The following is a 136,641-nucleotide window of genomic DNA, read 5'->3' as shown; positions in this document are numbered from 1 at the left end:
GGATGAGCGCGTGGTGGGGCATCCAGCAGAGGCAGAAGAGCGCGGCCACGATGAGGATCATGCGTGTCACCTTGCGCTTGGCGCGCCGGGCACCCGAGCCCGCGGCCACCGGGTCGACGGCGCGCCAGAGGTAGCGCAAGGTGCGCGCGTAGGTCAGGCCGAGAACCAGCACAGGAAGCAGGTAGCTGAAGACGAAGGTGCAGATGTCCATGGCGCGGCGGCGAGGGGCGCTCCACTCAGGATGGCACACGGTCAGGTTGGCCAGCTGCGACTGGCGGTAGTAGCTCAGGTAGGGCCCGGAGAAGAGCAGCGACAGCCCCCAGATGAGCCCGATGGCTGCCAGCGCGTTTCGAGGCGTGCGCAGCTCGCGGGAGTGCAGCGGGTAGCGGATGGCCAGATACCTGCGGTCAGACCGGGAAGGGAGACGTCGGCTGAGCGGGCGCATTCATGCTGGAGGGCCGCGACCCCTGCACCTCGGTCCCAAGGCTGCTCTCGAGGAAGGTCCTTAGCGCATGGTTACACCGCACACAGAGGAGGTGGGGGTGAGGCTCGGCGTGAGGGCGGAGGTGGGGGCCTCCCAGCGTGTCCCAGACACTCAGCGGAGCCTGGAAATGGGGCGGGCCCGGCAGCAGGAAAGGTGTGCCTTCAAGCCATTCTCCCGCTGCCCCCGGAGACTGCAACCACAGTCTCCACTGAGAGGGCACCCCAAAGCCACTGAAGACTAAAGGTTGGAGAACCGGCTATGGGCTCCGGGAGGCTGTGACTACCCACTGGTGACGGTGCCGCGGGAGGGAGGGCGGAGGCGCCTGAGGCTCTAGCAGACAGCCTGGAGAAGACATGTTGGGCAAGGGACAGTTAATTTCTCAGGGGATTCCTGAGAGAATGCGAGCTTTGTGGATCCCACCAGCGCGCTCGGAACCAACGCACTTCGCGCTCAGTGGCTACAGGAGGTGTGGGGGCAGTCTGGCCTCGCCTCTCTGTTTTTCCAGAGGATGGAGAGGGGAAATACCCGGATTTCCTCCCCAGGAACCATCCCAGTGTCCTTTCAAGCTCCACCTGAGTCCCGCGCTCTCCCGCATGTGCCTCTCTCGCTCTCCTCTGGCTGGGGAGGAAGAACCCCAGGGCACCCTCCTCTCCCGGCCCCGACTTGTTTTGGATTTTATTTTGTTTTGTTTTGTTTGGAGGCGAGAGGCAGAGTGGGCTGGGACTGAGCTAGGGACCTTTAGGCACGCTCGCTGGGACTCCGGAGTGGATCCTTGCAAAGGACCCAAGATCCACAGCCTGGACCTGAGCCAGCTGCACCAACCAACCAAACCGTGGCTTGGAGGCGAGCGCAGTGGAGGCGCCTGAAGTTGGCTGCAGGAGACAGACGGTCACTTCACGCACCCGATCCCTGGCTGGCGACTCTGAGCGAGTTACTTAGGAACTCAACTCTTCTGTATATTGGGCACTTTGTCCTATCCCACCCTCACGGGGGGCATTAAGCTCAAGCGAGATGAACGCGCACAAACGCGTCGTACTGGGAAACGCTGCGCGTTGTCAGGCACGGGCGGCGCTGGAGAGCCACATTCTCCAGGCTTCCAGGCCCCAGGACTCATCTAACCGAGGGACACCACGGTCCCCCATTCTTATTCCTCTTTTTCCTCCTCCGCGCCCGCTTGTCTTCCACTGCCTTCTTAGTGTCCTGTCCCACTCTGCGCGTCCCTTCTTGATCCCCAGTCCCGCCTCCCGCTCCATCCCCCGCGTGGATGCCCATCTCCCAGGGAGGCCAAGGCGCTGGCTCACCTGTCCAGGGAGACGGCGGCCAGCGTGAAGCTGCTGGCGTGCATGGTGAGGAAGATGAAGAAGTGCACCGCCTTGCACAGCAGCGAGCCGAACACCCAGCCGTCCAGGGTGTAGATGGTGGCCTGGAAGGGCACGCAGCACAGGATGAAACACAGGTCGGCCACGCCCAGGTTAAGGATGAACAGGTTGGTGGTGCTGACCGCCTGGCCGCCGCGCAGCAGCACCGCCAGCACCAGCGTGTTGCCCACGATGCCCACGAGGAAGATGAGCGCGAAGAGCAGGGGCACGATGACCGCCTCGGGGTGCCAGCCTCCCCCGCCGCCCGCCTGGCTCGCGTTCCCGGCCCCTGGGCAGCCCGAGACGTTCATGGTGCCGCCGACCCCGAGGCTGCCCGGGCTCCTGCAGCCGTCTGGGTCTCCGCGAGCGGGAAGCTCCCGGGGCTGCGGCCGCTGCAACTCCTAGTGCGACTCTGCCGGGCTGAAGGCGGAGGGAGCCTTGCCGCATCTGGGGCGGGGATGGGGGTGCGCTGGGGTCAGGAGGAGGAGCAAGAGACAGGAGGGCGAGGTTGTCCCCAGCAGCGGCCGGCGGCGCTGGGGGAAGGGCTGCGGAGTGGTCCCGGCGCGCATTCCACGGCGCAGGCGGAGAGTGGCGCTTGTACCTGCTTCCGAGCTCCAGCCCCCGCAGTCGGGGGTTCTGGGCTGACCAGGCGGACTGACTTCCCCGGCAGACGCCGGAGCGGTGGAGGGGTCGACCCCGGACCCTGCGTGTGCGCCGCGCCGCGCCGCAGGGAGCACGGACCTCGCACTCCGCGCGCCTCGGCGCTTCCCTGCAGCCTGGCAGGCGTGCAGGATATCCCGGGACCGTCGAGGGGCTGGGGTGCCCTCAAAAGAGGACCCCTGGGAGATCGGGGGGAGGAAACGCGGGGCGGAGGCGGATGAGGGGCCCCGGAGTCTGGCTCTTTCGCCCAGGCTAGAGTGCAGTGGCGCGATCTCGGCTCACTGCAACCTCCGTCTCCCAGGTTCAAACGGTTCTCCTGCCTCGGCCTTCTGAGGGGCTGGGACTACAGGCGTCCGCCACAACGTCTGGCTAGTTTTTTGTATTTGTATTTGTTGAGACAGAGTCTCACTCTGTCGCCCAGGCTGGAGTGTAGTGGCATGATATCGGATCACTGCAACCTCCGCCTCCCGGGTTCAAGCGATCCTCCTGCCTCAGCCTCCCGAGTAGCTGGGATGACGGGCGCCCACCACCACGCCTGGCTTATTTTCGTATTTTTAGTAGAAATGGGGTTTCACCATGTTGGCCAAGCTGGTCTCAAACTCCTGACCTCAAGTGATCCGCCCACCTCGGCCTCCCAAAGTGCTGGGATTACAGGCGTAAGCCACCGAGCCCGGCCACCTTTTTCCCTTCTCTTACCCATTGAACGTTTTCCCTCCGATTCAATCCAATATACTGAGCATCTATTGTGTCAGGCTCTGTCTTTGGCTCCATGCCTCAGTTTCCTCAGCTGTAACAAGGAAATGGTAACACTTCCTTCTAAGAGGGATCTGCTGAGAAAGGAATGAGATGTATGGGAGAGTTAGTTAAATCTGAATGCATCAGATCCTTATTCTTTTTCTCCTGACCTTATTCCGTATACCTTGAGGAAATTCAAAATAGAGTTCAGGGCCGGGCGCGGTGGTTCACGCCTGTAATCCCAGCGCTTTGGGAGGCCGAGGCGGGCGGATCACGAGGTCAGGAGATCGAGACCATCCTGACTAACACGGTGAAACACCGTCTCTACTAAAAATACAAAAAATTAGCCGGGCGTAGTGGTGGACGCCTGTAGTCCCAGCTACCTGGGAGGCTGAGGCAGGAGAATGGCGTGAACCTGGGAGGCGGAGCTTGCAGCGAGCCGAGACCGCACCACTGCACTCCAGCCTGGGCGACAGAGTGAGACTCCATCTCAAAAAAACAAAACAAAACAAAACAAAACAAAAAAGATAGTAGAGTTCCACGCACAAGCAGCATTTCCCTGGATGGTGTTTAGGTTGCAATAAAACTTAAACATTTGCTTCTGCATCAAGCATTTGGGACAATGAATCATTACTATTTAAGTAGAACTTAAGCCTCGCAGTCCGCTGGGTCTGAAAATCACCACCTTCTGTCTCTGCAGGTTCTGCCTCACCTTCCCCTGTCCTGGTCCCTAGGGCCCAGTGTCAAGAATATTCTTTTTCCTCTTTTTTCCCCCAAGAAAAAGGCCTCTCAGGAGCCCAGCTACCCCCTCCTCTTGGTAAGGAAAGCTTATTCACACCCCTGCCCTGCCTGCCTACTCATTGAACAGGAAGATGATAACAGTTTGTGTTTATGAGATGCTTACCATTTATTTATTCAACAAATATTTATTAAGCAGCTGCTCCTTACTAGGCACTGTTCTGTGTCCTTAGGATATACTATACCAGTGAGCTCTACAAAGATCAAGGTCCTCTGTGAACTTTCTAGCAACAGAGACATACAATAAACATAACGTATTAAGCTATTGCAAGTTGATAAGTACTTGTGGGAAAAGTAGTTTAGAGTAAGGGGATTTGGGAGTACCAGGGTGGTGGTGATGGTACACTTTAAAGCAGGATGGTCAGGCAGACCTCATTAAGTTGACATTTGAGCAAAGACTTGAAGGAGGTGATGGGCTAGCAAAGCGAATATGTAGGGGAAGAGCATTTCTTCTCTTTCTTTTCTTTTTTATTTTTTTTGAGATGGAGTCTTACTCTATCACCCAGGTTGGAGTGCAGTGGTGCGATCTCAGCTCACTGCAACCTCCGTCTTTAGGGCTCAAGCAATTCTTCTGCCTCAGCCTCCTGAGTACCTGGGACTACAGGCATGCACCACCACACCCAGCTAATTTTTTGTATTTTTAGTAGAGATGGGGTTTCACCATATTGGCCAGGCTGTCTCAAACTCCTGACCTCAGGTGACCCGCCTGCCTTATCCTCCCAAAGTGCTGGGATTACAGGCGTGAGCCACTGTGCTCAGCCTCTTTTCTTTTGTTAGAGATGGAGTCTCCCTGTGTTCCCCATGCTGGTCTTGAACTCCTGGGCTCAAGCGATCCTCCCACTTCAGCCTCCCAAAGTGCTGGGATTACAGACATGAGCCACCGTGCCTGGCCAGAAAAGCATTTCAGAGAGAGAGACCACAGCCAGTGCAAAGGCCATAAGGTAGGAGCGTGCCTGTGTTCCTGAGGCAGGGAAGATGGTATGACCTGAGCTGAACCAGCAAGGGGATTGGTAGGAGACATGAGACACATAGCGTGTAGGGATATTTTCTCCCCCAATCTAAGGATTGTGGCATGTAGTCTCCATAAAATGAGGTGGCAGTGCATGGTTTTGACTAGAGGACTAACATAATCCCACTTTTTTTGGGTAACAGCTTTGTCGAAATATAATTCACATGTCATGGCTGGGTGCAGTGGCTCACACCTGTAATCCCAGCACTTTGGGAGGCCGAGGCAGGTGGATCACGAGGTCAGGAGTTCGAGACCAGCCTGGCCAATATGGTGAAACCCCGTCTCTACTAAAAAATACAAAAAAAAAAAAAAAAAATTAGCCAAGCGTGGTGGCATGCACCTGTAGTCCCACCTACTTGGGAGGCTGAGACAGAAGAATCGCTTGAACTTGGGAGGTGGAGGCTGCAGTGAGCCATGACTGCACCACTGCACTCCAGCCTGGGCGACAGAGTGAGACTCCGTCTCAAAAAAAAGAAAAAAGAAAAAAGAAAAGAAAAATAGAAATAGAATTCACATATCATACCATTTGCCCATTTAAAGTGTTCATTTGGCTTTTAGTATATTCACAGAGTTGTGTGACAGTTGCCACAATCACTTATAGAACATTTTCTTCCCCACCAAAAGAAACTCATACCCATTAGCCCTTAGTCTCCAATCTCCCATCTCCATCCCCACCCCATCTCCACAGGCCCAGACAACCACCGATCTACTTTTTGACTCTAGAGATTTGCCTATACTTAACATTGCATATAAACAAAATCATACAATATGTGGCCTTTTGTGTGTGGCTTCTTTCATTTAGCATGATGTTTTTCAAAGTTCATCCACATTGTAGCATAATCAGTACTTCACTCCTTTTTTTTTTTTTGAGATGGAGTTTCACTGTTGTTGCCCAGGCTGTAGTGCAATGGCACGATCTCGGCTCACCACAACCACTGCCTCCCGGGTTTAAGTAATTCTTCTGCCTCAGCCTCCTGAGTAGCTGGGATTACAGGCATGCGCACCACACTCAGCTAATTTTGTATTTTTAGTAGGGATGGGTTTTCTCCATGTTGGTCAGGCTGGTTTTGAACTCCCGACCTCAGGTGATCCACCTGCCTCGGCCTCCCAAAATGCTGGGATAACAGGCATGAGCCACCACGCCTGGCCACTTCACTCCTTTTTATGGTCAAATAATATTCCATTGTATCATTATACCACATTCTATTTTTCCATTCACTTATCAATGAACATTTGGGACACTTACTTTTTAAAAAAATTTATTTACTTATTTTTAGAGATAGGGTCTTGTTCTGTCACCCAGCCTGGAGTGCAGTGGCATGATCATAACTCACTGTAACCTCAAACTCCTAGGCTCAAGCAATCCTTCTATCTCAGTCTCTCAAGTCACCGGGACTACAGGTGGGTGCCACCACTCCTGGCTAATTTTATTTGTGTGTGTGTGTGTGTGTGTGTGTGTGTGCGCGGAGACAGGGGTCTCACTATGTTGCCCAGGCTGGTCTTGAACTCCTGGCCTCAAGCAATCTTCAGCCTGGCCTCCCAAAGTGCTGTGATTACAGGTGTGATCCATCACACCTGGCCAGACACTTACTTTTTTTTTTTTTTTTTTTTTTTTTGAGACAGTCTCACTCCCTCACCCAGGCTGGAGTGCAGTGGCCCGATCTCAGCCCACTGCAACCTCCACCTCCTGAGTTTTAAGCGCTCAGCCTCCCGAGTAGCTGGGATTACTGGCGCCCGCCAGCACACCCAGCTAATTTTTGTATTTTTGGTAGAGACGGGGTTTCACCATGTTGGCCAGGCTGGTCTGGAACGCCTGACCTCTGAGGCCGGGAGCGGTGGCTCACGCCTGTAATCCCAGCACTTTGGGAGGCCGAGGCAGGCGGATCACCTGAGGTCAGGCGTTCGAGACCAGCCTGGCCAACATGGTGAAACTCCGTCTCCACTAAAAATACAAAAATTAGCGGGACGTGGTGGCAGGCGCCTGTAATCCCAGCTACTCGGGAGGCTGAGGCAGGAGAATGGCTTGAACCCAGGAGGCAGAGGTTGCAGTGAGCCGAGATCACACCATTGCACTCCAGCCTGGGCAACAAGAGCGAAACTCTATCTAAAAAAAAAAAAAAAAAAAATCCGTCATTTAATTTTCCTAACAACCACTTAAATTGGTTATCCCCATTTCATAGATGAAGGAACAGATTTACAGGGAGATTAAGTTACATGCCCAACATGTCCCTGCCGCTAATGACGGAGCGGGGATTGGAATCCCAGGTCTCAGACTCTAGAAGGTGCAAAGCAAAAATTCATATTTTCCCATGTCTCAACACTTCTCCCTCTTTGGACTGACGGCCCCAAAGTGCAGTGGTCCACGGCCCCAAGCGGTCTGAGAAAGTCCCCCCGTTAGGACACCGTCTGCTGACTGGGCAGCGCTTCCTCCGGCTTAGCTTTCTTACGGCCAGCCTCAGAGGAAAGGGCAGGCAGAGGCGGGTCCCTTACGGACGGGGGTGTCCCGTTCCGGTAGGGAGGACCCCATCTCTTGAGTCCCTGGGGATGCAGACACCCCGAAATCCAGTATCTTTGGTCTCCTGCCTTCTGCTGGGCAGGACGTGAACCAGATCCCCAGTCCAGGATGCAGGACCTGGGGTCCACCTCCGGTTCTCCGCCCTTAGTGGGTGGGAGGTGGGACTGCCCCTGAGATCTCAGCAGCCACGGTCTCACTGCGGCCTCAAGTCCCCACCTAGCCAGCCACAATTCCGGACCCGAGATGACAGGATCCCTCGCGCAGGCGCGCTCCAGCACATGGCGCCCTGCTGCAGCAAGGGCCGACGGCGGCGGAGTCCGCCGCTATCCCATCAGCCCGGCCAGGCAGGTCCAGCTCTCACCCGCCCAGGTCGTCCCGCCTCCCCTATCCCGTCTTGCTCTGCGGCGCAGGGGCAAGATGGCTGCTGAGAAGCAGGTCCCAGGCGGCGGCGGCGGCGGCGGCAGTGGCGGCGGCGGTAGCGGCGGTGGACGTGGTGCCGGAGGGGAAGAAAATAAAGAAAACGAACGCCCTTCGGCCGGATCGAAGGCAAACAAAGAATTTGGGGATAGCCTGAGTTTGGAGAGTATCCTAGAGTAATCGGGCCTAACTCGCAATGATTACGTGTCGAACTGGAGGGCTGGGGGCGGGAGAGGCGGCGGGTCCCGACAAGTCCTGGCAGGAGAGGCCGAGGGTTGCAGTTTCTCTCGCCCTTACCTTTTGGTGCTCAGAATTCCGGGGGGGGGGTCTGTCTCTCAACTAGTCTTTCCTCGTGTCCCCCTCGCCGTCCTGGCTAGGTCCGTTTCTTCCAGTGGCACTGGGATATCAGGCGGGTTTCCCCTGGTGCCCCGCAGTTGTCCAGTTGGAGGGCTTGTGACCAAGTGACACCTTGAGCACCTTGCTTTGGCACCTTGAGCCACTGAACTGGGGAGAGGAAACTGCAGTCTTGACATTTGGCTTAATACTCTTGTCTGACAGTCGTCGTAGACTGAGTAGTAAAACCTACAGCTTGATACTTTGAAAGTGGAGGTAAAGATTGACTCAGGAAAAGCTTGTTGCCCATTTTGATTGTAAGTTACCGTAGTTAATATCGATTGTGTCATTTTTTTCTGATCGGTCTGTAGGCATTTGATCTTGCTGACAGTCATTCATATAAGCTGGAGGAATCGGTTTCTAGTTTCCATCAGTGTGTATCTCAACCAAGTGCTTGTGGTACTAGTTTGTGACCTTTTGAAATGAATAACAAATGGAGAAAATGTAGGCGAGTTTCTGAAATAACACATTCAACTTGACATCTTAATGTGCTTAAAGTTCTCAGGGGTTTGGAGTTAAATATTTTGAATTACTGGTAATAGTTCCAAGTAGACGTTAGCAAGCCCTGATTTTACTGAGACCTTTATATCTCTTTGTCCCTTTTTAGTAATTTAAAGAGTCCTTTTAGCGTTCACTATTTTAAAATATGTCTCTAGAGAAGTGTTGAGGAAACATTAAAACTATACCTATATAGATGAAGGTCATTCGACTTTCTAAAGTTTAGTACATAATCTTAAATATTTTAAGATTATTAAAAGGAGAATTTGGACATTCTTCTTTTAAAAGAAAAACCTTAATACTTTTATGCAAACTGTAGCCTAGCTTGGTTGACATGTGCTAATCATAGACTCTCTAAGCATCACAGCTGTTAAGGAAAGTTAGATTTGGCAGGTGTTGGAGATTATGCAAATGGAGGCTTAGTACATGTCATTTATAACCTGAATCTGAATGAATAAAATGTGGGGTCTAGGTGTTAATTGGTGTGAAGCACCCCAATTATAGTCAGCATTTAGAATCCATCAGCTTAATTTAAACTGGGTTTTGGCAGTTTCCAGTGGCCAGTAGTGCCCTCCTTTTTCAGTTTGCAAGTAGTAACAGTTCAGGCAATCAATTTTCCTGTAGGTTAGCCCTGTCCTGTGACAAGATAGATATTGAAAATGGTTACAAAAGATCTCACCAGTGTACTAAATATTTCACAAATGTGTGTGTGTGTGTGCGCGTGTGCATGTGTGACTGAATCTCACTCTCATCTAGGCTGGAGTGCAGTGGCGCTGTCTTGGCTCATTGCAACCTCTGCCTTCCAAGTTCAAGCGATTCTCCTGCCTCAGCCTCCCGAGTAGCTGGGATTACAGGTGCTAGCCATTGCGCCTGGCTAATTTTTTGTGTTTTTAGTAGAGACGGGGTTTCACCATGCTGGCCAGACTGGTCTTGAACTCCTGACCTCAGGTGATACACCCGCCTCGGCCTCCCAAAGTGCTGGGATTACAGGCATGAGCCACCGTACCTGGCTATATTTCACAAATGTTTAATGTGTTGTGGTTTGACACAGATAGAGACTGATGGTACAGGTTTTGATTTGTTTGGATTCTTGCCATCGTAAGATTTTCCTTAATCTCGACTCTAGTTCTTCAGATTATTAAGGAATCCCAGCAGCAGCATGGTTTACGGCATGGAGATTTTCAGAGGTACAGGTTAGTATCACATACAAGATGTTTGGAAATCATTGTGGGACTTGCTTTGCTTTTGTTAATATCCTGTTTACTCTGCTATATCAGCAAATATACTAGAAAGTCTAGAGCATTTTTTGTTTGTTTGTTTGCTTTGTTTTTTTTTTTTTTTTTTGAGACGGAGTCTCGCTCTGTCGCCAGGCTGGAGTGCAGTGGCGCAATGTTGGCTCACTGCAACCTCCACCTCCTGGGTTCCAGCGATTCTCCTGCCTCAGCCTCCTGAGTAGCTGTTTTTTTTTTTTTTCTTTTGAGATGGAGTCTCACTCTGTCACCCAGGCTGGAGTGCAGAGTGCTCCCAGTGCTGGGTTCAGGTGATTCTCCTGCTTCTGCCTCCAGAGTACCTGGGATTATAGGCATGTGCCACCATGCCTGGCTAATTTTTGTATTTTTAGTAGAGATGGGGTTTCGCCATGTTGGCCAGGCTGGTCTCAAACTCCTGACCTCAGGTGATCCACCCACCTCAGCTTCCCAAAGTGTTGGAATTACAGGCGTGAGCCACCGTGTCTGGCCTATTTCTTTTTTTTTCTTTCTTTTAAATAATCTATACCCTGGTAGCTTTGATTGAGATGCTGAAGTAGTATTTATTTTATTTATTTTTGATACGGAGTCTCACTCTGTTGCCCAGGCTGGAGTATAGTGGCGCGATCTCGGCTCACTGCAACCTCTGCCTCCCGGGTTCAAGTGATTCTTCTGCCTCAGCCTCCTGAGTGGCTGGGACTGAAGGCACATGCCACCATGCCCGGCTAATTTTTAGTAGAGACAAGGTTTCACCATGTTGGCCAGGCTGGTCTTGAACTCCTGACCTCAGGTGATCCACCTGCCTCAGCCTCCCAAAGTACTGGGATTACGGGTGTGAGCCAACGTGCCTGGCCTATTTATTTATTTTTATTTCATTTTATTTATTTACTTATTTTTTTGAGACAGAGTCTTGGTCTGTCACCCAGTCTGGAATGCAGTGGCACGATCTCGGTGTACTGCAACCTCCACCTTCCGGGTTCAAGCAGTTCTCCTGCCTCAGCCTCCCGAGTACCTGGGACTACAGGCATGCACCACCATGCCTGGCTAATTTTTGTATTTTTAGTAGAGATGGGGTTTCACCGTGTTGCCCAGGCTGGTCTCGAACTCCTGACCTCAAGTGATCTGCCTGCCTCAGCCTCCCAAAGTGCTAGGATTACAGGCGTGAACCACCACACCCGGCCCCCTGAAGTAGTATTGAAATATCATTTTGTATTGTAAATTATGTGCTGTATTACTTTGACTTAAAGGTTGGTGCAATTATATATATATTTATTTATTTATTTATATATATATTTTAAACTAATTTAGTCAAAATGTATGTATTGAACATCTGCATATTAGACACTGTGGTAAGCATTGTGGAAAATTTAAAACTGAAATCCTAGCTGGAATGGTGGCACATGCCATAGTGCCAGTTACTTTGGGAGGATGAGGCCCGAGAATTGCTTAAGCCCCGGAGTTCGAGCCCAGCCTGGGCAACAGCAACATAGTGAGACTCTGTCTCAAAAAAATAATTCTCCCTGCACTAAAGGGATTTATATTAGTGGACAACTATGTGAGAACATAATTATAATGTCACACACTGTAATAGAAGGAAGAATAAAGAGCTACATGAGCATAGAGGAGGAGGCTTGGCATAGAGGTGACATTTGTAGTGCTTCTTGGCAATAACCTAATTGGCTTCCTCACTTTTCTTCAGACCTGCCTGCAGTTCTTTCTCCATATGTTTGGTGTCATCTTAGTCTTCCTCAGGATGCCCCTTTCCCTGCTTTCTTTACATTCATTAGAATCCTCCTCATTATTCTTCTTCTTTTTTTTTTTTCAGACGCAGTCTTGCTCTGTTGCCTAGGCTGGAGTGCAATGGCGTGTTCTCGGCTCACTGCAACCTCCACCTCCCGGGTTTAAGCAGTTCTCTGCCTCAGCCTCCCGAGTAGCTAGAATTATAGGCGCCCGCCCGCCATGCCTGGCTAATTTTTTTTTTTTTTGAGACGGAGTTTTGCTGTTGTTGCCCAGGCTGAAGTGCAATGGCGCAATCTTGGCTCAACGCGACCCCCACCTCCTGAGTTTAAGCGAATGTCCTGCCTCACCCTCCCGAGTAGGCTGGGATTACAGGCATGTGCCACCACAACTGGCTAATTTTGTATTTTTAGTAGAGACGGGGGTTTCTGCATGTTCGGCAGGCTGGTCTCGAACTCTTGACATCAAGTGATCCGCCCACCTAGGCCTCCCAAAGTGCTGGGATTACAGGTGTGAGCCACTGCACCCAGCCCCTCATTCTTTCTAGGCCCCGCCATCAGTCCACTGCAGCTGAAGGTGCTAACAAGAGAATGATTACCCATGTCCTTTCAACTTGACATTTGCCTTGTTTTCTTGGTTGCCATTTTCTCTGCATGATTCTCCTCAATTTTAATGTGGGTTCCTTGAACTTGGGCACTGTGTCCTCCATCTCTTTGTGTTTCCTATAATACCAATCATATTGCCCTCCATGTTTTAGTTGTTCAATAAATGTTTAGGGCCGGGCATGGTGGCTCATGCCTGTAATCCCAGCACTTTGGAAGGCTGGGGTGGGCGGATTGCTGGAGTCCAAGGACTTCGAGACCAGCCTGGGTGACATAGTGAAACCCTGTCTCTACAAAAAGTACAAAAATTAGCCATGTGTGGTGGTACACCTCTGTGGTCCCATCTACCCAGGAGGCTGAGGTGGGAGGATTGACTGAGCCTGGCTGCAGTGAGCCAAGATCACACCACTGCACTCCAGCCTGGGTGACAGAGCCAGACTCTGTCTCAAAGAAAAGAAAAAAATGTTTGGAAGCTGATATGTGATAATTCTAGTAACCATAAGTATAATACCCCAAACCATTGACCCTTGACCTTGCCTTATTGCAGAATTTATTATTCAAAATACTCTCAGCTTGGCTGAGTGAGTTTTGTTTGTGGTTTCTTACAGGGGCTACTGTTCCCGTAGACAAAGACGTCTTCGAAAAACACTCAACTTCAAGATGGGGAACAGACACAAATTCACAGGGAAGAAAGTGACTGAAGAGCTTCTGACCGATAATAGGTATTGACTGCTCCATGCTAGTTGCAAATTACTTCTTGCTAATACATTTATTGAATAATGACGTGGTAGACTTCATGCCAAACCTTTTAATTATCTCTGTGGGATGGGCATTGTTTACTATTCTGTGTTCTAAGGCAAGGAAACTGAGGCTCAAAGAGATACATTAGGTTGTTCAAGAACTGTGTTGGGGCCAGGTGCAGTGGTTCACGCCTATAATCCCAGCATGTTGGGAGGCCAAGGCGGGTGGATCACCTGAGGTCAGGAGTTCAAGACCAGCCTGGCCAACATGGCAAAACCCCTACTCTACTAAAAATATAAAAATTAGCTGGGCATGGTGGCAGGCGCCTGTAATCCCAGCTACTCAGGAGGCTGAGGCACAAGAATTACTTGAACCCGGGAGGCAGAGGTTGCAGTGAGCCAAGATCACACCATTGCACTTCAGCCTGGGCAACAAGAGTGACACTCCATCTCAAAAAAAAAAAAAAGGAGGGGGTGAGATTCACTATCTCAGCTTTGGAGCCCCCCTTCCTCTGTCTCTGTACAGGGAAGCTTCTTCCTTCTCCCTTCTTGCCTATTAAACTCTGCTTTTTAAAACCAAAAAAAAAAAAAAAACCTGTTGGGATGGCAAATGTTGAAGTCAGTGATTAGAATCTAATTGATTATTAGGTAAGGTTTCTAGAATATAAATTTCAATGTCTGAAACTAGATGCATATATCAATATATCTTAATGAAATTGAGTGGTTGAGTGGTGTGTAATTTTTTTTTTTTTTTTTTTTTTTTTGAGACGGAGTCTCACTCTGTTGCCCAGGTTGGAGTGCAGTGGTGTGATCTCACCTCACTGCAACTTCCGCCTCCCGGGTTCAAGCTTCTCCTGCCTCAGCCTCCGGAGTAGCTGGGATTACAGGCACGTGACACCACGCCCAGCTGAGTTTTGTATTTTTAGTAGAGACAGGGTTTCACCATGTTGGCCAGGCTTGTCTTGAACTCCTGACCTCAGGTGATCCACCCACCTCTTGCCTTCCAAAGTGCTGGGATTACACATGTGAGCTACTGCGCCCGGCTGGTGTGTAAATTATTATAGAAGAGTCCTGTATTTCAGTGCTGAATACACCAGTGCTTGGCATTTGCTGAATAATTTTTAGTCTGTCAGGCAACATGTAGTCAAGGCCCCCGGGTCTTCCTCACAGTTACGGGCCAAATTACGCTGCTGCCACCTTTTGTGTAAATGAAGTTTTATTGGAACCCAGCCACGCCCATTCACATAGGTATTGTTTAGAGCTGCTTTGTGCTACATCAGCAGAGTAGTTGTGACACACTAGATATAGAAGGAGAGGAGGCATGGTCCTTGAACCTCATTGACTTTCATCTTATTGGAAAATGTTGGTCAGTGCAAACCAGGGAATGCTACAGTAAAAGTGCAATGTTGTATATCATTTACTGTTCAGCATTCTAAAGCCTTGGAAAGGAGACTTGAGCTTGAAGGCTTTTGACAGGGAAGTCAGTAAGCCCACACGGAGGAGGCTTGACCTTGAAGGATTTGCGAGAGTGAAGAACATTCTGTGTTGGGGGAAGCAGCATGCCCTGGTATCCGTGCATGCAGTCTAGGAACTGTAAAGCTCTGGACACTTGTTAGCTGCTACTCAGGCAGTGAAAAGGTTGTGAGCTTGGTGTGTACAGGCAGAAAGCTAGAGCCTGGAGACCATAATAGGATGCAGCAGGATGTAGTGATTAAATCTCATGAGAACCAGTTGGGAGAAATCTGGACTCTCCCTTTTTTTTTTTTTTTTTTTTTTTTTTTTGAGACAGGGTCTCACTGTCACCCAGGCTGGAGTGTAGCAGTGGGATCATAGCTTACTGCAGCCTTGAACAACTCCTGTCTCACCCTCCTGAGTAGCTGGGACTATAGGCATATACCACCATGCCCAGCTAACTTTTCTCTTTTTTTCTTTTGTAAAGATGGGATCTCGCTGTGCTGACCAGGCTGGTTTCAAACTCCTGGCCTCAAGTGATCCTCCCACCTCAGCCTCCCAGTGTACTGGGATTACAGACATGAGCCACTACACCGAGCCTGGACTATCTTATGATAGCAAGATCCTTTACTCTGAAGAGACAAGGTTAAGCTGAAGTTTAAGACAGATTGATCAAGGCAGTAAAGAAAGATTCACCAGTATAATAATAAAGTAGTTAACGACCTTACTGAGCACTTAGTAAGTGCCAGGTTCTGGTCTAAATGTGTTATTTGTATTACTACATGGGAGAGCGGTGCACAGAAAGGTTAGTACTTTGCCCACAGTCACACAGCTAGTAAGCGGTGGCACTGGGATTCTGTCCTGGGCTCTGGAGCTCTTGTTTATCACCACTTTAATATACTGCCTCTTTTTTTTTTTTTTTTTTTTTTTTTGAGATGGAGTCTTGCCCTGTTGCCCAAACAAGAGTATAGTGGCGTGATCTCAGCTCACTGCAACCTCCGCCTCCTGGGTTCAAGAGATACTCCTGCCTCAGCCTCCCAAGTAGCTGGGATTACAGGCGCATACCAACACACCCAGCTAATTTTTGTATTTTTAGTAGAGATGGGGTTTCACCATGTTGACCAGGCTGATCTCGAACTCCTGACCTCAGGTGATATGCCTGGCTCGGCCTCCCAAAGTGCTGGGATTATAGGTGTGAACCACCGCACCCAGGCAATATACTGCCTCTTAAGGACTTTTCTAACTGGATTGAGATGAAGGAGGTGTTGATTCAAAAATGAGGCCAGATCGTGTGCCTAGACCGTGTCTGTTTGACAACATTCAGGAGGGGTAGGTCACGATTCTGGATTTACCGTGTTTGAGGTGGTAGAGGCTTTTCAATGAGATGTGTCTAGTAGATGATGAGAAACCTGAGATTGAGCCCAGGTTGGGAATAGAGATACTGGTTTAGAGTCATGGCTGAGAATATCAGAAGAGTTGTTTTGAGAGCGGCAAAGGAGGGAGAGTATAAAGAAAAGCCGAGAAGCCGAAGATTACACCTCAGAGAATATCTGGGTCTGTTGATGGCCTTTATTGTCTCCCCACTTCTGTCTCTGGTCTAGATACTTGCTTCTGGTTCTGATGGATGCTGAAAGAGCCTGGAGCTACGCCATGCAGCTGAAACAGGAAGCCAACACTGAACCCCGAAAACGGTTTCACTTGTTATCTCGCCTACGCAAAGCCGTGAAGCATGCAGAGGAATTGGAACGCTTGTGTGAGAGCAATCGCGTGGATGCCAAGACCAAATTAGAGGCTCAGGTTAGTACCTCAACATTCAGCTTGTTTATTGTGGAGATTAAAGACATTTTAAAAAGCTACAGTTAAACAGAACAGAGTTTCTTAGTGTTAGAAAGTGACAGTCAGAAGAGGAAAAAAACTTTCCGAACTTGCTTTTAAGAGGAGAAGTTAGCATGTTTTGTTTATCAGCTCTTGATTTTTTTTATCCTTTTTTTAAAATTGGGCAACGCTTCATTCCATAAAATAGAATGAGTATTCCCAAGCTCTTGGTTTTTTATAACTAGCTGTAACTTTTTTTTTTTTTTTTGAGACAGAGTCTTGCTTTGTCGCCCAGGCTGGAGTGCAGTGGCGCGTTCTCAGCTCACTGCAACGTCTGCCTGTCAGGTTCAAGCAATTCTCCTGCCTCAGCCTCCCGAGTAGGTGGGATTATAGGCACGTGCCACCATGCCTGGCTAATTTTTTTATTTTTAGTAGAGACAGGGTTTCACTGTGTTGGCCAGGCTGGTCTCGAGCTCCTGACCTCGTGATCCGCCCACCTGCCTTGGCCTCCCAAAGTGCTGGGATTGCAAGCGTGAGCCACTGCACGTGGCCATCTAGCTGTAACTTTTTAAGAAAGGTCATGTTTTGATATATAGATGAAAGCTTACAATCTTGTACCTGGAAAGTTCACAAAGTAAACTTTTTTTTGGAAGTGAGTTTTTTAAAAAAGAGATGGTAGATATTGCAAGGTTTTATTCAACTTCTGATGCTTATGTTATAGCTCTGAAAATGGTTAAGTAAAATGCAGAAAACAAATTTCCTTCTTTTGAAGTTCTTTCCTGGGAAGTGAATAAATCATAATAAATTGCCTATGTATCACATTTTATTGGTTAAATACGTATTTCTCTTTAAAAATCAACCTGTGATTAATATATCTATATTCTTAGGCCGGGCGTGGTGGCTCACGCCTATAATCCCAGCACTTTGGGAGGCCAAGGTGGGCAGATCACGAGGTCAGGAGATCGAGACCATCCTGGCTAACACGGTGAAACCCCGTCTCTACTAAAAATACAAAAAATTAGCTGGGCATAGTGGCGGACACCTGTAGTCCCAGCTACTCAGGAGGCTGAGGCAGGAGAATGGTGTGAACCCGGGAGGCGGAGCTTGCAGTGAGCTGAGATTGTGCCACTGCGCTCCAGCCTGGGGGACAGAGCAAGACTCCATCTCAAAAAAAAAATATATAGTGTCTGGCCGGGCGCGGTGGCTCACGCCTGTAATCCCAGCTCTTTGGGAGGCCGAGGCGGGTGGATCACGAGGTCAGGAGATCGAGATCATCCTGGCTAACACGGTGAAACCCCGTCTCTACTAAAAATACAAAAAATTAGCCAGGCGTGGTGGCGGGCACCTGTAGTCCCAGCTACTCGGGAGGCTGAGGCAGGAAAATGGCGTGAACCCGGGAGGCGGAGCTTGCTGTGAGCCGAGATCGCGCCACTGCACTCCAGCCTGGGCGACAGAGCGAGACTCCGTCTCAAAAAAAACAAAAACAAAAACAAAACAAACAAACAAGAAATATATATATATAATATATTATATAATATATAATATATATTATATATTATAATATATAATATATAATAGATTATATTACATATTATATAATATATAATATATATTATATATATAATATCTATTATATATATTATATATTATAATATATAATATATAATGTATAATATATATATAATATATATAATGTATATTATATATATCTCTCTCCATATTCTTTGTTTGGGTTTTTTGTTTGTTTTTTAGAAAGAGAGTCTCACTGTGTCCCAAACTGGAGTGCACAGTCATGGCTCGCTGCAGCCATGAACTCCTGGGCTCATGCAGTCCTCCTGCCATGGCCTCCTGAGTAGTTGGGACTAGAGGTGCACACCACCACACCTGGCTAAATTTTTTTTTTTTTTTTTCTGAGACAGAGTCTCACTCTGTCGCCCAGATTGGGATGCAGTGGTGCAGTCTCAGCCCATTGCAACCTCTGCCTCCCAGGTTCAAGCAATTCTCCTGCTTCAGCCTCCCGAGTAGCTGGGATTACAGGCGCCTGCCGCCATGTCCAGCTAATTTTTTTGTATTTTTAGTAGATACAGGTTTTCACCATGTTGGCCAGGCTGGTCCCCAACTCCTGACCTCAGGTGATCCGTTCACCTCGGCCTCCCAGTGTTGGGATTACAGGCATGAGCCACTGCGCCTGGCCACACCCGGGTAATTTTTTTTAAATTTTTGGTAGAGATGAGATCTTGCTGTGTTGCCCAGGCTGATCTTGAACTCTTGAGCTCAAGTAACCCTCCTGCCTCGGCCTCCCAAATTGCTAGGATTACAGGTGTGAGCCCCATGCCCAGCCCATATCCATGTTCTTTTTTTTTCTTGTTTTTTAAAAATTTATTCTTATTTTTAAATTTTTTTGTAGAGGCAGGGTCTTGCTATATTGCCCTGGCTTGTCTTGAACTGTGGGTTCAAGTGATCCTCCCACCTGGGCCGCCCAAAGTGCTGGGATTACAGGTGTGAGCCACTGCACCTGGCCCATATCCATATTCTTGATATCAAAGTTAGAAGCCAATAAAGGAAGATTGAGTGGGAGCACTGGTTTGCTGTTGAAGCAGTTCTTCCTCTTCCATCTCCTCACAGGCTTACACAGCTTACCTCTCAGGAATGCTACGTTTTGAACATCAAGAATGGAAAGCTGCCATTGAGGCTTTTAACAAATGCAAGTAAGTCCTATAGTCCAAAGGCTGTGGCCAGTTTTAATTACAGATTGTCAAATTTAAGCTGCAGATCAGATAGTGGATTGTTTCTGTGAAAGTGAGGGTGACTTTTCTTTCCTATAGAAATGTTGATGATTCTCTTTCAACCTTAGAACATGCCAGTTATGGTAGTTGGTAGGAGAGCTTCAAAAGGCCATAATTTGTTTTTAGTCACTGTGTTCCCCATGAGTTTTTCTTATATAAGGCTGATGTAAAACCTGGCTTTTCTTTTCTCACAGAACTATCTATGAGAAGCTAGCCAGTGCTTTCACAGAGGAGCAGGCTGTGCTGTATAACCAACGTGTGGAAGAGATTTCACCCAACATCCGCTATTGTGCATATAATATTGGTAAGAGCAGGGATCAAGGCATTATACTCAACTTGAACATTGACAGATGGCCTATTGGGAGCTCACTTCAGAGAGCCTAGAGAGTTGATGTAACTTTCTTCTTCCCTTGCCTCCATCATTGACCTGAGTTTTGGTTGATGGCAAGAGCAGAACTGTTGAAGCCAGCCCTGCCCAAAATTATAGAAGACGGTTCTGCTTCTGTGTCTGTCCTGCTGTGCTGTGTACCCCCGAAGAGCAGTCTTGAGTCTCCGGCTGAGTTCATTTTTTACTGTTTTAGAGCAGTTTTAGGTTCACAGCAAGACTGAGAGAAAGATACAGAGATCCATGTAACCCCACCTCCCCACATCCATAGCCTCTCCCATTAGCATCTTCCCCCACCAGAGGGGTGCATTTGTTACAATTGATGGCCCTTTATAGACACACCATAATCTCCCAAAGTCCGTAGTTTACATCAGGGTTCACGCTTGATGTTGTACAATCTGTGGGTTTGGACAAATGTTTCATGATGTGTATTTACCATTATATACCATATGGAGTATTTTCATTGCCCCAGTCAATTTCATTCTTTATAAAAGACTTGTCTTCAGAGAACAGATTGTGCTGCAGATTCATTGAAGTAGCATGTGGAGGGGGAAGAGCTCTTTAAGTCTGAGTTGAATCTAGTGATTCTCAAGAAAACAGACCAGACCCTTGAAGATTTTCCTGTCTTTCTCTCTTAGGGGACCAGTCAGCCATCAATGAACTCATGCAGATGAGATTGAGGTCTGGGGGCACTGAGGGTCTCTTGGCTGAAAAATTGGAGGTAATCTAGTATGTACATTTTTGTGAAAAGTCTTTGGACAAAGTCCAGAAGGAGTAATTCATAATCCCCTAGGGATATTTGATATTAATATATGGATATTTATATCTGTATTAGCAAATATCTACATTTGCTAAAAGTTTGAACAAAAAACTTTTTCTGTCTTTTTTTTTTTTTTTTTTTTGAGATGGAGTCTCACTCTGTCACCCAGGCTGGAGTGCGGTGGCACGATCTCGGCTTACTGCAAGCTCCACCTCCCAGGTTCACGACATTCTCCTGCCTCAGCCTCCCAAGTAGCTGGGACTACAGGCGCCTGCCACCACGCCTGGCTAATTTTTTTATATTTGTAGTAGAGATGGGGTTTCACCGCCTTAGCCAGGATGGTCTCAATCTCCTGACCTCGAGATCCGCCCGCCTCAGCCTCCCAAAGTGCTGGGATTACAGGCATGAGCCACCGCGCCCGGCCCAAAAAACTTTTTTCAGTTAACAGTTGAAGTATTCTTTTTTTTTTTTTTTTTTTGAGACAGTCTTACTCTGTCGCTCAGGCTAAAGTGCAGTGGCGTGATCTCAGCTCACTGCAAGTGATCTGCCCGCCTCGGCCTCCCAGAGTTCTGGGATTACAGGCATGAGCCACTGTTCTCGGCCAAGTATTCAATTGTTTAACCTCATTACATTTATTTTCTAAGCAAGTAATATAGAAAAAGCAAGAAATACAAAAGATCAGGGAAAAATATAAACCACATGGTTGCCATATTTATTTATTTATTTATTTAGAGTCGGAGTCTTGCTCTATCGCCAGGCTGGAGTGCAATGGTGCAATCTTGGCTCACTGCAACCTCCACCTCCCAGGTTCAAGCGATTCCCCTGCCTCAACCTCCCAAGTAGCTGGGATTACAGGCGCCCGCCACCACGCCCGGCTAATTTTTGTATTTTAGTAGAGACGGGGTTTCACCATGTTGGCCAGGATAGTCTCAATCTCCTAACCTCGTGATCCACCTGCTTCTGCCTCCCAGAGTGCTGGGATTATAGACGTGAGCCACCGCGCCCGGCTTACTTATTATTATTTTTTTGAACAGCGTCTCTTTTGCCCAGGCCAGAGTGCAGTAGCTTGATCTTGACTCACTGCTGCCTTGATTTCCTGCTCTCAAGTGATCCTCCTGCCTCAGCCTCCTGAGTAGCTGGAACTACAGGTGAAGGTTACCACTCCTAGCTAACTTTTTTTTGTTTTTTGGTAGAGACAGAGTCTCACTGTGTTTCCCAGGCTGGTCTCATTCTCGAACTCCTGCGCTCAAGCAATCTGTTCGCCTTAGCCTCCCAAAGTGCTGGGATCACAGGGGATCACAGGCATGATCCACCTTATCCAGCCATACACCATCATCCTTTGATGGCTGCATGGTACTCCATTGCATAGAAGTCTGTTTTATTTAACCATTCATTGTTCATTAAGTGGTAAATAGTATTACCATGAATGTCCATGTCCTCAGATTTTGCACACATTCTTGATTATTTCCTTAGGATAAATTCCTAAAACTGGAATTAAATGGTTTGGAAACTTGATACATACTGACAAATGTCTTTAAGTTTCTACTGATTAGCATTCCTGCTAGTAGTGTATACAGATATGCTTTTCTCCTTACATCCTTACCAAAACTTAGTGTTACTCTTTTTAACCTTCCGCTATGTCCTTTTAATATTTGAATTTCTGTAACTAAAATATATGATACCAGGGAGAAATTTAAAACAAATAGAAATTGGTGGCCAGCAGGGTGGTTCACACCTGTAATCCTGGCACTGTGGGAGGCTGAGGTGAAAGGATAACTTGAGCCCAGGAGTTCAAGACCAGCCGGGGCAACACAGTGAGACCCCACCTCTACAAAAAAAATTTTTTTCAGAGGCCGGGCACAGTGGCTCATGTCTGTAATCCCAGCACTTTGGGAGGCCAAGGTGAATGGATCACCTGAGGTCAGGAGTTCGAGACCAGTCTGACCAACACGGAGAAACCCCCGTCTGTACTAAAAATACAAAATTAGCTGGATGTGGTGGTGCAGGCCTCTAATCCCAGCTACTTGGGAGGTGGAGGTTGCAGTAAGCTGAGCTCATACCATTGCATTCCAGCCTGGGCAACAAGAGCGAAACTCCGTCTCAAAAAAAAAAAAAATTTTTTTTTTTCCTTAAATTAGCCAGGCATGGTGACACATACCTGTAGTCCTAGCTGCTCGAGAGGCTGAGGCAAAAGGATCACTTGAGCCCAGGAGTTGGAGGTTGCAGTAAGCTGTCATTGGGCCACTGCACTCTAGCCTGGGCAACAGAGCAAGACCCTGTCTACTAAAAAAATTAAAGAGGCCTGGCACAGTGGCTCATGCTTGTAATCCCAGCACTTTGGGAGGCTGAGGCAAGTGGATCACTTGAGGCCAGGAGTTTGAGACCAGTCTGGCCAACGTGGCGAAACCTCGTCTCTACTAAAAATACAAAAATTAGTCGGGCATGGTGGTGTGTGCCTGTAGTTCTAGCTTCTCAGGAGGCTAAGGCACAAGAATTCCTTGAACCTGGGAAGCAGAGGTTGCAGTGAGCCTAGATAGCGCCACTGCACTCCAGCCTGGGTGACAGAGCAAGACTGTCTCAAAAAAAATGAAAGAAATTGGTGTATACTCTACTTTCTATGGAGTATAATATGTTGGTTATACAAAGAGACAAATGATAGATTCCACTTATTTTCACCTCCATCACTCATATCCCCAGTTAAAGCTTTAACTTTTTTAAACTATTTTTCAGGCTTTGATCACTCAGACTCGAGCCAAACAGGCAGCTACCATGAGTGAAGTGGAGTGGAGAGGGAGAACGATTCCAGTGAAGATTGACAAAGTGCGCATTTTCTTATTAGGACTCGCTGATAACGAAGCAGCTATTGTCCAGGTGAGGAGGAGGAACTTACTGTGCTGTCTTCTGTATGTGTCTGAAGGTTGTCCTGTGTGTTTAAGATGTAGTGGCTCGTTGGTATTCAGTTCTCATAAAACAAACTTTTAATGCTGTTTTGGATTGGGTAAGTACGGAGATGTGCCTTATTGAATAAAATTATTTTGAAAACTGAGTTTATAGAGGAATTCTTAATGTTTAGAGGGCAAAGAAATTGACAGCAACAGTCATCAACATAAAAATGGGAGGCATTAGAGGCTAGCTTAAAGTAAGGGGTCACATTTGGCCCAGCAGGTGGTGCAGCAGCTTAACTATTATGTCTCTGAAGTTTCTCTGACATGTTGTCGTAAACTCCTAGCCCTAAAGGGTTCACCTCTTAGTCCTGGGGCTTTGCAGGATAGCCTGGTTAAACCAGAATGTCTTGTTTTGTGTGCGGTGTACATGTAATATTCATGCAAAACTGTTATCACTTGATACTGCCTACTGACATAGTTACCTGTTGGTGGGTGCGAACAACCAAATGCATCCTAAAAGATAAGACATCCTGGTGACCTTTGTATGACATAGACAGTGATGGGGGCACTTTTTAGAGCTTCTTTTCCACATGAGTTAAAGGACATCTTTAAAAAAACAGGCTGCTGACAGTCTACTGCCTCATCAGGGAACAGTGGCATTTCCGAAGACCTCACAGTTATCTTTTGCACCCTGAGTAATTTGTGTATGGGTTGGGGGGGTGGTGTTTTGTTAATGTGTTGAGGAATTGGCTTAAGCATCTAAAATTTCAGCAGCTTGCTCCAGAATAGCTACTATGGGTTGGAGGCAGCCTTCAACAGCTGAAGAGTTGATGTGTGTCCTTGTCTGTGTTTCGTATTGCCTGTCTCATATCCCTTTTATTTGCTTAAAGGACAGAAGACTAGAACAGTACTAGAAAGTTAATTTTTACTTAAACTGAAAGGCTAAGGAACTTTTTTTGAGAGCGTTCTATTGGCACTGTTGTATGGTGCTACCTCCACTGGACAACGGCTCTGGTAGCAACTATTCAGATTATGTGATTGGGTTAGTGCTTTGGTTTTAAAAGTGATCAATCCTGGAAGAAAGAAACTACTTCTGTCCTCAGTTCAGTGCCAGACAGCAGAGACAGTGGGGCAGGAATTCTGACTTGAAGAGGAGTTGGGGGAGAGAGATCCATAGGGGCAAGTTAAATGAGGGCTCTTTCAGAGTGGGGCTACAGACACGTACCAAATGAAGAACAGGAAAAGCTAGCATTTATTAAGTAATTTTGAAAAGTTACTGCTGGCCCGGTGGCTCATGGCTATAATCCTAGTGCTTTGAGAGGCGGAGGAAGGCAGATCACTTGAGCTCAGGAGTTGGAGACCAGCCTGGGCATCATGGTGAAACCCCATCTCTACAAAAAAAAGTACCAAAAAATTTAGCTGGGCGTGGTGGCGTGCACCTGTAGTCCCAGCTACTTGGAGGCTGAGGCAAGAGGATCACTTGAGCCCGGGAGCTTGAGGCTGCAGTGAGCTGAAATCACCCCACTATGCTGCAGCCTGGGTAACTGTGCAACTCTGTCTCCAAAAAAAAAAAAAGAAGAAGAAGAAAAAAAAGTTAATAACAAAGTTTAAATACACATTTTTTTTTTTTTAAAGACAGAGTCTCTCTCTGTCACCCAGGCTGGAGTGCAGCGGTGCAATCTCTGCTCACTGCAAGCTCCGCCTCCCAGGTTCACGCCATTCTCCTGCCTCAGCCTCCAGAGTAGCTGGGACTACAGGCACCCACCATCACACCTGGCTAATTTTTTTATTTTTAGTAGAGACGGGGTTTCACCATGTTAGCCAGGATGGTCTCAAACTCCTGCCCTCGTGATCCACCCGCCTCAGCCTCCCAAAGTGCTGGAATTACAGGCATCAGCCACTGCACCGGGCCCACATGATGTTTTAAGAAGATCAGCCTGGAAAGGGTGGGAGGGAGTGAGAGATAAAAGACTACACATTGGGTACCGTGTACACTGCTTGGGTGACAGGTGCACCAGAGTCTCAGAAATCACCATAGAAGAACTTATCCATGTAACCAGAAACCACCTGTTCCCCCAAAACTATTGAAATTTAATTTAATTTAATTTTTAAAAGATCAGCCTAGGCCGGGTGCGGTGGCTCACGCCTGTAATTCCAGCACTTTGGGAGGCCAAGGCTGGCGGATCACCTGAGATCAGGAGTTCGAAATGAGACCAGCCTGGCCAACATGGTGAAACCCCATCTCTACTAAAAGTACACAAAAAAAATTAGCTGGGTGTGGTGGTAGACGTCTGTAATCCCAGCTACTCGGGAGGCTGAGGCAGGAGAATCACTTAAACCCGGGAGGCGGAGGTTGCAGTGAGCCGAGATTGCGCCATTGCACTCCAACCTGGGGGATAAGAGCGAGACTTTGTCTCAAAAAAAAAAAAAGATCAGCCTATTGTCTCACTTCCTATATGCCTTCATTGATATGACATCATACTGAAAGGAAAGCACTGTTTCCTTTTAATGTTTTTTATATTCATGAGAGTTCTTATGTTTTTTTTTCCCTTGCTGGAATTATACTAAGATACAGTTCTGTATCCTGTTTTTATTAACGCGTTGTGCAATGGTGTGATCTCAGCTCACTGCAACCTCCGTGTCCCGGGTTCAAGTGATTCTCCTGCCTCAGCCTCCCAAGTAGCTGGGATTACAGGTGCATACCACCATGCCCAACTAATTTTTTGTATTTTTAGTAGGTCTCGAACTCCTGACTTCAGGCAATCCACCTGCCTCGGCCTCCCAAAGTGCTGGGATTACAGGCGTGAGCCACAGCGCCCAGCTCAGGCTTGGTGATTCTTATCCTCAAGTTATGGTTAATATTTTAATATTTGAGTGGAAGAGGGACCATTTATCTTTTTCTTAAAAAAAATGTATATTTATATATATTCATGTATATTCTCAAGTGAGATTTGTTTCCTTCTTTACCAGATTTCCATGTATTTTTTTCCTAAACCTCACTGGGCTGGGTAAGGTTTGATTCTTGTCCCCATAGTAGGGGTGTGGTTGGGAATGTGGTCAGACTTGCCTTGTGTGTCTCTTAGTCATACTACCACCTTCCAGCAATTTCCATAGACAAGTGAAAACAATCTGAGAATGTGCTTTTTAAAGCGGGAGGTCTGTACCTCAGGACACACTGCAGCTCGCTTTCCTCCGCACCAGTCAGTTTTGAAACAGCCTGACGAGAGAACCTGAGACTGCAGAAAAGCCCATCCTGAAGGTTTCAAGTTTTGTAAAAGCTGACCTAGGATTGATTGATTCATTTGGACTAATCAGTAACATATTACTTCTGGGCTTAAAATTTCTCACTGTCATAGGCACACCTGGGAAAAGGTCTAGTCAGACCACCAATTTTTGTGCAGGGAGTTTTGCCACTTATGTTTAAGAGCACGTTCTGGTTGGTCCAGTGGCTGGCGGAGAAGGTCGGTGTACAGGTGGCCAGGAATCCTGCCTCTGCGTGTTGAGAGGAGTTTCTTATTCCACCGTCCTTTCAGGAATCATCTTAGCCTTGAATATAGATTTATAGAATAAAAGTGTAAATAGCAAAACATATTGAAGGCTTCCTGTTTGGAGACATTTTGCCCTGCCCAGGGAGAATCATGAGAGCTTCTCCTTCAGAGATTAGTGGTCTGAGTCATTGCAGTGTGGGCATCGTAAGAAAAACACAACTGACTTAAGTCCCGCCCTTCAAATCGACTTTTTCCTTCATTGCTTTTTAGGATGTTTGTAAAATTCCCAGTGGGAACTTAGAGCTTTGTGGGAGCAGTGGGGAGGTTTTTTGGTTTCAGCACCTTGATGCAGAGGCTTAGTTAAAGGGAGCAGAGGTGATACGTGGCAGTCAAGAGGTTTTAAACTTGAACTGTACCCTACCGACAGGAAAAGAGGCAAATCCTGTGTAGCTGGTAAGACGAAGTTCGCTCTTTTCTTGAACGCCCGTTGCTCCAACCACTTAACCCCACTTGTCTGAGAAGGGTGTTGGTGGCATGTTTGTTGGATTGCATGGAATTAAAACGGGCGCCGTAGCTCTTCCTTTCTGCTGAGAATGTGGCTGTGGTATATGTGTGTTTCTTTTTTTTTTTTTTTTTTTTGAGACAGGGTCTCACCCTGTCACCCAGGCCAAAGTGCAGTGGCACAATCTCAGCTCACTGCAACCTCCACCTCCTGGTCTCAGTTGGTCCTCCCACCTTTGCCTCCTGGAATAGCTGGGACCACAGGCATGCACCACCACACCTGGCTAATTTTTTTTGCATTTTTTGTAGACATGGGGTTTTGTCATGTTGCCCAGGCTGGTCTCAAACTCCTGGACTCAAGTGATCTGCCCACATCTGCCTCCCAAAGTACTGGGATTACAGGCGTGAGCCACTGCGTCCGACGCCATGTGTGTTTCTTAAGTAGTGGTGCCAAGTCCATTCACATGTCTTTTTTTTTTTTTTTTTTTAAGTTCTGGGATACATGTGCAGAACATGCAGGTTTGTTATATAGGTATATATGTGCCATGGTGGTTTGCTGCACCTATCAACTCATCATCTAGGGATTTTTTTTTTTTTTTTTTTTTTTTTTTTTGAGATGGAGTCTGGCTCTGTCGCCCAGGCTGGGGTGCAGTGGCGCGATCTCGGCTCACTGAAACCTCCGCCTCCTGGATTCACGCCATTCTCCTGCCTCAGCCTCCCTAGTAGCTGGGACTACAGGTGCCCACCACCATGCCCAGCTAATTTTTTGTATTTTTAGTAGAGACGGGGTTTCATCGTGTTAGCCAGGATGGTCTCGATCTCCTGAGCTCGTGATCCGCCCGCCTCAGCCTCCCAAAGTGCTGGGATTACAGGTGTGAGCCACCGCGCCCAGCCCATCATCTAGGTTTTAAGCCCTGTGTGCATTAGGTATTTGTCCTAATATTTTCCCTCCCCTTGCCTCCCACCCCCTGCCATTCACATGCCTTACTCGAGTTTTTAAGCACTCTAGATTTATGTATCTTATTCCAATTGCTGAATATTATATGGCGGCACCATTCCACAGATTTGTACTTTGAAAAATTAGGCCAGTAAGGTTGATGAAGTGATTCTAAAGAATCTTGCCAACCTGGGGTCGGCCAACAATATTCTATAAAGCATGTGCTCCAGTGCTGCACTGTCCAGTGCAGTAGCCGCTCAACACATGTGGTTATTGAAATTTAAATTAATAAAACTTCCAGCCAGGCTCTGTGGCTCCTGCCTGTAACCCCAGCACTTTGGGAGGCCAAGACAGGTGGATCACCTGAGGTCAGGAGTTCGAGACCAGCCTGGCCAACATGGTGAAATAGCCAGGCGTGGTGGCGGGCACCTGTAGTCCCAGCTACTCCGGAGGCTGAGGCAGGAGAATCTCATGAACCCAGGAGGCGGTGGTTACAGTGAGACGAGATCACGGCACTATACTCCAGCCTGGGTAGCAGAGCAAGACTCTGTCTCAAAAACATAAAATAATAAAAAGATAGATAAATTAATAAAACTTCCGAGTGCTTAGGTGTTCATTGGACGGTGCACGTAGAGGACATTGCCCGTGGCAGAGAGTTCTGTTGGATGGTGCTGCTCTGGTGGTTCCAGGAGTGAATGGTGGCCGTGTTTGCTTCACTAGATTTATAGCATGAATGAGCCCCAGTTCGTTCCCAAGTTAGTGAACAACAGGAAAGTCAAGTAACTTATAAGTGGAAAAGTATGTTTGATTTATATTGGGTAAGTTACAAGGAAGATTTTTTTTTCACATTGGAGACTAAGAAAAGAGAAGAAATAGATTCTTAAGAGAACTTTTAAGAAAAGCTTTCTTAAGAGAAGAAAAAGGGTTTTTCTTTAAGCCCCTGTCCCCCCAACCATCTCTTAAAGGGGTGGGCAGCACTGGGTTTTCGTTTGAGCTTTCTTAGAGGTCAGTTGAATATTAACACATTTTTTCAGATTGAGTGTTAATTTCTATGGGAAGTCAAATACCATAATGGAATGTTGATGTTTTAATTTCACAGTGGGTCTGCCAGTCACACAGGTTCATCCCCTTTCTGCCTTTTGTCCATTTCTATCTGCTCGGTCAGATTCTTTGGGACGATAATGTGGCTTGGCAGGTATTCAGTTAGTGAATCACTTTCTCACTTACCCTAGCTGTGTAGCAGACAGGTGACACCCAGTACTTGTGCAAAGACTGTCATCTCATGTGTGTCAACCTTGTATGTCCTAAAAATTGTTCTCAGAGTAGTCATGTGGAATATCTGAGTGCAGCACGTCTGTGGCGAAAAGAACTTAGTGTGATATTTAGGAGAACTGTCTTTTTGGTGCGTATTGATTAGTCATTTTTATTATTTCCTTGTACCTAAAAGAAACAATCTTTGAGTTGGGTTACATTTGTAAAAGGTAATTGTGTTGGCATACAGTAGAGCTTGACAAGTTTGTTCTGGAAGGAAAAGATAAGGAAAGTTCTGGTGTGCTGTGCTTCAGTGTAGAGTGCCCCAAGTCCAGTCTGTAAGGCCCCTCAAGGGGTGCCAGGTCCTGAGCAGAGGGTGAAGCGCTGCAGGGAAGTAGCAGGAAGCTGTGCTGGGAAGAGACGTAAAGCTTTTGCTAAGTCTCAGATCAGTTATGCAGACAGCTTTTTCAGCATGTTTGCTTTTAAAAATAGAATTCCCCTTTCCATATGAATAATGACTAAGGCTATGAGAAACCATTATATGGTAGAGAACAGTAACAATTAAAATGATATCTGGTGTGGCGTGCGTGAGTGAGTGTGTGGTTGGGGGACTCCATGTGCGATTTTGCTCTCCTCCCATTAGATGACTATGGTTTGCTCAAAGGAAAGTCTCTTACTTTGATCTGCCCTTGTTTAGGCTGAAAGCGAAGAAACTAAGGAGCGCCTGTTTGAATCAATGCTCAGCGAGTGTCGGGACGCCATCCAGGTGGTTCGGGAGGAGCTCAAGCCAGATCAGGTAGGACCCTCAGCTGAGCCCTGGTTCTTGCTCTGGGCGGGTCCAGGTCAGCCTGTGTCCCCTTCTCAGGTGGACCCCAGTGCTCTGAGTGCACTGCTCTCTTGGCCACTGTTTCGTTTTTGTTTTTTTGAGGTGAGGTCGTAAGGGAGCAAACAAGGGCCTCTGGGCTCCATCACATTGAGAAATTAATTTCTCCCTCCCCTGTTCCTCCTAATGGTTTCCTATATGGCCTGTGAAGCCTGTGGCCTCAAATTCTGTCTCCAGGTGGACTTCTCCAGTGCCTCCCTTTTCTGAAAACACTATCCCTGTGATTGATTCAGGCATCTAGGCTGAAAACCTCAGATCTATTTCTCTTTTGTCCCTGTCACCAAGCCCACTTTCTTCTCCCTTTGCAGGGCCTCTTGCCTATTGTTGGTTCGCCTGTTTCTATTAGCCTTTTCTCTTGTGCCTAGGCAACCGCAAAGGTCTCCTAATTGCTTCTTCTGGCTTGGTCTCGGTTCCCTTCTCCAGGCCTTTCTTTCGCAAAGTACAAATGGAATCTTTCTAAATCTAGTTTCCCTGTCTAATTTTAAAAAGCCCAGTGATTTCCTCTAGGGATTGAGCAATGGCCTCCAAACTTTTATGCTGATAAACCCCATAGGCAGCATTGAGCCTGCACCACTGATGCATTTATTTATGAATTATATACCTTATTATTTGACTAATTTGTCATATATAAACTGCATTAAAATAAGGGCTTTTTTGAATGAGATAAATAGAAATAGAAATACTAATTTTCGTTTCATACCCAGACTCCCTGGGTTTTATGCGCCCTACTTAGAGACCACTGGCCTCTCAGTTCAGACTTGAGCTGGTGTACAAGCCTTCCTTAGTCTGTTCCCAGCCTTGTACTTCACTGCATCCTTCTGAGTCCTCTGCCTCAAGCTGTTCCACTTACTGGCATCTCAGTAATGCCTTTCCCACCCCGTGTGTTACACTGTTCTCATTCCCCTCCCTCCGCACACTTGGGTAATCTTTCCTGCCCCTCTTCACCTGTCCAAACTCCATCTGTTTTTCAAGGTCCAGCTCATAGCTTACCATTTCTGAAAAGCATATGCCTGCACCATCCTAGCCCACAGAGATCTCTGCAGTTTCTAGGAGCTATAAGTTTTGATAGTTAATTAAGTATTACCTCTTCATAAAAACTTATTTTTATTGTGGTAAAAAACGTTAAACATAAAACCTTAACCATTTTTAAGTGTATGGTTCAGTGGTAATTAAATGCATTCATAATGTACAACCATCACCAACAGTCCATCTCCAGAACTCTCTGCATTTTGTAAAACTGAAACGCTGAACCCATTAAACAACAACAACTTCGTTGCCTAGCAACTATTTTTTTTTCAGCATCTGCCACAAAGCCTTGAGTATAAACTTTGTTTTGAATCACTGCTTTCTCTAAGGAGTCACCTGCTTCCTTGCCCCGTTAGGCTGCCTTTATGTATTGTGCTTCCCTTCATCGACTTAACAGAGGTGCCTACAGAGTCCCAGCCCCTGTCACTGTCATTCACCTTGAATGCATAGCAGTTGGGAGACACCTCACAGAATGTAAGGAATGTGATGCCGCAAAGGCGCATTCATTTCCTGTTGCTGCGATCATATTAACCACAAACTTGGTGGTTTAAGATGATCCAAATGTATTATCTTACGCTTCTAGAGGTCAGAAATCTAGTGGGTTCACAGGGCTGTGTTCCTTTAGAAACCCTAGGGGAATCCTTTTCCAGTATTCCCAAGAATGCATCTCCTGGCTTCTAGCGGCTGCCTATAGTCCTTGGCTTGTGGCTCTCTGTTTGTGCTTCAAAGCGATCAGCTCCTCTCCCCTCTGCTTCCATTCCTTCATCTTCTGCATCTCTGACCCATCTGCCTCCCTCTTCTCAGGACCCTGGGATGACATTGGACCCACCCAGATAATTCAGAGATCCCTAACTTAATCACATCTGTAGAGTCTCTTTTACCATATATGGTAACATCTTCCCAGATTGCATGGAGGCTAGCATATAGACAGCTCTGGCGTACGTTATTCGGCCAGCCACAAAAGGCACACTCTGACAGCACAAGGGGTGGAACTGGGATCTGTGGCACAGACCTTCACACAGAGCCGTGGACTGTGGAATGTCTGATTTTAATGCTTTGGGGTTAGGCACGGGGAGGAGTGGACAGGAAGTCTCATCTGGCCGTTACTCTCAGTTCTCTTATTTGAGGTCAATTTTAGATGCCAGTGGCAACTTGAGTGCCACTGTCGTTCTAGATTATGTCAAGTATAGATCTTTGATATTTGAGGACTCCTGTCTTACTAGAGTTTGTGTCTATGTTCAGGGCACTTTGGAGACCCCACCATTCCATGAGGTGGTCAGAGCGATGGAGAGCATCAGTTGCTTTACTTTTTACCTTTTTCACTTTCTGCAGAAACAGAGAGATTATATCCTTGAAGGAGAGCCAGGGAAGGTGTCTAATCTTCAATACTTGCATAGGTAAGGGTTATTTTAATTTTTTTACTTTTTAATATTATTAAAATATTTGAACAAAAGAGTATATGTAATATTTATGTATATTTACATTTATAATTCCTTTTCTTTGTTTTTTTTTTTTTTTTTGAGACAGGATCTAGCTCTGTCACTCAGGCTGGAGTGCAGTGATGTGATCTCAGCTCACTGCAGCCTCAATGGCCTGGGCTCAATCAATCCTCTCACCTCAGCCTCCCACTGAGTAGCTGGGACTACAGGCATGCACTGCTACACCCAGCTAATTTTTGTATTTGTTTTGTAGAGATGGGATTTTGCCATGTTACCTGGGCTGGTCTCAAACTCCTGGACTCAAGCAATCTGCCCATCTCAGCCTCCCACAGTGCTGGGATTATAGGCGTGAACCACTGCACCTGGCTTACATTTATAATTTCTTAATGCATACAAATGCTAATGCATGTATGTCCATTTTATCAAATAAGTATATATGCTACATTTACATTTTATTTTAATATGCCTAATTTAAGATTTTTACATAGCTTAACTAGAACACAGCCAGGCATGGTGGCTCACGCCTGTAATCCCAATACTTTGGGAGGCTGAGGCAAATGGATTGCTTGAGCCCAAGAGTTTGAATTAGCTGGGTGTGATGGTGCACACCTGTGGTCTCAGATACTCCAGAGGCTCAGGTGGGAGGATCCCCTGAGCCCAGGGAGGTCAAGGCTGCGGTCAGCCATGATCATGGTCATGTCGCTGCATTCCAGCCTGAGACAGCCCTGACTCAAGATTCTCAAAACAAAAACGAGAACACAACCAGTGTTTGAAGCTCCCTGCGGCCCTTGCCTCATTTCCTTCCACTCCTAGAGCTAACTGCAACCTTTGCCTCCTGGGCTCAGGTGATCCTCCCACCTCAGCCTCCTGAGTAGCTGGGACCAGAGGCGTGAGCCACCATGCCTGGCCTGTTTATTTATTTATTTAGAGAGATGGAGTCTCGCTCTGTCGCCCAGGCTGGAGTGCAGTGGCGCAATCTTGGCTCACTGCAAGCTCCGCCTCCCGGGTTCACACCATTTTCCTACCTCAGCCTCCCAAGTAGCTGGGACTACAGGTGCCCACCACCATGCCCAGCTAATTTTTTGTATTTTTAATAGAGACGGGGTTTCACTGTGTTAGCCAGGATGGTCTCAATCTCCTGACCTCGTGATCCGCCCGCCTCGGCCTCCTACAGTGCTGGGATTACAGATGTGAGCCACTGCCCCGGCCCCCCGTTTTTTTTGTTTTTTTGTTGTTGTTGTTGTTTTCAATTTTTAGAGTCAAGGTTTTGCTCTATTACTCAGGCTGGAGTGCAGTGGTGTGATCGTAGCTCACTGCTGCCTTGAATACCCAGGCTCAGGTGATCTCCTGCCTCGTGAGTTGCTGGGATCCCACTCTCTGTTTTTTGTTTTGTTTTGTTTTGTTTTCCACTGTGTGGTTCTTGAAAAAGGATGCAGAAGGTATAAATCAAGCTAAAAATCAAATTTTGTGATAAGATCTCATGCGGGTCCCCTGCAAACTTGCCACTGGATAGTAGCCAAATGGAGGGTCCCTTGAAGCCCAAGCCAAATGGCCCTGCTGTGGCCACGCCCCCACCCGCCCCCTGCTTCCTCTGGGTCAGCCCCAACTTGTAGTCCAGTCCTCCCAGTTCCTCCGCTTCTCTGAGTATAACTTGAGCTGACTTGTGGTGCATTCCAGCTACCTGACTTACATCAAGCTATCAACGGCAATCAAGCGTAATGAGAACATGGCCAAAGGTCTGCAGAGGGCTCTGCTGCAGCAGCAGCCAGAGGATGACAGCAAGCGCTCACCCCGGCCCCAGGACCTGATCCGACTCTATGACATCATCTTACAGGTGACCCTTGAGGACCGGGAAGGCAAGGGCCTGTGGTTTTCCTTTGCCTGTGTCGGACACAAAGTGACTTAACTTTGTATCACGGAAGGGCTGTGACAAGCAGGACCTATTAGTAGCTGGGAAGAGACAAAGATCTTACACCAGTTCCGCAGTCTGTGAGCCCCTACCTCTCAGACATGCTGATCTGCAGAGAATAGTGACCCCAGATCATCACTGAGCACTTGACCTGTGTAAGACGCTCCCAGGTGCCATAGAGCATCTGAGACCTGAGTCCATGCCATCTCGGCCCCCAGGGAGTTTGTCAGTCAGTAGGACTGTGAGACACACACAGTCAAGGCATCTGAGTAGATGCTAAGCAAAATAAAAGCTCAGCGCTGGAACAGATCCCTTCCAGCTAAGATGGGCCAAGAAGTCTCTGAAGGTGGGTGAGCTGAGTTGAGTTGTAAAGGGCAAATATGTTTCCAAGATCAGAGGGGAATGGAGGTGATAGCAGGTGTGGCTGCTGCCTGATCTCTTCACAGGCTTTTCCCCATCGTATTGACCTCGGGCTTTTTTTTTTTCCTCACTCTTGTCCGTTCTTACAAGATCTAGACCTGTCAAAAATTCAACCTAAGATCTACTCTTCATGAATTTTCTTGTTGCATCTGTTGTACAGAATCTGGTGGAATTGCTCCAGCTTCCTGGTTTAGAGGAAGACAAAGCCTTCCAGAAAGAGATAGGCCTCAAGACTCTGGTGTTCAAAGCTTACAGGTAACGTCCCATGGGATGGGCAGTTTTCCTCCGCCTCCCAGGTTCTATAAGCTTTGGGAGCATGACCCAGCCCACAGCAGATGGGACCGTTGGCCTTGAGTGTATGGTTACCTTGCCTGTGATCAGAGGAAGGTCAGCCCAGCATGTTCAAGGGGAGTTTCTAAAGGCTGTGGTCAGCAGTGGCCAGTGATGATGTCTGCCCTTTGGCCAGGTCGGAGGAGTGGAGCACACACGTTAAACTTGGCTTCCTCGCTGGGCGTGGTGGCTCACACTTGTCATCCCAGAACTTTGGGAGGCTGAGGCAGGTGGATCACCTGAGGTCGGGAGTTCGAGACCAGCCTGACCAACATGGAGAAACTCCGTCTCTATTAAAAATACCAAATTAGCCAGGCATGGTGGTGCATGCCTGTAAACCCAGCTCCTTGGGAGCCTGAGGCAGGAGAATCGCTTGAACCCGGGAGGCTCACTGCAACTTGGCGGTGAGCCAAGATCGCACCATTGCACTCCAGCCTGGGAGACAAGAGCGAAACTCCATCTCAAAAAAAACAAAAACTCTTGTCTTCCTGTACTTTCCTCCTCCCTCCAAGGGGAAAAGGGGCACGCCTTGAAAGGGTGTTAATTAGCAGAACCAGTGTGGCCAGTTCAAGGAACTTGAACTAACTTGGGATAAAGCTAAACTCAGTTTCTTAAATGACTTGTGTCATTTGTAACTTGGAAGTGGGCTGGGTAGCACGATGGGGCCCAGCCAGGATGGAAGGCAGAGCCCCATGCATTCTTGCCCTTCCTCTTGTGGCCCTCACATGCCAGTGTGCTCTGGCGCTCCAGCATGCCCCGTCTTCACTCCATGGCCCCTTCTGTCCTGTCAGGGACCAGCAGCACTCAGGCTCTGCTGAGCCCAGGAGAGGAATTTGACTCAGGAAGAACCTTCTGTGAGTTTTGTTTTTGGAAAGCGATGAGCAGAGATGAATGATTGCGACTTGGGTGTGTGGATGGGTTTGGGATTTCTATTTGAGCCGGGCAGCGTTCTTCCTTCCTTCCTGTCCCCGGCCTCACCATGCTCCTTTTGGGAACTGTTCCTCCTCTGCAGAGTCAGCCAGTCAGTAAAAAACCGTGGCTCAGTGTTGGGCCTACCTGGGCATCTCTGATTGCTGGGAAGCATCTCTGCAGGGTAGCCTACAAATCTGAACACTTCCCATGAAGGGGGCTCCCATGCGGTGATCCCACGTTAAGAAACCTGTTTCCAAATGTGAAATTTCGCCTAAACTGCAAGGAAAGCCTTGGTCTTGGGTAATTGCTGCTTTAGAATATTGTGGCTCTTTTCCCTCCCCATCAGGTGTTTTTTCATTGCTCAGTCCTATGTGCTGGTGAAGAAGTGGAGTGAAGCCCTTGTCCTGTATGACAGAGTCCTGAAGTATGCAAATGAAGTACATTCTGATGCTGGCGCCTTCAAGAACAGCCTAAAGGTGAGAGGTTGGCCTCTCCTTGTTTGCAAGCCCTGGCAGGATATGGAGTCAGCTGTGGAGGAGCTGTGAGGGTACAACAGCTGGGCACCACCTCAGGCTGGTCCTCCCTGGCTGCCCGTGGGACCTGGTGTAGCCCTGACTGCCCAGGAGCTGCAGGCTGTGTCACTCATGGCTGTGCTCCAGGCCTGAGGAGGATTTAGGTATGAAGAAGGGAAGGCATTTTTCTGATTTAAAAGAAACAAAAACCACCACAGGAAAACCTGAAGTACTGCTCTCAGGCTTGACTGCACGTTGAAATCTCTTAGGAAGATTTTTTTCAAGGTAGATGTCTGGGTCGCACCCCCAGAGATTGTGGTTCTAATCAGTGTGAGGGATCTGAAGTGGGCCTTGGGACTTTGAAAGGCCCCTTAGTGATTCTGACATGCAACCAAGTGAGAAGCACTGGTGAAGCTGTCCTGCAGGGCATGTGCAAGACCAGCAGCAGCGGCAGGGGCCTCACTAGGAAGGCAGCCTCTCAGCTCCCACCCAGAACCTTCTGCTTGTTTTTTTTCTTTCTTTCTTTCTTGAGACAGGGTCTCGCTCTGTCACCCAGGCTGGAATGCAAGTAGCACCATCATAGTTCACTGCAGCCTTGAATTCCTGGGCTCAAGTGACCCTCCCACCTCAGCCTCCTGAGTAGCTGGGACTACAGGCATGAGCCACCATGCCAGGCCAATTTTTATTTTTTTGTAGAGATGGGGGTCTCACTATGTTGCCCAGGCTGGCCTTGAACTCATGGCCTCGAACTCCTGGCCTCAAGCAGTCCTCCTGCCTCTGCCTCCCAAAACCTTGAGATTGGAGGCATGAGCCACCATGCTGGCCAATATCTGCATTTTAACAAGATCCCCAGGCCATTTGGGGGTCTGTTAAAGCTAAGGAAATGCTTGATCTAAAGTACAGCCACAGGGCTGGATGCAGTGGCTCATGCCTGTAATCCCAGCAGTTTGGGAAGCTGAGGTGGGCAGATCACTTGAGGTAAGGAGTTCGAGACCAGCCTGGGCAACATGGCGAAACTCTGTCTCTACAAAAATAGAAAAAAATAGCCAGGTGTGGTGGTGCACACCTGTAATCCCAGCTACTTGAGAAGCTGAGGCAGGAGAATCACTTGAATCTGGGAGGCGGAGGTTGCAGTGAGCCAAGATCAAGCCACTGCACTCCAGCCTGAGTGACAGAGCAAGACTCCATCTCAAAATAAATAAATAAAGTGCAGCCATGGAAGGCTTTCTTTGCTTTACTTTTTTTTTTTTTTTTTTTTTTAAGATGGAGTCTCTGTCTCCTAGGCTAGAGTGCAGTGGCACGATCTCGGCTCACTGCAACCTCTGCCTCCTAGGTTCAAGTGATTGTCCCATCTCAGCCTCCCAAGTAGCTGGGACTACAGGCATGTGCCACCAAGCCCGGCTAATTTTTGTATTTTTAGTAGAGGGTTTCACCATGTTGGCCAGGCTGGTTTCAAACTCCTGACTTCAAGTGATCAAGCCTCTTGATCCTCTGACCTCAGCCTCCCAAAGTGCTAGGATTACAGGCGTGAGCCACTACTCCCGGTGCTTTACTGATTATTGAACGATAACTAGCTTCTTAAGCTTGTGGCGTGCTGTGATGGTATAGAACTTGTTGCAACATCAGCTGGTCTAAGGAATCCATGTATATTTGACAAGTAGAGACCATTTAGAAAAGCAAGCAGGGGCCGGGCGCCGTGGCTCACGCCTGTAATCCCAGCACTGTGGGAGGCTGAGGCGGGCAGATCACGAGGTCAGGAGATCGAGACCATCCTGGCCAACATAGTGAAACCCCACCTCTACTAAAAATACAAAAAAATTAGCCAGGCATGGTGGCAGGCGCCTGTGGTCCCAGCTACTCGGGAGGCTGAGGCAGGAGAATGGCGTGAACCCGGGAGGCGGAGCTTGCAGTGAGCCAAGATCGCGCCCCTGGGCGGCGACAGAGTGAGATTCCGTCTCAAAAAAAGAAAAAAAAAAGCAAGCAAAGGTTCCTGTTGTTGATGGAGTCATGCCAGCCAGTGTAGGATCTGCTGGATCCCGTGCAAGCTCAGAGGGGTAGAGAAGAAGCTCTCTGCCTTCAGAGAGCTTGTAGTTTTGTTGTAGCCACAGACTGGCATGCAGGAGCCCACCTATGGATGCAGAAGAAATAAAAGAGACCGCAAGCAAAGGCCGAGCTAGGAAACAGCACAGGGATGTGGGCAGGTGGGGGTGACAGGCATGGCAGCGTCACCACCATGGAATATCATCTTGGGACGCGGTGCAAACCAGTGTGGACCTGATTTCATGTGCTGAATTGTTTTGTGGGGGAAGTGTCAGAATGGAGGCGTGAAGGATTCTGTGGCATCCAGACCTTCTCGGGTCATTCCCAATATGCCAAGCAAGAGACCGAGGCCAGGAAAATTCATCACCCTCGTTGAAGCAGTGGGATGTAACGACTAAGGGCTTATGCCCTTGAGCCAGATGGCCCAGCCCTTTACCCCAGCCCGCTGCCACTTGGGCGCATGGCTGGCACATTGCTTAACCTCTCCATGCTTCCATTTTCTCATCTGTAAAATGGGAGTGCAAACTGCCTCAGGATTATTGAGAAGGTTAAGCTAGTGATTATGTAACCTGCTTAGAACAATGCCTGGCACACTGTTTAGTGTATGATAAATTTATTAATATTAACATCATCTTTATTTCCAGGCATTATTACTTAAGCCGTGGCATAGCTTTTCCCATTTGAAACAGGCTAGTGTTTTGTTTTGTTTTGTTTTGTTCTAATAGTGAGAACCGTTTAGAAAGTCTAAAGTCCTGTGAAAATACCAGTGGGGTCGGTTAACTCGGGTTAGCTTGGTGTGCTTCTCTGACCTGGCCCTGGCTCGGGAGTACACGTTTTCTGAATCTTACAGGACCTGCCTGATGTGCAAGAGCTCATCACTCAAGTGCGGTCGGAGAAGTGCTCCCTGCAGGCCGCAGCCATCCTTGGTGAGCCCCCTGCCTGGCCTTTGTATCCCCAGACTTCCCTTCCTGCCACTCCCCTTCTCTGTCACACCCCACACTACTGTTTTAAGGTTGAAAGGGTTGTCTTGGTTCATCTGTAAGATGTTCCTGGCCTTTACTTGTGCCAGCTGGGCATCAGATCGTGTAGAAGCATTTCGAGATGCACTGTTACACTGGCCCTTCTCCGTTACTGTCCTCATGCAACTGTGCTGGCTTCACTGGGCCGACGGCATTGGATCTGGGATTGATCTGTTTATCTCCACCACTTCTCAGCAGGAGACAGGCCTGGCTTCCCCACATGCTGGCTCCTTTTGCTTTTGGGATGTAGGGGCCACCTGTGTGATAGGCCTCATTTGTGATTAGTGTGCTATTATAAATCCTTGTTCTTACTGAATCCCTGTGAAACTTTCAGATGCAAACGACGCTCATCAAACAGAGACCTCCTCCTCCCAAGTCAAGGACAATAAGGTAAGTCTGGGCCATGGTCTTTGAGGAATACGAAGCAGGATTAGTAACAAACTAGGAATGCATGCTCATTATAGAGCAGTGGACCCTAAATTTCTAAGGAAACCCCCCACCTCCCTCCCTTCTCTTACCCAACCTCAAAGCTTCTTGCATAAAGCTTCCTAGATGTCAGATCATCCCTGGGAAGAGGGTTGAGGAACCTGTTGCTGTAAAGAGTAGCACCCGTGGGTAAGAGCTCTAACTCGTAACATGGCCAACAGGCCTGCACCCCAGTCCTAGCCTGCCACTCTCTTAGCCTCTCTGGGTTTCAGTGACTTTGACTACAAGGCAGGGATGTGGTAGCCCTTCCTCGTAGGAGGCTGTCGGGATTGAGTGATTGAGTGAGATGGCCCCTGTAAAGCTCTGAACCAGGCAGTCGGCACTCAGGAATGTTCACCAAGGGTGTTCTGTGACCGATGCTACATACGTCTCTTTGATTTGACTTCCAGCCTCTGGTTGAACGGTTTGAGACATTCTGCCTGGACCCTTCGCTTGTCACCAAGCAAGCCAACCTTGTGCACTTCCCACCAGGCTTCCAGCCCATTCCCTGCAAGCCTTTGTTCTTTGACCTGGCCCTCAACCATGTGGCTTTCCCACCCCTTGAGGACAAGTTGGAACAGAAGACCAAGAGTGGCCTCACTGGATACATCAAGGGCATCTTTGGATTCAGGAGCTAACCAGGCTCTTCCTCGGGGGCGGGGGAGATTCTGACTCTTAATCTGTATTGTGAGAAAATCCCAGCAAGTTCCATGATATTAAATCCAGGTCTGCATTGGCCCGGGGCAAGAGTTTAACATCTTCAGCCCTGCATTCCTACATCTTGTGTCTGTACACATTCTTAAGCAGCGTGTCAGGAGAGCACCCTGTTGTCTTCTGGTAAATGTGTGCAGGGTCATCCTGTCTCCTGTACCTCCTGGGAAAGAGGCCGCTGCTGTCTGGTGCCCTGTGAGCTGTGATTGATTGCCTTTGGTCAGTAATGCGTTCAGGAGTCCACACCAGGCACAGATGGGGCCTTGAAACGCTTTGTCATGCTTCTTCAGTACCATGGATTTGAAATGAACTCATCCTTGCTGTGAGCATCCAGGAGCCCTTGAGAAGTTTATCTATGACTATGAAACTGGCAACGTCACCCCAGAATTACGGTCAGCCTTATTCCCCTTCACCTCCCAGTGAACGCTAAGAAGTTTCAGACAAGCAGAGAGCTCTATTTTTAGAAGAAATATGTTACACTCAGAAATGATGAAACCAAATCTTATATTAAAAGGCAAAGATGACGGAGACTGTGCCCATTTCTTATATGCCCTCCCTCATGTCCAGTCCCCGTTCTCTCCTCGGGAGCCTAGTTGCGTGAAGCCGGTGAGGTCAAGTGTAACCTGACTTACCAGCAACTAGGTGAGGCTGATGCCAGATACACATGTTAGAGGCATTATTTTTCAGGACTTCCCAATGTGTAATTTTTAGATGCCATTATATTTTAATCCCCTTCGTGACCCCCCGTTTTTCCTTAGTCATCCCTTTTCACTTCTATTATAACATCAATAATAGAAGTCACAAAAACAATGTAAGAAAGCAAGGAATACAAGTGATTTAAACATGTACCTGACACTTAACGATTCCCTTTGGAAATCAAAACTCATCTGTCACATAGGAAAGAAAATTCGTCACAAGAAATGTTGGCTTAGATGTTTTCCGTTTTTGAGCAAACCCAGTGGCTTGAAGCAAAGGCTGACTGGTTAAAAATCCAAGAGCATTGTTTCAGGATGGCATTGTAACTCCCGAGGGTTCTTGCCCACTGCCCAGATGGAGTTGATTCATGGAAACAGGAATTGCAATAGAGAGTTTAATTCACACACAGCCGGCTAAACAGGAGACTGGAGTTTATTACTCACATTGGTCTCCCTGAAAATTCAGAGACTGGGAATTTTAAGGATAATTTGGTGGGTAGGGGGGGTCAGGAAATGGGGAGTGCTGATTGGTCAGGTTGGAGATGAAGTCATAGGGAGTTGAAGCTGGCCTTGTGCTGAGTCGGTTTCCTGGGTGGGGGCCACAAGACCAGATGAGCCAGTTTGGATGGATGGTGCCAGCTGATCCATAAAGTGCAGGGTCTGAAAAATATCTCGAGCACCATTCTTAGGTTTTACAACAGTGATGTCATCCCTAGGAGCAACTGGAAAGGTTCAGAATCTTGGGCCTCTGGCTGCATGACTCCTAAACCATAATTTCAATTCTTGTGGCTAATTCGTTAGTCCTACAAAGGCAGTCTGGGCCCCAGGCAAGAAGGGGGTTTATTTCCGGAAAGTGCTGTTACCATCTTTGTTTCAAAGTTAAACAGTAAACTGTAAGCTTCTCCCAAAGTGAGTTCGGCTTATTCCCAGGAATGAACAAGGACAGCGTGGAGGTTAGAAGCAAGATGGAGTGGGTTAGGCCAGACCTTTTTCACTCTAATAATCTCACCGTTAGAATTTTTGTAAAGGTGGTTTTAGAACGCCACTGTGGGCTTGGCTGTGCCTTTTGTTTTCCCAGTAAGTTGCAGGGAGGGAAGGCTAAGAGCTAGAAAGGATGGTGAGACACAAATCAGGCTTCTTGTTAGAATTGTGTGGTGGCTTAGAACCTTGAGATGCTCGCAGAGAGGCCCTGATCCCCCGGGGTTTGTTTTGGGTTGGAGAGCCTCGGGAAGCTGGGGTTTTTTTTTAATTGAAAGTTTCATCATCTATGCCATATAAATTTAGGACTATCCTCACCCCTCCTGAAAATATAGCACAGATAGGCTGGACACAGTGGCTTATGCCTGTAATCCCAGCACTTTGAGAGGCCGAGGCAGGCAGATCACTTGAGGCCAGAAGTTTGAGACCAGCCTGGGCAACATGGCGAGACCTTGTCTACCAAAAAAAAACTTTTTTAAAAGAAAAAAATATATAGCACAGATGACTGGTCTCAGGTTGAGGTCCTGGGTTTTGATCAGGTCAGCGTCCCTGCGGGCTGAGGAACCACTATTTGGGGGTTAGGGGGTCTTCATCCATGTCCTCATCCTCCTCCCAGGGCCATGGGCCAAGATTCTGCACCTCCCTTGTCTCGTCTCTGCTGACAGCCGCGCTGTCCTCCAGCTCCAAGAACCCAATTCCAGGCCCTGCTGTGCTGCAGTGTCAGGCCTGCCTCAGGCCGTTGCCTGCAGCATCGTGAGGGGAACAGGCATGGGGAACCGCTCATCCTCCTGGAAGATGTCCCTTTGTCCTTCCCACAGCCCTCCCAGCCCCTCCCACTCTAGAGTGCTGGCCTCAGTGGGGACCCAGGACCTATAAACTAGAGATGGAGGCGAATCCCAACTGCACCGTTTCCTTCTCAGGTTGCCTAATGCTTTGTCTCGCAGCCACACTACAAATTCCATTCCTCCCGGTGCTCCTGCCAGGCGCTCTGAGCAGCATTGGCTGTTAACGGCCAGTGATGCTGTTTAGTATTAAAAGCAGGTGTTTACATAAGAAGACAGATCTGGCAGGGCCAAGGTCTCCGGCGAGCTTGCACATCCCTTCACATGGGATTCCTGGACATTAAGCAGGCTGTGTCGTGGGGGACAGAGCGCCAGATGCAGGACCCCCTCCTGTCCTCAGGCCCTGGGAAGCGGCTCTGCCTCTCATGGGAGCAGGTTTCAAGTCAGGCCCTCACTGCCCCTGGGCCCTGCAGGCTGTTTGCTGGGGGTTTTCACAGAAAGACACTTCGGAGGCCACACAGTCCTGCCTTCCCACGGGGCAGGACATGCAGATGAGGCCCCGGGGGCCGCGAATGGGTCTGTTCCAAGTGGGTGTTCCCGTGTTGTGCTGGCTCCAGTCCCTCCTCCAGGATGGACTCTGGTGCTGTCAGCAAGCTCTGACCCTGGAGGAGGCTTCTGTCTCCAACATCAAGAGAGGACGAAGAGAGCTCCATTCAGTCCCCTTATATTTTTATTTATTTATTTATTTAGAGACAGTCTCACTCTTGTCACCCAGGCTGGAGTGCAGTGGCATGATCTCAGCTCACTGCAGCCTCCGCCTCCCAGGTTCAAGCGATTCTCCTGCCTCAATCTCCCAAGTAGCTGGGACTACAGGTGCGTGCCATCATGCCCAGCTAATATTTGTATTTTTAGTAGAGGCGGAGTTTCACCGTGTTGGGCAGGCTGGTCTCGAACTCCTGGCCTCAAGTGATCCACCTGCCTCGACCTCCCAAAGTGCTGGGATTACAGGCGTGAGTCACCACGCCTGGCCCGGTCTCATACTTTTAAAGCCTGCCCTAGGTCTGCTGTGGCTGTGGTCGTGGTTTCTGTCCTTTTTTTTTTTTTTTTTTTTTTTTTGAGATGGAGTCTTGCTGTGTTGCCTAGGCTGGAGTGCAGTGGTGTAATCTCGGCTCACTCCACCTCCCAGGTTCAAGCAATTCTCCTGCCTCAGCCTCCCGAGTAGCTGGGATTACAGGTGGCCACCACCACGCCCAGCTAATTTTTGTATTTTTAGTAGAGATGGGGATTTCACCATTTTGGCCAGGTTGGTCTCTAACTCCTGACCTCATGATCTACCCGCCTCAGCCTCCCAAAGTGCTGGGATTACAGGCATGAGCCACCGCACCTGGCCTTTTTTTTTTTTGAGATGGAGTCTGACACTGTCGCCCGGGCTGGAGAGCAGTGGTGTGATCTTGGCTGACTGCAACCTCCGCCTCCCATTCAAGCGATTCTCCTGCCTCAGCCTTCCGAGTAGCTGGGATTACAGGCATGCGCCACCACACCTAGCTACTTTTTGTATTTTTAGTAGAGATGGGGTTTTACTATATTGGCCAGGTTGGTCTCAAATGCCTGACCTCGTGATCCACCCGCCTCAGCCTCCCAAGGTGCTGGGATTACAGGCGTCAGCCACCACGCCCGGCCTATGTGATCATGGTTTCTATTCTCTGTTCCAGGCAAGCCCCACCAGGCCTGCTGGGTGAGGGTCAGGAGCACGAGGTGGCTGAGGATGGCACTGGCCTTTGCTGCTGGGTCTCCTGGCCTGTTCCTCTCTTCCCGAATGTTGTTTGGATTTGCTGTCTCCTCTCTGGTTTTACATTAAATCAGTGAGAACTCGGATTCCCTCTTTGAAATGAAACGGTGCCGGGCTTGGTTCCAACCCCCTCCCCTGGTGGCAACCTGAGCCTGTCACCACAACCACAAGGTGACAGCCTGTGATGACAGGCCATCCTCAACCCATAGTGGCTCTGGGCCAGAGCCAGGACTTTCCTCCCAAAAGCTGAGGCAGAGGCTTCACCCCCTCTAGGAGAGGAAGGCCAATGCCAGAGGCTTTGAGGGTGGGACTGTGCTCTGTTCACTGTCATCGCTGTGGCAGCACTAATTTTTCACATACGAGGTGTCGTTAGTCACACACAAAACAGCTAACTGATCACAGAATTCTAAACAGCACAATTCTGTCTGCAGCCTTGAAAAGCCTGGGACATTTAGAGGTCTAGGAAAATATCCAAAGATAGCAAAAATATGTGTTGGTTCTAATTTTTTGTTTGAAGACAGTTGTTGCTACAGAGGAGATGGAAAGCAGATTTAGCTGTAAAATTTATCGATGTTCCAAAGCAAAGAGAATAAATTGGAAATTGCCTGCATCCTGACAACACCAACTGGAAGAATCCAACCTGTTATTCTGTTAGATGTTAGAGACACTTGGGAGGAGGACCTGGGAGGGGCTGTGGCTGGGGGCACCGCCCAGGGCCAGCTGGGGTGGCAGGCTGTGCGGGTTGCACACAGTAGATAGGCCCTGGCCTCTGGGTCCACCCTCTGCTCTGAGCACCATCTGGCACAGAGTGAGGGGCTCTACAAGCATCCACTAGAAGTATTATTATTATTCCGAGATGAGGTTTCACTCTTGTTGCCCACACTGGAGTGCAATGGCATGATCTCAGCTTACTGCAACCTCTGCCTCCTGGGTTCAAGTGATTCTCCTGCCTCAGCCTCCTGAGTAGCTGGGATTACAGGCATGTGCCACCATGCTCAGCTAATTTTTGTATTTTTAGTAGAGACGAGGTTTCACCAAGTTGGATAGGCTGGTCTCGAACTCCTGACCTCAGGTGATCCGCAGCTTCGGCCCCCCAAAGTGCTTCCCCAGGGATCTTCTGACCTAGCAATCCAGCTATGACGGGCAGGTACCTGGGCCAGTGAAAGCTGAGTAACGTTAGCTGCGGCTCATCTGTGGAATGGAGACAGGTGTGGCTGTGCAAAGGCCTCGCCAGGCAGTGCCTCCCATGCTGCCTAAGAAGAGGTGTGAGGCAGAGAGAGCAGGTGCCCAGGGTCCTCCGAGCTCCTGGATCCCTGCCCCACACTTACTAGTCCATTGCCTCTGAGCACACTCCAGCTCATGTACAACAGGGGCGGCTGCGTCTCAAAGTTGCTGGGAGGAGACAGTGAGGAGGTTCCCCCAAAATGTTCTGAGCCCAGACCCCAAGACAGTGTGGGCTGCTGTACCCTGAGTCGATGGGCACACATAGCTGAGAGAGCCTTCCACTCAGCCAGCCTGCGTCCTTGTCTTCCCCTTCCCAGGAAGTCCTCCTGAGTCTATGCAATGCCATTCAGACAATAGTTTGGGTCTGACTAGCTGCTGTCTGTGCTGGGTGGTTTAACCTCCCCTTTCCAGCTTCCTGACAATAGAGACAAATCAGGCAGCTATGAGAACTTCTTGTTCCTTCGTTTTCATGTTTGTCTGTTTTATAAACCTTTTTCTCCCTCTGAACAGTGAACAGTGCCAGATGCCACCAGACCCCTGCTGCTGTGGTGCAGCCGGTGGGACATTTTCTCAAGTGGCAACGCAGGTCATTATCTTGGCATGGACAGTTAGCTGGCTGCCTCCGTCACATCCGCACTTCTCCAAAATAGGGCTGCAGGTCTCCAGACCTAGCTAGTAAGGACAGCTATTATCTTAAAGGTAGCAGAGAGGCCCAGAGCCCTTGGGCCTACCAGTTCCTGAGTAAGACTGGCTGGGCTGCAGACTTCTGGAATGCAGGGATGGCTCGTGCACGAGGTGGCTGCAGGGGCTGGGGAGTGGGCTGCACCAGCATCAGTCCTACAGCTGAACTGGGGCTGGTGCTGTGGGTCCCCTTTCTCCCAGGGAAAGGGGATGGTTCAGAGGGAGGGACAGACACCCTAAGGCAGCCTTGGTTTTGAGGATTCCAGGGGTTCCCTCTATGTTCTCTTTCTTGCCATTTAGTATGAGGAATCCTGCCTGCTCTCTTAACACACACAAGATTTGGTTGTTTTCTGTTTTTTGGAGTTTTGGTAGTTGCTTCCTCTAAACCTTCCCCGTAAAATTCCCAAAAGGAATCACTAGCACCTGTTCCTCCCCACTCTTGTCTGGTTAGGCAAGCTGTGCCACCTTTTGCTTCTCTCTAGGCTGACCTTGGCATTTCAGTTCTTTTTATTGGACTTGCCAGGCAGACTCACAGCCAAAAGAGCCTCCTCCTGGTGGCCCTGCAGATTCCTGGGCCACAGCCTCTACCCCGCAATCCTATACCTGTAGACAATGGAAGGAGGCTGGTCCCTTGAACCCCCAGTCCGCCAGACTGTGCTCCTCTAGGCCCAGCTGGAGGAGGGTGCCTCTGCTTTGCTAAGTGGGCGAAGGGAGTGAAGGGAAGAGGTCATTACTCAACTTCGGTCCAAGGGTCTGGCAGCGGAGCTTTTGTACAAACAGGGCAATTTCCTGAGACGGCAAAGCCTCGCCTCATCAGGAACACATGGGCGTCTGGTAGCTTACGGCTCCCGGGACAAAGGAGGCAATTACCACCATCTGCCTCAGCAGGGAGAAGAATGCCTCCCCACAGGAGCCCCGGAGCTGGAGGAGAGAGTGGGCACCAGAGGGCTTAACTGCTGGCACACATGCCAAGTGGCCACCCTGTGGCCGGGCTGCACATGTGCCCAGCTGTGTCTGGCAGTCTTGGAGCCGAGAGTCTCACTGTTTTTGGTCTGATCAAGCCTCTTGCTCAGGTCCCAGGCCAGGTGAGCTGCCAGCAGCCCACATCAGCGTGGCGCTCCAGGCGCAAGGAGTGAGTAAGCTGCCGCGCAAAGTCATGGCTGGCAGAGTGTTGAGCAGCCCCAGGGATGGTTTCATCTCTAACCTCTCAATCCACCAAGGAGCAAGCCAGGGCCAGGTGAGAGGAAGGACTCACTAGGCCCTTCAAAGTGGGGAGATGCTATCTTTGCATGCATGCCTTTAAAAAAATTTTTTTTTGGTTTTTTTTTTTTTTGAGCCGGAGTCTCGCTCTGTCACCCAGGCTGGAGTGCAGTGATGTGATCTCGGCTCACTGCAACTTCCACCTCCCAGGTTCAAGCGATTCTCCTGCCTCAGCCTCCTGAGTAGCTGGGATTACAGGTGCGCACCACCAAGCCCAGCTAATTTTTGTGTTTTTAGTAGAGATGAGCTTTCACCATGTTGGTCAGGATGGTCTCGAACTCTTGACCTCGTGATCCACCCACCTTGGCCTCCCAAAGTGCTGGGATTATAAGCATGAGCCACCGTGCCTGGCCAAAAAACATTTTTTTTTTTTTTTTTGGAGATGGAGTCTCACTTCTGTCATCCAGGCTGGAGTGCAGTGACTCAATCTCGGCTCACTGCAACCTCCCTCCACCTCCTGGGTTCATGCCATTCTCCTGCCTCAGCCTCCCGAGTAGCTGGGACGACAGGCACCCGCCACAATGCCTGGCTAATTTTTTTGTTTTTGTAGTTTTAGTAGAGACGGGATTTTGTTTTTTTTGTTTTTTTTTTTTTGAGACGAAGTCTCACTCTGTCACCTATGTCACCCAGGATGGAATGTAGTGGCGCAATTTTGACTCACTGCAACCTCCACCTACTGGGTTCAAGCAATTCTACTGCCTCAGCCTCCCAGGTAGCTGGGATTACAGGCACCCACCACAACGCCTGGCTAATTTTTGTATTTTTAGTAGAAATGGGGTTTCACCATGTTGGCCAGGCTGGTCTCGAACTCCTGACTTCAAGTGATCCGCCCTCCTCGGCCTCCCAAAGTGCTGGGATTACAAGCGTGAGCCACTGCCCGGCCAAAAAATATATATATATATATATATATATATATATATATATAACAGGCCTGTAATATATATATATATATATATATATATATATATATATATTTTTTTTTTTTTTTTTTTTTTTTTTTTTTTTTTGAGGTGGAGTTTCGCTCTTGGGCAATGGCGCGATCTCGGCTCACCGCAACCTCCACCTCCTGGGTTCAAGCAATTCTCCTGCCTCAGCCTCACAAGTAGCTGGGATTACAGGCATGTGCCACCACGCCCATGCCTGGTTTTGTTATTTTGTATTTTTAGTAGAGACGGGGTTTCTCCATGTTGGTCAGGCTGGTCTCAAACTCCTGACCTCAGGTGATCTGCCCGCCTTGGCCTCCCAAAGTGCTGGGATTACAGGCATGAGCCACCCCACCTCGCCAAAAGACAGTTTTTTTAACTGCAAGCAAAGAGACATGGCAGAAGCCAGGGCTTAGGAGGGTTGAAGGTCGGGGCATCCTATCTAACTTCCAGGCCAGAGCTGTCTGAAGGAATCCTGATGGGCCCCAAATGCAAGCCTCATTTGTCACTTTAAATTTATCAGTAGCCACATTTTAAAGAGTAAAAAGCAACAGGTCAAAATTTAAAATATGCCTGTAACCCCGGATCATGAGGTCAGGAGTTCGAGATCAGCCTGACCAACATGGTGAAACCTCATCTCTACTAAAAATACAAAAATTAGCCGGGTGTGGTGGCGCGTGCCTGTAGTCCCAGCTACTTGGGAGGCTGAAGTAGGAGAATCGCTTGAACCCGGGAGGTGGAGGTTGCAGTGGGCCGAGATTGTGCCACTGCACTCCAGCCTGGGCGACAGAGCAAGACTCCGTCTCAAAAAGAAAAAAAATAAAACTAAAAATACATTTCATTTAATTCAACATATCCAAAATATTTCAATATGTAATCAATAGAAAAATTAATGAGATGCTTTACATTCTTTTCTTTTTTTTTGAGATCGAGTTTCGCTCTGTCTCCTACGCTGGAGTGCAGTGACACAATCTCGGCTCACTGCAACCTCCGCCTCCAAGATTCAAGTGATTCTTCTGCCTCAGCCTCCCGAGTAGCTGGGACTACAGGCACGCGCCACTACGCCCAGCTAATTTTTGTATTTTTAGTAGAGACGAGGTTTCACTATGTTGGTCAGGCTGGTCTTGAACTCCTGACCTCGTGATCCGCCCACCTTGGCCCCCCAAAGTGCTGGGATTACAGGTATGAGCCACTGCAGCTGGTCGTTTTACCTTCTTTTTCCACAGTACGTCTTTGAAATCTGGTGTGAATTTTGCACATATAACACATCTCACTTCGGTCCGGGCACCTTCAAATGCGATACAGCCACACACAGCAGGACTTGTGGTTGCAGAAACGGACGCTGAGGGTCTTGACCCTGGCAGTCAGCCCCATCTTGACCTTTTAGATAAAGGGCTCCTTTCTCTCCAAAGGGTGAGGCCAGAGGTGAAGCACAAAGACAGCCATGCCCCACTCTGTGTCCATGTCCTTTCTCCTGTTTTCTTCTGGGGCCAGGGTTGCTGCCATCTGACAGGAGCATCCCATGTGAGAGACCGCCTCAGGGCTCAGGGTGTTCCTGCCTGCCGCCTGGCAGCCCTTATCAGAGGAGCCGGGCCTGATTTGATCCAGCATGAGAAGATCACGCCAGGAAGTCAGCTCTTGTTTTTCTTGCAGTAAATCAGTTAGCCCTTAATCTCCGGGGCGTGTGAGGGCCCCCTGCAGTGCTCATTTCCTTCCTGGAGGGCTTCTGCAGAGGGGAGGAAGCTCGAGTGTTCCAGACCTCAGACTCGCTGCCCTCCGCCCAGGGCACCTCCCCCTGCACAGCTCAGGGGCCTCACCCGGCTGCTCTCTGTCTGGAGTCTGGACACCTCTCCCCAGGGCCCCACTTCCAATGACTGCCACCTCCCAGGGAGGGGCCAAGCTCAAAGGTGAAGCAGCCAGGCTCAGTGGCTGACACCTGTAATCCCAGCACTTTGGGAGGCTGAGGTGGGCGAATCACCTGAGGTCAGGAGTTCGAGACCAGCCTGGCCAACATGGTGAAACCCCGTCTCTACTAAAGATACAAAAAATTAGTCGGGCGTGGTGGTGGGCGCCTGTAATCCCAGCGACTCAGGAGGCTGAGACAGGAGAATCGCTTGAACCTGGGAGGCAGGGGTTGCAGTGAGCCGAGATCTCGCCACTGCACTCCAGCCTGGGAGACAGAGCGAGACTCAGTCTCAAAAAAAAAAAAAAGAAAGAAAGAAAGAAAAGAAAAAGGTGAGTCAGGGAGGCCAGGGGTGAGGCTGGCGTTGGACCCCGTAGTCATTCACACAAACGGCTCCTTTCTGAAGACAACTGATTGCAGGCGTGCAATGAGTGGCTAGAAGACAAGTGTCACCAAGAATAAAGTGGGAGCAGGCTGGGGCAGAGGCTGAGTGGCCAGTCATCCCTGGTGCCATCTCACTCAAGACACGGGCTGGGAGCCGAGGACACTGGAGACCACTTTGTTTCCTCATTGCTGTCAGGGGCTGCCACTGCCCTCCCCACCCCCACTGCCCCTGTCAGCTCCTCCACCTCTAGGAATGGGGGTCTCCTGCATCCCCTCTCCACGGCCGAGTTCAGGGGCTTCCCATGAAATTCAGCCAAAAAGGGCGCAGGACTTTTCTATCCCATGGGGGCCTGAGGCCAGTATCAGGCGTCGGTCCCTGGTCTCCCCCGTCTGCTGGGACCTTTCTCTCCTGCCAGGCTGTGCTTTGTCCTCAGCGAGGCCTGCCAGGATGTCCAGGTGATGTCACCCAGTCAGCCTGTTCCATCCCCTGGCTCCCCCTCAAGCCCTCCTTCCACTAACACCACGGGGGTTTCAGGAATGACCTGGAAAGCGACGCCACCTCCGCAGAAGGGGCCTGTTACGCTGGGCCAGTGAAATGAGCACCTGGAAAGGGGGGTTGCCATTGCCTCTTTCTTGAAGACGCTCAGGGCCACCACAGAAGGAAAAGGCAGCAGCCCTGGTACCCAGTGTGAGGAAAAGACCAATAAGCTGGCATCACTGTCTGCCACTCAATCTGACTTCATAAAAGCCACCAGGGGCCATTTCTGGGTGGGGGAACAGGCAGGTAGGAAAAGCCAAGTGCATCAGGCTCCCGGGCCTCAGCCAGAGCCCAGGCTTAGTGGCGCCTGAAGCCAGCCCTGGTGCTGCTGCACTGTGCACACTTTATAAAATGGGGCCAGGCGTGGTGGCTCATGCCTGTGATCCCAGCATTTTGGGAGGCCGAGGCGGGTGGATCACTTGAGGTCAGGAGTTCGAGACCAGCCTGGCCAACATGGTGAAGCCCCTTCTCTGCTAAAAATACAAAAATTTTCTGGGCGTGGTGACGGGCACCTGTAATCCCAGCTACTCAGGAGGCTGAGGCAGGAGAATCGCTTGAACCCGGGAGGCAGAGGTTGCAGTGAGCCGAGATCATGCCATTGCACTCCAGCCTGGGTGACAGACCCAGACTTTGTCTCTTAAAAAAAAAAATGGACCTTGTGCCAGTTGTCTGGAGTGAACGTTCCCTGACTGCCCCATCATGTCAGTGGAGAACAGAGAGTCAGGCCCTGGGCTGGCAGGACACCCCTTCCTCTCCTGGGGGATTGAGAGCTGTGGGTGGGGGCCTGCCTGGCAGCAGGTCCTCTGAGCTGGCTGGAGGTGTTTATTAATCCTGAGCTCCGGGGCTGGGGCCTCTCCGCTGAGCCTGCGCCTGCATGTGCACGTCTGTCTCCAGCCCTGTCTGTCCTGGCCCAACTCCTTCCCTATCTGGGTGTGATCGCCGCTGCGCTCCCCTGGGCATGTGGGTGTAACAAGTCCAAACCTTCTGTGGGAGTCGGGCAGGCTCGGCCCCGCCCTCAGGGCTGTGCCCTTTCCTCCCAGACTGGTTGTGCAGGAGGAGGCATGAGTGTGGCCGTTGTGGGTGCATGCGCGTCAGGCCTGGGACCCGGCCGCCCGCCCGCTGCCTCACCTGCAAGGAGGGGCCTCCCAGAAACTCCCTTCCCCAGTGCCCAGCCGCCCCACCTCGCCAGACTTAGCTGACCAGCCAGTGAGGACGCCCGCTGCCTCCCACCTGCCCTCCTGCCGTCTTTCGCCAGCCAAGCCCAGCCTGAGCCAGCACTTGCCTTTACGACCATGTTCAAGGGGCTGAGCAAAGGCTCCCAGGGGAAGGGGTCCCCCAAGGGCTCCCCCGCCAAGGGGTCCCCCAAAGGCTCCCCCAGCAAGCACAGCCGGTAAGTGGGACTGGGGGATGGGGAGCCGGGGAACTGGGGTGGGGGTGGTGCCAGGCCCAGGTCCTTGAGCCACCTGGCGGTGGCGGCGGCCCAGAACCCAGGACCAGCCCCGTGCTGGCATTTGGTGTCCTGAGGCCAAAGGGCCCAGGGATGGACTCTCTCCCTGCCTTGGGAGCCGCAGGCCCAGGCCGAACTTCAGCCCTGGCAGGAGGCAGGGGATGACCTGGGGCTCCCTACATCCTCTAAGGGGGCCTGAGGGCCACGGATTGAGGCCGCTTCGCGGGAGAAGTGCTGGACAGGAGCCTGCACTGAGGCCCTCCTCTGCCAGAGGCTGGGAGACAGGAGAGCCTGGCTGCCTGACTGCAGCTCTGCCCCAAGGCTCTACTTGGCTGGGATGACCCCTGGAGCCTGGGTACAGGGCATGAGGACTGAGGGGGCGGGGTGGGATCCCTGGGGTGGGGATGCAGGGGCTGTGCTGCCTCCTGCCCAAGCCACAGCCCTCCCCAGAGTTCTCACCCAGGGCCTTGTTGTATTGAAGAGTTAGGGGTTCATGGCCGGGCGCCGTGGCTCACACCTATAATCCCCGAACTTCAGGAGGCCAATGCGGGAGGATTCCTTGAGCCCAGGAGCTCGAGCCCAGCCTGGGCAACATAGGGAGATCTTGTTTCTGTAAAAAAATAAAAATAAAAAATAGCCAGGCATGGTGGCTCGTGCCTATTGCTTGAGCCCAGGAGTTTGAGGCTGCAGTGAGCCATGATCACACCCCTGCGCTCCCGCCTGGGTGACAGACTGAGACTCTGTCTTAAAAAAAAAAAATCCTGGCGCAATACCTCACGCCTGCAATCCTACAACTTTGGGAGGCCAAGGCGGGTAGATCACTTGAGCCCGGGAGTTCGAGACCAGCCTGGGCAACATGATGAAATCCCGTCTCTACAAAAAATATACAAAAATTATCTGGATGTAGTGGCGCATGCCTGTAGTCAGAGCTACTTGGGAGGCTGAGGTGAGAGGATCACTTGAGCCCGGGAAGTCGAGGCTGCAGTGAGCCGTGATCACTCCACTGCCCTCTAGCCTGGGTGACAGAGCAAGATCCTGTCTGTTAAAACAAAATAGAGCTGGGGCTTCCTTTTCCAGTGGGTGTGGTGCAGGGGGCACTGGGCCTCCCTTGGACCACACGGCTCTCTGGGGCCCAGCCTCAGCTCTCTGTGGATGGATTGGGCGGTGTTCTTCCCACTCACTGGCTTCAGCTCGTCTGCAGAGGAGGCGGCAGCCCGCCTGGGTCCAGGGTGTCGGGATGAGCTCAGGGATGAAAGGCTGGTGTGGGAGTGGGGGTGCCCATTACCCCGATAGGGATCAAGGCACCAACAGACACCGAGGCTGGGCGTCTGGGCGGACGGGAAAGACAGTGGTTAAGACTCTCAACTAACACTCTCGCTGAGTGACCTGTCCTCCCTGGGGCACCTGAGCCCCACCCAGGGTGGAGTGTGCAGCTCCCGGTGGGAGCAGCCATCCCAGGAGGTGGGACCTGAGGAGGGGCGCCCAGGGCCCAGCACCTGCAGCTCCCACTGTCCAGGCAGGCTCCCCAGCAGTGCGCTCCTGGCCTGGGGCAGCTCCGTCCTCAGGGCCCTGTTGGCTCTCCCCTCACGTGCGATCCACTCGTTTGACATGAACTTACTGAGCACTTACTGTATGCCAGGACTGTTCTAGGCACTGGAGATGTCACTGTAGACAGAACCAACAGGCCCCTGCCTTCAAGGCACTAGCCCTCTAGTGGGATAAAAACTAACACGTGCTGGGTGCCGACCCTGCACCAGGCCTGCACTGGACGTTTCAGACGGATAAATTCAATTAATGCTCACAATAGCCCTCAGGCATAGATATTTTTATTAAAATCCCACTTTACAAGTGAGGAACCTCAGGCACAGAGAGGTTGAGTAACTTGCCCAAGGTCAAGTCCATCATCTTTCTGATGGAGAAAGATGAAACCAGGCTGTCTTGGCCACAGAGTTCTTCCAGACTGCTGTGCCTTCACCAGCACTGTCCCTTTGCCTGGGGGGGCCCATCCTTTGACCCAGTTCAAGGCTTCTCCTGCCCCAGGATAATGATCCCCCATAAGGCACTGTGCTCATAAGGCTTGGACCAATCTGCCATCTTTTAGGTCTGCTTGACCTCGTGACCTCCGCAGAGTGAGTGCATGCACACAGCAGGTGCTCTATGGAGGCTGCAGGGCGAATGCACAGAAAAAGCCCTGGGGTGGAAGCAAGGTTTCCCCTCCGCCCCTGACCATGTGACTCAGAGCAAGTCAGAGCCCAATCTGGGCTTTGAACCCTCAACTCTGGAGAACGTTAGGGTGCCCAGCAGTCTCTTGCGCCTGCCCCCCCTCCCCAGCTCCGACAGTGTGAGGCTCCTCTAGATGGCTACTGAAGCCAGCACTCTGGCAAGGCTCCCTGGGGTGGAGGAGGTATAGGGGAACACAGGGCTGGAGTCCGAGGAGGTGGGGGTGGGGGACATGCTGCTGCCTCCCTGCCCCAGCCAGCCCAACTACCCCTCCCAGGGCCCAGCCAGGCTGGCTCAGGTGCTAGTGGCTGAGCCGGTGATTCACTGGCTCGGGGAGGGAAGTGGCAGGTAGCTGGGTGGGGTCAGGAACTCACTGCCAGCACAGCTGGCTAAGGCTGGGACACCGAGGCCGCCTGCCCCCCCAGCACCACACAGACCTGAGACCCTCATCTTTTGACCCGTCATGTGGCGGGGCAGTGCTAACACCCCCAACCAGGACTAGCTCACAGAGCCTTCTGCAGAGAGAGACCCCAAAGTCAGGGCAGTGAGCTAGGCTGTGGGGGCAGGATGGGGTGGAGGGAGGGCAGGGGATGCCACCTGGATGGGACACAGAGGGGCCTCTTCCACCGAGCTACCCGCTGTCCCCTCCACACACCAGGGCTGCCACCCAGGAGCTGGCCCTTCTCATCTCCCGCATGCAAGCCAACGCCGACCAGGTGGAGCGGGACATCCTGGAGACGCAGAAGAGGCTGCAGCAGGTGAGGCCCCGGCAGCAGTTGGCAGGGCGTGGACGGGCTGGGTGGCATGGGAGGCCCATCATCAGGCCTGGCACTCCCTGAGTGCCCCTTGGTGATGGTGAAGATGGGACAGATGACCTTTGTCCTGCACCGCCCATCCCCTAACACACGGTGGGAGAGAGGGCTCAGCTTCCTTCTTTGCTGGGCTCCCCTGTGTCCTTGTCACCTGCCCCACGGACGCCCTGGGCCTGACCCTGTGCCTGGCGTGGGCCTCGAGGTTGGCCAGCATAGCTGGGGTCCCAAAGTTGGGGCTCAGGCCCACAGTGATGGGCAGCAGGGGTGTGGGGGCTCTGGGCCCTGGCCAGTCTGCCCATCCCCTGCCCACAGGACCGGCTGAACAGTGAGCAGAGCCAGGCCCTGCAGCACCAGCAGGAGACGGGCCGCAGCCTGAAGGAGGCCGAGGTGCTGCTCAAGGACCTCTTCCTGGACGTGGACAAGGCCCGGCGGCTCAAGCACCCGCAGGCTGAGGAGATTGAGAAGGAGTGAGTGGGGCTGCGGCAGGGCTGGGGGTCCCTGGGGAAGACCCAGGCCCAGCCCTGACCTGCCGGCCACCTTCTTGACAGCATCAAGCAGCTGCACGAGCGGGTGACCCAGGAGTGTGCGGAGTACCGTGCCCTGTACGAGAAGATGGTGCTGCCCCCCGACGTGGGACCCAGGGTCGACTGGGCACGCGTGCTGGAGCAGAAACAGGTCAGGAGCTCAAAGTCACACCCCAGTGTGATCAGAGGGCGATACGGAACTGCATTTAATCCAGGGCCTGACTGTAGGCTTGAATAGTCAGGGTGTAGGGGTGGCTCAGGGGTCTGGGCAGAGAGACAGCAGAGCAGACAGTGCAGTCAGGGAAGACTTCCTGCAGGAGGAGGTACATGAAGAGACCTCAGAGGGGTGAGAGGGCTCAGTTGGGCCAGGGTGAAGTAGTGAGGAGAGGACAATTCCAGAAAGAAGGAGCAAAGGTTCCTGCCAGGAGGAAGCCTGGGCTTCGACGGGAAGTGGGGATTTCTGGGCAGGTGGGCAGAGCCAGGTCATGGGACATTCTGATCCCTGGTTGAGGAGTTGTGCTTTGATGCCACACAGAAGGGGTGTCATCATGACAATAGAGGGACAGTGGGGAAGGGCCCGGCTGGAGCAGGGCATTCTGAGGGCCCTAGAGCTTGGCTGGAGGTGTCCAGGCAGGAAGCACTGAGGCTGGGTCACAGACAAGGCAGGATGGAGCTGGAGACTTCTTAAGAGGCTGAGCCCAGCGTCTGGGAACCAGTGGGACTCAGGGGCCACTGCAGAATGGCCTCGCCCCTGGGGGAGCTGCAGGGCATGCACCCAGGCTGCTCCCAGGCTCGTCCACGCTCTGCCCAAATGACCAAGTCCACTTCTCCGGGTGGGAGGCGTGTGGGGTTCTCTGGCTCCCCACCGCGGTTCTTTGGGGACTGAGCCGCCGGCTCTCCTGCAGAAGCAGGTCTGCGCAGGCCAGTACGGGCCGGGCATGGCGGAGCTGGAGCAACAGATCGCCGAGCACAACATCCTGCAGAAGGAGATCGACGCCTATGGGCAGCAGCTGCGGAGCCTCGTGGGGCCGGTAGGTGAGCCGGGAGGATGTCACATCCGGGGCCAGCCCCAGCCCGTTTCTCCAGTCAGAGCCGGAGCTAGATCGGCTGGGCCCTGGGGATAGGGGTGGGTGGGGTATGGCTGGCCCAGATCTTAGGGGGCCGTCTCCCTGCACCCCACCTCTCACGGGCTTGTTTCTCCCCTTGGTCGAGGCAGGATGCATCCACCATCCGGAGCCAATACCGAGACCTACTGGTGAGCAGGAGGGAGGGTCGGGCAGGGAGGCTGCGGGTGGGCCTGGGTGGCCGCCCGGACCCTGCCCGGGGCCAGTGTTCCTGAGCGCGGCCCAATGGCGCCTTTTGCCCCCCACTTTCTGTCTCCCCACCCTGCTGCTGGCGGCGGGTCCTGAGCACAGAAGGCGGCGTCGTGGCGCGGGCAGAGCCTGGGCAGCCTGTACACGCACCTCCAGGGCTGCACGCGGCAGCTGAGCGCCCTGGCTGAGCAGCAGCGCCGCATCCTGCAGCAGGACTGGAGCGACCTCATGGCCGACCCTGCGGGCGTGCGGCGGGAGTACGAGGTCGGCTGGCAGAGGTTGGGGCCAGGTGGGGGCGGCCAGGGCCATCCTGGTCCTCACCGCCGCTCCCCACCCGACTCGCCCCCAGCACTTCAAGCAGCACGAGCTGCTGAGCCAGGAGCAGAGCGTGAACCAGCTGGAGGACGACGGCGAGCGCATGGTGGAGCTGCGGCACCCCGCGGTGGGGCCCATCCAGGTGCGCTGGGGCAGGGCGAGAGTGAGAAGGGACGTGGTGGGCGGGGAAGGGGGGGGGAGGTGGGGCGGAAGTGGGGGGGGGCGTGGTCCGAGGGCTCCATGCTGCCGTACCCAGGCCCACCAGGAGGCCCTGAAGATGGAGTGGCAGAACTTCCTGAACCTGTGTATCTGCCAGGAGACCCAGCTGCAGCACGTGGAGGACTACCGCCGGGTGAGCCCTCGGGCAGGCGGCAGGGGCGGCAGGGGCGGCAGGGGCGGCAGGGGCGGCAGGGGCGGGAGGTCCCACAGCACCCCTGCCCACAGGAGAGGCACTGCACCTCTCAACTAGACAGAGCTGGCAGGGCGCCGTGGCTCACACCTGTAATCCCAGCACTTTGGGAGGCCGAGGCTGGTGGATCACTTGAGGTCAGGAGTTCGAGATCAGCCTGGTCAACATGGTGAAACCCTGTCTCTACTAAAAATACCAAAATTAGCCAGATGTGGTGGCACGCGCCTGTAATCCCAGCTACTCAGGAGGCTGAGGCAGGAGAATCGCTTGAACCCAGGAGGCGGAGGTTGCAGTGGGCCGAGATTGATCCACTGCACTCCAGCCTGGGTGACAGAGAGAGACTCCACCTCAAAAATAAAATAAAATAGAGCTGTGTGGTTGCCACTCGGTCCCAGAGGGAAAGAAAGGCATGGGCACATTCTCAACAGGGTGAAGCGGTTCCCAGGGGGGTGAAAATTGGTTCTTACTGGCAGAAAAATATCTTAACTCCTTTTATGCATGAAGTCCAGATCCACTTACAGCACCTAAGCTGTATACAGCATATCTGTGGTATTAAAATTTCGGGGGGGCCAGGTGTGGTGGCCCACATCCGTAATTCCAGCACTTTGGGAGGCTGAGCCAGGAGAATTGCTTGACCCCAGTAGTTCCAGACCAGCCTGGGCAACATAGCGAGACCCTGTCTCTATACAAATAGATACATCTCTATCAAAATAAATAAATAAATAAAATTTTATGGGGATGAGGTGGGGGGAAAATTAAATAAAATATTTTTTTAAAAGGCTCTTTAGGAGAATAATAAAAAAAAAAAAACGGTTGAGAAACCCTGATATAATATGCAACTGGGATTTGGGGGCAGATAATGTTTCATACATTTTCCTATAGAACCACAAGACTGTGATCACACACATTGACAAAAATTCCGTAAAAGCACCTGGAATGCTTCTTTAAAGCACAGCTTCTTCTCCGGGGCTGGGACAAGTGCAGCTCCAATACCCTCTGTCCCAGCAAGAAAGACTTCAGGTGCTGGAGGGAGGCAGGTGACGGTGCCCTTCATTTGTGCAGGAAGGACGAAGACCAAGTGTTTTATGACCCACTTAAAAAAATTAAGTTCAGTGCACGAATAAGACCCCATTTGCAAGAGCACACCAGTGATAAAAGGTCCTGCCGCCTGGGTAGGAAAAAGAAAGACCGACCAGAGTAGGGGAGAGTGACAGTTTAGGTTTAGCTGGTTTAAGTTTAGCTGGTTTAGGTTTATCTGGTTTAAGTTTAACTGGTTTGTGCTTAGCTGGTTTAGGTTTAGCTGGTTTAGGTTTATCTGGTTTAAGTTTATCTGGTTTGTGTTTAGCTAGTTTAGGTTTAGCTGGTTTAGGTTTATCTGGTTTGTGTTTGGCTGGTTTAGGTTTAGCTGGTTTCGGTTTAGGTGGTTTGTGTTTAGCTGGTTTAGATTTAGCTGGTTTAAGTTTAGCTGGTTTAGGTTTACCTGGCTTAGGTTTTTCTGGTTTAGGTTTAGCTGATTTGTGTTTAGTTGGTTTAGGTTTAGCTGGCTTAGCGGTTACTGGTTTAGTTTAGCTGTTTCACATTTATCTGGTTTGTGTTTAGCTGGTTTGTGTTTAGCTGGTTTAGGTTTAGCTGCTTTGTGTTTAGCTGGCTTAGTTTTAGCTGGCTTAGGTTCAGCTGGTTTGTAGGGTCAGTGGGCAGCAGGTTGCACCAGGCTCTGCCCTTGACCACCCAGTGAACTCAGTTCCAGGAAGAGGCCGACTCAGTCAGCCAGACCCTGGCGAAGCTCAACTCCAACTTGGATGCCAAGTACAGCCCTGCACCTGGGGGCCCCCCTGGCGCCCCCACAGAGCTGCTGCAACAGCTGGAGGTGAGACAACCCCACCAGGCCGTCTGCACCCCACTTCTGGGAATTGGTCCTGTACATCTTTCTGGGCCTCACCCCTTCTGCCTTGGTACCTAGTCCTATCCCAAGCCCTGGCCTGGGTGCTGGCGGGGGGGTTTACTCTAGCAGGAGGCTGGCCAGGTACCAGCAAGCTCCTCCCACTTCTGGACGTCAGTTTCCTCATTTGCAGTGGGACAAGGGCAGCCTGGGAGAGCTCTGAGACCTGTCTAGCTTCTGCTCGGTGGCCTGGGTGATGCTGTACCATCCCCCTCCCTGCAACTAGCAGATCCCAGGATCCTAGGTCCCCCAGAGAGGGGCTCCTTTTACTTTGCTGACTTAGAGACCCCTGCCTTCATGAAGGCCAGCCTCTAGGCCTTTTGAAGGACAGGTATGGTGTGGCCAGCCTCCAATGCAGCCTGGCCTGAGTCTCCCACTGCCTGGGCCCCCGGCAGGCAGAGGAAAAACGGCTGGCCATCACCGAGAGGGCCACTGGGGACCTGCAGCGGCGAAGCCAGGATGTGCCCCCTCTGCCACAGCGAAGAAACCCACCTCAGCAGCCCCTGCACGTGGACAGCATCTGCGACTGGGACTCAGGAGAAGTGCGAACTCCCCCACCTCACCCCTGCCACCATCCAGCCCCACCCAACCCATCCCCTGCCCCTGCCCAAGCCCATCCCTGCTCCATCCCCAGATGTCTCCTGCACCCACTTTTGCCCTACTCCTTCCCTTGACCCAGACCCTCCTCTCTCCAAGTCCTGTCCTGCCTCTTTTCTACCCCAGCACCTCCCACCCTACTCTTGTCCCTGTTCCAGCTGCTGTCCCCATTTGTCTCTGACCCCAGCCCCTACTCTGCCCTGGCCTTGGCCCCCTGCCCCTGAGCCCTCAGGAGCTGCTCCCTTTCTGTGCCCCCAGGTGCAGCTGCTGCGGGGTGAGCGGTATAAGCTGGTAGATAACACTGACCCGCACACCTGGGTCGTGCAGGGCCCTGGTGGGGAGACCAAGCGTGCTCCCGCCGCCTGCTTCTGCATCCCAGCACCAGACCCTGATGCTGTGGCCAGGGCCTCCCGGTAGGTCTGTGTAGGGATACTCAGGGGCAGGCTGTGGGCAGAGCAGGCCGGCCCTGCATTGTCCAAGCCCATGGCCCAACAGACCCCTGCTAAAAGGCTGGCCTTCACTTGAAGCTGCGTCTACTGGGGCTGGGGAGGGAGAGAGGCAGAGTGGGGACCTCTTTCTTCAATCTCCTCTTCGTTCTAGGCTGGCCTCAGAGCTGCAGGCCCTGAAGCAGAAATTGGCCACAGTCCAGAGCCGCCTGAAGGCCAGTGCTGTGGAGTCTCTTCGGCCCAGGCAGCAGGGTACCCAGGGTGGCCCGGGGAGAGGTGGCTGTGGGGCTAGAAGGAGTAGATTCCGACTTCCGACTGGTCTGTGATGGGCAGGGGTCGCCTTGGGTTAGGGACCATCACTCTGGGGATTTCATCTCTGGGGTGGCCCTGCCCATCCCCTCCACCCTACCCCGACAGGACCCTCTGTGGGCACCTGGTGGGGGCACCTATCTGGCAGTCTGGAGATAGGCCCTGGGCCCTCACCAGCACCTCTGCCCCCAGCTCCATCTGGCTCGGACCCAGCCAACCCACAGGCCCAGAAACTCCTGACACAGATGACCCGGCTGGATGGAGACCTGGGACAGATAGAGAGGCAGGTGCTGGCCTGGGCGCGGGCCCCGCTGAGCCGCACCACACCCCTGGAGGACCTGGAGGGCCGCATCCACAGCCACGAGGTGGGTGAGCAGCGGGAAGGGGCGGCTGGGATGAGAAGCGGCCCGGCCCTGGTGCTCACACTTGAGGGAGGTGAGGCAAGTGCAGGAGCAGTGGCTGGGACGGAGGTGGAGAAGGGTGTGGACAGACCTGGGCTCAGACAAGCTGGTTCCCCTCCTGGCTTCTCCACTGACCAGCTCCGGGATCTTGGACTACATAACTCTCTGGGCCTTGGTTTCCTCATCCCTGAAGCAGATGTAATAATGCCCAGCTCGCCCGATCACTCAGGAAGGTTCCAGTAGGGCCCAATGTCAACACCCCAGGAGGTATTCTGGTGAAGTTCCTGAAATAGCAAGGAAGCCTGGAGAATCTTAGGAAGAGATGTCCCCTGGCTGCAAGGGGGAGCCTACCTGGGGAGGTTGCAGCATTGTGTAAACTCCTTACCCAAGAACAGCAAGCTCTCTACCACGTGGACTCAACACTCCCAAAAGTGCTCAGAGTGAAACCCACACCAGGCCGCAGTCTGGGTTATCCTTCCAAACCAGTTTCTTTTCTTTTCTTGAGACAAAGTCTCTCTGCATCACCCAGGCTGGAGTGCAGTGGCACGATCTCGGCTCACTGCAACTTCTGCCTCCCAGGTTCAAGCAATTCTCCTGCCTCAACCTCCGGAGTAGCTGGGATTACAGGCACACACCACCATGCCCAACTAATTTTTGTATTTTTAGTAGAGACGGGGTTTCACCATGTTGGCCAGGCTGATGTCGAACTCCTGACCTTAACTGATCCACCCATCTCGGCCTCCCAGAGTGCTGGAATTACAGGCGTGAGCCACTGCACCTGGTCTGTTTTTTGTTTTATGAGATGGGGTCTCACTTTGTCACCCAGGCTGGAGTGCAGTGGTGTGCAATGGTATAATCTCAGCTCACTGCAACCTCCACCTCCCAGGCTTGAGTGATCCTCCCACCTCAGCCTCCCGAGTAGTTGGGACCACAGGTGCAACACTGAGCCCAGCTAATTTTTTTGGGAGAGATGGGGTTTTGCCATGTTGCCCAGGCTGGTCTCAAACTCCTGAGCTCAAGCAATCCTCCTGCGTTGGCCTCCCAAAGTGCTAGGATTACAGGCATGAGCTACTGCACTTGGCCATATTATTATTATTTTGAGACGGGGTCTTGCTTTGTTGCCCAGGCTGGAGGGCCAGTGGCATGATCAAGGCTCACTGTAGCCTCAACCTCCTGGTCTCAAACAATCCCCCTGTCTTCACCTCCCAAGAAGCTGGGTCCTTAGGTTTTGAAGTCATAGCATCTGCCACATCAGCGGTGTTGGGGTCCAGGAGAAGCCCAGTTAGACTGGGTGGTGGGTGGTGCCTGGTGCAGAGTCAGCACTGCTCGGTGATGGACCAGGCAGATGAGTGAATAACTGATGAAAGAATGAGGGCAACAGTCCCTAGTGGGCAGAGCCAGGGCTTTGGCTGGAGCGACAGGGCCGGGGGACCTGATGGTCTTGTGAGCAGGACAGTGACATGAAGATGACTGTAGGTAACTGTGCCTGGCGCTCACTGCTGAGCTCAGGACACAGGCTCTTGTGTCATCCTCCCATCAATCATTCTTTTTTATTTATTTTATTTTTTTGAGATGGAGTCTTGCTCTTGTCTGCCAGGCTGGAGTGCAGCGGCGTGATCTCAGCTTGCTGCAACCGCCACCTCCTGGGGTTCAAGCAATTCTCCTGCCTCAGCCTCCTGGGTAGCTGGGATTACAGGTGCGCGCTGCTACGGCCGGCTAATTTTTGTATTTTTAGTAGAGACAGGGTTTCGCCATGTTGGCCAGGCTGGTCTCGATCTCCTGACCTCAAGCAACCCACCCGCCTTGGCCTCCCAAAGTGCTAGGATTACAGGTGTGAGCCACTGCGCCTGGCCCCTCCTATCAGTCATTTTGTAGATGAGGAGACTGAGGGTCAGACAGTTTGCTCTGCCCCAGGTCATCCACAGAGGAACGAGTGGCGCCAGGACTGAACGCAGTTCTCTGGCCTGAGCCCAAGCATGTACCCACCACACTCTACTGCCTCCATGGGCGCAGAGTTAGGGTATCCTGGTAGAAGAGTCTGGCGGAACCCACCTGCCCAGAGATCCCTGACCCCGCCCCTCTTTAGGGCACAGCCCAGCGCCTGCAGAGCCTGGGAACGGAGAAGGAGACAGCCCAGAAGGAGTGCGAGGCGTTTCTGTCCACGCGGCCCGTGGGCCCCGCTGCCCTGCAGCTGCCCGTAGCCCTCAACAGCGTGAAGAACAAGTTCAGTGACGTGCAGGTTCTGTGCAGCCTCTACGGGGAGAAGTGAGTGCTCTGGGGACAGGGCAGCCACGCAGGGCAGCAGAGTGTGGCCCAGGGAGTGTCTGAGCCTTGCCTCCTCTGCGGCAGAGCCAAGGCTGCCCTGGGTCTGGAGCGGCAGATCCAGGATGCGGACAGGGTCATCCGAGGCTTCGAGGCCACCCTGGTGCAGGAGGCCCCCATCCCTGCTGAACCGGGGGCTCTGCAGGAGAGGGTCAGCGAGCTGCAGGTAAGGGACCAGCCGGGGCCTCCTGGTGGCAGGGGAACCCAGCATTCAGGGGCGGGTGGGTGGACACGGCGTCTCCCCAGCCACGAGGGTGCACGGCTGCGTCCCCTCCTCCTGCAGCGCCAGCGGAGGGAGCTGCTGGAACAGCAGACCTGCGTGCTGCGGCTACACCGCGCGCTGAAGGCCTCGGAGCACGCATGCGCTGCGCTGCAGAACAACTTCCAGGAGTTCTGCCAAGACCTGCCTCGCCAGCAGCGCCAGGTGCGAGCCCTCACCGACCGCTACCACGCCGTAGGGGACCAGCTGGACCTGCGGTGAGCGACTGGGTCCTCGGGGCACAGGGTGTGGGCTGGTGCAGAGCCAGGCATTGCTGTCTACAAGCTGTGTGATCCTGGGCTAGTGACTTCACGTCTCTGAAGCTGTTTCCTCATCTCTAAAATGGGATAACAACAGCACTTACCTCCCAGGGTGGTGCCTGGTAGAGACTGTCCCATCTCTGAATTCCCAGGGTCAGGGAGTGGGGATCTGCACAGCAGGCCACTCGGGCCTCCTGACCTGCCCCCAGGAGGAGGCTCCCATCAGCCTCCCTGTGCACCTGCCCCTGTCCCCAGAGGGCAGGTCTTATCTCTGTTCTGGGCCTCGTCCTCCTGCAGGGAGAAGGTGGTGCAGGATGCCGCCCTCACCTACCAGCAGTTCAAGAACTGCAAGGATAACCTGAGCTCCTGGCTGGAGCACCTGCCCCGCAGCCATGTGCGGCCCAGCGACGGCCCCAGCCAGATCGCCTACAAGTTGCAGGCGCAGAAGGTGAGTCTGGGGCAGGGACAGCTGCCTGTGCCCATGTGGCCCCCTAGTGGCCAAAGCTCAGAAGCGCTCTAAGGGGCTTCAAAGCCCAGGCCACGGAGGCCTTGGGCCCCTTCCCTGGCCTCCAGCTGAAATGCTCCTCTTTGCCCACAGACGGGGCCAGCCCATCTCTGTCTGGCTCGACTGGGGCAGTGGGATTTACAAGCTCAGGCCACAGAGCCCTGAGGGTTCCGGCCACTTCCTCATACTCATCAAGCCCCTGCCATGTACCAGGCAGTGTGTTCACTGGGGTACAACCCTGCACCCTGGCAGCTCCCAGTCTGGTGGGGGAGGTCTGTGATGCCGACAAGCATTGGTGGGAGAAGCCGGAGTGCTGTGGGTGCCCCCAGGCTGGACACCCCTGCGGGTCAGGATCGGTGGTGTGGGAGGAAGCAAGTGTAGCAGCGGGAGGGATGAAATGTCCCATGCAGAGGGCATGGCAGTCAGGGGAAAGGAGGGGGACTCAGGGGTGAGGGCGACCAGATGGGCAGACCACACAGGCCCTTCCGGCATGGGATCCAGGCTGCACTCTCTCCTGCAGCCCCCAGAAGCTGCTGGGGAGGGGATGCTTCCAGGCCAGTGTTTAGAAGCTGGCTCTGGCTGCCGAGTAGAGAATGACTAAGAGGGTGGGAATGAAGACACGGAGGCCCACGAGGAGCCAGGGTGGAAATCCAGCGGAGAGAGAGTGGTGGCCTGGCCGGGGAAGGGACCATGGCACAGGGCGAGATGGGCAGATCTGAGATGGAGATGGCAGAATTAGGTGGACTTGGTGACTGCTTGAAGGGGACAGTGAGTGAGATGGACGGGGCCCGGTGATGCCCAGGGTTCTGTTGGGGACAACTGGGAAGAGGGGGCACCTCCACTTGAGGCGGGAACACAGGGAACAGAGCATATTTGGGGAGAGGAATGGGGCCGGCTGGGTCATGCTGAAATGAGGTGGCCAGGACAGCCAAGGGCAGTGGGGAGGTGGACGTAGGCATATGGGAGGGAACTGGGGCTGGGGGTTCCCCTAGGAGCTCGTGAGAGCAAAGATGGGTCTGGGACTGCCGGAAAATGAGAATATCTGGGGAGAGAGTAGGGAGGTGAAATTGGGAAGGGGGCCTGGGACAGAGATTCTCAGCCCTGGCTGCAAACTAGAATCTCCCAGAGAGCTTTTAAAACATCCCCAGGCCAGGACCCCTCCCCAGACCAAATAAGTTGGATTATTGTGGTCAGAGTATCAGTATATTAAGTTCCCAGGTGAATAAAAGTGGGCATCCCGTGTTGAGAACTTTCCAATTGGAGCCGTGGTTCTGGATGAGCTGTAGCAGCATCACCTGGGGACTTGTCAGAAATATGAATTCTCAGGCTGGGCGCGGTGGCTCACGCCTGTAATCCCAGCACTTTGGGAGGCCGAGGCGGGCAGATCACGAGGTCAGGAGATCGAGACCATCCTGGCTAACACGGTGAAACCCCGTCTCTACTAAAAATACAAAAAATTAGCCGGGCACGGTGGTGGGTGCCTGTAGTCCCAGCTACTTGAGAGGCTGAGGCAGGAGAATGGTGTGAATCCAGGAGGCGGAGCTTGCAGTGAGCCCAGATAGTGCCACTGCACTCCAGCCTGGGCGACAGAGCGAGACTCCGTCTCAAAAAAAAAAAAAAAAGAGAAAAAGAAATATGAATTCTCAGGGCCACCCGGACCTGCTGGATCTGATGTGCAGGTGGGCCCCGCATGCCTGCCTGCCTCCCACAGGCCCCAGGTGATGCTCACAGATACTCCTGTGCTAGAACGGAACTCTGAGGGGCACAAGGCCAAAGAAAGGTGGCTCATTCCTGTAATCCCAGCACTTTGGGAGGCCGAGGCTGGCGGATCACCTGAGGTCAGGAGTTCGAGACCAGCCTGGCCAACATGGCGAAACCCCATCTCTACTAAAAATATAAAAATTAGCCTGGCATGGTGGCAGGCACCTGTCATCCCAACTACTCAGGAAGCTGAGGCATGAAAATCGCTTGAACCCAGGAGGCTTCTGTGAGCCGAGATCACGCACTCCAACCTGGGTGACAGAGCGAGACTCGGTCTCAAAAAAAAAAAAAAAAAAGGAAAGAAAGGGATTCTGCCAAGGTGCCTCGGAGAGGAAGGAGGAAAAGCAGAGAGAATGATGTCAGGGAAAGGAGGGAGTTTGGCCCAGGTCTCCCTCCCTGCCCTTTCTTGTCCCTGGGAGGCAGCTCTGCCTGACTGTGGCCCTGGAGGCCCTGGCTAGAGGAGAGTCTGGGTGATTGGCATTTCCTGGCCTCCTGACTCTGGGTTCTTCCCTGGCAGAGGCTGATGCAGGAGATCCAGAGCCGAGAGCGGGACAGGGCCACAGCATCCCGCCTCTCCCAGGCCCTGCAGGCAGCGCTCCAGGTAAGCAGCTTGCCTTCAGCTTGCCCCTCTCCATGCATCACCCTTGTCCCTCTTCCAGCCCTATCCCCCACACCCAGCCTCCCCCACTGGCTGCCAGCCTGCTGTCCTTTCCTCCCTGCTCAGGACTATGAGCTCCAGGCAGACACCTACCGCTGCTCTTTGGAGCCCACCCTGGCAGTGTCAGCCCCCAAGAGACCCCGAGTGGCTCCCCTGCAGGACAGCATCCAAGCCCAGGTGAGATGGGACCTGGCGGGGCTCAGTGGACCTTGACACCAGCTCTGTAGGCTCCAAGGCAGGAGCTGACTCTGCCCTTCCCCTCTCCCTCTGCCCTCTCCAGGAGAAGAACCTTGCAAAGGCCTATACTGAGGTTGCAGCAGCACAGCAGCAGCTGCTCCAGCAGCTGGAGTTTGCTAGAAAAATGCTGGAGAAGGTACACAGACAACACCTACAGCTTTCCCACAATAGCCAGGAATAACCAGGAATGCCCACTCCATTCCCAAAATGCCAGGCTGTCACCCTGGTAGTCTCCCTTTCTCCTCTCCCTCCTGCCTGCAGCCCCTGGGCAGCTCTGGCTGCTGGAGAGGGGAGCGGATTCTGGCCACCCAGTTTTCTCTCCAGCAGCTCTTACAGGCTGGTGTCCATCCCAGGGTTAGGCCCTGGAGATGGCATTCATGGCCACTGGGCATCCTCCAGTGGGACAAGACCTCTAACCCCAGAGAGCAGAGAAAATCCCCTAGAGCTTCACCCTCAGCCACCTGGCTCTCCACCTTCGGCCTACACACCCTCAAGCCAGAACTTCTCCAGGACTCCTGGTGACTTGCCAGCTTTTCTGTTACCCTCGGCCACAGTCAGGGTCCCTGGATGGAAGGGGAAAAGGGAGAGGTTCTGGAGGGACAGGGAGAACCTGTCCTGTTTGCACTTTTTTTTTTTTTTTTTTTTTTTTGAGACGGAGTCTCGCTCTATCACCAAGGCTGGAGTGCAGTGGCACAATCTCAGCTCACTGCAACCTCCGCCTCCCTGGTTCAAGCGATTCTCCTGCCTCGGCCTCCTGAGTAACTGGGATTACAGGCATGCGTCACCACGCCCAGCTAATTTTTTGGATTTTTAGTAGAGATGGGGTTTCACTATGTTGATCAGGCTGGTCTCGAACTCCTGACCTCAGGTGATCCGCCCACCTTGGCCTCCCAAAGTGTTGGGATTAAAGGCATCAGCCATCGCACCTGGCCCTTATTTGCGCTTTCTAATGCAAACCAGGCCTGCACACTGCCTTGGGTCCTAAAATCATTGCATTGACTGGGTCTTCTCAAAATCCTATATCCAAGCATCTTAGGTCTTCAGCTCCACCTCTGAGGACCCACTGGGGAGTCTCAGGAAACAGGGAGGGGTCTTTCATCTCAGGAAAAACATGGAGCTCCTATCTCCACCGCCCACCCCGTGCTCTACCCTTCTTCCTCTCTGCAGAAGGAGCTCAGTGAGGACATCCGAAGGACCCATGATGCAAAGCAGGGCTCCGAGAGCTCTGCCCAAGCTGGGAGAGAGTCAGAGGCCCTGAAGGCCCAGCTGGAAGAGGAGAGGAAGCGGGTGGCCCGGGTGCAGCATGAGCTGGAGGCGCAGAGGAGCCAACTGCTGCAGCTGAGGACCCAGCGGCCCTTGGAGAGGCTGGAGGAGAAGGAAGTGGTAGAGTTCTACCGGGACCCCCAGCTGGAGGGCAGCCTGTCCAGGGTGAAGGCCCAGGTGGAGGAGGAGGACAAGCGGCGGGCTGGCCTGCAGGCAGACCTGGAAGTGGCAGCCCAGAAGGTCGTGCAGCTGGAAAGCAAGAGGAAGACCATGCAGCCTCATCTGCTGACCAAGGAGGTCACCCAGGTGGAGAGGGACCCCGGCCTGGACAGCCAGGCGGCCCAGCTCAGGATCCAGATCCAGCAGCTCCGCGGGGAGGATGCCGTCATCTCGGCCCGGCTGGAAGGGCTGAAGAAGGAGCTACTGGCCCTTGAGAAGAGGGAGGTGGACGTGAAGGAGAAGGTCGTGGTGAAAGAGGTGGTCAAGGTGGAGAAGAATCTGGAAATGGTCAAGGCAGCCCAGGCTCTGAGGCTGCAGATGGAGGAGGATGCTGCGCGGAGGAAGCAGGCGGAGGAGGCTGTGGCCAAGCTACAGGCTCGCATCCAAGACCTGGAGCGGGCTATCAGCTTGGTGGAGCCCAAGGTCATCGTGAAGGAGGTGAAGAAGGTGGAGCAGGACCCAGGGCTCCTCCAGGAGTCCTCCAGGCTGAGGAGCCTCCTCGAGGAGGAGAGGACCAAGAACGCGACGCTGGCCAGGGAGCTGAGCGACCTGCACAGCAAGTACAGCGTGGTGGAGAAGCAGAGGCCCAAAGTGCAGCTCCAGGAGCGCGTCCACGAGATCTTCCGGGTGGATCCGGAGACAGAGCAGGAGATCACTCGGCTCAAGGCCAAGCTGCAGGAGATGGCGGGCAAGAGGAGCGGTGTGGAGAAGGAGGTGGAGAAGCTGCTGCCCGACCTGGAGGTCCTGCGGGCCCAGAAGCCCACGGTGGAGTACAAGGAGGTGACCCAGGAGGTGGTGAGGCATGAGAGAAGCCCCGAGGTGCTGCGTGAGATCGACCGCCTGAAGGCTCAGCTCAACGAGCTCGTCAACAGCCACGGGCGCTCCCAGGAGCAGCTCATCCGCCTGCAGGGTGAGCGCGACGAGTGGAGGCGCGAGCGGGCCAAGGTGGAGACCAAGACGGTGAGCAAGGAGGTGGTGCGCCACGAGAAGGACACGGTGCTGGAGAAAGAAGCAGAGCGGCTCCGCCAGGAGGTGCGGGAGGCGGCCCAGAAGAGGCGGGCCGCGGAGGACGCGGTGTACGAGCTGCAGAGCAAGCGCCTGCTGCTGGAGAGGAGGAAGCCCGAGGAGAAGGTGGTGGTGCAGGAGGTGGTGGTCACCCAGAAGGACCCGAAGCTGCGCGAGGAGCACAGCCGGCTGAGCGGGAGCCTGGATGAGGAGGTGGGCCGGCGGCGCCAGCTAGAGCTTGAGGTGCAGCAGCTGCGGGCCGGCGTGGAGGAGCAGGAGGGCCTGCTCAGCTTCCAGGAGGACCGCAGCAAGAAGCTGGCCGTGGAGAGGGAGCTGCGGCAGCTGACCTTGAGGATCCAGGAGCTCGAGAAGCGGCCTCCCACGGTGCAGGAGAAGATCATCATGGAGGAAGTGGTCAAGCTGGAGAAGGACCCGGACCTGGAGAAGTCCACGGAAGCCCTGCGGCGGGACCTGGACCAGGAGAAGACCCAGGTAACCGAGCTGAATCGGGAGTGCAAGAACCTGCAGGTCCAGATTGACGTCCTCCAGAAAGCCAAATCGCAGGAGAAGACCATCTACAAGGAAGTGATCCGGGTGCAAAAGGACCGCGTCCTGGAAGATGAGCGGGCCCGCGTGTGGGAGATGCTCAACAGGGAGCGCACGGCCCGGCAGGCCCGGGAGGAGGCGGCACGGCGCCTGCGGGAGCGCATTGACCGGGCCGAGACGCTGGGGAGAACCTGGTCCCGGGAGGAGTCCGAGCTGCAGAGGGCCCGGGACCAGGCCGACCAGGAGCGTGGGCGGCTGCAGCAGGAGCTGCGGGCTCTGGAGAGGCAGAAGCAGCAGCAGACACTGCAGCTGCAGGAGGAGTCGAAGCTGCTCAGCCAGAAGACGGAGAGCGAGCGACAGAAGGCGGCCCAGCGGGGCCAGGAGCTCTCACGGCTGGAGGCGGCCATCCTCCGCGAGAAGGACCAGATCTACGAGAAGGAGCGGACGCTCCGGGACCTCCATGCCAAGGTGAGCCGGGAGGAGCTCAGCCAGGAGACCCAGACGCGAGAGACCAACCTTTCCACCAAGATCTCCATCCTGGAACCCGAGACGGGGAAGGACATGTCCCCATACGAGGCCTACAAGAGGGGCATCATCGACAGGGGCCAGTACTTGCAGCTGCAGGAGCTTGAGTGTGACTGGGAGGAGGTCACCACCTCGGGGCCCTGTGGGGAGGAGTCTGTGCTCCTGGACCGCAAGAGCGGGAAGCAGTACTCCATCGAGGCCGCCCTCCGCTGCCGGCGCATCTCTAAGGAGGAGTACCATCTGTACAAGGACGGCCACCTGCCCATCTCCGAGTTTGCGCTGCTTGTAGCTGGGGAGACCAAGCCAAGCTCCTCACTCTCCATCGGCTCTATCATCTCCAAGTCCCCGCTCGCCTCCCCGGCCCCGCAGAGCACCAGTTTCTTCTCTCCCAGCTTCTCTCTCGGGCTCGGTGATGACAGCTTCCCTATCGCCGGGATCTATGACACAACCACAGACAACAAGTGCAGCATCAAGACGGCTGTAGCCAAGAACATGCTGGACCCCATCACTGGGCAGAAGCTACTGGAGGCCCAGGCGGCCACAGGGGGCATCGTGGACCTGCTCAGCCGTGAGCGCTACTCTGTGCACAAGGCAATGGAGAGGGGCCTGATTGAGAACACCTCCACACAGAGGCTGCTCAACGCCCAGAAGGCCTTCACCGGCATCGAGGACCCCGTCACCAAGAAGAGGCTGTCGGTGGGCGAGGCCGTCCAGAAGGGCTGGATGCCCCGGGAGAGCGTGCTCCCACACCTGCAGGTGCAGCACCTGACCGGGGGGCTCATCGACCCCAAGAGGACAGGCCGCATCCCCATCCAGCAGGCCCTCCTCTCCGGGATGATCAGTGAAGAGCTGGCCCAGCTCCTGCAGGACGAGTCCAGCTACGAGAAGGATTTGACAGACCCCATCTCCAAGGAACGGCTGAGCTACAAGGAGGCCATGGGCTGCTGCCGCAAAGACCCCCTGAGCGGCCTGCTGCTCCTGCCAGCGGCACTGGAGGGGTACCGCTGCTACCGCTCCGCCTCCCCCACCGTCCCGCGCTCCCTTCGCTGACACGGGCCAAGCAGCCAGTGGGGAAGTGCGTGTGTTGGGCCAGGTAGGATACGTACACCTCTTGCCTCACAGCAGCCTCATCCCAGGCAGTGGGTCTTCCCTCTGTCCAACCACTGTTTTATTATTTTACTAACATGGTGATGGGCTCCCTCCCCTAACCTTGGTGCCTGATCCATCCCCAGACCAGGACAGCAGCCACTCAGTTCTTCCTCCACCTCCACCCAGTGATCCCAATAAACGAATTCTGTTTCCCCGTGCCATGTGGTGTCCCATTCATTCACATTTGAGAGTGCAGGACCCATGTGTCTGGGGGATGAGTGCAAGGACAGCGTTGCTCAAGTCCTTGCCTGGGCGGACGTGCTCAATTTGCCTGCCTGGGAAACAGGCATCCTCGGAGGGCTGTGCCTCCTTGAGTGCGGGGCAGGGATGCAGTGGCAGGTCATGGAAAGAGATTATGGTTTAAAATCACTAAAGGAGGCCGGGCACAGTGGCTCACACCTGTAATCCCAGCATTTAGGGAGGCCAAGGCGGGTGGATCCGAGGTCAGGAGTTCGAGACCAGCCTGACGAACATGGTGAAACCCCAACTCTACTAAAAATACAAAAATTAGCTGGGTGTGGTGGTGTGCACCTAAAATCCCCGCTACTCAGGAGGCTGAGGCAGGAGAATCACGTGAACCTGGGAGGCGGACGTTCCAGTGAGCAGAGATCACGCCACTGCACTCTACCCTGGGCAACAGGGTAGACCTGAGACAGCGAGACTCCATCTCAAAAAAAAAAAAAAAAAATGGGGGCTTGGTGGCATATGCCTGTAATCCCAGCTACTCGGGAGACTGAGGCAGGAGAACTGCTTGAACCCATGAGGCAGAGGTTGCAGTGAGCTGAGATTATGTCACTGCACTCTAGCCTGGGTGACTGACAGAGTGAGACTCTGTCTCAAAAAAAAAAAATAAAAAATCATGGACTAGCCCCTGCCTCCCCACCTACTCCTTGCCCATTTCCCCACTGTCTCAGTTTGGGCCAGAGCTGTCTCCAGCCCTGTGTCAATGTTCCCCTTGTCGGGAAGCCGAGGTGTCCCCTGTGAGCAGAACAATCAGAAAACTCAGGAACATACCACGTTTATTTCTTGTTGTCAAGCCAGAAATGAACCAAAAGAAGCACATCTCAGGTGAAGGAACAACTCCTTATTGCAGTCATAGCCCAGCTCTCCTGGGATCCGGGGAACGCCCTCTGTCCTCTCCCTCACTCCCTCCTGTTTAACTTGGGACTCTGAACTGGAACTCAACTCTTCCCCAAACATTTTAAATCCAAAAAGACCAGCAGGGGGCGCCCTTTCCTCAGGGTCTGGCCCTGCAGGCGGGGCAGGTGAGGGCCTGAATACCCACACCCAGCTCTGGCAGGCCCCCTGCCTTCAACTTGGCACTTGTTCCAGTGCCCGGGGACCCCTCGTGCATGGAGCATCTATGCCTCTATTTTGAAACGGCACCATCCAACCCAAAAAAACAACACAGGATCTCGCTAACCTGCGGGCAGGACTAACCCAGACTCAGCCCTCTGCAGGCTGATGCTAAATTCCTTAGTGCTTTGCTCTCCCCCGATGCATCCTCTCTTGGCAATGGGTAGGAGGCAGCTGGGGCAGCAGCTGCTCGAGAAAGGATCTGAGTGTGGCCTTGACATTCTCAATGGTGGAATCGCTGCAGCACATACTGGCGGGCAGCTGGGGAGGGCTCAGGGGATGAGAAGTACGGGTGGGCCAGGGCAGTCTTGGCTGTGATCCGCTGGCTGGGGTCATACTGCAGGAGTTGCTAGGAAGAAAGAAGGAAGAAGATGTGGTCTGGGTGCAGCCAGGGTGGGGTGAGAAATTCCCCTCCCAGGTCCCAGATCAAGGGCCTGGGCCCCAAATTGGCTGCCCTCAAACCCAGAACCGCACGAAGCCATGACCTCCCAGCTCTCCAGCCAGTTCTGGACACTCCTGGAATCTGGACAGTCCTAACGAGTCACCCAGGTCTCCTCAGGCCACTGAAGCTGAGTCACCCCCCTTCTCGGGGAGGGTCCCAGGTCCCAGCCTGCTTCTAGTCGGGAAGAGCACAGAACCCCACGTATCAGGAAGCAGGGGACTGAAGCTGTCCAGGGAGGAACACTGAGTGGGGGCTCAGGGACTGACACTCCAAGAGGCCAAACCTGTCCAGCCCTCTGCCCTAGAGTCCCTAAACCCAGACAGGATGTGGAAGGACCCCCTGTGGTGGAGTAGCCCAGCTGGAGGGCTCGGGGCCTTGGCTGGAGTCTGTGCCGTCCTGCTGCCATTGGGCGGGTACACAACACACAGAGACTTCTGGAGAGCTGGACACACAGCCTGAAGATGAAAATACTGACCCACCTTCCTCTCACTCAACACCAGATTAAGGAGAGAAATGTGGCTCCAAGACTTTGTGGGCAAGAATGGATGGTGGACGGGCGCAGTGGCTCACACCTGTGATCCCCCCAGCACTTTGAGAGGCCAAGGTAGGAGGATCGCTTGAGCCCAGGAGTTCGAGACCAGTCTGAGCAACATAGTGAGACCCCATTTCTACAAAAATAAAATTAGCTGGGCATGGTGGTGAACCCCTATAGTCTCAGCTACTCAGGAAGTTGAGGTGGGAGGATCAATTGAGCCCAGGAGTTCGAGACCAGCCTGGGCAACATGGTGAAATGCTGTCTCTACAAAAAAAATACAAAAGGTAGCCAGGCATAGTGGCGTGTACCTGTGGTCCCAGCTACTCAGGAGGCTGAGATGGGAGGATCGCTTGTGCCTGGGAGGTCAAGGCTGCAGTAAGTCATGGTCACACCACTGCACTCCAGCCTGAGTGACAGACTGAGACCCTGTCTCAAAAAAAAAAAAAAAAAAAAAAAGAACAGACGGTTCTGCCAGAGACTTCCTGGGCAGTCCGGCCTGGGTCAGCTCAAGACACCAACAGGAGGGGTGAGTGAGAACTGTGGCATGGGCCCAGGCAGTAGGGAACAGCCTGTTCTGAAGACTGACCACTGTAGGAGTCACAGGGGAACAGCCAGGCAGTAGAACGAGAGGCCCCAGCCGGGCACAGTGGCTCATGCCTGTAATCCCAGCACTTTGGGAAGCTGAGGTGGGCACATCACCTGAGGAGTTCAAGACCAGTCTGGCCAACATGGTGAAACCCTGTCTCTACTAAAAAAAAAAAAATACAAAAATTAGCTGGGCGTGGTGGCAGGCACCTGTAGTCCCAGCTACTCGGGAGGCTGAGGCAGGAGAATGACTTGAACCCAGGAGGCAGAAGTTGCAGTGAGCTGAGATCACGCCATTGCACTCCAGCCCGGGCAACAAGAGCAAAACTCCATCTCAAAAAAAAGAAAAGAAAAGAAGGTATGGCCCCAGCCTGGGGAGGCATACAGCTTAGATGGAGCAGTAATGTCCACAAAGTAGAATAACCAAACACACAAGACAACTAGGGAAAAAGGGCGTGTAGCACAGCATAAAGACAGAGCTAACTCAATGAGTGCCACTTTCACAGGGAAGATAAATACTGCACTTATCCTGGGGGAGGCTTCCAGGTTGAACAATCAGTATACCCAAGCCAGTTGTGTACAAAGGTCAGGAAAGAGACCCTGGCCTTGGATTCAGAAAGTGCCAGGGTTATGTAAGAGGCTGGCTGATGAGGGGAAACTGTAGTCGGAGCAGTAGCTGGAGCCCACATGCACCTACCATGAGCAGGTCCCTGCCCTCTGGCTCCAGATTGGGCACAATCTCTTCCAGTCCCTTCCTGGTCCACTTAGGGAAGCTGCCCTTATAGTCAGGCAGCTGGGTGACCCCGGGCCATGTGTCTTCGCTGGGTGTCCCCAGCATACGAAAGATACGAAAGAGCTGGTCAATCTCAGAGTCACCAGGAAACAGGGCTTTTCGAGTCACCTGAAATGGGGAAGAAGAGAAGGTGTGGGGTCCGCCACTTTGTTATACAGAATCCAATACCAGATAAGTGGCCAGACCCAGGGAGAGGCCTGTCAAGATATCTTTCCCATGACTGTGCAAAGAATTCTGGCCTCTTTTGGAATAAGGCTACCTTCCTCAGTCCTTTAGCCAGTACCAAACACCTTTTTTTAAAAAATAGAGACGGAGTCTTGCTCTATCACCCAGGCTAGAGTGCAGTCCTGCGATCACAGCTCACTGCAGCCTCAACCACAGGTTCAAGCAATCCTCCTGCCTCAACCTCCCAAGTAGCTGGGACTACAAGCATGCACCACCACACCCAGCTAATTTTTGTAGTTTTTAAGAGCTGGGGATTTGTTACGTTGCCCAGGCTGGTCTCAAACTCCTGGGCTCAAGCAATCCTCCCATCTCAGCCTCCCAAAGTGCTGGGATTACAGGCGTGAGCCATGTCCAGCCCCAAACACTCTTTAATCCGCCTCGAATGGGAGCATCAGTGGACCCCACCCAACCCCAGTAGGACCCTGCCTGTGGCACCCTGTGGCCATATGTGCCCCTCTCTCTACCATCTCTGCAAAGATGCAACCAATGCTCCAGATATCCACAGCTGTGGTATAGAACTTGCTGCCCAAGAGAATCTCGGGGGCGCGATACCACAGTGTCACCACCTGCAGGGCAAAGAAACAGCATCACTCAGGGTGGCTGAGTGCATGGGTGACACTCCTCCTGCTGCCCCTCTCTCCTCTTTGTCTCACAATACCTCATGGGTGTAGGTGCGCAGGGGCACCCCAAAGGCGCGAGCCAGGCCGAAGTCAGCCAGCTTGATGGCACCCAACTCATTGATGAGCAGGTTCTGGGGCTTCAGGTCTCGGTGGATGACCCGATGTGAGTGGCAGAAACTCACCCCCTGCAGCAGCTGGAAGAGGTAGCTCTGGAGAAACGAGCGCGAGGTGGAGCCAGCTGAGCGGAGGCGCTGCGTGGACAGGGATGGCAGGGATGGGGTGTCACCTCTCCTTCCCTGCCCTTCCTTCCCTACCTTGATGAGGTGCAGGGGGAGCTCTGAGCCTGGGGTGGAGTCCATGTACTTCTTCAGGTCCTGGCTGAGGAACTCAAACACCAGATAGAGCTTCCTCTCGTTGTGCACCACGTCCAGCAGTCTGGCAGGGAGATGGCAGTCAGGATGCTACCTTCGCCATCCCAGCTTCCCCACCTCAATCCCCAACTCACCGGACGATGTTGGGGTGCTTCAGTTCCTTGAGCAGCGAGATCTCCCTGATGGCAGTGCTTGGGACCCCCTCCATCTCCCTGCAAGAAACAAGGGCACAGCCGTGGGCAGAGACTTGGGCCAAGAAGGGCACTTCCAGCCAGGGGGATCGGCTTCTCCTTAACCCCACAGAATGACCAGGGCCCCAGCAATGGAGACCTGTGCTCCTTGGCACGTCATCCACCAAACTCCACAGTCAGGGCCCCGGCAAAGGCTGGTCAGAAGGCAGTGAGCTGGGGGGAGGACAGGTAAGGGCTGCTGGGCAGCACCCAGAGGAGTTAAATGTGGACTCCAGGAAAGAGGGAACGGATCAGGGAGCGTCCAGGTTGTGATGGCCCAGGGTGGGTAACTCAGGGGCCGTCCCAGCACTCACAAATCCAGTCTGATCTTCTTCAGGGCCACCAGCTGCCCTGTCTCCCTGTTCTTGGCCTTGTACACCACCCCATAGGTGCCCTCTCCGATCTTCTCTACCTTCTGGAACATATCCATGGCCACAGAGCTGCCTGGGAAACAGAAGGCACTGGGCAATTTGCACCCCACACCCAGCGCTCCCGTTGCTCCTCCAGCTTCCATGTGGCGCCCTGCCTAGCCCAGCCCAGCCCAGACTGCCCAGCTCCCAAGGCCCACGGCCTAGCCACCCCAACCCCAGCTCATCCTGCCTGGGAACCTGGCTGGGGGTCGGAGACCGCCCCTCGCCCAGCCCAGCCCGGACCCCAAGGGGGTCAGGGGCCCCCCTTCACCCAGCCCAGTTCAGCCAGGACCCCCAGGCTTCTCGCCCATGCCCGGCCTCGGAGGGCAGGGCCCACACTCTCCCACCCAGCCCCCTGCCCATCCCAGCCAGAACCCCCAGGAAGTCAGAGACCACCCCTCGCCCAGCCCAGCCCAACATGGACCCCCAGGCCTCTCACTTGTGCCAGGCCTTAGAGGGCAAGACCACCCTTTCCCACCCGGGTCACTGCCCAGCCCAGCCAGTCCCAGGCTCTGGGTACACATGGCGGCCAGGAAGGGCTGCCCAGGGGCCAGGGCCACTGGGGGCAGAGGTCAGGGGTCAGGAGGGTCTTAAAGCCACAGTCCTGTCTTAGGCTGCACGGTCAGGGCCCAGGGCCTTGGCCCAGCCCGTGTGACGACGCTCAGCCTCCTCTGAAGGCAGAGCCTGGCCAGGGGCAGACCCCTGCATCCTGGGCCCCCCACCCCAGTCCCTGGGCCCCTGGTGCCCTACCCTGAGGCCTCAGGCCCAGAATTCACCAGAAGCCCTGAGAGGCTGCAGCCCACAGCCTGGGTTGCAGCTCCCCCTCCTGGCCCCCGCTGGCGCTGCACCACGAGCACACTTCAAGAACACGCCCCCTGGGCCTTTATTCACCAGGACCTTCTGGAACCCTCCATGGCCCCACACCAAGCACAGCCCCGGCGCCCAAGCTCGGCCACCTGCAGTCTCCCGGGGTAGGGCTGTCGGATTTATGGCATGCTTTCTGGGCTCTCATTGCTGAGCCAATCCCAAAGTAGGGGAAGGGGCTGGATTCATCACCCGCCCCTCGGCTTTCGAGCTCCAGACAAGGCCTTCGCTGGGGAGGCGTCTGTGCTCTCCCGGGCTCCCGCAGCTCCAGAGGGTTTGGGCTCTGAAGCAGGTGAGGGTGTTGCTAGGCTGCTGTTTCCTACTGGCTGCCGCCCCGCTCCTGCTTGTACAGTCTCTGCTCCCGGATGGCTTGTTCCAGCAAGGGCAGGTTCATCCCCTCCACACAGGTCAGCACGCGCGCCTTCACCACGGAGCCTCTGTCTGCAAGACAAACACCGGGGCACGAACGGCGAATGAGCGGCGTGTCAACAACGTCCTCCAAGGTGCATTCCAGCTGTTCCCTCCACAGCTCAGTCCTGGGTTTTGGCAGCAAGTGATGTGGACAATAACAACGGCATATGGGGCAAAGGCAATTGAGTATTTGGGCCTAGAACCGTGGGCCTGTCATGCACAGTAGGCCCGTGTCTGGAACTTAGCAGGTGGCCAGAAAACCCCTCTGGACTGAGGGAAAGGCGCCCTTGGCACCTTGGGACACAATGTCATCAGGAACCAGGGGAAAAGAGACACCCATATTTTAAAAATCCAAGAGACTGAGCTCCCGGTAAGTTTGGCTTTATAGGAGCAGGTCATCCCACCCTGGACGAGGGGGGCTTCTAGCAGATGCGGTGGTGACCTGATACATAATGGAAAGGTTTGCCACTGTTCGGGTGGCACCAAACAGGAAAGACATCTCCAAGAGACTTTTTAAAATTTTTCTTTCTTTTGACAGGCGAACTGGCTCACACCTGTAATCTCAGCACTTTGGGAGGCCAAGGCATGTGGAACACTTGAGGTCAGGAGTTCAAGACCAGCCTGGCCAACATGATGAAACCCCATCTCTACTAAAAATACAAAAATTAGCCGCGTGTAGTGGTGCATGCCTGTAATCCCAGCTACTCGGAAGGCTGAGGCAGGAGAATTGCTTGAACCCAGGAGGTGGAGATTGCAGTGAGCCAAGATCACGCCACTGCACTCCAGCCTGGGCAACAGAGCAAGACTCCACCTAAAAAAAAATTTTTTTTTTGAGACAGGGTGTCGCTCTGTCACTTGGGCTGGAATGCAGTGGCTCAATCACGGCTCAATGTAGCCTCCACCTCCCAGGCTCAGGCGATCATCTCAGCTTCCTGAGGAGCTGGGACTACAGGGACGCACGACCACACCCGGCTAATTTTTGTATTTCTTGTAGAGATGGGGTCTCACCATGTTGCCCAGGCTGGTTTCAAACTCCTGGGGTCAAGTGATCTGCCTGCCTCGGCCTCCCAACATGCATGGATTATAGGCGTGAGCCACTGTGCATTGCTGACATTTTTTTTTCTTTCTTTCTTTTTTCCCCAGTCATAGCCTGCAAGAGAAAAAAAAAAAAGTTAAAAAAATTTTTTGCACTCATGCTCTTTCTGCTCTCTGAGCACTTTAATAAATAGATTTCCGAGACGGGTGGATCACCTGAGGTCAGGAGTTCATGACCAGCTTGGCCAACATGGCAAAACCCCGTCTCTACTAAAAATACAAAAATTAGCCAGGTGTGGTAGCTGGCACCTGTAAACCCAGCTACTCGGGAGGCTGAGGCAGGAGAATCGCTTGAACCTGGGAGGCAGACGTTGCAGTGAGCCGAGATCAAGCCACTGCACTCCAGCCTGGGCAACGAGTGAGACCCATCTCAAAATAAATAAATAAATAGATTCAATGTTCTAGGCTATTACATTGTTTTCTTTTGACGCTGTTTGAGATAAAGGCTCTGCCTGCCCTTTCCTCTAGTCTAGGTCATTTATAGCACAGCCTGAGGGCAGAATTCAGGGTGTCATCCTGCCTAGCTGTCTATACAGGCTACCCTTAGGCAATGAACTCATTTGAAACATGAGGTTGCCTGTGTGTCTCAGCTTCTGTTAGCCCCAGTGCTGACACAGGTCAGAGAGGAATCGGGGCGGGGCGCGGTGGCTCCCAACACTGTAATCCCAACACTGTAATCCCAACACTTTGGGAGGGCAAGACAAGCAGATCACTTGAGGCCAGGAGCTCAAGACCAGCCTGGCCAACAAGCGAAAACCCTGTCTCTACTAAAAATACAAAAGCTACCCAGGCCCGACTACTTGGGAGGCTGAGGCACGAGAATCACTTGAACCGGGGAGGTGGATGTTGCAGTGAGCCAAGATTGCGCCACTGCACTGCAGCCTGGGAAACAGAGTGAGACTCTGTCTCAAAAAAAAAAAAAAGGAAAAAAAAGGAAAAAGGCCAGGTGCGGTGGCTCACGTCTGTAATCCCAGCACTCTGGGAGGCTGACGCAGGCGGATCACCTGAGGTCAGGAGCTGAAGACCAGCCTGGCCAACATGGTGAAACCCTGTCTCTACTAAAAAGACAAAAATTAGCTGGGTGTGGTGGCGGGCACCTGTAATCCCAGCTACTAGGGAGGCTGAGGCAGAATCGCTTGAACCCAGGAAGCAGAGGTTGCAGTAAGCAGAGATCGTGCCACTGTACTCCCAGCCTGGGTGACAGAGCGAGACTCCATCTCAGAAAAAAAAAAAAAAAGATTAAGAACCTGGAGCAAAGAAGAAGGGCCTGGGTTATAAAAAGCAGTCAGAATGCAGTGGGGTGAGGCCTGGGAAGAGGAAGGGGTTATACGGAGCACAGATGTTCTTTTAGGAGGTTTGTCTGCAAAGGGAGGGAAGGTCATGGGCAGGTAGGTCAGACTGTAGTGTAGAAGATGACTTCTTGTCATTGAGACTATTATTTCCATATAGAGGAGGCTTGAATGCCTTATATGTGGAGAGGGAAGAACTGTGGTAACCCCTTAGGTAGGAGGGACCCCGCTTCCTCTTAGACTAGAGAAAGGAGCTAACGGTGGCCGTTTCAGTGTCTGATGGTAGGAGGAAGAACGGCTGCCTGTGGCCTCAATTCTAGCTGGGTCATAAAGCAATAAGCCGGGAGGGACAGGGGAGGAGAGGAAGTGGGTTCTTATGAGGCAGGGGAATTTCTGGACTAGCTGTGGTGGCACCGGGGAGGTGGGTGTGGCCAGGACACAGGAAGGATTTCTAGGCAGAGCAGGGGAACGCCAGTGAGCCCCTGAAATCATTGAGCTCCGAATCCTTGGAGTTCTGTGATCTTTCTGCACTCAACAGTTGGCAGAACCAGGACGGTGGAGGCTGGGGTCTCGGGGCAGGAGTGAAGCTGCCAGGAAAGTGGCTGAAATGGTAGTGAGGCCCAACAGGGAAGAGAGGTGGGGGAGAAAGCCCAGGAGTCCCGAGTCCACAGGTCCTGATAGAGCAAGAGGGACGCAGCAGAAGTAGAAGCGAGAGTGGATGGCATGCAATTTCAGGAAAACAAGTCCAAGGTGCAGCAGCAGGCGTGGGAGGTGGAATTGGGGCAGAGGTGCACAGTGGTGGAACTGGTTGGCAGCAGGGAGACAGGGAGGGATGTGTGATGCTGACACACCCGAGGAGCCGGGGAAACTCCGGCCCTACTCCAGACTCTGTGGGTGTGTGGTTTGGGGAGAAAGGTTTGGGCAAGTCCCAGAGCCGTAAGGATGCTCGAAGAGGGAAGTGCACAGGGGACACACAGGAAGGTTTCCCTCCCTCCCTTTCTCTTCTCTCTTCTCTTTCTTTTCTTTTCTTTCTTTCTCTCTCTTTTTTTTTTTTTTTTTTTTTTTGACAGGGTCTCACTCTGTCACCCAGGCTGCGGTACAGTGGTACAGTCTCAGCTTACTGCAATCTCTGCCTCCCTGGCTCAAGTGATCCTCCCACCTCAGCCTCCCCAGTAGCTGGGACTACAGGCATGTGTGCAACAACACACCCTGCTAATTTTTGCATTTTTTGTAGAGATGGGGTTTCACCATGTTACCCAGGCTGGTTATTATTATTATTATTTTTTGAGATGGAGTTTTGCTCTTGTCACCCAGGCTGGAGTGCAATGGTGTGATCTCAGCTCACTGCAACCTCCGCCTCCCAGTTTCAAGCGATTCTCCTGCCTTGGCCTCCTGAATAGCTGGGATTACAGGCATGTGCCAACCACGCTCAGCTAATTTCGTATTTTTTGTAGAGACAGGGTTTCACCATGTTGGTCAGGCCGGTCTCGAACTCCTGACCTCAAGTGATCCACCCACCTCGGCCTCCCAAAGTGCTGGGATTACAGGCGTGAGCCACCGCGCCCAGCCCAGGTTCAGTTTTTTTGGCAAGAACCCACCAGAGGTGTTGCTATGTGTGTCTTCCTCATGACTCACATCGGAGGTACCTGATGTTTGCCCTTCTGATTTTTATCATGTCGACATTGATCAGGCCAGCCTAGGAACTGCTGGCGGGTCCCTCTATCACAATGATCTCATCAAGATGTTTCCTAATGATTTTGGCCACTAGCGAGGACTGTTGCCTGGATTTTTTATTTTGTCAGGGCTTTTAAAATGATGACTTTGAATTTACGGATTTCTCCTGCGTTCATTCACTGTGACTCTTCTCTAAAGAACTTTCCAGGCCAGGCGCGGTAGCTCACGCTTGTAATCCCAACACTTTGGGAGGCCGAGGCAGGCAGATCACAAGGTCAAGAGATCGAGACCATCCTGGCCAACATGGTGAAACCCCCATCTCTACTAAAAATACAAAAATTAGCCGGGCGTGGTGGCACATGCCTGTAGTCCCAGCTACTCGGGAGGCTGAGGCAGGAGAATTGCTTGAACCCGGGAGGCGGAGGTTGCAGTGAGCTGAGATCATGCCACTACACTCCAGCCTGGCGAGAGCGACACTCCGTCTCAAAAAAAAAAAAAGAACTTTCCTTCATCAACCATTTGGTTTCCACTACAGGCAATCCATACAGAAATGGCAGGATAGGGCCTGGTGCCAAGATCGTGCCACTGCACTCAGCCTGGAGAGCAGACCAAGACTCTGTCTCAAGACAAAAAAAAAAAAAAAAAAAAAACAGCGGTAAGAATCAGAAGCAGGCAGGGCTACTCGGGAGGCTGAGACAGGAGAATCGCTTGATCCAGGGAGTTGGAGGTTGCAGTGGGCTGAGATCACGCCACTGCACTCCAGCCTGCTGACAGAGCAAGGCACTGTATAAAAAAAAAAAAAAAAAAAACAACGGTGGCTCACGCCTGTAATCCCAGCACTTTGGGAGGCCAAGGAGGGTGGATCACAAGGTCAGGAGATCAAGACCATCCTGGCTAATACGGTGAAACCCCGTCTCTACTAAAAATACAAAAAATTAGCCAGGCATGGTGGCAGGCGCCTATAGTCCCAGCTACTTGGGAGGCTGAGGCAGGAGAATGCCGTGAACCCAGGAGGCGGAGCTTGCAGTGAGCCGAGATCGCGCCACTGCACTCCAGCCTGAGCGACAGAGCAAGACTCCGTCTCAAAAAATAAAAAGGAATCAGAAGTACGGCTGAGTTTGGTGCTGCACACCTGTAATCCCAGCATTTTGGGAGGCCAAGGCAGGCAGATCCCTCATCCCAAAATAATGACACCTTGTCTCCACAGAAAATTTTTAAATTAGCCGGGTGTGGTGGTGCACGCCTGTGGTCCCAGCTACTCAGGAGGCTGAGGTGGGAGCCTCATGAGCCCAGGAGATGGAGGTTGCAGTGAGCTATGATCATACCACTGCACTCCAGCCTGGGTGACAGAGAGAGATCTTGTCTCAAAAAAACTAAAAAAAAAAAAAATTTTTAAGACTCAGATTAAGGGCTGACAGGCAAATTCAAAAAGATCTAAGCAAGCTGCCTCACATCAGGCCTGGTGTGTTGTAGGCCTTGAGAAATTAGTGGTTTCTCTCTCCTCGTTCCCCCTTCCCCATGGGGGACCATCTCTTCACTGTACCTGTCTTTTTTTTTTTTTTTTTTTTTTTGAGACGGAGTCTCACTCTGTCATCCAGGCTGGAGTGCAGTGGAATGATCTTGGCTCACTGCAACCTGTATCTCCCTGGTGCAAGTGATTCTCCTGCCTCAGTCTCCTGAGTAGCTGGGACTACAGGCACATGCCACCACGCCCAGCTAAGTTTTGTACTTTTAGTAGGGACAGGGTTTCGCCATGTTGGCTAGGCTGGTCTCGAACTCCTGACCAGCCACCCTGTCTTTGAGTTGGCACCATGAGGCCAGTCCACTCTGAGTTGAATCCTCAAGAGTGTTGAACTTGTGGGCTAATTTGGAAGAAACACTAACCCTGATGAGACATTGCTGTTGGGTCACGAGCACATTTCTCACTGACTGCCCCGAAGACTGCCCCAGCTCATGCCCCAGGATGAGAAAGGGGGTCTGAGGCCGCAGCTCACCCTGCTGATGCTGGAGCTCCCCGAGGACGATGTACAGGGAGCCCACCTGGGCGTGGAAGGGCTCCACCAACTTGGTACAGACAAGAACCTGGTGCTGATCGGATCCATGCTGAGCCATCAGTGTTACTCTGGACTGAATCATGTCATAGAGGCATAACCTGGAAGGCAGAAGAAATGCAATAATTTCCATCCATACGTAGAATGACCACCATGCTCAAAAGGTTTGCATGGCCAAGAAATCTATAGAAAAGTGTTCAGCCTCAGTCTCATCACAGAAATGCAAATTGCAGCAACAAACCAGAAAAAAATGTTTCAGTCTACATTGTAGAATGTGAAGGAATTCCTTTTAATTTTCATCTCCTTGCCTTTAATTTTCTTAATGGTATATTTTGATAAGTAGAAGCTTTTAATTTTGTTGATGATCAGTTTATTCATTTTTTTCTTTTTCTTTTTTTTTTTTTTTTTTGAGATGGAGTCTCGCTTTGTTGCCCAGGCTGGAGTGCAATGGAGCAATCTCGGCTCACTGCAACCTCCGCCTCCTGGGTTCAAGCAATTCTTGTGCCTCAGCCTCCCGAGTAGCTGGGATTACAGGTGCCTGCCACCAGGCCTGGCTAATTTTTGTATTTTTAGTAGAGAAGGGGTTTTACCATATTGTCCAGGCTGGTCTCCAACTCCTGACCTCAAAGGATCCACCCACCTCAGCCTCCCAAAGTACTGGGATTACAGGCATGAGCCACCACACCTGATCATTTTTTTCTTTTATGACTTTTGCTTTCTATGTCTTGTCTAAGAAATCTTTTTCTTCCTTTCTTTTTTTTTTTTTTTTTTTTCTGTATCCCAGGCTGCAGCCTTGACCTTCCAGGCTGCTCAAGCAATCCTCCCATCTCAGCCTCCTGAGTAGCTGGGACTATAGGTACTTGCCATCACACGTGGCTAATATTTTAATTTTTTGTACAGACCTATAGGTACTTGCCATCACACGTGGCTAATATTTTAATTTTTTGTACAGACAGGGTTTTGCTATGTTGTCCACACTGGTCTCGAACTCCTGGGCTCACGTGATCCACCTGCCTCAGCCTCCCAAAGTGCTGGGATTACACTCATGAGCCACTGTGCCTGGCCATCTTTTCTTTTTCAATATGGGCTACAAATGCTATAAATAGAAAAAAAAAAAAAGAAATCTTTGCCTACTCAAGGTTGTAAAGATATTCTGCTGTTTACTTGAGACATTTCAGTTTTAGCTTGTAATCTATGACACAGTGTAAATTTTTTTTTGTATGTTGTGAAGTAAAGATCAAGATGTTTTCCCCTACCATAAGAATATCTAGCTGGGCGTGGTGGCTCATGCTGGTAATCCCAGCACTTTGGGAGGCCAAGGCAGGTGGATCACTTGAGTCCAAGAGTTTGAGACCAACCTGGGCAACATGTTGAAACCCTGTCTCTACTAAAAATATAAAAAATTAGCCAGGCATGGTGGCATGCAGCTGTGGTCCCAGATACTTGGGAGGCCAAGACGGGAGGATCACTGGAGCCCAAGAGGCAGAGGCTGCAGTGAGCCGAGATCATACCACTGCACTCCAGTCTGGGCAACAGAGCAAGACTCCGTCTCAAAAAAAAAAAAAAATCTAGGTTGGGCATGGTGGCTCACATCTGTAATCCTAGCACTTTGGGAGGCCGAGGCAAGAGGATTGCTTGAGCCCAGGTGTTAGAGACCAGCTTGGGCAACACAGCGAGATGCCGTCTCTATAATTTTTTTTTTTTTTTAATTAGCCAGGTACAGTGGTGCACGCCTGTGGTCTCAGCTACTTGAGAGGCTGAGGGGTCAAGGCTGCTGTGAGCCATGATCATGTCACTTGCACTTCAGCCTGGGCGACACAGTGTCAATATCCAGTAGTTCCACTTGTTGAAAGGACTATGCTTTCCCTGCTGAATTATCTTGATGTCTTTATTGAAAATCAATAAAGCCAGGCATGGTGGCTCACGCCTGTAATCCCAGCACTTTGGGAGGCTGAGGCAGACAGATCACAAGGTCAAGAGATGGAGACCATCCTGGCCAACATGGTGAAATCCCGTCTCTACTTAAAAAAATACAAAAATTAGCTGGGTGTGGTGGTGCACGCCTGTAATCCCACCTACTTGGGAGGCTGAGACAGGAGAATCGCTTGAACCAGGGAGTTGGAGGTTGCAGTGAGCCAAGCTCACGCCACTGCACTCCAGCCTGGCGACAGAGCAAGACTCCATCTCAATTAAAAAAAACAAAAAAGGCCAGGTGCGGTGGCTCACATCTGTAATCCCAGCACTTTGGGAGGCCTAGGCAGGCAGATCACGAGGTCAGGAGATCGAGACCATCCTGGCTAACACGGTGAAACCTCGTCTCTACAAAAAAAAAACAAAACAAAAATTAGCCGAGCGTGGTGGCAGCTGCCTGTAGTCCCAGCTACTTGGGAGGCTGAGGCAGGAGAATGGCGTGAACCCGGGAGGCAGAACTTGCAGTGAGCTGAGATCGTGCCACTGCACTCCAGCCTGGGCAACAGAGCAAGGCTCTGTCTCAAAAAAAGAAAAAAAGAAAAGAAAATCAATAAAGAATTGGCTAAGTAGGCCGGGCGTGGTGGCCCACGCCTGTAATCCCAGCACTTTGGGGGGCCGAGGCGGGTGGATTACAAGGTCAGGAGTTCGAGACCAGCCTGGCCAAGATGGTGAAACACTGTTTCTACTAAAAAATAAAAAAAAATTAGCCGGGTGTGATGGCAGGTGCCTGTAATACCAGCTACTCGGGAGGCTGAGGCAGGAGAATCGCTTGAACCTGGCAGGCAGAGGTTGCAGTGAGTCGAGATTGCACCACTGCACTCCAGCCTGGTGACAGAATGAGACTCCGTCTCAAAAAAAAAAACAAAAGAATTGGCTAAGTAAATGATGCAATATCACCACAGTGAAACAAAATGGAACCATTCAAAATGATGATATAGATCTACATGTCTGAGATGGCACTAGGTCTACCATACACAGCTAAGTAAATAAATGCTACAATATAGTAATATAATAGGATCTCATCTAGGTTAAAATATTGCTTTCTTCTTCTTTTTTTCTTTCTTTTTTTTTTTTTTTGAGGCAGGATCTCACTCTGTCACCCAGGATGGAGTACAGTGGTGCAGTCTCGGCTCACTGCAGCCTAGACCTCCCAGGTTCAGGTGATCCTCCCACTTCAGCCTCCCCAGTAGCTGGGGCTACAGGCGCACACTGCCATGCCTGGCTAATTTTTTGTATATTTTGTAGAGACAGGGTTTCACCATGTTGCCCAGGCTTGTCTCAAACTCCTGGACTCAAGCAATCCTCCCACCTCAGCCTCCCAAAGTGCTAGGATCACAGGTGTGAGCCTCCACACCCAGCCTTTAACTAGGTTAAAATACTTCTTTTTTTTTTTTTTTTTTTTGAGGCCGAATTTCACTCTTGTCACCCAGGCTGGAGTGTAATGGCATGATCTCAGCTCACTGCCACCTCTGCCTCCCGGGTTCAAGCAATTCTCCTGCCTCAGCCTCCCGAATAGCTGGGATTACAGGCGCCTGCCACCATGCCTGGCTAATTTTTGTATTTTTTATAGAGACGGGGTTTCACCATGTTGGCCAGGCTGGTTTTGAACTTCTGACCTCAGGTGATCTGCCCACTTCGGCTTCCCAAAGTGTTGGCATTACAGGCGTGAACCACCACACCCAGGCTAGGTTAAAATACTACTTTCTTTTTTTTTTTTTCTTTTTTTTGAGATGGAGTCTCACCCTGTCCCCCAGGCTGGAGTGCAGTGGCGCAATCTCAGCTCACTGCAACCTCCACCTCCTACGTTTAAGCGATTCTCCTGCCTCAGCCTCCTGAGTAGCTGGGATTATAGGCACCTACCACCAAGCCCGGCTAATTTTTGTATTTTTAGTAGAGACAGGGTTTCGCCATTTTGGCCCGGCTAGTCTCAAACTCCTGACCTCAGGTGATCCGCCTGCCTCGGCCTCCCAAAGTGCTGGGATTACAGGCATGAGCCACCGCACCTGGCCTAGGTTAAAATACTTCTATACGTATGTACACATGTCTCTAAGATGGTCCCCTGTGATTCTCACCCCCGATATTTACATCCTTGTGCATCCCCTACGATGCTGAGTAAGGCTGACCTGTGTAATCAGTAGGATACTGCAGAAATGACTGAGACTGACTCTGGAAGCTAAGTCATGAAAGACACTGTGGTTTTCACCCTGCTCTTTCTCTTGGTCACTGCTTCTGGCAGAAACTGCTGTGTTATGAGGACCCTCACACAGAACTACAGAGAAATCCACATTGTCTGGAACTGAGCTATCTTGCCAAGAGCCAGCACTAATTTGCCAAACGTGAACAAGCCATCTTGGAAGTAGAGGTCCTGGCCCCAGTCAAGCCTCCAGATAACTGCAGCCCTGGCCAACATCTGGATGCCACTCCCATGAGCGACCCTGAGCCAGATCCAAACAGTTAAACCACTCCCAAATTCCTGACCCACAGTAACTATGAGACAATAATTATTTTAAATTTGGGGGAGGCTGGGCACAGTGGCTTACGCCTGTAATCCCAGCACTTTGGGAGGCTGAGTCAGGAGGATCGCTTGAGCCCAGGAGTTAGACACCAGCCTTGAGAATATAGGGATACCCTGTCTCTACAAAAAACTAAAATTGTGTGTGTGGGTAATATGTTACATAGCAATATATAACTGATATATAACTGACAGAGTATATATGTATATACGTATATTGGGTGTCTCCATACCCACCCACATATACAAACACATACATATGGAAAAGCACGAGGATAATCACCAAAGGTTAGCAGTGGTTGTCTGGGTAATGGGATTATGGGTGACTTTTCCTTCCTCTCTACACCTTTATGGACTATCTACACTTTTTACAATGAATATTAATTTTTTCAATATATATATGTATATATATTTATTATTATTATTTTTTGAGACAGAGTTTTGCTCTTGTTGCCCAGGCTGGAGTGCAATGGCGCGATCTCGGCTCGCTACAACCTCCACCTTCCAGGTTCAAGCAATTCTCCTGCCTCAGCCTCTCGATTAGCTGGGATTATAGGCATGCGCCATCACGCCCAGCTAATTTTGTATTTTTAGTAGAGACAGGGTTTCTCCATGTTGGTCAGGCTGGTGTCAAACTCCCAACCTCAGGTGATCCACCCACCTCGGCCTCCCAAAGTGCTGTGATTACAGGCATGAGCCACCGCGCCCAGCAACTAATTTTTTTTTTTTAGTATTTTAACATAATTAGACAAAGTTATAAAAATCTTTTCTAATTATGTTTTTTTGGAGGTAGAGAAAGACATTTAACATATCATCACCCCCACCAGTGAAAAAAACAACCGTTCTCACCTGCCAAATGTTCTCAGTGTGCTCCCATCAGGAACTTGGCCTGCACTAACCTCCCAGGGGAGGTAATAGGTCCCAGGTTTAGGCAGCATCATGGGCTCCTGTAACCAAATAGTTGAGAGGGATTTTGAAGATTCCTGATAAACCGGATAGACTACAAAACAGAGATTAGCAGATATATGAGACCAACAGCATCTTGAAGACTAATTCCAGTAGGCAGTGTTTTAAAATTAAAAAAAAAATTTTTTTGGGGGGAGGGATAGCATTAGGAGATATACCTAATGTAAATGACGAGTTAATGGGTGCAGCACACCAACATGGCACATGTATACATATGTAACAAACCTGCACGTTGTGCACATGGACCCTAGAACTTAAAGTATAATAAAAATATATATATATATAAAAAAAGAAAAAAAATTTTTTGATATAATATGCATTCATGTATTAAAAAAAAAAAAAGAAAAAAAAACATGGCCGGGTGCAGTGGCTCATGCCTATAATCCCAGCACTTTGGGAGGCTGAGGCGGGCGGATCACCTGAGTCAGGAGTTCAAGACCAGCCTGACCAACATGGAGAAACCCCATCTCTACCAAAAATACAAAATTAGCCAGGCATGGTGGCGCATGCCTGTAATCCCAGCTACTTGGGAGGCTGAGGCAGGAGAATAGCTTGAACCCAGGAGGTGGAAGTTTCAGTGAGCCAAGATCATGCCATTGCACTCCAGCCAGGGCAATAAGAGCGAGACTCCGTCTCAAAAAACAAAGCAAAACAAACAAACAAAAAACAAACATAGACCAGCCTTGACAACATAGTGAGACTTCATCTCTATGAAAAAATTAAAACATTAGGCCAGGCACAGTGGCTCATGCCTGTAATCCCAGCTCTTTCGGAGGCCAAGCCAGGTGGATCCCTTGAGACTAGGAATTCGGGACCAGTCTGGGCAACATGGCAACACCCCATCTCCACAAAAAAAATACAAAAATTGGCCAGGTGTGGTGTCTCTCACCTGTAGTCCCAGCAACTTAGGAGGCTGAGGCAGGAGGATCACTTCACCACAGGAGGGTGAAGCTGCAGTGAGCTATGATCACACCACTACACTGTAGCCTCGGCAATAGAGTAAGACCCTGTCTCAAAATAATAATAAACCAAAACAATATTTAAAAAGCTATGTGTGGCCCAGAATGGTGGCTCACACCTGTAATCCCAGTGCTTTTTAGTAGAGATGGGGTTTCACCATGTTTGTCAGCCTGGTCTCGAACTCTTGACCTCAGATGATCTACCCACCTTGGCCTCCCAAAGTGCTGGGATTACAGGCGTGAGCCACCGCGCCTTGCCGAATTTGACTCTCTTCATCAACACGTTTCTCTTGCACCCTCTCAGGCACATAGTGCCAGGAAGAACTGTTCTGTTTGTCAGCAAGAGACAGAGACTGCCTGTGGCTATGGTGCAGATAACGTGGTGAAAGGTCCTGATCACAGCTGGCAAGTGAGACTCATGCTGGTAGCTCTGGGGCAGTACCACTGAACTCTGTTCCTTGACAGGAACAGACTGTGACTCTGGACTGGGCTTTGCTTACCTGCTAGAAGCTACAAATGCTTCAAAACAATCAGAACAAGGTTGGGTGCAGTGGCTCATGCCTATAATCCCAGCACTTGAGGAGGCTGAGGCGGGCAGATCACTTGAGCTCAGGAGTTTGAGGGCAACCTCGTCTCTACTAAAAATATAAAAATTATCCGGGTGTGGTCGTGCATGCCTGTAATCCCAGCTACTTGGGAGGATGAGATGGGAGGATCGCTTGAGTCTGGGAGATCGAGGCTGCAGTGAGCTATGATTGCACCATTGCACTCCAGCCTGGGTGACAGAGTGAGACGCTGTCCACAAAAACAAAATTAAATTTAAAAAAATGAAAAAGCAGAACAAGAGACAGTGCACAGATTTGGAAAGCCGACCATTATTTCTTCAGAACAAGGAACACATTGTACAGCCCATAATGGCCAACAATGAGCAAAAAGATCTCCTCCTCAGAGTCATAGTTTGATAGAGAAGTAAGATGTCCTTTGCAAAAATTGTATCAGTGAGAGAATTAGGACGGGGGGGAGAGCTGATCTAGCCAGTCCCCCTCTTGCCTTTGGCCTCTAAGCTGCCCTTAATTATTCCTGGATTTGGGCCAAGCTAACTTTGGGAGACATTTAGTTTACAGTTTAAATGAAAATAGCCCTTCCCTAAAACGCAGCCACCTTTGTAAAGCTAATGAGAAACCACCAGGCTAGGAGCACAGAGAAGCCCGAACTCTGCTAAGATTGCCAGCCATTATTCCAGGGGTCACAAGCTAGGCAACTTCCCCAGTTACTCCTGCAGATAACATCACTATTGCAGAACCTAAGATTGGCCTTTGGAGATATCTTTTCAGGTTTTTTGCATGTCTGACACCAACAACTCCACATGGACCCCACCCACCACTCCTGCGGCCCCCCTTAGAGGTGACTCAGCCTGCAGGAGGACCATTTGCCACACCCCTAAGGTTGCACCCCCAACCAATCAGCAGCAAGCACCCATTGCCTAGCTGCCACCACCCCTTCCCCGAAACTACATTTAAATAATGTCTAATCTCTGAGCCTTCCAGAAGATTGACTAATAATACCAACTCCCACGTGGTGTGGCCAGCCTTGTGTCAATTAGTCTTTCTTGACTGTAATGCCATGCTCTCCATGAAATGATTTCGTTTGTGCTGTGGGAACCCATCAGGTGGTTATAGAGGTGGCACAGGCTATGAAAACACTGGTTGTCTAAAACGGGGGGAGATAACAATTACGAAGGGCTAGTGTACACGAGTGTGTGCTCACTAACATGAGGGGACTAAAGGAGTGTCCCCACTAGATGTTCCTGTTTTTCTGGTGGATCTGGGGGAAAAGAGGTGGGGAGGATGCTGGGGTTGCTATGCAGTTCTCACCGAGGGAGGAATTTGCTGGTATAATGATTATACATTTTTCTTTCTTTCTTTCTTTTTTGAGATGGAGTCTCGCTCTGTCTGCCAAGCTAGAGTGCAGTGGCGGGATCTCGGCTCACTGTAACCACTGCCTCCCGGGTTCAAGCGATTTTCCTGCCTCAGCCTCCTGAGTAGCTGGGACTACAGGCGCGTGCCACCATGCCCGGCTAATTTTTGTATTTTTAGTAGAGACGGGGTTTCACCATGTTGGCCAGTCTGGTCATGAACCTCTGACCTCAGGTGATCCACCCACCTCGGCCTCCCAGAGTGTTGGGACTACAGGCGTGAGACACCTCACCGGGCCTCTTTCTTTTTTCTTTTTTTTTTTTTTTGAGCCAAGGCAGGCAGATCACTTGAGGTCAGGAGTTCGAGACTAGCCTGGCCAATGTGGTGACACCCCGTCTCTCCTAAAAATACAAAAATTAGCCAGGCATGATGGCGGGTGCCTGTAATCCCAGCTACAGGGAAGGCTAAGGCAGCAGAATTGCTTGAACCCGGGAGGCAGAGGCTGCAGTGAGCCGAGATCATGCCACTGCACTCCAGCCTGGGCGACAGAGTGAGACTCTGCCTGAAAAAATAATAAATAAATAAATAAATAAATAAAACTATGATCAATGCTTGAGCCTAAGAGTTTGAGGCTGCAGTGAACTATGGTTGCGCCACTGCATTCTAGTCTGGGTGACAGAGCAAGGCCTTGTCTCAAACAAAACAAAACAAAGCAAAACTATGATCAAATACATGTGTATGCCTTTTCTCCTATTAATCACTTGTGTGGTATTCCTGCCAAAAATGCATCATCTGAACCTAATCATGAAGAAATATCAGACAAATCCGAATTAAGGGACATTCTACTGTAGGTGCCAAGGGGTCCTCTGAAGTTTAGCTGCAAAAAATCAACTTACAAAAGGCAGAGTAATAGTCAAAAATGTGTACAAATTTATGTAACATGTACATATGGAAGCCTTCAGAAGGAAGACCCAAAGATACAGGGGAAATTGTACATTTTTATGCAAATGATTGAACATAAAAGGTATGATCTAATGCTGATAGACTGAGTGGGGAGGCCCAGCAAGGCCTGTCTGTCTAGATTCTTCTTGGCCTCTTGGAACAGGCATTCCTTCCTTCTGGGTGTGGGGCAGGACCCTCTCTGGAATGGAGTCTTATGGCCTACAGTCAAACAAGCTAGGTCAGATAATTTCTTTTTGGCCAGTTTTTACACCAAAAGAAGGAGGGAAAGTTAAGAGTAATATATTTAGGGTTTTTTTTGTTGTTTTTTGAGACGGAGTCTCACTCTGTCGCCCAGGCTGGAATGCAGTGGTGCAATCTTGGCTCACTGCAACCTCTGCCTCCCCGGTTCAAGCGATTCTCCTACCTCAGACTCCCGAGTAGCCGGGACTACTGGCACATGGCACCTTGCTCGGCTTTTTTTGTATTTTTAGTAGAGACGGGGTTTCACTGTGTTAGCCAGGATGGTCTCGATCTCCTGACCTCGCGATCCACCCGCCTTGGCCTCCTAAAGTGCCAGGATTATAGGCGTGAGCCACCGCACCCAGCTTATATTTAGGGTTTTATGGCTGGCTTTGGGGGTAAAGGACTCTGTTTTCTATGACCTGCCTTGGGGAAGAAGATTCTAACTTCTCTGGCTAGGCTCGGGGGAGAATGGGCCTGAGGGAGAGGAGGACAGAAGGTTAAAAAAAAAAAAAAAAAAAAAACTTGCTTTGTGGGTTGCTTCTGAGGCCTTCATTTTGGGGTATTGTTTTCTGAGACCCAACACTACAAAACAATGGGCTTATACACTTCACAAGTGTTAATGTCAGCCAGCCAGGCACAGTGGCTCATGCCTGTAATCTCAGCACTTTGGAAGGCTGAGGCGAGCGGATCACATGAGGCCAGGAGTTGGAGACCAGCCTGGTCAACATAGTGAAACCCTGCCTCTAATAAAGACACAAAAATTAGCCAAGTGTGGTAGTACATTCCTGTAGTCCCAGCTACTCTGGAGGCTGAGGCATGAGAATCATTTGAACCCAGGAGGCGGAGGTTGCAGTGAGCTGAAATCATGCAACTGCACTCCAGCCTGGGTGACAGAGGAAGACATCATCTCAAAAGAAAAAAAAAAAAAGCATTAAAGTCACAGAAGAAAAGTTCTTTGTTCTATTCTTGTAATTCTCGTGTAAATTTGAAATTATTTCAAAATAAAAACTCACCAAATTTAGCTCTTCATCTAAGTCTTTTCTATTCAATGCTAAGTACACCCATTATCATTGTTACATTAAGAGCAATTGGTTTCCTAGAATATTAGAACTAGAAGGTCAGCTGTCAAGCAGCCATTTGTTCACTCCACAAAGATTTCCTGAGCACCTTTAGCGGGGCAGGCACTGTGCCAGGTACAGAGAATAAACTAGACACCCTCTCTGCTGTTGAAGGGGTCTGAGATCAGCAGCTTAATAAGACAAATGAGGATCCTGAGGTCCTAGGGGTTAAGAGTGTGTATTATAGTTCTATTATTCAAATTATGAATGTTATGCATCTCTCCTAGTTTTACTTCTGAGAAAACTAAAGTCATAGTATTACACAGACTACAGACAGGCTAGGCGCAGCGGCTCATGCCTGTAATCCCAGCGCTTTGGGAGGCCGAGGCAGGTGGATCAAGAGGTCAGGAATTCGAGACCAGCCTGGCCAACATGGCAAAATCCTGTCTCTACTAAAAATACAAAAATTAGCTGGGTGTGGTGGCGAGCCCCTATAATCCCAGCTACTCAGGAGGCTGAGATAGGAGAATCGCTTGAACCCAGGGGGTGGAGGCTGCAATGAGCTGAGATCATACCACCACACTGCAGCCTGGGCGACAGAGCGAGACTCCGTCTCAAGAAAAAAAAAAAAAAATGACTAGAGATGATTCAACAAATCCCTGAATCTCCCTTGTCTACAATCCCACTGGGCAGAACTGTTTTTGTTTTTTGTTTTTTTTCTGTAGAGACAGGGTCTCACTATGTTGCCCAGGATGGAGTGCAATGTCACCATCTTGGCTCACCGCAACCTCCACCTCCACCTCCGGGGCTCAAGCCACCATCCCATCTCAGCCTTCAGAGTAGCTGGGACTACAGGCGCATGCCACTACACCCAGCTAATTTTTTGGTATTTTTTGTAGGGATGGGGTTTTGCCATGTTGCCCAGGCTGGTCTTGAACTCCTGGGCTCAAGTGATACGCCCGCCTCGTCCTCCCAAAGTGCTGGGATTCCAGGCGTGAGCCACCGCGCCCGGCCCTACACTAGGTTTTAACAGTAAGTGTGCATTTCCCACTTTGATGACGATGATGGCGAAAGCAAAGAAGTCTGGATTCCAAGACCTCTAGTAACTGCCAGGTTGGGGGAGAAAATGTCTGGTTTCCCAGACAGAAGGCTTAGAGCAGCACCGCCCGCTTGGTCTCATTCTAAATTCGCGTCCACCCCTTGAACAGCGCTCACAATCCCACACCCAGGGCCCCGGAACCCACGCCTCTGCCAGTAAAGACGCCATTATCTTAACAAAAGGTAACTGGAGCCTCTCCCCAAAGAGACTGGTTCCCGTCCCATTCTTCTCCAATCCGGGTGGATTTGGCAAAAGCCCAAGTGACCCTCCCTAGCAATTCCGCAAAGCCCCATCTCCCGCCCCAGACTCCAGAGTCTCCGGACCACTCTCATTTCGGAGAGGCCTAGGGGCACGGACCCGGAAGCGTGATGGAAGCCGCGGGGTAAGAGGGGGGCAAGTGCAGGCGCAATCCCTCTTCAGCCTCGTTGTCCCGCCCCCTTCCCAAGGCCCCAGCCAACCTGTTCTAGGCGTCGCCCGGTCCTCGGATTTCTTCTTTCCGCCCCGCGTGGTCACGTGACGGGGGAGGGGCGGGATACAAAAAGTGCTTTATTTTCCCACTCTCCGGACGCCCAGCAGGGCAATTTCTTGACCTTCGGAGCCCCTTTCCCGAGGATCCGCTCGGGAGCCTCCCCTGGCCAGGAGCAGGGGATTAGTCTGCCCCGCGACCGGCCCCAGCCACGGCGCGGAGATCGCCCCCTCCGTCTGGGCCGCTGTCACTCACGCGCCGAAGGGCCACGGAGAAAGAAGGGGCGGGCCGGGGCGGGCCTGGCGAGCGGAGGCGGGGACTTGCGCCGTCCTGAGGCTGCCTCCTAGGGTCCGGCCGGCGCTGGAGCTGCGGATTTAGATTGTCACTGCCACCTCGGTCGGTGCTTACTTCGCTGCCAGCTGGTCGTCGCCATGAACCCGGACCTGCGCAGGGAGCGGGATTCCGCCAGCTTCAACCCGGAGCTGCTTACACACATCCTGGACGGCAGCCCCGAGAAAACCCGGCGCCGCCGAGAGATCGGTGAGGGCGGCGGGCGAGACCTCCCTCCTTTCCCGAGAAAAGCTGGAGACTCCCTCGATGCGGAGTCAGGGGCGCTGTGGGGCCTAGGCCCTCTGGCCCAGCGTTAGGGGAGCCGGGACCCCCACTTCGAGGAACAGCCTGTGTCCCTGGTGGGGGGATATCGCCATTCCCCAGGTGTGTCCGCGACTCTGAAGCCTATTGTGATTCAGGGAGGGTGGAACGGAGGCCCGAGTGTCTGTCTGCCTTTTAATGCCCTTTAACCCCCTTTCAGAGAACATGATCCTGAACGACCCAGACTTCCAGCATGAGGACTTGAACTTCCTCACTCGCAGCCAGCGTTATGAGGTGGCTGTCAGGAAAAGTGCCATCATGGTGAAGAAGATGAGGGAGTTTGGCATCGCAGACCCTGATGAAATTATGTGGTTTAAAAAGTAGGTATGCCTTAGAACAGAGCAAGTGTTGTTAAGCCTAAACTTTAAAGCTGCGGTCTATGGTGGCCTTTCATCACCGTGCTTGGCGTTTGAAGATGCAAACTGGCATATTTTCATGCAACTTTATAAAGTTATATGTGTGGCCGGGCGCGGTGGCTCACGCCTGTAATCCCAGCACTTTGGGAGGCCGAGGCGGGCGGATCACCAAGTCAGGAGATCGAGACCATCCTGGCTAACACGGTGAAACCCCATCTCTACTGAAAATACAAAAATTAGCCGGGCGTGGTGGCGGGCGCCTGTAGTTCCAGCTACTTGGGAGGCTGAGGCAGGAGAATAGCGTGAACTAGGGAGGCGGAGCTTGCAGTGAGCCGAGATCGCGCCACTGCACTCCAGCCTGGGCAAGAGTGCGAGACTCCATCTCAAAAAATAAATAAATAAATAAATAAAGTTATATGTGTGAAAAATAATGTGATTACTTTTGTATCCAAGCCTTTTCGTGGGATGACGTGTTTGTAGAATGCTGACAATAAATGGAAATGCAGGAGTTTTTGTTCTCAAGAGTACAGTTTCAAGGATGTTGTAAAAGCATTGTTCTGCCCAAGCAACTCAAATTTGACTGATTTAAATGCAGAATCATTTTGCTCTTTGTAACGAGGACTGCTAAAATTCTGAATCTGGAAGGATTTTTTTTTTTAGTTGCACGACCATTTAAATATTTTGGAGCAATAGCAGATTATATTATATGGTAGTGTGGGCCTGGATGAAGAATGATCTGTCACGCCTCTGAATGAATAGAAAGTCTAAGAACCCAGTAGTTCTGAATCCATGACAGTGCTTGAATGGTTGTCTTGTGCATATGAGAGACGTCATAAAAACCTGCCTTGGTTCTAGTGTGGAAGAGAGTATATCCTTTTTTCAGACCATGTGTTTTGTTGTGTTTTTTGTTTGTTTTTGTTTTTGTTTTTTGAGACGGAGACTCGCTCTGTCGCCCAGGCTGCAGTGCAGTGGCGCGATCTCGGCTCACTCCAGCCTCCACCTCCCGGATTCAAGCGATTCTCCTGCTTCAGCCTCCTGAGTAGCTGGGATTACAGGCGCCCGCCACCACACCCGGCTAATTTTTGTATTTTTAGTAGAGACGGGGTTTTGCCATGTTGCCAGGCTGGTCTCAAACTCTTCACCTCGTGATCCACCCTGCTCCACAAGGAACGGTAAAAATAAATAAAAATAAGGACTTCGGGCCGGGCACAGTGGCTCATGCCTGTAATCTCAGCACTTTGGGAAGCCAAGGCAGGTGGATCACTTGAGGCCAGGAGCTCGAAACCAGCCTTGCCAAAATGGTGAAACTCTCTCTACTAAAAATACAAAAATTAGCCGGGCGTGGTGGTGCTCTTCTGGGGTCCCAGCTATTCAGGAGGCTGAGGCAGGAGAATCCCTTGAACCTGGGAGGCAAAGGCTGCACTGAGCCGAGATCACGCCACTGCACTCCAGACTGGGCAACAAAGAGAGACTCTGTCTCAAAAAAAAAAAAAAAAAAAAGGACTTTTTTGCCTTAACCTAAACAAACACTATTACATGATCCTAGTACAAGATTATTTTGGCCTATAGCGTTTTTTTCTCATTTATTTCTGGGCATTTTCTCTTTTAGGTTTCTCCATTTTAAAGGAACTCCAGTATTTTCATCGGTAAAGACTAAATCGTATGAGTGGTGTATAGACTAGAACCAAGCTAAATAGAACATGTTGCACGTTCTGCCTTAATGGTAATAATGGTCACTGCCTCTAGTGCCTTTGGTATCGATTTTCAGCTTGACTTGGGTTATTTTTGTGAAGATGAAATGGTTTACTCTGGCACTTTGGACTTTCCTCAGAGCTCCACTCAGTTTTAAATGAAAAAATTTTGTTTATTTATTTTTGGTAGTTCAAATCAGCATACTTCCAAATGGTCTGTTTTGTTTTTAAAGTTTGTAACTCATGGCTGTGGGGATATTGAGATAGAGTAACTCCTCCTAGAAGATTATGTTACTGATACCTGTGTTGTGTTTGTAAATTTGAAAAAATTAGTAAGATCTTATTCCTTCTTGAAATGTCAGGAAAAAAGTGGGTTGTGTGTGTGTGTGTGTTTGAATGGGTGGTGCAATGCATTTCAAAGCTGATACAGATGATTTCATAACCTGTGTCCTGTTGATAATGTGAACCAGACTCGAGTGAGGTCACAATGAAATAGAACAAAGTCCTTTATGCGGGTTAAAGATTCATGGACACCAGGAAGTTATTTTGTGTATCATTTTTCATGTGAAATATTAAAGTACAAACTTTAACACACCCTTTGACACATTTCCAGTGTCCTTAGGATATGACATGCATGTGAAGTATTAAAGTACAAACTTTAACACACCCTTTGACACACTTCCAATGTCCTTAGGATATAACAAGGAGATCAGTTTTTAAGTTAGAGAAGGGGTTTGTAAATGAGTCCTGGAAATTATCGCATGCCATCGAGTTAAAGCCTCGGTTATATAATCTCATCGATTATAACTCACACCAGTGTTTTGTGTACCACTAAGAAAGAAAGAATGCTGCCAGTTAACCATGACATGCTATTAATTGTGAAATACATCACCTTTCTTTCTTTTCTTTTCTTTCTTTTTCTTTCTCTTTCTCTTCCTCTTTCTGTCTTTTTCTCTCTCTTTCTTTCTCTCTCTCTTTCTCTCTCTCTCTGCATTTCCATTTATTTCCATTATCAGCAGGGGAAGAGGCACCTGCCACCTCACCCAGCTAATTTTTGTATTTTTAGTAGAAACGGGGTTTCACCATGTTGGCCAGGCTGGTCTCGAACTCCTGGCCTTGTGATCCACCTGCCCCTTCCTCCCAAAATGCTGGGATTACAGGCATGAGCCACTGCGTCTGGCTGAGAAAACATTTTTAACTGATGTTAATGAGCAGCTTCTAAACACATGATGAGGACGCAGAAGTCGTTCCCTCTGGTGGAATCTATAATGGTTACATTAATTCATTTTGATTAATTAGAAATATTCGTATCTAAGAGCATCCATGTTGAGAGTTTTTTTGTTTCTAAGTGGATTATGATTTATGTAAGATAGAAAAGACAATGGGGCTGGGGCATGGTGGCTCACGCCTGTAATCCCAGCACTTTGGGTGGCTGAGGTGGGCAGATCACTTGAGGCCAGGCCACTTCATGACCAGCCTGGCCAACATGGCAAAACGCCTTCTCTACTAAAATACAAAATTAACCGGGCTTGGTGGCACACGCCTATAATCCCAGCTACTTGGGAGGCTGAAGCATGAGAATCACTTGAACCGAGGAGGCAGAGGTTGCCGTGAGCTGGGATCACACCACTGTACTCCAGCCTGGGCAACAGAGGGAGACTGTCTCCAAAAGAAAAAAGAAAAAAAAGAAATGGCGGGGATAACCGTGTAGTACTTATTTAGGAAATAGAAAAATAAGGCTATATTGTGTTTACTATTATTTCTTTCTTTCTTTTTTTTTTTTTTTTTTGGAGACAGAGTCTCGCTCTGTTGCCCAGGCTGGAGTGCAGTGGTGCGATCTCGGCTCACTACAAGCCGCCTCCCGGGTTCACACCATTCTCCCGCCTCAGCCTCCTGAGTAGCTGGGACTACAGGAGCCCACCACCACACCCGGCTAATTTTTTTTTGGTATTTTTCGTAGAGACGGGGTTTCACCATGTTAGCCAGGATGGTCTCGATCTGATGGTCTCGATCTCCTGACCTCGTGATCCGCCCGCCTTGGCCTCCCAACGTGCTGGGATTACAGGCGTGAGCCACCGCGCCTGGCTACTATTATTTCTTCTAAGGTGGTGGTTTGGTTTCAGGGTCCCCCGGCACTGCAATGGCAGCCTATCCCTTCTCTCCTTTAGTTCATGCTCTGCTCATTGCACAGGTCAGGATAAACCGGTAGTAACATTGCTTCCTAATCATGTGTTGAGAAGTCGTGAAGATCAGTTAGATGAGATGTATTTTGTACTTTAAACTTTTTAGATACGAGCTTTGTCAAAGTACAAAATTGATCCCTATAAAATCTATGACACAGCACAGCGAAGGCCAACTACTGTGGATTCTGTTTTGTAAGAAGAGAGTTGAGGACTAAATTTCAATGTGATGTAGAGTTAATCTGTAGTAATGTTCATTGACCATTGGGGATAAATTTTTACATGCCCACATTACTTATTGTAAACCCTGAAGACCTTTAGCGATGTATGATTCTGCCCTGGAATATGTATTTACTCTTCTGGATATTTGCTTATATTATCTAGGGAAACATAGTTGAAATTATTTCTTCCTTGGAGCTCTTGTTAACAGCTCTATAAATAAGTGTTCTATGGAGTTATTTTTGCTCTTTGAAACAAACAGGTAAAACCTAAAGCAAAAAAAAAAAACAAAACCACACATTCTAAAAAATTCAATCAAACCAGCAAATAACACCAACAACCTCCCCTTCCAAAAATTAGAGATGATTTTATGCTAAAACTTAAGTAGAATTTGCTTAGTGGATTAAATGTAAATATGAAATGAACTGTGGGAACTGTGGCCTTGAAATAATTAGAAGAAGAGAGATCATCAGGTTCTGCTGCTGGCTTTTTAGGTAGTAAAACGGTAAATCTTATATTTAATTTCATAAGAAGGGGGTTTACATTTTCCTGACCTTCTCCTTGAAGGCCAAAGCTGTTTGGCAAGAAGGGGTTGTAGGATGCAGTTTCTAAAGGAAGGCTGAGATCCTTTTCTTTTCTCTCCTGTAGACTACATTTGGTCAATTTTGTGGAACCTGTGGGCCTCAATTACTCCATGTTTATTCCTACCTTGCTGAATCAGGGCACCACTGCTCAGAAAGAGAAATGGCTGCTTTCATCCAAAGGACTCCAGATAATTGGCACCTACGCCCAGACGGAAATGGGCCACGGTTAGTCCACATTGAGGGTCTGTGGGTAACCCACCTCAGGACATCAGTTAACAGTGATTGCTGGCATTTGACTTTTTTCTGCTGCTACCTGTTTGGGATTCTGTTTTTAAGTTGTTAAGTCAAAATTCAGCTTCTTGTTTTCTCCTAGACATTTTCCCTGGAAACTGGTCCAGGGCTCTGGCCTATAAACGTCATTCACTGTTATTTCCTAAAGCCTTTTATTATTGAACAGCTTGAAAAGATGGGGTTTACAGTGCAGCGGGGAACCCCATTATGTTACTCTGGGTCTAATGAGTAAAGACTTTGTTGGAAATTCTTCAGAGGGTTAGTGCCTCAGCAATATCTGGAAAGCGCCTCTCTGCTCTAATGCAGTTAAAGCTGTGGATTTTAATGGGGGCAGCAGGCAGTGGCAGCTACCTGTCTCATCTCATTGCCCACTAGCAGGGTTATAAGGCAGTTTGGAAAAAAGTCCATGATTCTCTTCATCTGACTTCAGTCTTTTTAGACATTTTTTCCCCTACATGTCTGGGAACTCTTGTGTTGCCAGTAATTCTTTGTTAAATTGTTCCTAAATATCTGGCTTCCTTCAAAAAGTTTTGCTTTTGATCTTAATGTGAAATAGGTTTGTTTTCATAGACAAGGCCATTGGCAGGTTTGAGTGTTTGGAATTTGAACTGCCCAGCCTCATGTCTAATTATCAAAATGGCAGGAGTAAAGAAAGGGAAAGAAAAAGGGATGCAGATATCAGGGAAACATCATTTTGTGTTTGATTGCTGATTTCAATGTGTGAATTGGTTTAAGGAAAATGTTATTTATTGTCATCTCCATGGGGACTGCAGCTTTCTGGTCATGGTTTGATGTTCCAGACACTTTACTAAACACTCAAGACTTCAACTTCAACATGGTCAGTACTGAAATTATAAGCCTGAAAGAAAGGTTTGTAAAGGAAGATAAGATTCTTTTTTTTTTTTTTTTTTTGAGACAGAGTTTTGCTCTTTTTGCCCAGGCTGGAGTGCAATGGCATGATCTCACCTCACTGCAACCTCCACCTCTGGGTTCAAGTGATTCTCCTGCCCGAGCCTCCTGAGTAGCTGGAATTACAGGTGCTCACCACCACGCCCGGCTGATTTTGTATTTTTAGTAGAGACGTGGTTTCTCCATGTTGGCCAGGCTGGTCTTTAACTCCTGACCTCAGGTGATCTGTCCACCTTGGCTTCCCAAAGTGCTGGGATTACAGGCGTGAGCCACCGCGCCTGGCTGACAGATCCTTCCTTTTTTTTTTTTTTTTTTTTTTTTGGAGACAGAGTCTCACTCTGTCGCCCAGGCTGGAGTGCAGTTGTGCCATCTCGGCTCGGTGCAAGCTCCGCCTCCTGGGTTCATGCCATTCTCCTGCCTCAGCTCCTCAGTAGCTGGGACTACAGGCGCCCGCCACCACGCCCGGCTAATTTTTTGTATTTTAGTAGAGACGGGGTTTCACCGTGTAAGCCAGGATGGTCTTGATCTCCTGACCTCGTGATCTGCCCTCCCAAAGTCCTGGGATTACAGGCGTGAGCCACTGCGCCCGGCCTGAGAGATAAGATTCTTTATGTAGTCCTCCTCGCTTGGAGTATCTGTGTGTTTGTGTACATGTATGCGTGGTGTGTGTGTGTGTTGTAATTTTGAAGTAGCTTTGTGGTACAGAACTCTGTTTCAGTATTCATTATTATAGAATTTATTCGACTTAACAGTCATGCTGTTCATAGGAGGCATAAGATGTGAAATAGTCTGAGGCTAATGGATTTGTTAAGTATACCTCTTACCTCTTGTTGGTCTAATGCTTCTGCCTCATTTATAAAGTAATATCACAAATATATATTTGCCCTAATTTTTTTTTTTTTTTTTTGAGTCGGAGTCTCATCCTGTGCCCCAGGCTGAAGTGCAGTGGAGTGATCTCAGCTCACTGCAACCTCCACCTCCTGGGTTCAAGGGATTCTCCTGCCTCAGCCTCCTGAGTAGCTGGGATTACAGGTGCCTGCCACCATGCCCGGCTAATTTTGTTATTTTTAGTAGAGACGGGGTTTGGCCATTTTGGCCAGGCTGGTCTCAAACTCCTTACCTCAGGTGATCCACCCGTCTCAGCCTCCCAAAGTGCTGGGATTACAGGTGTGAGTCACCACGCCCGGCCTGCCCTAATTTTTGAAAGGAGAGAGGAAGAAAGGAAGACTTGAACTATACTGGTTTGAGGCAAACAGAAGTTGGACAGAGATCCTATATGGCTGTGGGCAAGTTTGCATTTGTTAGAGTTTTCGTTCCCTTATTGCTTTTAGTTTTGGGTATTTTTTTTTTTTTTTTTTTTTTTTTGAGACAGAGTTTTGCTCTTGTTGCCCAGGCTGGAGTACAATGGCGCGATCTCGGCTCCCCGCAACCTCCGCCTCCCAGGTTCAAGTGATTCTCCTGCCTCTCCCTCTCTAGTAGCTGGGATTACAGGCGTGTGCCACCATGCCCGGCTAATTTTGTATTTTCAGTAGAGACGGGGTTTCTCCATGTTGGTCAGGCTGGTCTCGAACTCCCGACCTTAGGTGATCTGCCCGCCTCGGCCTCCCAAAGTGCTGGGATTACAGGCGTGAGCCACCATGCCCAGCTAGTTTTGGGTATTTTCTTGTATTTAAACCAACGTTGTCTTAATCTCTGTGGTTTAGAGAACACTGTCCTAAGATTAGTCTTTTTTCTTGCTGGAATTTTGCTAATTCATATTGCTGTTCTTGGTTGATGACTGATCTTTTCCTTGGAAATAAGTCAGGTTGGTTAATTTGCATCACGTGACGGTTTTATCTTATATGGAATACACAAAAAGTCAACGTCCAGGAGATCGGCAATAGAGCAGCTTATATAGAATGAGATCTAACTATTTAAATTCTGAGACTTTGGAAAATGGATCAACAGTGAACAGTGATTATCTAACGCGGTCTCACAGAAGTAGCTGTAACTTTGGGTTTGGGATTCTTTCACTTCTGGGTAGCTGCTGAGAAGTGAAGGGGCTCAGAAGTATTCAGGTTCACTCCATGTTCCTTCCAAATCCTAAAATTCAGTCACCTACAGAAAGTCTCAGTCACCAGCATTATCCTTCTTTCTAGAGTGTGTCTTCTTTCCTCTAAGGACACGAAGAAACTCGGATATACACCTGCCCTGTGGGTCTGGGAGCCTTAATCAAAGGCAGAGGCCTGATCCTGGGTGATGGGCTCACCTCCCTGGAGTTCTGGGATCAAAGGAACAGCCTGGGGAACTGGGTCCATGTTATCATCCTGACCATATGTTTCTTTAGGCCACAAAACAGGTCGTTTGTTTGCTCTTCACAGATATGTAATCATTTCAAGATATGGCCATTTCTGGAGATTCTTCTTGCTTTGTTTTCCTTGTTTGCTTGCTTGCTCACTTCCTTCCTTCCTTCCTCTTTTTTTTTTTTCTGAAGGAGTCTCATGTTGCCCAAGCTGGAGTGGTGCAATGGTACAATCTCGGCTCACTGCAACCTCCACCTCCCCCTGGTTGAAGTGATTCTCCTGCCTCAGCCTCCTGAGTAGCTGGGATCACAGGTGTGCACCACCATACCTGGCTAATATTTATATTTTTAGTAGAGACAGGGTTTCACCATGTTGGCCAGGCTGGTCTTGAACTCCTGACCTCAGGCGATCTGCCCACCTCGGCCTCCCAAAGTGCTGGGATTAGAAGTGTAAGCCACTGCACCCGGCCTCTTTCTCGCTCTCTTTCTGTCTTCTTCCCTTCCTCCATTCCTTTCGTTCCTTTCTTTCTTTATTCCTCACCCGTGGACTGGGGTCACATTGCCTTGTTTCATATTACCATCTATTTAGGAATATAGAGATTGTATGATACATAGTTATCCTTGAAGCTGATGCAGTATCCTGGCAAATTGCCATCATTAACACTTAAATATGAAATAATGCACCTTTCTTTGAAACTGGAAAGAGGTAGTAAACTTGATTTTTAAGTCATCAGTCTTTACCGCACTCCGTTGCCCTCTCTCCCTAGGCTTAACAGTCTCCTCTTCCCTCTGCCCAAGTGATTCTCTTCCCTGTTGGACTTCTCATGAGACTTGCTTCCCTGGGGATTTGGGCTAAATTTCACCAATATTAGTGATAATAATATAAACTTTATGAAAGCTGTGTTCTGGCCAGGCACGGTGGCTCACGCCTGTAATCCCAGCACTTTGGGAGGCCAGCGTGGGTGGATCACCTGAGGTCGGGAATTTGAGACCAGCCTGACCAACATGGAGAAACCCCGTCCCTACTAAAAATACAAAATTACCTGGGTGTGATGGTGCGTGCCTGTAATCCCAGCTACTAGGGAGGCTGAGGCAGGAGAAGCATTTGAACCTGGGAGGTGGAAGTTGTGGTGAGCTGAGAGTGCGCCATTGCGCTCTAGCCTGGGTAACATCAGTGAGACTCCATCTCAAAAAATAAATAAATAAATAAATAAATAAAACGCTGTATTCTTTGGGGTCATACTTCTGGAATACCTCTCAGAAATGAATTACTATATTGAGGGACATGAGCATTTTAGAGCTTTTGCTGCATAGTTTGAGGCTTTTCCTGAAACACAGAACCAGTTGACAATATATTGAGCAAGCTCTGTACCTGTATTTCCACAGCTCCATCAACGTGGTCACTTGAATTTATTTTGCTACTTTAACATATTTCTTTTTTTTTTTTTTGAAACGGAGTTTTGCTCTTGTTGCTCAGGCTGGAGTGCAGTGGCGTGATCTCGGCTCACCGCAACCTCCACCTCCCGCGTTCGAGCGATTCTCCTCCCTCAGCCTCCTGAGTCGCTGGGATTACAGGCATGCGCCACCACGCCTGGCTACTTTTGTATTTTTAGTAGAGACGGGGTTTCTCCATGTTGGTCAGGCTGGTCTTGAACTCCTGACCTCAGGTGATCCGCCCGCTTCAGCCTCCCAAAGTGCTGGGATTACAGGCATGAGCCACTGCACATGGCCTACTTTAATATATTTCCTTTTTTTTTTTTTTTTTCAGGCGGAGTCTCGCTTTGTCACCCAGGCTGGAGTGCAGTGGCATGATCTCCGCTCGCTGCAAGCTCCGCCTCCTGGGTTCACGCTATTCTCCTGCCTCAGCCCCCTGAGTAGCTGGTACTACTGGCACCCTCCACCATGCCCGGCTAACTTTTTTTTTTTTTTTTTTTTTTTTAGTAGAGATGGGTTTTCACTGTGTTAGCCAGGATGGGCTCGATATCCTGACCTCGTTATCCGCCCACCTCAGCCTCCCAAAGTGTTGGGATTACAGGCGTGAGCCACTGCACTTGGCCTACTTTAATATATTTCTAAGAGTTAATGTTTTAATTTCCCATTACTAGTAAGCCTGGATGTTATTACATGTTTTGATCTACTGTTTGTGTTTTCTATGTATAAAATACGGTTTTTTGGCTGGGTGCAATGGCTCTCGCCTGTAATCCCAGCACTTTGGGAGGCCGAAGTGGGTGGATCACTTGAGATCAGGAGTTTGAGACCAGTCTGGCCAACATGGTGAAACCTGTCTGTACTAAAAATCTAAAAATTAGCTGGGAGTGGTGGCGGCACCTGTAATTCTAGCTACTCGGAAGGCTGAAGCAGGAGAATCGCTTGAACCCGGGAGGTGGAGGTTGCAGTGAGCCGAGATCGTGCCACTGCACTCCAGCCTGGGTGACAGAGTGACACTCTGTCTCAAAAAAAAAAAAAATATATATATATATATATTTCGATTTTTTAAATTATTTTCTGCTTTGCTAAACGTTTTTGCTTTATATATTTAACACATCCTTCTCTGCATAGGTATAAATTTTATCTTTTCCATAACTTGGATAATTATCTTCTGGGTTTTTTTTTTTTGAGACATAGTCTTCCTCTGTCACCAGGCTGGAGTGCAGTGGCATCATCTTGGCTCACTGTAACCTCTGCCTCCTGGGTTCAAAGCCATTCTCCTGGCTCAGCCTCCCGAGTAGCTGGGATCACAGGTGCCCACTACCACACCCAGCTAATTTTTGTATTTTTAGTAGAGATGGGGTTTCACCATGTTGGTCAGGATGGTCTCGATCTCCTGACCTTGTGATCCACCCGCCTCGGTCTCCCAAAGTGCTAGGATTACAGGCGTGAGCCACCACGCCCGGCCTCTTCTGTTTTCTTCTAATATTTTTGTTTGGTTTCTGTTTAATGATTTGACTTGTATATGATACAGAGTGAGAATGAATCTCATGGTTTTCTAGATTTTTTTTTTTTTTTGTACTTCTTTTTTCTTTTTTTTGAGAGACAAGAGTCTCACTCTGTCACCCAGGCTGGGGTGCAGTGGTGCAGCTTCCGAGATTTCTAATGTTCATTGTTAACTAGTGGCTTTTTCCCATTATTATCTTATTCCCATTATGTCCTTTCTGGTTTGTCTTAGAGTTTTATAATAGGTTAAATTTATTTCTGGAACCTTAAATATATTACATTGATAGGTTTATTTCTTTCTTTGTTTTTCTTCTAACATAAATTTTGACCACTGGTGCTTTATAAAATTTTTTTGAGACAGAATCTCGCACTGTCACCTGGGCTGGAGTGCAGTGGCGCAGTCTTGGGCCACTGCAACCTCTGCCTCCTGGATTCAAGCGATTCTCCTACCTCAGCCTCCCCAGTAGCTGGAATTACAGGTGCCTGCCACCACGCCCAGCTAATTTTTTGTATTTTTAGTAGAGACGGGGTTTCACCATGTTGGCCAGGCTGGTCTCAAACTCCTGACCTCGTGATTCACCCACCTCAGCCTCCCAGAATGCTGGGATTACAGGCGTGAGCCACCGTGCCCAGCCAAGACTTTTTACTCTATTTTTATTTTTTATTTTTTTATTTTAATTTTTTATTTATTTTTAAGACGGAGTCTTGCTCTGTTGCCCAGGCTGGAGTGCAATGGTGTGATTTCAGCTCACTGCAACCTCCGCCTCCCGGGTTCAAGCGATTCTCCTGCCTCAGCCCCCTGAGTAGCTGAGATTACAGGCGTGCACCACCATGCTCAGCTAATGTTTGTATTTTTAGTAGAAACGGAGTTTCACCATGTTGGTCAGGCTGGTCTCAAACTCCTGACCCCGTGATCCGCCCACCTCAGCCTCCCAAAGTGCTGGGATTACAGGCACGAGCCACCGCGCCTGGCCTTTATTTTTTTATTTTATTATTTTTATTTGTTTTTTTTTTTTCTTTTTCGAGATGGAGTCTTGCTCTGTCACCCAGCCTGGAGTGCAGTGGCATGATCTCAGCTCACTGCAACCTCTGCCTCCCAGGTTCAAGCAATTCTTCTGCCTTAGCCTCCCGAGTAGCTGGGATTACAGGCATGTGCTACCATGCCCATCTAATTTTTGTATTTTTAGTAGAGATGGGGTTTCACCATGTTGGCCAGGCTGGTCTCGAACTCTTGACCTCAGGTGATCCGCCTGCCTCAGCCTCCCGAAGTGCTGGGATTACAGGAGTGAGCCACTGGGCCTGGCATATTTTTATTTTTGAAAGACAGGTTCTTGCTCTGCTGCCCAGGCTGGAGTGCAGAGGTTTGATCATAGCTCACTGCAGCCTTGATCTCCTAGACTGAAGGGATCCTCCTGCCTCAGTCTCCCGAGTAGTTGAGAGTATGGGCTCGTGACACCGCGCCCAGTTGATTTTTTAAGTTTTTAGTAGAGATAGGATCGTGCTGTGTTGCCCAGGCTTGTAAGGTATTTAAAAATCTGATAGGATAAGCCTACTGTTGTTACATTTCAAGATACGTGTATTTGGTATTTAAGCTTGCTTATTCTAGATGAATTCTGATCTGAATCTGTCAGGTTCTAAAAAAAAATTCTACAGGAATTAAATGTGTTTTTCTCCTTCTCTATCTGGAATTTTAAGTTAGTTTTATATTGAAGCCTTGTCTTTTCTTGGGAAGCTATTTCTTTCCTGTTATTTTTATCTTTTTTTCCCACCCTATTAGGTATTTATCTTTTTTCTGGGTTTTTTTTTTTTTTTTTTTTTTTTTTGAGACAGAGTCTCGCTCTGTCGCCCAGGCTGGAGTGCAGTGGGGCGATCTCGGCTCACTGCCAGCTCCGCCTCCTGGGTTCACGCCATTCTCCTGCCTCAGCCTCCCGAGTAGCTGGGACTACAGGCGCCCGCCACCACGCCCAGCTAATTTTCTTGTATTTTTAGTAGAGATGGGGTTTCGCCATGTTAGCCAGGATGGTCTCGATCTCCTGACCTCGTGATGCGCCCTCCTCGGCCTCTCAAAGTGCTGGTATTAACAGGTGTGAGCCACCACGCCTGAGTGCTGTTAATTTTTTTTCCCTTATAGCCTGCAGCTTTTCTCAATTCACTTATTGTGGTATTTTGTTGACATTGTTGATTTCCTAGGATGATACTCATGCTTTCTACAGAGCTGCTTTTTATTTCTTCCTTTCTCATATATGATTAGTCTAATTGGTTTTTCCTCAGTATTGATTGTCAGCCTTTCCAGCCTTGTATCATGTGGAAAGAGAGGCTGGGGATGCCTTTTGATGTTTTGGTTTTAAAAGAGCTGACTCTAGCCCTTCACTAAGTATAATGTTGGTGCTTCGTAATTTTACGATAAATTATTTAAAAATAATATCTTTATCATGCATAACCAGCTTTTAAAACAAATACTTGGCTTAAGTCAAAAAACTATGCAGTTCACTTTCTCCTTGTAACATTTCTAAATTTCATCCACATCTGAATAATCCTTGTCTTATTTGGAAGAAATATTTTTTTCCTGAAAACATTCTTTAGTGTCAGAACCATTTGTGATTATAGTGGTTTTACCCCTGCCCTACTGAGCGCATTTGTTGTAACCCTTAGCGTGCATCTTCACTCTGTGGTACACTCAGATGTAAATCTTCCAGAGGCTGATGGGTGCTTGATAGTGGCCTTTCCTTCACCAGGAATTGCTCTGATTTCTAGTGAAGTAAAACAACCTTCCATGAAAGCATGAAAAGTGTCTGGTCCCAGGTTTCAGTCCTAACTCAGTTTTCACCTTCCAGGTTCTAAGTGCACATTGAATTTTCTTCCTAGACAGTACTCAAAAGGCTGGGGACAGTTGACATTTCTGTTTGAGTGAAAGGCACTCTCATCCCATGAATGTGTTTTTCTTGGGATTTCCGCTATTAATTTTTTTTTTTTTTTTTTTTTTTTGAGATGGAGTCTTGCTCTGTCCCCCAGGCTAGAATGCAGTGGTGCGATCTTGGCTCACTGCAACCTCTGCCTCCCAGGTTCAAGCAATTCTCCTGCCTCACCCTCCTGAGTAGCTGGGATAACCAGCGCCTGCCACCATGCCCAGCTAATTTTTGTATTTTTAGTAGAGATGGGGTTTCACCATGTTGCCCAGGCTGGTCTCGAACTCCTGACCTCAAGTGATCTGCCCACCTTGGCCCCCCAAAGTACTGGGATTATAGGCATGAGCCACCGTGCCTGGCCTTTTTTTTTTTTTAATTTTGAAATGATTGTAGAGTCATAGGAAGTTACAAAAATAGTACCAGGAAACCCTGTGAACCCGTCACCGAGTCTCTACCAGTGGTGACACCTTGTGGGATTTCCATTTTCGAGGCTTCCAAGGACAGCCCTGGCTTTTTCAGCATGTCTTTTTAGCATCTTCATTACAGTCACAGTCTTATTTTTTTTTTTAGATAGAGTCTTGCTCTGTTGCCAGGCTGGAGTTCAGTGGCACGATCTCCGTTCACTGCAGCCTCCGCCTCCCGGGTTCAAGGATTCTTCTACCCCAGCCTCCCGAGTAGCTGGGATTAGAGGCTGGCGCTGCCACACCTGGCTAATTTTTGTATTTTTAGTAGAGAGGGGTTTCACCTTGTTGGCCAGGATGGTCTCGATCTCCTGATCTCATGATCCGCCCACCTTGGCCTCCCAAAGTGCTGGGATTACAGGTGTGAGCCACCGCGCCCGGCCTGCAGTCACAGTCTTTAGTCCATGCTATGCTTGTGCAGTAATTTCCCCAGCTAGGAGACAGGACGAGGTGACAAGGTTCTTTTTTTAAAAAATAGGTTTAGGGGGTACAAGTGCCATTTCCTTACATGTATATATTATGTAATGGTGAAGTCTGGGATTTTGCAGTACCCATTGCCCAAATAGTGAACATAGTACCCAGTAGGTAACTTTTCAGGCCTCATACCCCTCCCATCCTTCCACATTCTGGAGCCTCCAGTGTCTGTTTTGTTCGTTGTTGTTTTTTGTTTTTTGAGACAGAGTCTCTGTCGCCCAGGCTGGAGTGCAGTGGTGCCATCGTGGCTCACTGCAACCTTTGCCTCCTGGGTTCAAGTGATTCTCCTGCCTCAGCCTCCCAAGTAGCTGGGATTACAGGTGCCCACCAAAACACCCAGCTAGTTTTTGTGTTTTTAGTAGAGATGGGGTTTCACCCTGTTGACCAGGCTGGTCTTGAACTCCAACCTCAGGTGATCCCCCTGCCTCGGCCTCCCAAAGTGCTGGGATTACAGGCGTGAGCCACCGCGCCTGGCCCCTGTGTCTGTTTCTCCATTCTGCATGTCCATGTTTTACCCCTTGCTCAGCTCCCATGGTGACGAGATTCTTGTCCTTGTTTTGCCATTTTCTTTTTTCCCTGAGCAAGGCATTTAATTCATCTCAGCCTTAATTTCTCCTCTGTAAAATGAGGGATTCAGTCACACATACTTTGATTTTTCTTTTTCTAAAGTGTGATTGCTTAGCTGAAAGCCTAGCCACTAGATTGGAAGAAGTCATTGATTAGCACTTGTCTGAGCAGTGTGCCCTGGTTCTTTTCCTCCCTACTTTGCAAGGAACAAACAGCAATTTAAAAACTGAACTGTCATTTATGCTCATTTCAAAGACACATAGAATGATAAGAGCAATATGGAGTTGACGGATTTGGAGCTGGCAATTACACAGAATACCAGTAATGTGGAAAAATGCAAAGGCCTATAGAACGACTTCCTATCCTTAGCAAAAATTCACACAGAATCCTGTCCCCTGCACGTTTTAAGTGGAAAAGAATGACCCCAGAAAGTTGATTTAAAACTAATAAAGCTGTTTATTATCATTAATGATAATTTCTGTATAATTGTCACGGAGAGCTTATGCATGAATCTGTAACTTGTCGTTATTATGGTCTTCACTAGAAATTGCATGTCTTTTTTAATTTCTGAAATAAATTATTGGGATGAAGAGCACTGTCAGTTTTTGTATTAAAGTGTTTCAGTAGAGCGTGGCCGAATATTTGACATGATGAATCTGAATGAAATGATCAGAGCTATGTGAGGAATATGGTTCTACGCTGGATGTTTTGTGGACAAAACAGAAAAAAAATCCCAGCCTAGAAGCATTATTGAAGTTGCATCGAGGAAAAACTATAATCTGGGGGTCATACTGTCACTCTGAGAGAACTACTATGTTCTGTCTCGCTTTCTCATCAGAGGAAATCCTTGTACCAGTACCACTCAAATTCTCTGTTCTCCGACTCCTGGCTTCAAGCGATTCTGCCTCAGCATCCCAAGTAGCTGGGATTACAGGCACATGCCACCACACCCAGCAAATTCTCCATTCTAGACAACTTTTTTTTTTTTTTTTTTTTTTTTTTTGAGACAGAGTCTCGCTCTGTTGCCCAGGCTGGAGTGCAGTGGTGTGATCTCGGCTCACTGCAACCACCGCCTCCCAGGTTCTCCTGCCTCAGTCTCCCAAGTAGCTTGGATTACAGGCATGTGCCACCACACCTGGCTGATTTTGTATTTTTAGTAGAGATGGGGTCTCACCATGTTGGTCAGGCTGGTCTTGAACTCCTGACCTCAGGTGATCCGCCCACCTTGGCCTCTCAAAGTGCTGGGATTACAGGCATGAGCCACGGTGCCCGGCCTTTTTTTTTTTTTTTTTGTATTTTTAGTAGAAACGGGATTTCGCTATGTTGGCCAGGCTGGTCTCAAACTCCTGACCTCAAGTGATCTGCCTGCGTCAGCCTCCCAAAGTGCTAGGATTACAGGCATGAGCCACCATGCCTGGCCCTATACAACTTTTCAAATTCTCTTTTTTTTTTTTTTTTTTTTTGAGATGGAGTCTCACTGTGTCGCCCAGGCTAGAATGCAGTGGTGTTATCTTAGCTCACTGCAACCTCTGCCTCCTGGGTTGGAGCAATTCTCCTGCCTCAGCCTCCCGAGTAGCTGGGATTACAGGTGTGCGCCACCATGCCTGCTTAATTTTTGTATTTTTAGTAGAGACAGGGTTTCGCCATGTTGGCCAGGCTGGTCTTGAACTCCTGACCTCAGGTGATCCACCCACCTCGGCCTCTCAGAGTGCTGAGATTATAGGTGGGAGCCACTGCACCTGGCCAATTCTCTCTTATTTATTTATTTTTTTTTTTGAGACAGAGTCTCACTCTGTCACCCAGGCTGGAATGCAGTGGGCATGATCTCGGCTCACTGCAACCTCCGCCTCCTAGGTTCAAGCGATTTTCCTGCCTCAGGCTCCCAAATAGCTGGGACTACTGGCTGGCGCCACCACGTTCAGCTGATTTTTGTCTTTTTAGTAGAGTCAGGGTTTTGCCATGTTGGCCAGGCTGGTCTCGAACTCCTGACTTAAGGTGATCTGACCGCCTTGGCCTCCCAAAGTGCTGAGATTGTAGGCATGATCCACTGCACTGGCCTCTCAAATTTTCTTTATTTCCTTTTATTTAATTCCTGGGCTAGGATCCTCTGCCTTGCACGTGTGGTTTTGTGCTGCATTGGCTTTGGAATCAGTAACCAATCCCTGTGCTCGTACTCCTTGCCGACTCAGGAAAAATGGAAATTAACAAGAGCTATAAAGTAATACAGAAAGGGACAGTGCTCCCATCTATGATTAAGTGCACGCAACTAATTCATACTTAAGGTTTTTTTGTCTCCTTCCCTTGCTCTATTTAAATTGCTGATTCTCTCACACCTGATGACTCTTCTCTCAAATGCCCATCCTTGATATTTCCTCGAAGTTTTGTGCACCGAGGGCGGCCTGAGCCTCTGGATCTTCACTTGGGCATGTTCCTGCCCACCTTGCTTCACCAGGCAACTGCGGAGCAGCAGGAGCGCTTCTTCATGCCCGCCTGGAACTTGGAGATCATTGGCACTTATGCCCAGACAGAGATGGGTCATGGTATGGAGTATTCAGTCTACCTTCTGGGTTGGGCGGGCCCCTGTGAGCTTACCATGTGTGGAGTGCCCACCATGTGCCATCGATGGTGTGTCGATGTTCTATGGTCTGTTTAAATGAGCTCTTTTTGCAGAGTCCAGGTTTTGGTATAAACACTGCTTTGGTGAGTGGGAATTAAAGACCATGATACTGATAAAATGATTGTCCTTTTTATACCATAGTTCCCCTTCAGAGGGTCAAGAATTGCAAATCAGGCCTTATTTACCAAGTGGTTTTTCAATGTTACTGAGGTTGTATAGAATCTGTGTGCATATACAACCCAAAGCTGTTTTTTTCTTCGTTACTATCTGATTACCTTTACTACTGATACCTTAATGAGTACAAATTCCAGAAGAAATACAAATAATAGTTTGTGTACTCTTGGATTTGCTTGAGGGAAATGAGTAGCTTATAACTGACGTGTGTGACATTTTGGAGTTATTTGTACTTTGAGTCAATCAGTAGTTCTGCAAGTGACTTGGCTGGAGAGTGAAAAAACCAAGATAAGCCGAACTTGCAGGCATTTGGTTTCAGACTCTATCTCCACCTTTCATTGATCTTTCCACCCCCACCTGCTTTCTTCATGCACCTGGGTGGGCTGGAGGTGGCCGCTGTTCCTCTTTGTATCTTCTCTGAATTGGGCCCGTGTTTGCCATTCATTTGCTTATGGCTTCTCTTTTTCTGCTCTGATGTTTCAGAAAAACTGGTCTAATGTGTATTTGCCACTTGCTCCTTATTTCTATACAGCTGCTGCTTTTTATTCGGTGTTGAATAGTATTTTACAGGATTTTCATGAGACTCCAAGTGGAATACTATTTGTTTCAGTTGTGCTTTTGAAAACATTTTGTCCTTATCTGTTCTGTTTAATGTTATCTGCTTTTCTGTAAAAGCTGCTTCTTTGATGAAAGATGTCTGTGTCTGATTTGTTGACTCCCACTCGGGAAAGTTGTGGATTGCACATAAGTTGGTTATTCAACTTGGAAGCTTCTAAATGTTTCAAAGTGTGTTTAATGAGGTCTAAGCGTTATGAAAGCAGATTGGTAAAAGGTTCCCAGCGTTTGCTTTAGTACAGTATTTTTGTAGAGACTGCCACCTAGAACATTTTTCTATGACTCTTTTCAAATAATTTTGGTATATTTGTGTTAAGATTTAAAACATAAGATCCTGTCTATCCCAGTACACATAAGAAACTGGAAACTCTTCCTTGCCACATTAATGAACCAGCAGGACTAAGTTAGGCCTGCCATTGGAAATCTGCAGGGTCAACTGAGACCTTATTATTGGACCTTTAGGAATTTTTAAAAGCCACATTTCAGGTCATTTCCCCAATAACAGTTATACTTTTATACATTTTTTTTTTTTTTTTGAGACGTGGTCTTGCTCTGTCGCCCAGGCTGGAGTGCAGTGGCGCGATCTCAGCTCACTGCAAGCTCCACCTTCCAGGTTCACGCCATTCTCCTGCCTCAGCCTCCCGAGTAGTTGGGACTACAGGCACCCACCACCATGCCCAGCTAATTTTTTGTATTTTTAGTAGAGACGGGGTTTCGCCGTGTTAGCCAGGATGGTCTCGATCTCCTGACTTTGTGATCCGCCCGCCTTGGCCCCCCAAAGTGCTGGGATTACAGGCGTGAGCCACCGTGCCCAGCTTTAATTTTTTTGTTGTTTTTTTAGTAGAGACGGGGTTTCACCACTTTAGCCAGGATGGTCTCGATCTCCTGACCTCGTGATCCCCCCACCTCGGCCTCCCAAAGTGCTGGGATTACAGGCTTGAGCCACTGTGCCTGGCCTTTTTCTTTTTTTTTTTTTCTTTTTTTTTGAGATGGAGTCTTGCTCGCCACCCAGGCTGGAGTGCGGTGGCACAATCTTGGCTCACTGCAACCTCCACCTCCCGGGTTCAAGCAATCCTCCTGCCTCAGCCTCCTTAGTAGCTGGGACTACAGGCGCACGCCACAATGTCTGGCTAATTTTTTGTATTTTTAGTAGAGACGGGTTTCACCATGTTAGCCAGGATGGTCTCGATCTCCTGACCTCGTGATCCACCCGCCTCGGCCTCCTAAAGTGCTGGGATTACAGGCATGAGCCACCGCGCACAGCCATACATTTTTAATTTATACGAATTTTGGCTGAAATGTCTTCCTCTCACATGTTATCTCATTCTTCTCATTAGTACAGAATTCAAGAATGTTGAATTGGTGTGGTTAACACAATACATATGACTTGAAATTGGCATACTTGCAACTCAGAGATGGGTTTAAAAAGACAGTTAACATCCCTGTTAAATTCATATATTGTGATCTTAAAAATGTGATTCTAAGTTGCCTTTATATTTTCTTTCAGTTGCTGTAAATAAATGTAACAAATAAAATACAGAAATGGAACATGCATGACACTTAGAGTTTCAACTTAATAGGAAACCATCAGATAGTGTGGGAAATTCAGTGTCTTGGTTATCAACCAGTTGTAGCTCATCTACAGGTGTTTTTTGTTAGATTTTGTTTTTCTCTGAGATATGAGAGTTTAAAGGACTGTGCAGGAAATTTTTCCTTGTGCCTATTTTTTCCCCATCTCTTAACTGAAGTCAATGTAATTTATCTCCTTAGGAACTCACCTTCGAGGCTTGGAAACCACAGCCACATATGACCCTGAAACCCAGGAGTTCATTCTCAACAGTCCTACTGTGACCTCCATTAAATGGTGGCCTGGTGGGCGTAAGTGAATTTTTCAGCATTTATTGGATGTTTTGAAGGTTTGTCATGAGATTTTGCTTAGAATGTAGAGCTTTTATGATAATATCGGCCAGACTTGGTGGTGAAATCCTAACACTTTGGGAGGCTGAGGTGGGCAGATCACTTGAGGTCAGGAATTCAAGACCAGCCTGGTTAATATGCTGAAACCTCATCTCTACTAAAAATACAAAAATTAGCCAGGTGTGGTGGTGCACACCTGTAGTCCCAGCTACTTGGGAGGCTGAGGCAGGAGAATCACTTGAACCCGGGAAGGTTGCAATGAGCCAAGATTGCACCATTGCACTCCAGCCTGGGCATCACAGCAAGACTTTGTCTCAAAAACAACCCAACAAACAAATATATGTGTGTGTGGTGTGTGTACATAGAGGGGTGTGTGTGTGTGTGTGTATATAGACAGAGAGAGGTGTGTGTGTGTGTATATATATATATAGAGAGAGAGAGAGAGAGAGAGAGAGAGAGGAAAGCCAGGCATAGCGGCACATACCTATAGACCTATAGTCCTGGCTACTCAGGAGGCTGAGGTGGGAGGACCACTTGAGCCCAAGAGTTCAAGCCTGCAGTGAGCTACTATCTGTGATCATGCCACTGCACTCCAGCCTGGGTGACAGAGTGAAACCCTGTCTCTTAAAAAAAAAAAGAAAAAAATTTAAATAGTTTTAACACAAACTTTTTTTTTTTTTTTGAGATGGAGTCTCACTGTGTCACCCAGGTTGGAGTACAGTGGTGTGATCTCCGCTCACTGCACCCTCCACCTTCTGGGTTCAAGCGATTCTCCTGCCTCAGCCTCCTGAGTAGCTGGGACTACAGGAGCGTGCCACCACACCCAACTAATTTTTGTATTTTTAGTAGAGATGGGATTGCATCATGTTGGCCAGGCTGGTCTCAAACTCCTGACCTCTGGTCTGCCCGCCTCGGCCTCCCAAAGTGCTGGAATTACAGGCGCGAGCCACCGTGCCCGGCTGACCCGAAACTTTTATATCTTCTTATTCCATTCTGAGTTATTATCTTGGAATATATATTTCCAATACAGTTAGCGGTTGAAGGATTTTGTTATTCACATTATATATTTTATTTATTTATAATTTATATGTAAGAAGCCACATGTAGCTAGTGATTACTGTTTTGGACAGCACTGCCTTAAGGGATAACAAGGAAGTAGTTTAAATTAATATTCTTATTTTTATCCTAAAATTTTCTCTATGTAAATGTATGAGAAATAAGTAGAAAAGAAAGTAATAACTATTAGCTTAAGGGAATTTCTTTCTGAAAGCTAGGTGTGATGCTGTCAGCAGAAAGGCTTTCTGGACACATACTATTGGTTTAGTCTAGTGTTAGATTTAACATATTCTTTCTTCTTTTTTCTACCCTTTAAAAATGTATGAACGTTTGCCCACCTCTCCCTTGTTCTCTTTGATATTACAGTTGGAAAGACTTCAAATCATGCAATAGTTCTTGCCCAGCTCATCACTAAGGGGAAATGCTATGGATTACATGCCTTTATCGTACCTATTCGTGAAATCGGGACCCATAAGCCTTTGCCAGGTAAGAACTGTTCATCTGATGTTGAGATGAAAATGAAACTGAGCACTTTCTTCTGCAAAAGGTAGAATGCCCAACTGAAGAGGCGGAGCGAAAGGCAGAAATTCCAGAGCATAAACATCTCGTGACTGTCCTTTCATCTGTGGTAGGAATTACCGTTGGTGACATCGGCCCCAAATTTGGTTATGATGAGATAGACAATGGCTACCTCAAAATGGACAACTATCGTATTCCCAGAGAAAACATGCTGATGAAGTATGCCCAGGTATGTTTTGATAGAAAATAGAAGCAGAGGCATCAAACAGTGGGGTTGAGTGGCTGTTACTCACAATAGGGTTAGAATGGTCTGTTCTTTTAGAAGGTAATAACAGCCGGGCACACTGGCATATTCCTGTTATCCCAGCGCTTTGGGAGGCTGAGTGCGTGGATGACTTGAGCCCAGGAGCTCAAGATCAGTCTGGGCAACATAGAACCCATCTCTACAAAAAGTAAAAAAATCTAGCTGGGTATGGTGGCACACGTGTGTAGTCCCAGCTACTTGGGAGACTGGGGTGGGAGGATCACTTGAGCCTGGGAGGCCGAGGCTACAGTGAGCTGTGATTATGCCACTGTACTCCAGCCTAGATGACAGTGAGACCTTGTCTCAAAAAAAAAAAAAGGAGGCTGGGCGCAGTGGCCCACACCTGTAATTCCAGCACTTTGGGAGGCTGAGGCGGGAAGATCATGAGGTCAAGAGATGGAGACCATCCTGGCCAACATGGTGAAACCCCATCTCTACTAAAAATACCAAAAAATTAGCTGGGCGTGGTGGTGCGCACCTGTAGTCCCAGCTACTCAGGAGGCTGAGGCAGGAGAATAGCTTGAACCCGGGAGGCGGAGGTTGCAGTGAGCAGAGATCATGACACTGCACTCCAGCTTGGCAACAGAGTGAGACTCCGTCTCATAAAAGGAGGGAATAAGGCTGGGCGCGGTGGCTCATGCCTGTAGTCCCAGCACTTTGGGAGGCCAAGGAGGATGGATCATAAGGTCAGGAATTCAAGACCAGCCTGACCAATATGGTGAAACCCTGTCTCTACTAAAAATACAAAGATTAGCCGGGTGTGATGGCACACGCCTGTAATCTCAGCTACTCAGGAGGCTGAGGCAGGAGAATCGCTTGAACCCAGGAGGCAGAGGTTGCAGTAAGTCGAGATCACACCACTGCACTCCAGCCTAGGCAATACAGCGAGACTCTGTCTCAAAAAAAAAAAAAAAAAAAAAGGAGCTAATAATGCATTTTTCCTTCTGATGCCCCCTTTTTTTTTTTTTGAGAGAGAGAGTCTCTGTCACCCATGCTGGAGTGCAGTGGCGTGATCTTGGCTCACTGCAACCTCCACCTCCTGGGTTCAAGCGATTCTCCTGCCTCAGCCTCCCAAGTAGCTGGGATTACAGGCATGCGCCACCACACCCAGCTAATTGTTTTGTATTTTTAGTAGAGGTGGGGTTTCACCCTGTTGGCCAGGCTGGTCTCAAACTCCTGACCTCAGGGGACCCTCTTGCCTCGGCCTCCCAAAGTGCTAGGATTACAGGCATGAGCCACTGCACCCAGCAATTTTTGGTTTTTTTTTTTTTTTTGAGACAGAGTCTTGCTCTGTCACCCAGGCTGGAGTGCAGTGGCACAATCTCAGCTCACTGAAACCTCCGCCTCCCAGGTTCAAGCGATTCTCCTGTCTCAGCTCCTGAGTAGCTGGGATTACAGGCACGTGCCACCACACGCAGCTAATTTTTGTATTTTTAGTAGAGATGGGGTTTCACCATGTTGGTCAGGCTGGTCTCGAATTCCTGACCTCTTGATCTGTCTGCCTCGGCCTCCCAAAGTGCTGGGATTACAGGCGTGAGCCATCATGCCCACTCTGATGCTTCTTTTACTGTGACAGTGAAATCAGAAACAGTTGTCAGGGTTGAAGGACATATTTTGATTTGCTAAACCAATGATTCTCAAACTTTTGCATGCGTTAGAATCACCTGGAAGGCCAGTTAAAGCCCAGGTTGCTAGGCCCTACCCTGGAGTTTCTGATTCAGTTGGTCAGGGTGGGAACTAAGATGTAGTATTTCATGCAAGTTGCCAGGTGATGCTGATGCTGCTATTCCAGGGACCACACTTTGAGAACCACTGAACTGCCTCTTGGGCTTAAAAGAAGGAAGTATCAGTTCCACGTTCTTCTTCCAGGTGAAGCCTGATGGCACGTACGTGAAACCGCTGAGTAACAAGCTGACTTACGGGACCATGGTGTTTGTCAGGTCCTTCCTTGTGGGAGAAGCTGCTCGGGCTCTGTCTAAGGCGTGCACCATTGCCATCCGATACAGCGCTGTGAGGCACCAGTCTGAAATCAAGCCAGGGTAAGGGTAGGGTCCTAGATGGGCTCAGTACCAAAGGCCTAGTTTTTACCCCATTCAGATCCCAGAATTCCCAAATGTCAATACAGAAGATGCATTGGCACTGCAAAATTGGCTAGGGTGATAACTGGGCCTGTAATTTCGTATCTAGGCTTCCTTTTCTTAAGAGGAAAGACAGAAATAACCACCCTTGCTATAATCAGTGACTGCCAAAAAAGAAAAAAAGAGAATACCCACCTTATTATTTTTAACTTTTTAAGAAAAATAGTAATAATATTACTTGAACTTTATAAGTGAAATGTTCAACACACTAAAGGCAATTTGAAAGTTCTGATTACTACTAGCAACTATAAATTGTGCATGGTGAAAGTGACATTAAATTTGTTTCCCTTTTGCATTAATAGCCACAGTTTATTCCTACAACTGCCTTTCACTGATACTCCCTGATACTCTTTTTACTCCTAAGGAATAAAGAAACTGGCCAGGTGTGGTAGCTCACACCTGTAATCCCAGCACTTTGGGAGGCTGAGGCAGGAAGATTACTTGAGCCTAGGAGTTTGAGGCCAACTTGAGCAACATAGTGAGACCCTGTCTCTATTTTCTTTTCTTTTCTTTTTTCTTTTTTTTTTTTTTTTGAGATGGATTCTCACTCTGTTGCCCAGACTGGAGTGCAGTGGCGCGATCTCAGCTTGCTGCAGTCTCTGCCACCCTGGGTTCAAGTGATTCTCCTGTCTCAGCCTCCTGAGTAGCTGGGATTACAGGTGCACGCCACCATGCCCAGCTAATTTTTATATTTTTAGTAGAGACGGAATTTCGCCATGTTGGCCAGGCTGGTCTATTTTCAAAAAAATTAAAAATTAATTAAATTTTAAGGCCAGGCGCAGTGGCTCACGCCTGTAATCCCAGCACTTTGGGAGGCCAAAGCGGGTGGATCACTTGAAGTCAGGAGTTCAAGACCAGCCTGGCCAACATGGTGAAACCCCAAGTCTACTAAAATACAAAAATTAGCTGGGTGTGGTGGCGGGTGCCTGTAATTCCAGCTACTCGGGAGACTGAGGCAGGAGAATCACTTGAACCCAGGAAGTGGAGGTTGTAGTGAGCCGAAATCACAACACTGCACTCCATCCTGGGTGTTAGAGACTTCATCTCAAAAAATAATAATAATAATTACATTTTTAAAAAGGAATAAAGGAATTGATACAATGAGACCCTTGCTAATTCTTACACTTCAAAATATTTAACACCATCCATTGGGTCTTCTCCAAGATTGTGGTCAAAATACAATGTATTCAGCCATCTGGTGAGTAGAGCTTTTCGGCATTGCCTTCTTATTAAGTTGACTAGCGTTGGTTTTGTATGTTGCTATGAGCTACGGTTTTCTTAGTCATACTGGAAAGACTAGGACAGATATGGACTTTGCAGCCAGAAAATTCTGTCAGCCTACGCAGTACAAGGTAATTACAGCATGGTCTTAGGGAGCCAAATAGCCTAGGCACCGTGGCTCATGCCTGTAATCCCACCACTGTGGGAGGCTGAGGCAAGAGAATCGCTTGAACTTGGGAGGCGGAGCTTGCAGTAAGCCAAGATCGCACCACTGCACTAAAGCCTGGGTGACAGAGGGAGACTCCATCACAAAAAAAAAAAAAAAAAAAAAAAAAAGCCTCAATTTAAATCTAAGACCTGCCACATACGAGCTGTGTGACCTCAGGCAGATTCTTAACCTCTCAGTTTCCCATTTGTAAAATGGAGATAGTAATAGTAACTACCTCACAGTGCCCTTAAGAGGACTAAATAAGTTAAAATACCAAGTGCTTAGATTAGAACCTGGCATATAGAAAGTTCTGTATAAACATTTACTTACTACTTTTTTTCTTTTTCTATGTCACGTAGTGAACCAGAACCACAGATTTTGGATTTTCAAACCCAGCAGTATAAACTCTTTCCACTCCTGGCCACTGCCTATGCCTTCCAGTTTGTGGGCGCATACATGAAGGAGACCTATCACCGGATTAACGAAGGCATTGGTCAAGGGGACCTGAGTGAACTGCCTGAGGTATGAGTTTGGTCTCATTCACTCATGGGCACCCTTCTGTTTCATGGTTGCCTGTTGGATGAGGTCCAGAGATAACTAAATGTTGGTATTTCCTGAAAAGAAGTATGTATTCTGAGAACTTCTTCTGGTTGAAAGTAGATCAGATATGAAGATCTGTGGGGTTTGTTTTTCAGTATTTTTAGTGTTATCAGAAATACTGTACCATGTTGATTATTTGTCAATCAAGGAAATGTAAGTGGTGAATGTTTAGCCAAGTAGAACAGCTTAGATGGGCATGGGTAGTGTTCTGTATTCTTCTGGCCAGTCGGACAGCTGTGCTTCTTCAGTTTGCATGTGTGGCAGCTGTGTTTTGACAGTGGCCAAGATGTTAGAGGAGGGGTGTGTTTTCTCATTGGTTCTTGGGCTCTCAGCACCACAGATGTCCTGACAGATCTGTGCTTGTCCTCTCAGCTTCATGCCCTCACCGCTGGACTGAAGGCTTTCACCTCCTGGACTGCAAACACTGGCATTGAAGCATGTCGGATGGCTTGTGGTGGGCATGGCTATTCTCATTGCAGTGGTCTTCCAAATATTTATGTCAATTTCACCCCAAGCTGTACCTTTGAGGGAGAAAACACTGTCATGATGCTCCAGACGGCTAGGTGAGAGTCAAATCCGCGATTGCTCCCATCTGTTCATAAGAATGTTCTAGTCCTTTTCCTAGGTTCTTGTTCCCATGGTTTTTCTTCACCGTATATATATATTTGTTCCTTAAAGGTATACTTTTGCCTTCCATCCTGACTCACGGTTTTTATTTCGTGGTGACTAGAGAGTATGAAGCACCTGTTACATAGCTTGAAGTTCTATCAAGGGTAGAGTTACTGGGCTGGGCACAGTGGCTCATGACTGTAATCCCAGCACTTTGGGAAGCTGAGGTGGGCAGATCATGAGGTAAGGAGTTCAAGACCAGCTTGACCAACATGGTGAAACCGTGTCTCTACTAAAAAAATACAAAAAAATTAGCCGGGCATGATGGCACATTGCCTGTAATCCCGGCCTACTTGGGAGGCTGAGGCAGAAGAATCGCTTGAACCTGGGAAGCGGAGGTTGCAGTGAGCCAAGATTGCGCTATTGCACTCCATCCTGGGCAACAAGAGCGAAAACTCCATTAAAAAAAAAAAAGGCCAGGTGTGGTGGCTTACTCCTGTAATCCCAGCACTTTGGGACGCCAAGCCGGGTAGATCACTTGAGGTCAGGAGTTAAGAGACCAGCCTGGCCAACATGGTAAAACCCTGTCTCTACTAAAAAAACAAAATATTAAAAATTAGCCAGGAATGGTGGCAGGTGCCTGTAGTCCCAGCTACTTGGGAGGCTGAGGCAGGAGAATCATTCATTTGAACCCAAGAGGAGGAGGTTGCAGTGAGCTGAGATCTGGCCATTGCACTCCATCCAGCCTAGGCAACAAGAACGAAACTCCATCTCAAAAGAAAAAAAAGAAAGTAGAGTTACTAAAAGCATGTTTACTGGTGACTTTTAGGTTCCTGATGAAAAGTTATGACCAGGTGCACTCAGGAAAGTTGGTGTGTGGCATGGTGTCCTATTTGAACGACCTGCCCAGTCAGCGCATCCAGCCACAGCAGGTAGCAGTCTGGCCAACCATGGTGGATATCAACAGCCCCGAAAGCCTAACCGAAGCGTATAAACTCCGTGCAGCCAGGTGAGCTCTCCCTCAAGAGCTAGAATACGCAGCAGTGGGGCTGGGGCCCTGACAGATGACAAGAAGGCATGAGTACTGTTGATCATTTCCTCAGACCTCCAATCTATGTCTTCACAGATTAGTAGAAATTGCTGCAAAAAACCTTCAAAAAGAAGTGATTCACAGAAAAAGCAAGGAGGTAGCTTGGAACCTAACTTCTGTTGACCTTGTTCGAGCAAGTGAGGTCAGTGGTAGTTCTCTCTTTTTCCCCTTCCCTGCCCCCAGCATCCCGCATTTTCTGGTACAGAAACCCTAGTCACTGTATATTGAATCTTTTTCCAAGGTTCTCAAACTCTGATGTTTTCTTTTTAATCTTAGGCACATTGCCACTATGTGGTAGTTAAGCTCTTTTCAGAAAAACTCCTCAAAATTCAAGATAAAGCCATTCAAGCTGTCTTAAGGAGTTTATGTCTGCTGTATTCTCTGTATGGAATCAGTCAGAACGCGGGGGATTTCCTTCAGGTCAGTATTTTCTAAGTATAAGTCTTTTTAGTTGTTGTTTTAAGAAAAATAATTGTTGGCCGGGCACGGTGGCTCATGCCTGTAATCCCAGCACTTTGGGAGCCCAAGGCGGGTACGGTGATCACTTGAGGTCAGGAGTTCAAGACCAGCCTGGCCTGGTGAAACCCTGTCTCTACTAAAAATACAAAAATTAGCCAGGTGCAGTGGCACATGCCTGTAATCCCAGCTACTAGGGAGGCTGAGGCACGAGAATCATTTGAACCCTGGAGGCAGAGGTTGCAGTGAGCCAAGATGGCACCACTGCACTCCAGCCTGGGTGACAGAGCAAGACTCTGTCTCAAAAAAAAAAAAAAAAGAAAGAAAAATAGCCAGGCACAGTGGCTCACGCCTGTAATCCCAACACTTTGGCCAAGGCGGGCGGATCACCTGAGGTCGGGAGTTCGAGACCAGCCTGACCAACATGGAGAAACCCCATCTCTACTAAAAATACAAAATTAGCCAGGTGTGCTGGCGCATGCCTGTAATCCCAGCTATTTGGGAGGCCAAGGGAGGAGAATTGCTTGAACCTGGGAGGCGGAGATTGCGGTGAGCCAAGATCACACCATTGCACTCCAGCCTGGGCAACAAGAGTGAAACTCAGTCTCAAAAAAAAAAAAGAAAAAAAAATTGTCATCCGCTTTATAGCTGTATATGCATATAATTATGTCTATCTATATACATATATATGTTTTATTTACTTATTTTGGTCTCTTTTAGGGGAGCATCATGACAGAGCCTCAGATTACGCAAGTAAACCAGCATGTAAAGGAGTTACTCACTCTGATTCGCTCAGATGCTGTTGCTTTGGTTGATGCATTTGATTTTCAGGATGTGACACTTGGCTCTGTGCTTGGCCGCTATGATGGGAATGTGTATGAAAACTTGTTTGAGTGGGCTAAGAACTCCCCACTGAACAAAGCAGAGGTAAAAATCCAGTGTCTCTGCACCTTTTTAAAAGTCTTCACTTAAATATTGAAGCAGGAAAGGCCTCTCGAAGGGGATTTATCTGTGAAAGCTCTGAAAGTACCATGGCCACTTCTGACAGTCACTTTATTTGAGCAACAGGTTCAGAAGGGAACTGGGTTGTTCCCACAGTAACCAGGGTCTTAATCAATTTCAATTTTTCATAACGAATTGAACATTTAAAAATATATACAGGCCGGGCGCGTTGGCTCACACCTGTAATCCCAGCACTGTGGGAGGCCGAGTGGGCAGATCACCTGAGGTCAGGAGTTCGAGACTAGCCTGGCTAAAATGGCGAAACCCAGTCTCTACTAAAAATACAAAAAAAGCAGCCAGGCAGTAATGGTGCACGGCTGTAGTCCCAGCTACTCGGGAATTCTCCTGCCTCAGCTTGAACCCAGGAGAACCCAGGAGGCGGAGGTTGCAGTGAGCCACGTTCGTGCCATTGCACTCCAGCCTGGGTGACAAGAGCAAAACTCTGTCTCAAAAAAAAAAAAAGTATATACACACACACACACACAAATAGAATAAAATATACAAAAAGAGAATTCCGTAGTGCTCTTTGGTACACCCTTTGTCTAGCAGCAATGACTATCAACTCGTGGCTAGTTGTGTTTCATCTGAACCTTCATCCCCCTCCTCCTGGGGACTATTTTGAAATAAATCTAAGACATCAGGGCCAGGCTCAGTGATGCACACCTGGGAGGCCGAGGCAGGTGGATCACCTGAGGTCGGGAGTTTGAGACCAGCCTGACCAACATGGAGAAACCCTGTTTCTACTAAAAATACAAAATTAGCCAGGCGTGGTGGCGCATGCCTGTAATCCCAGCTACTCGGGAGGCTGAGACAGGAGAATTGCTTGAACCTGGGAGGCGGAGGTTGCGGTGAGCCGAGACCATGCCATTGCACTCCAGCCTGGGCAACAAGAGCGAGGCTCCGTTTCAAAAAAAAAAACAAAAAACTAAGACATCAGATAATTTTATCCATAAATAATTCAATGCATAGCTCTAAAAGATAAGGACTCTTCAGAAACAACCACAGGCTGGGCACAGTGGCTCACGCCTGTAATCCTAGCACTTTGGGAGGCTGAGGTGGGTGGATCACTTGAATTGAGGAGTTCTAGACCAGCCTGGCCAACATGGTAAACCCCCTTCTCTACAAAAAAATACAAATAGCAGCCAGGTGTCATGGCACACACCTGTAGTTCTAGCAACTCGGGAAGCTAAGGTGGGAAGATCGCTGGAGTCTGGGAGGCAGAGGCTGTAGTGAGCCAAGATTGTGCCACTGCACTCCAGCCTGAGCAGCAGAGCAGGACTCAGTCTCAAAAAAAAACAAAAACAAAAAACAGTATACTATTTAACATGGCAAACTGTTTATTAGTAGTTCTTCTCTCTCCTTTCCCCACAGGTCCACGAATCTTACAAGCACCTGAAGTCACTGCAGTCCAAGCTCTGAAGTGTCACAAGGACAAGTTTAATCTGCTTCAGAAAGCGCCTGTGTGCAACTCAAATTTTGTGGAATCTTTTTCGAATTCAAATAGCTATAGAGCAAATGATAAATTGACCCCTTTTTATAAATGGAGGGAAAAAAATGAACAGATTTCAGAGATTAAATGAAAAAAAGCAGATGTTTTAAGTGCAATTAACACTGAAAGAGACCTGTTAAACCATTCAGAAAAAGCTTAAGAAATGCGATATGACTTCCTTTTGTAATGCTGCTGATCCCAGTAGACTATGACTTTTGATAATTAGCAGAATTTAACTACTAAGTAGTTGATTATTTTCACATTTTAATTGCTAATCACTGGCTATATAAGTGTTTTTAAGCAAAGGTATTTTTGAAGTGGTGTAGAACCCTTCCAAGCTTTCCTGCTCAGTGTTCTACCAGACTTACCCTGGGGCCTGGCTTAAAAGCAGGATTGAAGAAAAGGGACTGGGGGAAGGAAACTTATTGGAAAACTTGATGCGAATGAGTTTCTGCTTGGCACAGTCTCTGCCTGCTTGCTCTCCTTTGCTGATGGATTGCATTTATCAAACTATTCATGCTAGCATTTTTCCAGCGAGGGAACTTATTCCGCACGGGCCTACTGTAGGACCATTGTCTCGTGTAATTAGGAATTTTCCATTTGAAGGATCGCTAAATTGTCACAGTAGTAGGAAGTATAGGGAAACCTCTCAGCTGTGGCACTGTTGTAGCTTTGGAGTGCAGAGTGTAACTCTGGGACAATCAGATTTCACATATTCTGTCATCTTGGCATAAGCCATTAAAAGCTTGGAGGTTACTGTATTTGGCATTAAAAAAAAATGTCACTTAGGTCACCACTCCCAGACGTAGCACAGAAAAACCCTTTGACACAAACCATGTGTTCTGATTTTTGGTTCAGAAAATATTGAAACTGTGAGTTTTTTGTTTTTTTTTTTAACAACTGGGAAAAAACAAAAACAAAAAACTATAGTTAGAAAAATGGAAGTTCCATAGGTTCTATTTCTTACTCTATGTATGGCTTTGTTTTCAGTCTATTTCTAGGAGCTTTCTCTGAATCGCTAATTGTCCTTTCAGTTGAAATCTAATTTACACAATCATTCTATACTTAAAGGTTAAATACATCTTAATTAATTTTTTCTTAAAGTCAATGTAAGTCACTTTGTTTTGTTTTGTTTTTAATCTACGCCATATGCCTCATGAAACCAGCTGTTCTAGAATCAGTCCTGAGAATATGGCTTAATTCCATGGAAACATAACTCCTATCTTGGGACCTGACATAATATCTATCTATCCTGGGGAACTGGTAATATGAGACTTATAGGTTACAGCAGAAATGCTACATGTTGACAAAAGCCTTAATCGTTCCACTGGGAGAACTAATTGATAATTGTGTTAAGATTGAAGATTAACCCTGTGTTAATCTCACTTGAGTCTATCCTGACAGTAGTTCAGATTCTGGAAAATGATAAACTGACCTGCTAGATGTAGAATTGTTTCAAAATTAGTGTTGAAATACCTTGTTCACAGATGAATATCTGGGCAGGATCTGAGGGTGTTTGGAATGACACCCCCCAATCCAGTTGCATAGATGGGATGTCTTTGCAGGTTTGAGGAGATCATCGACCTGCAGAGCCCCGTTTGACCCAGTACCTCACGTTTTATTTAAATCTGGGGCCACGCGTGGTGGCTCACGCCTGTAATCCAAGCACTTTGGGAGGCCGAAGCGGGTGGATCACCTGAGGTCAGGAGTTTGAGACCATCCTGGCCAACATGGTGAAACCCCGTCTCTACTGAAAAAAATACAAAAATTAGCTGGGCATGGTGGTAGCACGCGCCTGTAGTCCCAGCTACTCGGGAGGCTGAGGCAGGATAATCACTTGAACCTGGCGGGTAGAGGTTGCAGTGAGCCAAGATGGTGCCACTACACTGCAGCCTGGGTGGCTGAGCGAGACTCCGTCTCAAAAAAAAAATCTAAATCTGACATTTAATGCTATTTTTATTAATATTGGAATGTTCTGTCTTGAACTTTATTCAATATAATCAAGAATAAAGATAGAGTAAACCTCACTGATTTGTACTATTAAGAGAGAAAAAATATGCCACACAACTAAACATAGGTTTAAATTATGAAGAAATTTAGAATAGAGGTTTATTAGATTTAGGGAACACTAAGAACAAAAAAGGAAGGAGTGATACCTGTCTGAGTGGACAGCTGTAAATCAGCTGTAATTACTGCAGTTGTAGCAATAGTTGTGAGTGGCTCCAGTCACTTTAGGAGTCCTTGGAAGTACTTGGTACACATTTGTTGGCTGTACCTTAAAGGAAGTGGCAAGTCCAGTTTGTTCTCTCTACCACACTAGACTGCCACTGACAAGTTTGGGTCTGTTGGATTCAAAATTTTGTGAGCCATTTTCACAAGTACAAAGATACATTTTAACCTTGTCTTCTCCAAAACTACTGAGTAGGAATTTTATTTTTATCTTTTTGAGACAGGGTATCACTGTCACCCAGACTGGAGTGCAGTGGTGGGATCTTGGCTTACTGTGACCTCTGCCTCCCGGGTTCAAATGGTCCTCCCTCCTCAGTCTCCTGAGTAGCTGGGACGACAGGCACGTGCCACCATGCCCAGCTAATTTGTTCTATTTTTTCTGTAGAGACGGGGTTTTGCCATGTTGCCCAGGCTGGTCTCAGACTCCTGGGCTCAAGCGATCATTTCGCCTCAGCCTCCCAAAGTGCTGAGATTATAGGTGTGAGCCACAGCATCTGGCCCAGAGTGAGTAGAATTAATGAGATTTTTTGTGTGTGTTAGATAATATTGATTTAAGCCTTTTTTAAAAAAGTACTCTCAACCAAATACAAAATTGAAAATGTGAGGTTTAATAGAAATGTGTTGGCTATTTGCAATGGATTCTTCTTGCCCAAGTGTTTGGAGTTCTACTTTATGCTCTGTATTTAAAAATTAGTGACCTCAAAGCAGAGTTGATGACACAGCCTTTGGGGCCCTCATGTTCTTGTCTTTAGAACATATCACTACTAAGTATCAGCTTATCTTCAGAACATTACAACATTCACCGTGTTCATATGCTTTCTGAGAAGTCACCACTTGTAATTTCAGATCACATACACCTGAAGGCATTTTATAGTTCCTAAAGTTAACATGTTAGATCTTTTTTTTCCACCCCATGAGGGTCTCACTCTCACCCAGGCTGGAATGCAGTGGTGTGATTGTAGCACACTTTGGCCACCAACTCTTGGGCTCAAGTGGTCCTCCTGCTTTGGCCTCCTCTGAGAAGCTGGGATTACTGGTGCACACCACCACACCTGGCTAATTTTTTTTTTTTTTTTTTTTGGAAATAGGGTATGGCTATGTTGCCTTGGGCCCGTCATGAACTCCTAGCCTCAGGTGACCCTCCCACCTCAGGCCTCCCAAAGGGTTGGGATTACAGGAGTGAGCTACTGCACTGGGCCAACATGTTAATTTTTTTTTTTTTTTTTTTTTTGAGATGGAGTCTCCCAGGCGGGAATGCAATGGTGCGATCTCGACTTCACTGCAATCTTCACCTCCCGGGTTCGAGCGATTCTCCCACCTCAGCCTCCTGAGTAGCTGGGATTACAGGCACCTGCCATCACGCTCGGCTAATTTTTGTATTTTGAGCAGAGATGGAGTTTCACCATGTTGGCCAGGTGATCTGCACTCCCACTCCCCCCACACTTCCCAAAGTGCTGGGATTACAGGCATAAGCCACAAGCCACCTCACCCAGCCAACATGTTACATCTTAATTCTTGGATTTTCTTCACTGCAGGGCTTTGGGTGGAGAAATAAAACTCTTCAAATGCATAATCTTGGAGATCCCTGTGAATCAATAATTCTTTAGACAACTGCGGCTCAAAATCCCTCCTTTCCCTTTTCCGAGTTATTCCATCCATCTTATTAGAAAGGAAGTGAATTAGGTGTAGGTGGTCTGTAACACCTGCACATCTTTTTATACGTGTAGAGGGTATGCCTGGGATATATAGGTTGTCTTCAAGCAGTAGCTGCTACTACAGCTAGAGAGAGGAGGAGTGCCAGGAAACTAATGACCTGAGACCAAGAGTCTTGTTGATGTTCTGACTTAGATAAAGGTTTTGATCATTTTCATGAAATAATGCAGGGAAGTCATTTCTGCTGTTTCTTTACTACTCCATTCTTGGAGGATTAGAACAAGTCACACTGTAATTGACTAAAACGACTTTTTATTTTAAAATATTGATGATGGGGTTTTGCTTTTTTTTTTTTTTTTTTTTTTTTTTTTGAGACATTGTCTTGCTCTTTCACCCAGGGTAGAGTGCAGTGGCGAAATCTTGGCTCACTGCAACCTCCGCCTCCCGGGTTCAAGCAATTCTCTGCCTCAGCCTCCTGAGAAGCTGGGATTACAGCGCCTGCCACCATGCCTGTCTAGTTTTTTTGTATTTTTAGTAGAGACAGGGGTTTCACCAAGTTGGCCAGGCTGGTCTTGGACTCCTGACCTCGTGATCCACCCACCTCGGCCTCCCAAAGTGCTGGGATTACAGGCGTGAGCCACTGCGCCGGGCCAGTGTTTTTAACTGTCCACACTTACTAAATTTTCCAGTACTTCTTCCTATGGTTCATGATAGTAAACACAGAAACATATAAGGAACATTATTAGAGTTACCAGATGTTAGCTGTTGCATATGTGCACATTCCTAGATTCAAGGGTGTTTTTGCCTTAAATTTAAGTGGGTCATTGGTTGTCTTGGGAAGATCATGGAAAATTCGGGATTTTTTAGAATTCTGAACCAAAATATGTTTTGAGTGTTTCTTAGATTAGTAAATGTGTGATCTTCCACCTTCCACATTCAGACTGCGGACTACACTTCATAAATGCCTTTTTATTTCCAGTTATGGATTCAACTAAATGACTGCCTTGGGAGCACATAATTACTTTGCTACCTTTTTCCCCCTTTGCTGTTGTAGCTCGAGTTTGGTTCTCACCTGAGAAGATGCATTTAGCATATGTTGTTACCCAGCCCTGGCTTAATGGTGTCCTGTGGGGGTAGGGGTGGGAGGACGAGGGGCACGGGGCCAGAGCATGTGAATGGATCATGGTTGGACAGCTGTGACCTGCCAGCACTGCGGGTAAGCCAAACTACAAACCGTTCTTTCCTCTGTGACACTGAATAAACCTTAATAAAATTCATAATTAGCACATACTAGAAAAAATGTGACTTAATCTTTTTGTGGGGCGACAGTATTGGGTTTCATTCTGGCTATACAGCTTTGATTGGATCATTAAACAGGTCAGTCACTTCCCTCAAGCTTTGGGGTGTGGAATAAACACCGGTGAATTTGTGGATTCACCC

General features: G+C 49.6%; 6 protein-coding genes across 21 annotated transcripts in view; 3 read left to right on the top strand and 3 right to left on the bottom strand.

Annotated features, from left to right (window-relative positions):
- The window catches only part of GALR2 (galanin receptor 2), a 3,832-nt gene extending 504 nt beyond the window's left edge, over positions 1-3,328 (bottom strand). Inside the window, exons 1-3 of one of the 2 annotated variants that reach the window (XM_063799325.1) lie at positions 3,199-3,328; positions 1,786-1,907; positions 1-401 (exon numbers count right to left, since the gene is read on the bottom strand). The exon at positions 1-401 is cut by the window's left edge and continues 504 nt beyond it. In XM_063799325.1, the coding sequence (XP_063655395.1) occupies positions 1-401; positions 1,786-1,907; positions 3,199-3,273 (598 nt within the window). In that variant the 5' untranslated portion in view covers positions 3,274-3,328. Of the gene's footprint in view, positions 402-1,785; positions 2,257-3,198 lie in introns of those variants that run through there. The other variant, XM_523721.8, reaches the window with a different exon arrangement.
- A 4,158-nt stretch (positions 3,329-7,486) lies between these two features.
- Positions 7,487-41,649, top strand: SRP68 (signal recognition particle 68). 3 transcript variants are annotated; one of them, XM_054670697.2, is made up of 16 exons: positions 7,487-8,142; positions 9,994-10,060; positions 13,062-13,175; positions 16,247-16,442; positions 19,086-19,168; positions 19,441-19,550; positions 20,270-20,352; positions 23,122-23,262; positions 30,151-30,249; positions 32,695-32,759; positions 34,479-34,635; positions 35,291-35,385; positions 36,719-36,848; positions 39,775-39,850; positions 40,278-40,333; positions 40,819-41,649. In XM_054670697.2, exons 1-16 carry the CDS (start codon positions 7,803-7,805, stop codon positions 41,044-41,046), a joined length of 2,040 nt encoding a protein of 679 aa, XP_054526672.1. In that variant the 5' UTR covers positions 7,487-7,802; the 3' UTR covers positions 41,047-41,649. The 3 variants fall into 3 exon arrangements, 2 of the variants coding, with proteins under 2 accessions (XP_054526672.1, XP_063655393.1); XM_063799323.1 differs by having other exon boundaries at positions 7,570-8,142; positions 32,605-32,759; XR_010153085.1 differs by lacking the exons at positions 39,775-39,850; positions 40,278-40,333; positions 40,819-41,649 and adding an exon at positions 38,711-38,842 and having other exon boundaries at positions 7,570-8,142; positions 36,719-37,934.
- Positions 41,650-53,460: 11,811 nt separating this feature from the next.
- On the top strand, positions 53,461-73,876 carry EVPL (envoplakin). 2 transcript variants are annotated; one of them, XM_016930917.4, is made up of 22 exons: positions 53,461-53,666; positions 56,602-56,701; positions 57,068-57,222; positions 57,304-57,430; positions 58,185-58,310; positions 58,496-58,534; positions 58,695-58,856; positions 58,942-59,049; positions 59,164-59,259; positions 61,058-61,183; positions 61,651-61,797; positions 62,111-62,265; positions 62,453-62,550; positions 62,800-62,972; positions 65,095-65,273; positions 65,358-65,496; positions 65,614-65,807; positions 66,147-66,297; positions 68,633-68,716; positions 68,840-68,950; positions 69,054-69,146; positions 70,178-73,876. In XM_016930917.4, the coding sequence occupies exons 1-22, from the start codon at positions 53,569-53,571 to the stop codon at positions 73,616-73,618; spliced, it is 6,102 nt and encodes a 2,033-aa protein (XP_016786406.3). In that variant the 5' UTR covers positions 53,461-53,568; the 3' UTR covers positions 73,619-73,876. The 2 variants fall into 2 exon arrangements, with proteins under 2 accessions (XP_016786406.3, XP_003315788.4); XM_003315740.5 differs by having other exon boundaries at positions 53,468-53,666; positions 62,453-62,616; positions 70,178-73,870.
- An 843-nt stretch (positions 73,877-74,719) lies between these two features.
- CDK3 (cyclin dependent kinase 3) lies at positions 74,720-80,144 on the bottom strand. Of its 2 annotated transcripts, XM_016930913.3 has the most exons (8): positions 80,035-80,125; positions 79,189-79,318; positions 78,779-78,856; positions 78,588-78,708; positions 78,312-78,482; positions 78,118-78,219; positions 77,333-77,536; positions 74,720-75,422 (listed from the first exon to the last, which is right to left on the bottom strand). In XM_016930913.3, the coding sequence occupies exons 2-8, from the start codon at positions 79,302-79,304 to the stop codon at positions 75,297-75,299; spliced, it is 918 nt and encodes a 305-aa protein (XP_016786402.1). In that variant the 5' UTR covers positions 79,305-79,318; positions 80,035-80,125; the 3' UTR covers positions 74,720-75,296. The 2 variants fall into 2 exon arrangements, with proteins under 2 accessions (XP_016786402.1, XP_009431601.2); XM_009433326.5 differs by having other exon boundaries at positions 79,189-80,144.
- Positions 80,144-98,931, bottom strand: TEN1 (TEN1 subunit of CST complex). 2 transcript variants are annotated; one of them, XM_003315739.5, is made up of 4 exons: positions 98,793-98,931; positions 92,001-92,098; positions 86,612-86,769; positions 80,144-80,589 (listed from the first exon to the last, which is right to left on the bottom strand). In XM_003315739.5, the coding sequence occupies exons 2-4, from the start codon at positions 92,090-92,092 to the stop codon at positions 80,468-80,470; spliced, it is 372 nt and encodes a 123-aa protein (XP_003315787.1). In that variant the 5' UTR covers positions 92,093-92,098; positions 98,793-98,931; the 3' UTR covers positions 80,144-80,467. The 2 variants fall into 2 exon arrangements, with proteins under 2 accessions (XP_003315787.1, XP_063655392.1); XM_063799322.1 differs by lacking the exon at positions 98,793-98,931 and adding an exon at positions 98,692-98,718.
- Positions 98,932-99,202: 271 nt separating this feature from the next.
- ACOX1 (acyl-CoA oxidase 1) lies at positions 99,203-132,436 on the top strand. 10 transcript variants are annotated; one of them, XM_063799316.1, is made up of 16 exons: positions 99,203-99,340; positions 99,612-99,771; positions 101,417-101,530; positions 104,546-104,706; positions 117,684-117,844; positions 120,481-120,588; positions 122,050-122,169; positions 122,316-122,431; positions 124,376-124,545; positions 126,433-126,595; positions 127,046-127,236; positions 128,112-128,291; positions 128,409-128,514; positions 128,649-128,792; positions 129,549-129,755; positions 131,202-132,436. In XM_063799316.1, the coding sequence occupies exons 3-16, from the start codon at positions 101,528-101,530 to the stop codon at positions 131,247-131,249; spliced, it is 1,878 nt and encodes a 625-aa protein (XP_063655386.1). In that variant the 5' UTR covers positions 99,203-99,340; positions 99,612-99,771; positions 101,417-101,527; the 3' UTR covers positions 131,250-132,436. The 10 variants fall into 10 exon arrangements, with proteins under 10 accessions (XP_063655386.1, XP_063655389.1, XP_063655390.1 ...); XM_054670691.1 differs by having other exon boundaries at positions 99,209-99,340; positions 101,417-101,453; XM_054670693.1 differs by lacking the exon at positions 99,203-99,340 and adding an exon at positions 99,393-99,514 and having other exon boundaries at positions 101,417-101,453.
- The last annotated feature ends 4,205 nt before the right edge of the window (positions 132,437-136,641 follow it).

Source organism: Pan troglodytes, chromosome 19 (assembly GCF_028858775.2).
Source record: "Pan troglodytes isolate AG18354 chromosome 19, NHGRI_mPanTro3-v2.0_pri, whole genome shotgun sequence".
In the NCBI taxonomy this organism is placed as follows: Eukaryota; Metazoa; Chordata; class Mammalia; order Primates; family Hominidae; genus Pan; species Pan troglodytes.
This window is presented reverse-complemented; position numbering and strand designations above follow the sequence as displayed.

Coding starts and splice junctions, on each gene's coding strand:
- EVPL (XM_003315740.5), top strand. CDS start 53,569: ATGTTCAAGGGGCTGAGCAAAGGCTCCCAGGGGAAGGGGTCCCCCAAG. Junction 59,260..61,057: donor ACGTGGAGGACTACCGCCGG/GTGAGCCCTCGG, acceptor CAGTGAACTCAG/TTCCAGGAAGAGGCCGACTC. Junction 65,274..65,357: donor TGCAGCCTCTACGGGGAGAA/GTGAGTGCTCTG, acceptor CCTCTGCGGCAG/AGCCAAGGCTGCCCTGGGTC.
- TEN1 (XM_003315739.5), bottom strand. CDS start 92,092: ATGATGCTGCCTAAACCTGGGACCTATTACCTCCCCTGGGAGGTTAGT. Junction 86,770..92,000: donor ACACTGAGAACATTTGGCAG/GTGAGAACGGTT, acceptor TCTGCCTTCCAG/GTTATGCCTCTATGACATGA. Junction 80,590..86,611: donor GGAGCTCCAGCATCAGCAGG/GTGAGCTGCGGC, acceptor TTTGTCTTGCAG/ACAGAGGCTCCGTGGTGAAG.
- CDK3 (XM_009433326.5), bottom strand. CDS start 79,388: ATGGAAGCTGGAGGAGCAACGGGAGCGCTGGGTGTGGGGTGCAAATTG. Junction 78,709..78,778: donor AAGCACCCCAACATCGTCCG/GTGAGTTGGGGA, acceptor TCTCCCTGCCAG/ACTGCTGGACGTGGTGCACA. Junction 77,537..78,117: donor GTTGCATCTTTGCAGAGATG/GTAGAGAGAGGG, acceptor TCCCCATTTCAG/GTGACTCGAAAAGCCCTGTT.
- SRP68 (XM_063799323.1), top strand. CDS start 7,803: ATGACAGGATCCCTCGCGCAGGCGCGCTCCAGCACATGGCGCCCTGCT. Junction 19,551..20,269: donor CTATTGTGCATATAATATTG/GTAAGAGCAGGG, acceptor TTTCTCTCTTAG/GGGACCAGTCAGCCATCAAT. Junction 23,263..30,150: donor ACGAAGCAGCTATTGTCCAG/GTGAGGAGGAGG, acceptor GCCCTTGTTTAG/GCTGAAAGCGAAGAAACTAA.
- ACOX1 (XM_054670691.1), top strand. CDS start 99,232: ATGAACCCGGACCTGCGCAGGGAGCGGGATTCCGCCAGCTTCAACCCG. Junction 120,589..122,049: donor TAAATGGTGGCCTGGTGGGC/GTAAGTGAATTT, acceptor TTGATATTACAG/TTGGAAAGACTTCAAATCAT. Junction 128,515..128,648: donor ACCTTGTTCGAGCAAGTGAG/GTCAGTGGTAGT, acceptor TTTTAATCTTAG/GCACATTGCCACTATGTGGT.